Source organism: Zingiber officinale, chromosome 8B (assembly GCF_018446385.1).
Source record: "Zingiber officinale cultivar Zhangliang chromosome 8B, Zo_v1.1, whole genome shotgun sequence".
Classification (NCBI taxonomy): Eukaryota; Viridiplantae; Streptophyta; class Magnoliopsida; order Zingiberales; family Zingiberaceae; genus Zingiber; species Zingiber officinale.
In genome coordinates, this window is record NC_056001.1 from 36,337,068 (window position 1) to 36,478,677 (window position 141,610).

The 141,610-nt window shown below is 39.3% G+C and overlaps 13 protein-coding genes across 21 annotated transcripts; 7 read left to right on the forward strand and 6 right to left on the reverse strand.

Moving 5' to 3' along the window:
• Nucleotides 1-27,970: 27,970 nt before the first annotated feature.
• Nucleotides 27,971-32,822, forward strand: LOC122015390. 2 transcript variants are annotated; one of them, XM_042572258.1, is made up of 4 exons: nt 27,971-28,152; nt 29,983-30,707; nt 31,412-32,193; nt 32,531-32,822. In XM_042572258.1, exons 2-4 carry the CDS (start codon nt 29,994-29,996, stop codon nt 32,619-32,621), a joined length of 1,587 nt encoding a protein of 528 aa, XP_042428192.1. In that variant the 5' UTR covers nt 27,971-28,152; nt 29,983-29,993; the 3' UTR covers nt 32,622-32,822. The 2 variants fall into 2 exon arrangements, with proteins under 2 accessions (XP_042428192.1, XP_042428193.1); XM_042572259.1 differs by lacking the exon at nt 27,971-28,152 and adding an exon at nt 28,192-29,089.
• Nucleotides 32,823-36,087: 3,265 nt separating this feature from the next.
• Nucleotides 36,088-43,032, forward strand: LOC122015380. 4 transcript variants are annotated; one of them, XR_006120883.1, is made up of 5 exons: nt 36,089-36,368; nt 37,423-37,797; nt 37,906-42,422; nt 42,518-42,723; nt 42,862-43,032. XR_006120883.1 is itself a non-coding variant. In XM_042572242.1 (4 exons), the coding sequence occupies exons 2-3, from the start codon at nt 37,790-37,792 to the stop codon at nt 42,380-42,382; spliced, it is 4,476 nt and encodes a 1,491-aa protein (XP_042428176.1). In that variant the 5' UTR covers nt 36,088-36,368; nt 37,423-37,789; the 3' UTR covers nt 42,383-42,422; nt 42,518-43,032. The 4 variants fall into 4 exon arrangements, 3 of the variants coding, with proteins under 3 accessions (XP_042428176.1, XP_042428175.1, XP_042428174.1); XM_042572242.1 differs by having other exon boundaries at nt 36,088-36,368; nt 37,915-42,422; nt 42,518-43,032; XM_042572241.1 differs by having other exon boundaries at nt 36,089-36,426; nt 42,518-43,032.
• Nucleotides 43,033-44,030: 998 nt separating this feature from the next.
• LOC122013677 lies at nt 44,031-44,444 on the reverse strand. The gene has a single exon (XM_042569914.1). It carries the CDS (start codon nt 44,442-44,444, stop codon nt 44,031-44,033), a length of 414 nt encoding a protein of 137 aa, XP_042425848.1.
• Nucleotides 44,445-44,896: 452 nt separating this feature from the next.
• LOC122016314 (EVI5-like protein) lies at nt 44,897-50,906 on the forward strand. The gene is made up of 10 exons (XM_042573567.1): nt 44,897-45,206; nt 45,285-45,506; nt 46,086-46,281; nt 47,298-47,468; nt 47,578-47,694; nt 49,161-49,358; nt 49,844-49,903; nt 49,976-50,074; nt 50,240-50,430; nt 50,703-50,906. Exons 2-9 carry the CDS (start codon nt 45,415-45,417, stop codon nt 50,363-50,365), a joined length of 1,059 nt encoding a protein of 352 aa, XP_042429501.1. The 5' UTR covers nt 44,897-45,206; nt 45,285-45,414; the 3' UTR covers nt 50,366-50,430; nt 50,703-50,906.
• A 715-nt stretch (nt 50,907-51,621) lies between these two features.
• LOC122014662 (3-oxoacyl-[acyl-carrier-protein] synthase 3 A, chloroplastic-like) lies at nt 51,622-56,224 on the reverse strand. 2 transcript variants are annotated; one of them, XM_042571006.1, is made up of 8 exons: nt 55,915-56,224; nt 54,878-55,041; nt 54,093-54,229; nt 53,668-53,770; nt 53,472-53,590; nt 52,492-52,556; nt 52,205-52,415; nt 51,622-52,122 (listed from the first exon to the last, which is right to left on the reverse strand). In XM_042571006.1, the coding sequence occupies exons 1-8, from the start codon at nt 56,088-56,090 to the stop codon at nt 51,901-51,903; spliced, it is 1,197 nt and encodes a 398-aa protein (XP_042426940.1). In that variant the 5' UTR covers nt 56,091-56,224; the 3' UTR covers nt 51,622-51,900. The 2 variants fall into 2 exon arrangements, with proteins under 2 accessions (XP_042426940.1, XP_042426941.1); XM_042571007.1 differs by having other exon boundaries at nt 54,878-55,026; nt 55,915-56,223.
• Nucleotides 56,225-56,693: 469 nt separating this feature from the next.
• Nucleotides 56,694-60,701, reverse strand: LOC122014661 (serine/threonine-protein kinase STY13-like). The gene is made up of 3 exons (XM_042571005.1): nt 60,495-60,701; nt 59,301-60,360; nt 56,694-57,300 (listed from the first exon to the last, which is right to left on the reverse strand). The coding sequence occupies exons 2-3, from the start codon at nt 60,212-60,214 to the stop codon at nt 56,964-56,966; spliced, it is 1,251 nt and encodes a 416-aa protein (XP_042426939.1). The 5' UTR covers nt 60,215-60,360; nt 60,495-60,701; the 3' UTR covers nt 56,694-56,963.
• Nucleotides 60,702-66,560: 5,859 nt separating this feature from the next.
• LOC122013678 (protein SEMI-ROLLED LEAF 2-like) lies at nt 66,561-72,331 on the forward strand. The gene is made up of 8 exons (XM_042569915.1): nt 66,561-66,848; nt 67,055-67,191; nt 67,792-67,934; nt 69,613-69,687; nt 70,640-70,755; nt 71,290-71,404; nt 71,498-71,626; nt 72,260-72,331. Exons 3-8 carry the CDS (start codon nt 67,800-67,802, stop codon nt 72,329-72,331), a joined length of 642 nt encoding a protein of 213 aa, XP_042425849.1. The 5' UTR covers nt 66,561-66,848; nt 67,055-67,191; nt 67,792-67,799.
• A 1,553-nt stretch (nt 72,332-73,884) lies between these two features.
• LOC122014663 (serine/threonine-protein kinase STY13-like) lies at nt 73,885-75,651 on the reverse strand. Its single transcript, XM_042571008.1, has 2 exons — nt 75,445-75,651; nt 73,885-75,310 (listed from the first exon to the last, which is right to left on the reverse strand). Exon 2 carries the CDS (start codon nt 75,162-75,164, stop codon nt 74,220-74,222), a length of 945 nt encoding a protein of 314 aa, XP_042426942.1. The 5' UTR covers nt 75,165-75,310; nt 75,445-75,651; the 3' UTR covers nt 73,885-74,219.
• Nucleotides 75,652-81,599: 5,948 nt separating this feature from the next.
• On the forward strand, nt 81,600-100,644 carry LOC122017820 (protein SEMI-ROLLED LEAF 2-like). Its single transcript, XM_042575524.1, has 23 exons — nt 81,600-81,887; nt 82,094-82,230; nt 82,830-82,972; nt 84,651-84,725; nt 85,676-85,791; nt 86,326-86,440; nt 86,534-86,662; nt 87,296-87,343; nt 90,205-90,281; nt 90,453-90,649; nt 90,721-91,016; nt 91,200-91,349; nt 91,436-91,837; nt 91,942-92,091; nt 92,413-92,485; nt 93,163-93,290; nt 93,646-93,846; nt 93,950-94,084; nt 94,158-94,280; nt 94,651-94,878; nt 95,323-95,576; nt 95,773-95,843; nt 100,490-100,644. Exons 3-21 carry the CDS (start codon nt 82,838-82,840, stop codon nt 95,485-95,487), a joined length of 2,943 nt encoding a protein of 980 aa, XP_042431458.1. The 5' UTR covers nt 81,600-81,887; nt 82,094-82,230; nt 82,830-82,837; the 3' UTR covers nt 95,488-95,576; nt 95,773-95,843; nt 100,490-100,644.
• On the reverse strand, nt 95,939-96,420 carry LOC122013679 (auxin-induced protein X15-like). The gene is made up of 2 exons (XM_042569916.1): nt 96,095-96,420; nt 95,939-95,942 (listed from the first exon to the last, which is right to left on the reverse strand). Exons 1-2 carry the CDS (start codon nt 96,418-96,420, stop codon nt 95,939-95,941), a joined length of 330 nt encoding a protein of 109 aa, XP_042425850.1.
• On the reverse strand, nt 98,539-103,664 carry LOC122017821 (WRKY transcription factor WRKY51-like). 2 transcript variants are annotated; one of them, XM_042575525.1, is made up of 6 exons: nt 102,916-103,664; nt 102,704-102,829; nt 102,464-102,609; nt 100,894-100,952; nt 100,429-100,530; nt 98,539-99,871 (listed from the first exon to the last, which is right to left on the reverse strand). In XM_042575525.1, exons 1-3 carry the CDS (start codon nt 103,593-103,595, stop codon nt 102,465-102,467), a joined length of 951 nt encoding a protein of 316 aa, XP_042431459.1. In that variant the 5' UTR covers nt 103,596-103,664; the 3' UTR covers nt 98,539-99,871; nt 100,429-100,530; nt 100,894-100,952; nt 102,464. The 2 variants fall into 2 exon arrangements, with proteins under 2 accessions (XP_042431459.1, XP_042431460.1); XM_042575526.1 differs by lacking the exons at nt 98,539-99,871; nt 100,429-100,530 and adding an exon at nt 100,665-100,791.
• A 17,240-nt stretch (nt 103,665-120,904) lies between these two features.
• On the forward strand, nt 120,905-123,583 carry LOC122015090. Of its 3 annotated transcripts, XM_042571773.1 has the most exons (3): nt 120,905-121,139; nt 122,044-123,003; nt 123,293-123,583. In XM_042571773.1, the coding sequence occupies exons 2-3, from the start codon at nt 122,087-122,089 to the stop codon at nt 123,333-123,335; spliced, it is 960 nt and encodes a 319-aa protein (XP_042427707.1). In that variant the 5' UTR covers nt 120,905-121,139; nt 122,044-122,086; the 3' UTR covers nt 123,336-123,583. The 3 variants fall into 3 exon arrangements, with proteins under 3 accessions (XP_042427707.1, XP_042427706.1, XP_042427705.1); XM_042571772.1 differs by having other exon boundaries at nt 122,041-123,583; XM_042571771.1 differs by having other exon boundaries at nt 122,044-123,583.
• Nucleotides 123,584-124,078: 495 nt separating this feature from the next.
• Nucleotides 124,079-126,188, forward strand: LOC122015089 (AAA-ATPase At5g57480-like). The gene has a single exon (XM_042571770.1). The coding sequence runs from the start codon at nt 124,461-124,463 to the stop codon at nt 125,994-125,996; it is 1,536 nt and encodes a 511-aa protein (XP_042427704.1). The 5' UTR covers nt 124,079-124,460; the 3' UTR covers nt 125,997-126,188.
• The last annotated feature ends 15,422 nt before the right edge of the window (nt 126,189-141,610 follow it).

Here is a 141,610-nt window from a genome sequence, read left to right on the forward strand (position 1 = left end):
TTATTAAATACTTTAAGTTAATCTTATTACTTTATGACCCATCAATTATAGCTGTGATTCATCAGTCAAAATTTTAACTATAAAAAGAAGTAATTTACACTCATTTAGGTCTAGCATAATAGAAATTCAACCTAATATAAGTCATGAGAAAAATTACAATGGAAGAAACTCCCTAAAATCTAATGCAAATGATCATCATATTCAGCTTATCTTGTTCTTTGCTTGGTCTGTTGTCCAAAGCTTAGATAATTACATGAAAATAACCAATATTAAAGTGAACATAAGACCGCTGCTTCAATTTATTAATAAATATTTAGTTTTCAAATGTTAAAATATGAGTGAACCTAAGACAGCTGTGCTGACAAAAAGTGGTGGAAATTAAGTTTCAACCATACTCTGTTTGCATATGATTTGTAGGCTAAAATAATAAAATATAGCCTTAGATTATGATAATATAATTATATTAGTTTAACATACTAAAACAGTCCTTAACTTGATTGATCATCCGTTGACATTCTACACTAGGCATGCTGGATATACTTTCATAACTCTCTTTTATTTTCACACCCCGAGGGTATGCTCGCTCAACAAACGGATAGCATCTCTCCCTTATGACAACATATGAAGCCCAGATATATTGTCAGAAGGTTGTACAAGTATAATAACTACAACTCCCATGGCTGGAAACAAATGGAAGATATAAGATACCTACATAAATCATAAAATGACTAACTGCGTACCGGTATAACTTAAACACAATAAGTATCATAATCAAAACCAAAATACACCACAAGACCAATTATTATGCTAAAACACAAATCCTAAAACATAGGTAAACACAAATAAAAACATAAAGTGAAAAATCTCGAGGTGATGTGGGATTGTCAAACAGGACATTCAAGCGACTCCATAAATCCTCTATATGTTATCTGGGGAAAGAAAAATAGTAAAAGAGGTGGTGAGTATAAAATATTCAGCAAGTATATGACAGATAATGCATGATCAATATAGTGTAAGGAGATGAAAATACATTCTCAGGAAAAATACTTACTACAAAAGTAAGAGTGACACTATAATCGTCTACTAATCAAATCATAACCAATATGATAACCCTCTAACCTACTCAACCATGTGTAACTGATAAATTTGGAGTACATATTATACATCTAAACCTACATGAACAAATGCATAACCAACATATAATAAACATATAACAAGTCTTGGCTAGCACAACATGCTACTATAAAAGGATCTTGTGGGCAGTTAAAATATATAACTAGTCACTGTCCGTGAGAGAGCATTTTACCACAGATGATCCCGTAGGTGGATAAGATGAGGTAGCTATCTAGTTCCCCAGTCACTGACTGCAGGAGAATGTTCTACCACGGATGGTTCGATGGACAGTTGTCTGTGGAAGAACACTTTATCACGGATGGTCCAGTGGGCAGACAAGATATATAAACAATTATTATTTATGGAAGAACACTCTACCATGGATGGCCCCCTAGCAGACAAAATATATAAGTATATAAACTAAAAATGTTATTTCAACAATGACAATCACATCCAAGAGCAAGCTTTGGTAGCTACACTATGGTATTGTCTAACTAGCATATAATCACAAGCTCAAACAATCAGCAAAGGATTTAGTAGAATACTCAACTATACAGCTGTGGACTACGTGCGATAGCTCAATACCATTATCTAGACTAATGGGCAATTCAAATGCATAGAAATGCAATAAGCAACACATTTAATAATATGTATCTAAGTACAACAATAGTAAGTACAATAGTAACAGTCTCAATCAAGGGAAACATAGTCAATCTACTTATAATATCTCATCTAACTCCCAGATATTATCCTGAATATCGTACACCAAGGGGTTCAAAATCAAATAGTCATGGATGTCGGTCCAAAGAAGATAACCTAGTGGAATACTCTACCATTCAACAAGGATACGATATGTGTCATATATAGGCAAGAATAGTTTCGTTGACATATATATACACTTATATAATGTAAATGTATGAGTATCAATATATAATTATAATCTATTATTATCATACATATCTGAACAATATATGTGTTGGGACCGATTATGTAGCTAGAGGGGGGTGAATAACTCGATGCGCTCGTCGTGCTCTTCGTTGTTTGTTTCTTCAAAGATGTGCAGCGGAAATACAAGAAACAAACCATACAACGCTAACACAAAGGATTTACTTGGTATCTACCTCACAAGAGGTGACTAATCCAATGATCCACACACTCACGCACCCTTCACTAATAAAACACTCATTTTCGGTAACTACCGAAGGCGGAGAAACCCTACAATACTCTCAATACAACAAGAAAGCAAGGGAAGACAAATACAAGAAGTATCTTAAGAGATATGCAATGAAAGCCCTAACCCTAGCTTATTCTTCTTATTGCAGACACACCTCTTGACTTAGATGTCTCTCCAAGATCCTTCAAGAACTGGCGGTGAGAGTGGAAGATGCTGTGGAGAAGTTGTCGTGAAGATCGGAGATGAACAGTGCGAGCTATGGCGAAGGAATCGCATGCCAAAGGCTTTATCCAGCGCCAACGGTCAGATCCCTATCGATTTGATTGCTCCCAATCGATCAGGGAGGCTTTGGATCGATCGGTCGATCGATCTAGAGCGCCTATGTGCTCTGGGGAATTGCCTGGATCGATTGGCTGATCGATCCAGGGCTTATCGCACAGAATCGCACCTCCCAATCGATCCACTGATTGATTGGGGGCTCTGGATCGATCGGTCGATCAATCCAGAGTTGTTCTGTGTGATCGCGCACTTCTCCCAATCGATCCACTGATCGATTGGGAGGAGCCTTGTCGTGGGGACTCACCCAATCGATCGGCCGATCGATTGGGCATGAGCCAATCGATCGGCTGATCGATCCAACTCACGGTTTTGCCCCAAAACTAAGTTCAAAGTCCCCCAAACCAACATCCGATCAACCCTGACATGTTGGTCCATTATGCCTAGCATCCGGTCACCCTTGACCTGCTAGAACTCGCTCACCAAGTGTCCGGTCAATCCTTTTACCCCACTTAGACTTTTCTCCCCGTGCCAAGTGTCCGGTCATCCTTGACCCACTTGGACTCATCTCCACCAGGTGTCCGATCAACCTTGATCCACCTGGATTTCTCGTGCCAAGTATCCGGTCAATCCCTTTGACCTACTTGGACTTCCCAACACCAGATGTCTGATCAAACTTAATCCATCTGGATTTCCTGTGCCTGACTTCACTCACCAGGACTTTCACCTAACTTCACTCACTAGGACTTCTCATTTGCCTGACTTCACTCAACAGGACTTTCCATACTGCCTAGCTTCACTCACTAGGTCTTTCACCTGACTTCACTCACCAGGATTTCCATACTGTCTAGCTTCACTCACTAGGTCTTTCACCTGGCTTCACTCATCAGGATTTTCCTTCTGCTTAGCTTCACTCACTAGGACTTTCACTTCTGTCTAGCTTCACTCACTAGGTCTTTCCACAACTGCCTAACCTCCCAGTTAGGACTTTCACCTGGCTTCACTCACCAGGATTTTCCAGTCAAGTATCCGGTCAACCTTAACCTACTTGACTCTTCTTCACAATCTCCACACATGAACAATTGCACCTGCAATCCCCATGTCTAGTCTCTATGTATTGTCAAACATCGAAATCCAAACATCAAGACTCGAGCTTGACTCAATTCAAGCTCAGTCAAACAGGTCAACCTTGACCTGGGGAATATCGCGCCAACAATCTCCCCCTTTTTGATGTTTGACAATACATTATTTAAGTTAGGCTAATTCCATAGCCTAAACTCCCTTCATGCCACTAGGTAATGAGGACGTAAGTTAAACCCTACATTCTCCCCTAAGAGGGCAAACTCTCTCTTAGATAATGAAGACCTAACTTAAATCCTTTCATTCTCCCCCTATTGGCACACATCAAAATAAGCAAACTCTCCCTCTGAAGAGTTACCTAACGTTGTTCACAACTTTACTTGTTGCTCACAATTCGATAACGAAGGTCTCATACCCTTCACTATCATTAAATGCTCACCCTTGAGCAGACACCCCTTGAATAACGAAGATATCCACTCTCCATTATTTTCAAATGCTCAACCTTGAGCATTTCAGCGAAAGACGGTTAACCACCTTCCAAAGTGTATGAAAAGTATTTTTTTCATGTCCTTAAAGAGTAACTCCCCCTAAAGACATGCATGAAACTTCTGTCATTGCACCAACAATGACTTGGAATCTCTAAACCTTTAGGAAACCCAAAATTAGAAGTTTTGAGGTTCATAAATTCAATAATGAAACCAAACCTCAACCTAAACTTCGACTTAGTCTTCCATAACCAATCCATCCTTGTTTTCATCATGAAAACTCCCCTTAAATGTGTATAAAAATGTTTTGGGGGGTTTAGAATGGTTACCTAGACTAAAGATGGTCCAAAATGCTGAAAACAGGCTTTACCAGCCAAAATCAGTATTCTCAATCGATTGGAGTTGGGTTCCAATCGATTGAACCTGTTGGTGCAACATCCCTCAGGTCAAGGTTGACCTGGTTAACCAAGCTGAGTCTTGGTTTGGGTTTAGATGTTTGACAATAAGATATTGATCGAAGAAGAGTCAAGTAGGTCAAGGTTGACCGGATACTTGACTGGGAAGTCCTAACTGGCAAGTTAGGCAGAAGGAAGTCCTAGTGAGTGAAGCTAGGCAGAAGGAAATCCTAGTGAGTGAAGCTAGGTGAAAGTCCTGGTGAGTGAAGCCAGGTGAAAGTCCTAGTGAGTGAAGCTAGGCAGATGGAAAACCCTAGTGAGTGAAGCTAGGTGAAAGTCCTGGTGAGTGAAGCCAGGCAAGGAAGGAAATCCAGATGGATCAAGGATGATCGGACATCTGGTGTTGGGAAGTCCAAGTAGGTCAAAGGATTGACTGGATACTTGCCCAGGAAGGAAGTCCAGATGGGTCAAGGTTGACCGGACATCTGGTGGAAGTCCAAGTAGGTCAATGGAGTGACCGGATACTTGCACGACGAGTAAAAGTCCAAGTGGGTCAAAGGATTGACCGGACACTTGGTGGGGAGTCCTAACAGGTCAAGGGAGTGACGGGAGTCCTGGCAGGTCAAGGTTGACCGGATGTTGGTTAGGGAGGTTTGGGACTTGGTTTTGGGCAAAACCAAGTCTTGGATCGATCCGTGGATCGATCCAGTAGATCGATCGATCTTCCGATCGAAGCCACGGATCGATCCGTGGATCGATCAGAGGTCGATCGATCACCGATCGATCGGGACGATGCTGGAATAGCCGGATCGATCCGTGGATCGATCCGCCGTTCGATCGAGCCACGGATCGATCCGTGGATCGATCAAGCCTCCCGATCGATTCGGAACATTCGAATCGATCGGGATCCGACCGTTGCGTCGGGTTTAAAGCCGCAGGCGAGCGTGGTCTTCGGTATTGCTTTTACGAGCTCTTCTCAGATTCATTCCAGCTCCTCCACAGCTCTCTACAAGCACGTGATCGCCAGTTCTTGAAGGTTCTTGGAGGCTTTCCAAGTCAAGAGGCGGATCTATTGCAAGAGGAAGAAGTTAGGGTTAGGGTTTTTACTGCACATCTTGTAAGCTTTTGCTTAACTTGTATTTCCCTTTCTTCTTCTTGTACTGAGAGTCTTGTAGGGCTTCTCCGCCCTCGGTAGTTACCGAAAAGGAGTGTTTCATAGTGGAGGGTGCGTGCGTGGTGTGGATCCTTGGATTAGTCACCTCCTTTGGAGGTGGATACCAAGTAAAATCCTAGTGTTAGCGTGGTTGTATTTGTTTCTGTATTTTCCGCTGCATATCCTTGAAGAAACAAGCAACGCCAAGCGACGAGCACGCGACGAGCTATTCACCCCCCCTCTAGCTACTTTTGGTCCTAACAGAACCTGCTTGAATCGATCCACTGATCGATTCAGGAGGGCTGGATCGATCAGTGGATTGATCCAGGAAGCTTCTGTTTGCGAGAAGCTTGCTCTCAATCGATCGTCTGATCGATTGAGACCCTTCAATCGATCGGGTGATCGATTGAAGCTCTGAAAAAGCTGAAACTCTATTTCAGCCAATTTCAGAAACCCCTAGAAAAATCTACAAAATTCTAAAAATCATAAAAATCGTTGTAGACATTATTTAGGGTATATAGTATCATGGAGAAATAGTTTTCTAAGAAAATACTTCATATTTTCAAAGATTGACACAAACTTGAAAACTTGTAAACACTTTAGTGTTTTCTTCAAGTTTGTGCTCAACTATTCAATGATGATTACTATCAAAAGATAGCCTTCACCAAGATTTTCCAAAAGTATTTTTAAATGATTTTCAAAACCAATATCCAACCATGTTCCTTGGGCTCAATGCACATGACTTGTATATTAGCTTTCCCAATGATTAGAAGACACATAACTATGTGTTTTGATGAACCTAAAATTCAAAAGATTGCACTAACTCAACATCTTGAGTTTTTTTCATCATCCTAACATCTCACTTGTATTTAATGTGTACGAAAACACATACAAGTCACTTTATAGTACTTAGTGAGATGTAAGTCTTGGTTTTGCCCTAATCTAGGGATCATGCATATCTACCTAGGCATTTTGAGGTTATGAACATCCACCAAGGATGTTACTTGTTAATAAATGTCATTAGTCCTTAATTGCAAGGAATAAACTAATGCATGATAATGTTATGGCATACATCAAAAAGAAATAAGTTTCAAAAGAAAATTTTCTATAACTACATGATGTATGTATGACATGACATGATATTTTTGTGTTTTTCATAATAAAACATGAATGCAAAAATAAACATGATGTCATGACATATGATGGGCAAACAAAGCATGGCAAGTTTTAGCATTAATGAAATATACCTAGATTACCTATCTAAGTATTCTTAAATCATAGCTAATCTTAGAATTTAAACCTAGATTTGCCCAAGATTTCTCAAGAAAATGTCAAAAACCCAACTTGGCATTTCTTTAACTCTTGTTTAATTTTGTGCCAATTCAAATTAAGCATATTTCTCAAATTAAGGCACCATTTACTCTTCCAAGAGTAACCACTTCAAATTTTAAGCCCGGATTGCCTTTAATCCCTTAAGAACATACCAAAATCCCAAACTTGGTAGTTCTTATGATTTTCCCAATTTGTGTCACTTAAAATATCATCCAATTTCTCAAAATGTGACACCTTTTACTCTTACCAAGAGTAAGCATTTAATCCTTATCATTTTCAAAGGTTAATAATAACCTTGAAAATGCTCTTAGAGTGTCAACTTCATCATGATTGGGTTAACTACCCTTTCAATTAGAGTTGACACTCTCTAACACATCTAAGGGTTAAAGAAAATGCTCCTAGGAACCCAACACATATTGGAGCTCCTTGGATGCTCTAGGTATTCATTAAGGATAACCTCCCTAGATACCTTCCTAGTGACCTTGTTAGGCTTCTTAGAAGCCTTGATCACCTTCTCTAGGTCAACTCTAGGGATAGCCTCCCTTGTGACCTTGTTGGTGACTTTCTTAGACTTCTTAGAAGTCTTAGTCACGTTTGTTGCAAAAATACTTCTAGGGATAACTTCCCTTGTATTTTTGACTTGATCACTTGACCTAGGGTTGGTTCCATAATTATATGGAACCCTATAGTAAGAGATTACATCCTTCTTGGCCTTAGGTTTGTATCCCAAACCTCTATGGCCCTTGGATGACCCTTGTTGTCCTAAACCTAGGTTTTGCTCATTTTGTCCTTTTAGGATATTTTCCATCCTTTTTAGGGTCTTTTCCATTTTATCAAGTCTTGACCTCAAGACTTGATTTTCTATCATTAAATCCTTATTTTTTGGTTTTTCAATGAATTCATGAGCATTTTTATCTCTAGACCTATAACTAAAATTCTTAGTTTCCTTGTCTAGATTTTTATCTACATTCCTAAACCTAAATGTGGTAGTTTTAGCATGTAGAGCCACATGTTTTTCTTTAAAGATCTCATGCTTTCAATTCTTATGGTAAATAGCATTAAAATGATAAAAATTAGAACTAGCATGCTTTTTACCATTATTCAAGGGAGTGGACTCAATAAATGATACCTTTCTTTTTACCTTGGAGGCTCCCCCTTGAGTTGTGCTTCCTCCATGAGCCTTGACCGCTTTCTTCCCCTTGGGACATTGGCTCCTATAATGTCCCTTTTGGTTGCACAAGAAGCACACAATGTGCTCCTTGTTCCTCTTTGTTATGGGGGCGGTCTCCTTGAGCTTCTCCTTGCCCTTTAATGCCACTTGGCCCTTATTCTTGGCCAATTTGGGACACTTGCTCTTGTAGTGCCCATGCTCCCTACACTCAAAACATATAATGTGATTTTTATTTTTAATTGAAACATATATACCTTCATGTGTAGGGAGGGCATCTTCTCCTTTTGTTCCGGAGGTGAAGGCTTCCTCTTGATCCGATAATGATGCTCCTCCAATAGATTTGACTCGACTTGTGGAGGTGGAAGCTTCTTCATCCTCTTCTTCTCTTGACCCGAATGTGGAGACTTCTCCTTGCTCCGGTGTCAATAATCTACACTCCCCCTCAATCCTAGAGGTGGAGGCTTCTTCATCTTCATCTTGTACATGGAACAACGAGTATGCTGTTGGAGCAATCTAGGTGCCCTAGGTTTTGATGTTTGGGCAAAGGTTTAAGTTAGGTTTATTGTTGTATTTGATATGCATTGTGAGTGTGCAGGATACAAGTACAACAAGAAAAGTCCAAGTGTGATCTTGGCAAAGGAGGAAAGTCCAAGAATGAGTCTTGGCGGTGTAAGTCCAAGCATGTAGTCTTGGCAACGTAAGTCCAAGTGTGACTTGGCAATGGATGAAGCCCCGGAGGTGAGGAGCCTCTTGGCAAAGGAAGACCCGACAATATGGACAAGGCCGAAGGAAGCTCCAGAAGGCAAGACGTGAAGGATGGGGAGACATCCGAGGGACGCGAGGCTGATGGAGGAGGCTAGAAGGCTAGGTCTAGGTTGGTCGGGAGAGAACGAGTGCTGAGTGAATGTACTCGAGGCAAAATCCTAAAATTAGGGGTTACTGTAGCGTTACTGTAGCAGTACTGTAGCAGTCGACTGATGAGGTAGCCGTTGGCACCAGTCGACTGGTGCATTGACCAGTCGACTGGTAACGGGCAAATCAGCTTTCTGATTTGCTCCAAGCTCTATAAGAAGGAGCTTGGGATGGCCGGCCAAGGTGACGAAATTAGACTTGGTTAAAGTCTAATTAGTAGTCTACTTGTGCTCAAGAGATCTTTGTGTGCCAAGAGATCTTGGTTGGAGTTGTGGTGAGGTTTCTCCACCCACAAGGAGGTTGAGCTAGCCGGAGTTTGCCGGGGACTAATCCACCGACGGATTGAGGGATCGTCCACCTTACGGACATGCCGTGGAGTAGGAGCAAGTTATCTCCGAACCACGTAAACACCTTGTGTTAGGGTTTGTGTTTGGTTTGTTGTCTTCTTCCTTCTTGTTGTCTTCTTCCTTCTTGTGTTAAGTTGACATGATTGGATGTTTTTCTTACATGGAATTGGTTAATTTGGTGGTGGATTCCAATTTGATCAATTGATCTTGATTGTAATAAATACCTAGTGAGGACCACTTTAAGCCTAAACACTATTTTATTTTGTGTGGCATGTTCTCATAGCAATTGAACTCTAGAACTTGCTTAGCTTCTTTTCAAAGTCACAATAGCATATGTATGCATGGAATGGAAGGATAATTTTCATTGAACTCTTTTCTTTTGTCTATTTCAAAGTCCAATTCATTTTTCCCACAATTTTCTCAAAATATTCTCATCTAGCATTTTAATTCTTGATCACCTTGCTTTGCCTTCATTATTTTGAGAGTTTTGGTTGAATTCTTGATGAGTTGAATTGACTAGATGGGCAGGATTAAGTGTGGGGGAGGTGAGTAGTATTTTTGAAGGTTTGGATACATTTATTAATGGTCGGGATTCAAATTCAAGCAAATGATGGGTTTGTACTGTTCTGAAAAGAATTCTGAAAATGCTGATATGAGTGAAGTGCTCTTAATATTTTATGTTAAATGTATCCATTTCTTGAGCTTTATCATGTCAAAAGCAAGCTACAATTGCTTTGAATTTTGAGACTTGATACTATGTTGATACATTCCAAACTCTAGGAGAAATATGTTGGAAGAAGAAGATGAATCTGATTTCTAAATTTGAAGTTGCTGGAAGAGAAACAGATATTGATAGGAATTCAGAAAATTCTACAAGTCAGCATATGAAAGGTGGTTAGTTTTTGATCGAGTTTCTTGTGATGGTTTAATTGGCTGTATGTTTTTTTTGTCAATGAGTGATGCATTTGATGTGAGAATAGAAGTGTTATCAACAACCAGAAATTGATACTATGATGGTCTTTAATAGAGCAATTCTGAATTCTACAGAAATGAGGAAATGAATTATAATTTCTGAAATACAGAATTTGCATGTGTTATGTCAAGTTCTTGCAAAAGGGTTGTTGACAGCAGCAACTAGGAGTTATGTCAGAATAAAATCCTTAAGTTTCAGAACTGGAATTTGAATTCAATGGAGTTTCAAAAGCCATATTCCTGAAGCTGGAAACTGAACTTCAATTCCAAATTGCTACTGGAGCATAATTTGTATTCTATCAATGCAATAGAAGTGCAATTCTTAAGTGAATTGGAATAGAGTGTCAGCTGTAAAAAAATCAGAATAGCAGACTATTCAAAATCAGAATTCTGAAAGCAGAATTCATCCTTCTGCTGAGTTGTGTTCGGGGCAAATGTTCATGTCACTTCTGACCAGAACATGGACTTTGATTGAGTTATAATTCATGAGTTGCAAAGATCAGATCTACATTTCAGAGCTAAGAATTCAGAAATTCAATCTAGACAGCAGAAATGAAGAGAAAGTAAGCAGAAACTCTTCAATTGTAAAAGCAGAAATGAAGACTGATGTGTGCCATTGACAGCAATTCCTTCAACTGATGCTACTATCAATTCAATGTTATTTGTTATGTTTACTTCCGGGAAGCTAGCATGTTTTAGACAATGAAATCAGGGAATGACAGAAATTGGCAGAGATTCAGAATTCAGAAATGCAGAAACAACAGCACAAATAATGTGGCATTTCTGTGCCAAATTTAGAAATGAATTTTAATGAGCTAGAACTACTTAAACCTGGAAAGATTTTGAGTATGCATTGATAGGGGTCTTAAGAGACAAGAAGAAGAAGTATTGAGATTTTTGTTGGCTGAACAATGCAAAGTTGATACAAAGTTATGTGGGAAATGTTGAAATTTGCACCTTGCTGTGTGGAAAGGTTTTAAAGCTATTTGTTCATGAAAAATGTGAAACCCAGCTGTCAATTTAGTATTGATTAATGGTTATCTTTCTTTTCCAGTGGTTACAGGATTTTTAGATAGGGGAATTGATACCAACAGAAACTTACAACCGAAATCTGGAACCTGAAACAAATCTGAAACTTGAGTTCTGGACTATTATTGAAGCAGAAGGCAGTAAAAATTAAGCTGAAATGTTTGTGCCAATGCAGAAAAAAAAAGGTTAGGACTTAATGCTGATCAAGTGTAGAAGAGAATTTCAAAAGGAAAGAAGTGTGCATCTTTAAAAGGAACTGAATCTAGATTTAAATGCAGATAAGCTTTGTGCTATAGGTAATATGCTGATTTGAGCCAAGTTTTGTTGCTATTCGATTCTGAAAGGAATGAATTTGAGCTATTTTGATTCATTATTAAACGTGCTATCATCCAAGGCTTGCTAGCTAGGGGAATTTGGCTGAAATGTATGGGAACCGAATTAATATCAGCAAATTTAAGGGTCCCTGTTTCAGAATCAATAGATTGAAAGTTCAAAGGAATGAATCTGAGATGATTGGCTAACTGAATTCTTGATCTGAAATCACTGAAGATATTAACCACGAGTTTAAGAAGTAATTCAAAAGAGGAATTAAAATTGACAAGAAGCTGAAATTTCCAGATTCTAAATTCTGGAATCAGTATTTTAGCCCTGTTTTGTGCCAACAATCCCTGTGCCAAATGATTCCGTTTACCAAGCTGAATTCTATATAAGTTAACTAAAGCTATCTTGGTATCATAATTTTGAAACTTAAGATTAGATGCTGAATTTCTGGAAGTTCTAGCTGGTGGCTGAAGACTGAGATTCAAGTCTGGAGTTGATTGCATCAGTTGTTGCCTCAAAATACCTGCTGTGTGCCAATATTTAAAAGTTGATGAGGATCAGCAATACATCGAATTTGAGTCCTATCATTGCAATTCTTGGAATTGGAATTTGATTTCTGGAACTGGAAGTGGCAGAATTTTAGAAGCTATATAAGCTGCTGATTTCTGAAATCTAGTATCTATCTAGTCAGTTTTGAAGTATTTTGAAACTTAATCCAACAAGTTGGGCTGTGGCCAGAACTTGAATTGCATTGTGCCTGGATTCCTTCAGAATCTGGAAGGAAGCTGCAAGTACTGTCAAGGAAGTTTTGAAACATTGTAACTTGCATCCAAATTTTGATTTCTTGAAGGGTATGACTGATTTAACTGAATTGAATTTGAAGAAGGGAGGCTGATAAATAGAACAGAGAGGAAATCCTGTTTAAATCTTAATGGAGTTGGAATATCTGTAATGCAGGAAGTTTTAAGTTTAAATTTGGCATCCTGAAAAAGACTTCTTGAACTTCTTTGAAGCTGATTACTTTTGTCCAGTTTCTGAATCTTAATCCTGAGTTTTACTAATGCTTTGCTGTAAGATGTGAAACTGAAGTGTGTATATGGTACATCTGAAATCTTGAATCTGAATTCAGAATTGGTGTGATTTGTTGAAACAAGTGTTGCTGATTAATATATTGCTGAGTTGAAAATGTCAATGTCTGAAATTGGACTGAAAAATAAATAGGGGCTAATTCTGAGTTCTAGGAATTGTTGAGCAACTATTGGAAAATTTCTGCTGTAATCTTCTGATTCGCAAGAGTTCAGAAACAGAGTTTTGTTTGTGATGCTGGAATTTCTCTGGTTCATCAATTCTGATAATCTAGATTTGGAAGCTGGATTTTTGAAGTCAGAATCCTTAGTGAAGAGCTCAAGTCTGAGTGATATTTAGATTGTCCTGATTTCAGTTTTGACATGCTGTAAAGAATGCTGTAATCGAATCTGCTGTAGGTGTTCTATGAAGCTTGATTTGGTTTTCCACCAATGCAATAGAAATGCTTATACAGCTAATGAATTCAGGAACTATTTTGTACCAATTGCTGAAATTGATTCTGATCAGGAACCAGTTATTAATTTCATTAAGATTGAACCAAGACTTTAATCCAAACATCTGATCAGTTAAGGACCATGTTCAGGAATGACCCAACTTTGCAAAAGGAATGTCATATTACAGAGAAAAAAATATACACACTAAGCAGGAAACTTTGCTGGTCAAGTTGGAATCAGATTTGGTGTGGCTGCTGTGATTTCAGTGAAGTTAAATTTTTAAAATGTGTAGCTGTACATTTGATTGGTTGTGGTTTGAGTAGATTCTGAAATTTCCAGAACTGAAAGTGTCAAGGAAAGTATCAAATTTTTGGATACATATTGTATTTAATTGTCCGAGACGGACAATGTTTTAAGTGTGGGGGAGGGATTACTTATCCATTAGATGATTTGAGGTTATTTTTGAGTTTCAAATGCTGGAATTTAAGTGGAAAAATGGAAAACAGTGAGAGAAAAAAATTGAAAAATGGCACATCAAGAGAGTATCAAGTGGAAGATAGAGTATCAAGATTCTTTGTTTGCCATCAAATTGAAGGAGAGGTTAGCTTGATACTTTAAATTGGTATTGACAAATGGTATACAACTCTTTTCACATCAAATTGGTCAACTCATCAAGTATATTCCTCCAATACTCATATCTCTCATTTTCTTCATTGAATTATTTTCTTTTGCCATTTCATCCACTTTAATTGTTCTTCTTGTTTATATTTCAATTCTTCATGATAAAATCCTTTTGATTCATGTATGCAATGTTTTATAGTGGTGGAGAATTAGAAAATAAGCAAGCTTATGGTAGTGAAATGTTGTGAGTGACACTGAGTGAGCTCCACTAATACATATTTTGAGTATGAGAGCTAGAATAGGTAAATCCCTTGCGAGATTGCATCTTGCTTAATTTTTCAATTGGATTGAAACTACCATATCTACTGATTATTGTTTGGATTGTATTCATGAATGTTTGTGATTTTTAAGATGATCTTGGTTAAATTCTTTTTACTATCTTCTAGGTATTGTTAGGGAATTTGTATGGAGATGATTTTAGGTTTTATTGACTTGTACGGGACGTCCAAGGCTAAGTGTGGGGGATTTGATAACCATGATTTTGCTACGTTATTTTAATTCATAATGCATATTTTTATTGGAGTATTCACAGCATAATCTCACATTTAGATTGCATTTCATAATTTGCATGTGATCTTGGATTTAATTGTAATTAGCCTATTTTCATGGTATTTTGGTGCTAATATTTGTTTATTATTTTGTAGGCATCAAAAGGGTCATGGACCCGATCAGATTGGACCACACTTGGGCTCAAATCTAGGGCAAAATGAGGCGATCAAGACCTGGATCGATTTGGACCGTCCGTTGAAGATTGGAGAGATTTGGGCCATCCGTCAAGCATCTGGTCCATCCGACCTAATGAGGAGTAGATCTGGACCGTAGATGAAGATCAGTACTGTTGGATCGGATTTTAGGTTATTTTCCACCGTTGATCGAGATCCGAAGTATGTCAGCCGTTGGATCGAATCTGAGGAGATTTAAAAGGCCGCGTGAGAAGCTACAGTGTTTGGGCTCGGCATGTTCGCGATTTTGCTACAGTGCCATCTTCTTCTTCCTTGCGGCGCCGTTGCTCCCATTCCTCAGATCAGATCCGGTTCGTCTTCTTCTTCACCGACAACGACTTCCAGCTGCCGGCGTTCATCTTCCAGTGATCAGAGAGTGTTGAGAGAGGTTTCTCGGACGCGACTCAGGTTCTGCTCACTGCCGCGATCCTGTTGAGGGAGGTTTCCCGAACGGCGATCTTCGCCTCAACCAGAGCTTAGAGGGAGGTCTCCTGAGAGCTACTGGACCTTTTCCGATCGTCATTCCGCAGCGAGGTTAAGTAGATCTGATCAATTTACTTAGCTTTGCAAATCATAGAACCTTTGCTCTGTTTCTTCGGATTGTGAGGATACCAGCTGGATGTGAGTTGAAAGGAGGTTTCCTGGATCTGTGAACGTTCTCTGGTAATAGCTGGAAGCTCGGGAATTGTCTGTTGGGTGCTTGAAAGGAGGTTTCCGAGAGCACTTCTGTTTTGGAGGTTTCCTGGCAGATTGAAGAAGGTTGCTACGGTTTGGTTTGTGGAATGTTAGGGTTTAGGTTTTCATTATCTTTGTCTTTGAATTGTTCATCACATTGCTCAGATCTATGATCTGATTTACTTTTCTGCAATTCCATTGCTTATTTCTTGTTTGCAACTTTGATTCTTTTTAGATTTCTGCAATTTGAACCAATTTCAGCTACTAACTTAGTGTGCAATCTGAATCTTAAGTAGCTATCTAATTGTAGCTAGCTAATTAGTTCGTAATCTAGGTTTTGTTTTGAATTATCTAGTTCGGCTCATGCAAGCTAGTGTTAATTTCGATTCAAGAAATTAGGAAACCTTTGATCTACTCATTGAACTTGTGGTGATTGTGATTATGCTTGAAAATGGAATGTTTAACTTGAGCTTGTGATTTGTTATCTCTGTCCAAGTTTAGTTATTTGAGCTTAAGAAATTGATTGAAATTGATTGTGAATTAGAGAGATGGTTATTGATTTATTTGATTCAATGATGCTTAATTGTTAACAACTTGAATTGAAAGAAGTTTAATCATGTTTAGATGAGGATGAATTATCTTTAATTCTGATCTTGAATGCATTAGATGAAGACAAATTGAATTGTAAGTCAAATGATGTACTTAATTGACCTTGTTGACGTAAGAATTTGATTGGAACCAACTCTAGAATTTACACACTTTTACTAGTTAGTCCTCGGAAAAATACGACTTGGGACTCCTTACTACACGTATTCTATTTAGCTTAAATGGGTTCCAATCTTTATTAATTTGGAGCGCCTTGTGACATGAAAAAAGGCCGACACCAAGGTGTGACCAAGGATAAGGGAGAGTCATCTAAGGCCAATAAGAAGGAATATGCTAGGGTGGCATATAATTATGACAAGGATGGGATGTCCAAGGTTAAGGACAAGAAGAAATTTACCAAAGACAATGTGTCTAAGGTTAAGAAGGTGAGTTTTGTAGGCCAAGTGTCACCCGAGGTGCACCGAAGTGGCCTAGCCATAGTGGATGAATCACCAAGGGAGGTGACTAAGGTTAAGATTCCTAAGGTTAGGAAGAGCCTTTGGGACCCATGGTAGATGGGTTATCAAATGTGCCAAGTGGTTAGGAGACGGACTTAAGTCTCTAACATAGTGGGTTTGTTAGAGTGTATACTAAAAGCCTAGCTTTTGGTATAAACATTTATCTAGAAATAAGAATCACATTGGTCAAATGTCTACATTTATGATAAATGTAGTTGTTCAATTAATTTATTTTGTAGATAACATGGTGTGTGGTGTCACACACAGAAGATTATGTTATCGGTTTCCTTATAAATTATAAATAGTAGCTCACGACTAAGATGGAAAGGAACAAACCATTGGAAAGTCGTAGTGTAATTAGGTATTAGTTTATCTTAACTATATAATTACACTAATACACTTAGAGTGTATTGAGTAGGACCATTTGAGGTCGTTTCTTTTATACTGACTTTATAAAGAAACAAAGACCTCGGTTATTATGGAAGTGTGTGCTCTTAATCCTGATATAATAACAAGCATATATATTTGATATTTATTTCTTTAATTTATCAATGAGTGAGATTTAGTTCGATGAATCAATAAGCCCGATAAGTTGGGAAATGGTATCACTTATAGTGTGTGTTGTTGATTATAAAAGGAAACTGTGTCCTAGAGATATTAGGTTGATAATGTCCTCAAGAGGAGCTCATAAGGATTGTCATGTTAAACCCTGCAGGTGGACTTAGTCCGACATGATAATAAGGTTGAGTGGTACTACTCTTGGACTAAGATATTAATTAAATGAGTTGTCAGTAACTCACTTAATTAGTGGACATTCGATATCTTAAACACAGGGAGACTAACATACTCATAATAAGAAGGAGCCCAAAAATGTAATTTGAGATTGGTGCGGTAGTTCAATAATAGTTCTCTAGTGGAATGAATTATTATTGATAAAATTAAGTTGTGTGTTCGGGGCGAGCACAGGATGCTTAATTTTATCGGGAGACCAAAATCAATTCCTCCTCTCGGTCCCTATCGTAGCCTCTTAATTATAGAGTACTATACCCACCTTCTTACCCATCCTATAGGGGCCGACCAAGCTAGCTTGGAGACCAAGCTAGGGCTGGCCATGGGTATGTTATGGGTGAATTCATGTGACTGACCCTATTAAATAAAAAGGAATTTTAATTTTAAAATTTTTCTTATGTGGATAATATAATTTAAAAGAGAGTTTAAAAATTTAAATCCTTCCTTTTATAAGATTCTACAAAAGATTAAGAGAAGAGTTAAAATCTCTTTCCTTATTTGTAGATTAAAAGGTTGATTTTAATTTTGGTAAAAACTTTCCTTTTAATTATATTCATGATTTAAAAGAAAGTTTAAAAATTAAAAATTCTCTTTTATTAGTTTCTACAAAAGATTAAGAAAAGATTTAATATATTTCCTTATTTGTAGATTGAAAGGAGATTTTAATTTTTAGAGATAACTTTCCTTTTTGGAAATTATCCACATGTTTAAAAGAAAGATTTTAATTTATAAAATTTCTTTTTATTAACCAATCATGAAGGGATTAAAATTATTGGAGAAATTTTTATAAATTTCTATAAACAAATTAGGAAGTTTTAATTTTTATTTTAATTAAAACTCTCCTTGTTTTGTGGAGAAGAGTGGCCGGCCATTATAATTTGAAAAGAGAAAATTATTTTAATTAAATAAATTTTCCTTTTCAATGGCAAAAGAATTAAGGAAGTTTTTATTAAATTTTCCTTATTTGCCAAGACCAAGGATTATAAAAGAGAGGGTAGAGGAGGCTTCAAGGCTAACGACTCTATTCTATTTTTCCTCTCTTTTCTCCTTGGGTGTGGCCGGCCCTTTCTTTCCTCTCCTCTCCTTTGTGTGGCCGAAACCTTCTCATGGTGGAGATAGCTTTGGTGGCCGGATCTAAGAAGGAGAAGAAGGAGAGAAAAGAAGCCTCTTTTCTAGCATCCCTTGGAGCATGGTGGTGGTGGCCGAACCTCTTCATCCTAGGAGAAGTTTTGATGGCCGAAACTTGTAAGGAAGAAGAAGGTGCTTGGTGGTTCTCATCTCGGAAGATCGTTGTCCACACAACGTCCGAGGTTAGAAGAGGAATACGGTAGAAGATCAAGAGGTCTTTCTAGAAGGTATAACTAGTAGTTTTTCCTTTTCCGCATCATACTAGTTATTTATGGAAATAATACCAAATACAAGAGGCTTACGATTCTAGTATTTCGAATATATTTTTCGATGTTGTGTTCTTTTGTTTTTTCTTTTCCTTGTGATTTGATTGTTCTTTTCGGTTAACCTAAAGTTATTTTAGGAAATTAAATATTATCTTTCCATAAAAGGTTTTGTCTAGTCGGTGGTGGTTACTCCCATATCCAAGAAGGCTGTGTGCCTCGCCACGTCAGTACTGGGAACCAATTATGGAAATTAATATTTAATGGAATTAATAACTTAAGGTGATTTGGGTCGAACGTGTTAAGTTCCGCAGGAGATCCAAGTCAAAACCTAAAAGAACAAATAGATTAAGTTTTGGATCAAACGTGTAAAGTTCCGCAGGCGATCCAAAATTTAATTTAAAAGAACACATGGTAGCTAGGAAAAGGTTCAGACCTTTGTACAAAATTTTTGTACAGTGGAACCTCTAGGCTTTCCGAGTAGCAACCAACAGGGTTGGCACAATTGAGTTGAGTTTCATGCATAGAAATATGAATTGGGTTCATATTGCATGAAAATTAATTTTTGATGTAGAGATGCCATATAAACTAATGCTAGTAATGTATTATGGTTTAGTATGGGCAGATACATCAAGAGGAAGCCAAAACTAGGACTTTAGGTCAAGGTTTAATTGAATCATTTAGCTAGTTTTGAATTTTGTGTTAATCTTGGGATCTGTGATAAATATATTTTTATATATATTTTTCCCAAGTAGACATGGGTACAATAGACCTCTCCACAAAATTTGGGAATTTTTGGAGGTCTGTGGAATTTCTGGTGCATTTCTGAAGTTGGCCTGAAAAGGCTGATTTTTTCAGAAATAGGGTACCAGTCGACTGGTACAGATACCAGTCGACTGGTAACAGTGTTTTTGAGCACAGAATGTTTCTCATTTTGTCGATACCAATCGACTGGTAACAGTAGATTTCGACCACAGAATGTTTCTGTGAGGTTCTGTCGAAGGGGCCAGTCGACTGGTACCTAGTTCAGTCGACTGATACCAGCCTAAAAGTGTTTTTTGACATTGTTCTTGACCGTGTCAACTCGTTTAAATGTATGAGATCAATGGGGGATAAATACATGAGTTTAGGGTCAATTTGGATGACATGTTTTCAACAATTGGGATATTGTTGGAGCTCTTTTTGATATATGGAAAAGGGGGAGAAGTTTAGGTTTAAGTGGGAAACCTATACACCTTTGCAAGAAATCCTAACTCAAGGGGGAGCTTAGGTAAAGGGGGAGCGATTGTTTAGGCAAAGGGGGAGAAGTTTACCTTTGCGAGAAATCCTAGCTCAAGGGGGAGCTTAGGTGAAGGGGGAGCCTAGGGATTTAGGTTCCATTATTTATGCATGAGTTGATTTGCATATGTATTGCATTTATGTTTCCCTAACTTAAACAGGTTGTCAAACATCAAAACGGGGGAGATTGTTGGAGCAATCTAGGTGCCATAGGTTTTGATGTTTGGGCAAAGGTTTAAGTTAGATTTATTGTTATATTTGATATGCATTGTGAGTGTGCAGGATACAAGTACAACAAGAAAAGTCCAAGTGTGATCTTGGCAAAGGAGGAAAGTCCAAGAATGAGTCTTGGCGGTGTAAGTCCAAGCATGTAGTCTTGGCAACGTAAGTCCAAGTGTGACTTGGCAATGGATGAAGCCCCGGAGGTGAGGAGCCTCTTGGCAAAGGAAGACCCGACAATATGGACAAGGCCGAAGGAAGCTCCAGAAGACAAGACGTGAAGGATGGGGAGACATCCGAGGGACGCGAGGCTGATGGAGGAGGCTAGAAGGCTAGGTCTAGGTTGGTCGGGAGAGAACGAGTGCTGAGTGAATGTACTCGAGGCAAAATCCTAAAATTAGGGGGTACTGTAGCGTCACTGTAGCAGTAATGTAGCGTTACTGTAGCAGTCGACTGATGATTGTAGGAGTCGACTGATGCACTGTAGCAGAGAGCCGTTGGCACCAGTCGACTGGTACATTGACCAGTCGACTGGTAACGGGCAAATCAGCTTTCTGATTTGCTCCAAGCTCTATAAGAAGGAGCTTGGGATGGCCGACCAAGGTGACGAAATTAGACTTGGTTAAAGTCTAATTAGTAGTCTACTTGTGCTCAAGAGATCTTTGTGTGCCAAGAGATCTTGGTTGGAGTTGTGGTGAGGTTTCTCCACCTACAAGGAGGTTGAGCTAGCCGGAGTTTGCCGGGGACTAATCCACCGACGGATTGAGGGATCATCCACCTTACGGACACGCCGTGGAGTAGGAGCAAGTTATCTCCGAACCACGTAAACACCTTGTGTTAGGGTTTGTGTTTGGTTTGTTGTCTTCTTCCTTCTTGTTTTTAAGTTAACTTTCATATTTGTTAGTTTGTTTTTGTATTCCGTTGTGCACTAACATTATAGGAAGTAAAGTTTTTGGGTGAGACGTTATTCACCCCCCCTCTAGCGGACGTCAAGATCCAACATATGCTCCCTCTTTGCTCTTTTCATTGTACTCCTTTAAAGATGAAGCTTCTTGGACTTCTTCTTCTTCAGAAGTTGAGCATCTCTCAACTTCAGAGTCCTCTTGATTTTGATCCAATGAGTCACCCTCTTTGAATTCTTCGTGAATTTGTACAGTGGAGGGGATCTCATGAATCTATGTCAATTTGCTCCATAGCTCTTTGGCATCTACAAACTCTCCAATTTGCTCCAAGACGTTGCTCGACAATAAATTGACCAAAAGCTTGGTCATTTTGTCATTGGCCTCACATCTTTGGATTTGTTCTTGGCTCCACTTGCTCCTCTTGAGAATTTTGCCATTGGAATTTGTTGGAGTTTCGAATTCTTCCATTAGAGCAAATCATTACTCTATCTCCATCATCAAGAAGTTTTCAATTCTTGATCTCCAAGAATCGAAGCTTGTCATTGTGAATGGTGGAGGCACCCTCGTATCAAATCCAAGTCCATCTTGGAATTCCATTTGAAGTTGAGATTCTTGAATGAAGTCTTCGACTTGTAGAATTGCTCCAACTTCTTCACCCTCTAGCTTTTTCCCTTTTCGGCGATGATTCCGATGAAGAGCAACCTTGCTCTGATACCACTTGTTGGGACCGATTATGTAGCTAGAGGGGGGGTGAATAGCTCGATGCGCTCGTCATGCTCTTCGTTGCTTGTTTCTTCAAAGATGTGCAGCGGAAATACAAGAAACAAACCATACAACGCTAACACAAAGGATTTACTTGGTATCCACCTCACAAGAGGTGACTAATCCAAAAATCCACACACTCACGCACCCTCCACTAATAAAACACTCATTTTTGGTAACTACCGAAGGCGGAGAAGCCCTACAATACTCTCAATACAACAAGAAAGCAAGGGAAGACAAATACAAGAAGTATCTTACAAGATATGCAATGAAAGCCCTAACCCTAGCTTCTTCTTCTTGTTGTAGACACGCCTCTTGACTTAGATGTCGCTCCAAGATCCTTCAAGAACTGGCGGTGAGAGTGGAAGATGCTGTGGAGAAGCTGCCATGAAGATCGGAGCTGAACAGTGCGAGCTATGGCGAAGGAATCGCACGCCAAAGGCTTTATCCAGCGTCAACGGTCGGATCCCGATCGATTTGATTGCTCCCAATCGATCAGGGAGGCTTTGGATCGATCGGTCGATCGATCCAGATCGCCTCTGTGCTCTCAGGAATTGCCTGGATCGATCGGCTGATCGATCCAGGGCTTATCGCGCAGAATCGCACCTCCCAATCGATCCACTGATCGATTGGGGGCTCTGGATCGATCGGTCGATCAATCCAGAGTTGTTCTGTGCGATCGCGCACTTCTCCCAATCAATCCACTGATCGATTGGGAGGAGTCTTGTCATGGGGACTCACCCAATCGATCGACCGATCGATTAGACATGAGCCAATCGATCGGCCGATCGATCCAACTCACGGTTTTGCCCCAAAACCAAGTCCAAAGTCCCCCAAACCAACATCCAGTCAACCCTGACCTGTTGGTCCATTATGCCTAGCATCCGATCACCCCTGACCTGCTAGAACTCGCTCACCAAGTGTCCGGTCAATCCCTTTGACCCACTTGGACTTTTCTCCGCGTGCCAAGTGTCCGGTCATCCTTGATCCACTTGGACTCATCTCCACCAGGTGTCTGATCAACCTTGACCCACCTGGATTTCCCGTGCCAAGTATCCGGTCAATCCCTTTAACCTACTTGGACTTCCCAACACCAGATGTATGATCAAACTTGATCCATCTGGATTTCCTGTGCCTGGTTTCACTCACCAGGACTTTCACCTAGCTTCACTCACTAGAACTTCTCATTTGCCTGGCTTCACTCAACAGGACTTTCCATACTGCCTAGCTTCACTCACTAGGTCTTTCACCTGTCTTCACTCACCAGGATTTTCATACTGCCGAGCTTCACTCACTAGGTCTTTCACCTGGCTTCACTCACCAGGATTTTCCTTCTGCCTAGCTTCACTTACTAGGACTTTCACTTCTACCAGCTTCACTCACTAGGTCTTTCCACAACTGCCTAACCTCCCAGTTAGGACTTTCACCTGGCTTCACTCACCAGGATTTTCCAGTCAAGTATCCGGTCAACCTTAACCTACTTGACTCTTCTTCACAATCTCCCCACATGAACAATTGCACCTGCAATCTCCATGTCTAGTCTCTATGCATTGTCAAACATCGAAATCCAAACATCAAGACTCGAGCTTGACTCAATTCAAGCTCAGTCAAACAGGTCAACCTTGACATGGGGAATATTGCACCAACAATATGCACAAAGACAAAGGAGACTGTATAGAGACCTGATAGATCAAAATACAAGATCAAACAACAAAAGATCAAACTCAAGAAATAACATAGAGTAGATATCAAGGTAAAAATAACTACTATATGATAAATGTAACTAACAGAATCATACACTAAGGTCAAAAATATTATAGAAATAAGTCAAGAAGTACCCGCCTTAAATGTAGATCAAGATAAACGTCCTCTGATCTAAGCTCCAATCACGAATAAGAAACTTGCAACAAATAACACAATCAAAACCTAGATGATCGGATAATGAAAACCTACATCTTAACCGATTAGAAGAACCTCACTTTAATCAACATATTAATCACCAGATAATAAATCTATTTTTAAGCCACTAATCCATTTCCTAAATAATCCATGTTTACCAATTTCTATACAGCTAGGTGATTGATTAAGAAATTAATTTACCTATAAGATTAAACATCGTTACCCTACTGTTGTTCTCTCTGACGGCTCAGCGACACACAACAGGTGGTGGAGGGTTGGTGGCAGTGGCTCAATAGAGGGGTAACAGCCGGCTAGGCAAGGAGCTGCGCCGACGATCACATGTCTAACAACGGCTGTGGCAAGATGGAGGCCGACTTCTGATGATGATGGTCTCGACTAGACACGACGCTAGGTGGAGGCAGCGCAATAATAGCGGTGATGGCTGGGTTGGGCTCGGATGAAGAGGTGACAACGGTTCTCACTTGTCCTGCGACGTCGTCATCTTGGCCTCACGCGAAGGGTGGTGTCAGCTTGGGGAGAAAGGAATCGACGATGGTGAAGAGGAGAACCCTAATTGTCTGCGATGGCCATGAGGCTACTGTACAAAAGCTACGTCGCTGCTTGGATAAGCGATCGACGACAGCCGATGGCGTCGATCGATGGCATTGGTCAGCAGCGTGAGGAGGGCAATCGGGAGTGGTAGATGTGGTGGTGAAGAGGGAGAGGTCAGGGATGAGTCGGTGAATTATATTAATTTTTTTCTTTATATATAAGTTAATCCATCAAAACCTAAGTTTATATTCCAATCAGCTCTCAACTAAAATAAGTATTCCAAACAAATTTTCTCTTAGCCTAATAAATTTACCCTTAAAATGTCTCATCCGAACTCTGATTAAATCCAAAAAATTTATAAAAATCTTTAAAAATTCCCACAAGATTATTTCTTAATTAACTGTATTATTTAATTATGAACTGATTGTCATATTTAACATCTATATCTTGTTATACAAAAATATAAAATGATTTAATTCTATATACTTTTTCAAATCTAATGACAAAAAATAAATTTAAATATACAACACTTTAGTAAGGATGAAACATTAATAATTGTTGAAGTTTGGCTGATTTTTCTCGCTGCTTTTCTTTTCCTTGAAATCTTATCTAAGTCACGTTTTAACTTCTTACCTAAAATTGTTTTCTTCTTCGTTTTAATTCCTTTGGCTCTAAGAGAGTTTTCTTCGCCAATTTCGAATTCTCTTTCATTCAAAAGCCTTGTTGTGCCATATAGATATTGAACTAACTGACCAACTTCTTGGCTCACCATTGAGTATTGGACAATTGGTTTATTAACTTATAACCTCTCATCCACCATCTTAAATATACTCAACAAACCTTCTTTAACAAACTTGTAAGTGTCTTCCCTCTTCGTTGCCTTGGTAACCAATTGAACATACAACCCACACAATTCTTTATATCGCATATTCTGAAATATTTTTGGATCCAAACTACCTTTGTTCGCAATAGAATTATTAACTCCAAAGTATCCATCTTTTGTTTTTTGTGTCCACTTTTTCAATATATACTCACTTAGGATCTTCATGATATTTTTCATTATAAATATTTTCAAAATATGAGAACACAAAATCTCAACAAATTCATATTTTTTATAGCTATAGCTACATTCAATTTTTCACATGATGAATCAAGTGTAACTATATGATGGTTACTTTTGTTGTGAAAAGTAACTTTATATTTTGTATGTGATCCAACCTCCTCACAAATTTCTGCACTAGAATAATGAGATTTGTACCACTCTTGTTCAAAACACTTTATGCCTCAAGAGTATAAATACAACTTGCATACTTTAAAATTTCAATTGGATAAAATAAACATGAAATACTTGAATTTGATCTAATATCAACTTTCAACTCCTCAGATAGACGATCATCAAGCAATCTTTTGAAGTGATTGAAAAAGTCTAAAAACTTGTATTGATAAGTGACCTATATTTTCGCAATAGTATTCATGCTCTCACTTCTTTGGTTGTAGTCATATCCGCACAAAACATTTGTTGTCTATATACTAAAGTTCATTTTTCATTTATGCGAAATAGACGTCTCAACCAATTATTATCTTCAAGTGCATACTTGGTCAACATCATGGTCTAAGTTAAAATAAAATCTTCTTTTTCATCAAAATCATATATACATGAGGTAAAATCTTTAGCAAACTCTTTGAACTGAGAAAAAACTCCGCTCAAATGTATTGTGGTATTTTGATAAATGTGTCAAATGTACAAATGATGATATGTTTCAAGTCATCTGGAAGCTAAATCCTTTGCCATTACTGCATCTAGATGTGTAAGAATAGTTAGTTTTTTTTCATACATAGCTCTGATAAATATATCAAACAACCACTCAAATATCAAAGAGGTTTCATCATATAATAAAGTTGTACAAAAAATTATGGATTGCTTATAATGATTAACACCTACAAACAACTCAATTGGATGACCTTCATTGTTCTTCTTGTAGGTTGTGTTAAAGCAAACAACATCTCCAAAATTGACATAATCAACTCTCATCTTAGCATCAGACAAGAAAATATTAGTTATTAAATCATCTTCATCAACTTGAATAGCATTAAAAAAAATTAGGTTTATTGAACTACATTTCTTACAAATATTCCAACACACCTCCTATATCCTCAACTCTCATATTTTTTGTTCTTTTGGATCACAAGTAGTTTTTGTAATCTTCAAGAATAAAACTTAAATTCTCCCTCTCACCTACTTGTCTCACCATGAGATCATGAGATGCTTTTGGGGGGATTCGTCCCACATCACTTGTCATCTCAATCCATATCGCTGCAAAAGAAGATATATTTTTATAATATATGTAGAAGTGAGTTTTATTTGGACTTAAAGATAATGATTATATTTTTTAACAAATTGCACCACACTAAATTTGTCATTTTTTTGACAACTAACCTTCATTTTTAACTTCACAATCAAACCTTGTTTCAGGATGACTTGATTTCACATCAATATCTCGTTTGTCCTTTCCCCTTTTACCTTGTACACTAAAAAAAAAAATCTGTCAACTAATTTATCCAATTTATTATTGTGACTTTTAGTCCTTATGTCAAATCTAACTTGTTTAACATATTTCAAATAAAATTTATAGGCATATCCTCTTCTGTCTAAAATTTCATACTCATTTTTGACATTAATTTTTCTATTATAGATGGGTAGAGATGTAAATGAACTAAATGATTCGTGAGCTATTCGAAGCTTAATTCGGTAAAAAATTTATTCGAATTCGTTCGTTTATCTTATCGAGCCGAGCTATATAAAGTTTAAGTTTGGCTTATTTAAATTTAAGTTCGAGTTCAAGTTCGTTCGTTTATTTTATGGAACTATTTTTTTTTTTATTGTTTGATTGATTACTTTATGCTATTTGATTATCCTACTAAATTACTATTTATAACTAACGGTATCAAAACGGATTCAGATCAAACAAATGTTTTACAAATTCTATAATTTACCTAAATAAAATAAAATAAAATATTTATGATCCAATGGGAAGAAAAGAAAGTATTCATTATAAAGCCTTGGACTGCAGCTTTATACACAACTCGATCTTTCATCACGTTCTTTTCTTTCTTTCTTTCATTCTTTCTTTCTTTTTTCATCATTTCTCTGTTTTTTTCTCTCCACTAAACCCTAAAAAGAATAAAGAATAAAGTCAACGTCAAGGCTCAGTCAACGCGCTGCAATCTAAGCTCAACCTTTTTCAGATTTTCAGAGTTGACTTTCCCTGCTTTTGTCCAAAGCAAACCATCGATTTAGCACGCGCTTTTTGGGGATCCGTTTAAGCTCCAATTAGTTTATTATGTTGCTTAAGGTTAAATTACACGATCACCATTATTTAACTAACTTGTAGATAATTAAGCTGATCTTGATATTTAATCCTCATCAGACGGCACGAGATGTGAGATTATTAAAAATTTAAGATGTTCTACGTTGACTAAGAGCGCAATTATATAGTATTATCAATTTGTCACTGGTGTGTTATTAAATTAATTAATTGAGTGCCATAGTAAGAATTTAGATATGTGATGTCATATTCAGTCATGTATGACGTAATAATTGGAACAAAAATGTGCAGTTGAGTATTGATGTTGCAAAGGATCCGCTTCAGGGATTTGGTGACTCCAATAATTAACACTTGATGCGGATTTTATTTAATTGAATAGCATTTAATACAAAGGAGAAAAAAAAAACCTGCGTCTCTAAATAGTTTGCTTTCCACCCATAAAGAAAAATTACACCTTTTATTGGCCAGCAATTCTCACTCTTCTTCCTTGGAATCGGCGGCGGCGGCAGGCTTCTCCGCTTCGGTTGGAGTCGGGAATCGCGAGGATCTCCAATCCGTGGGGAGCAATATAAGGTGCGGGATGATGATCGGCTTGTTTAATCGTTTTTTTCCTTTTCGTTTTTTGTTCGTTTTAGTTTTCCGAGTGGAGCTTGGTTCAGAGCGAGTGGTGGTTTGATCTTTGAGCGAGTGGTGGTTGTAAGCTCTTCATCTTCTGCTTTTACCGTTCGATTTGTTCTTTGGTTTGCTTTGTCAATTTATTTTTTTTGGGGGGTGGTCAATATCTTCTTGTGTGTGTGCGCGCGCGAGCTCGCGGCAGTGTTTAGATCTTGCTCATAGTGAGATCTGGTTGAAGTGGGGCTCAGGAATGCCCCTTTTGTTTTGGCAAAATTTACTTGTTTTTCTTTCTTCTTTTTTTTTTTTTGGTGAATTTGCTCTTCTGGATTCGATTTGCGAATTGAAAATTGAATATCGGGTGATTTTTTTCGAGTTCGGATTAACAAATTGTTTTCGTTTCTAAGCTCTAACTCATTCAGTTAGCCAAGCGTCCTTTTCGACAATTGAACCCTAACCCTAGCTTTAAATTCCCATCGCAAAGTAGGAGGAAATTAGATATCAATGTCCAGATCTCTCACCTTCGCTGTCTAACTGCTATATACACCATATTTGTATTTGTTTTTCTATTGTCAATTTTTTTATTTATCACCCACCTGCCTCTCCCTCTCTCTCCCTCTCTCTCTGCTGGTTGACTTTAAATGTGATGCCAGACCCCTCCACCTTTATCTCTCTTCCACCACCAGTACCATTAACAGTGCCTCATGGCTCGTCCCCAGTTGGGTTAATGTAATATAGAAAGAATCATCGGCCATAGAAGAAAATTAAACAAAAAGGACTTTTTTTTATTCCCGTCTAAGATATCAAAGGTCGCAACGATGTGGTCGGTGTAGGTGTTCATATCTTTTAGCTTAGCTGGTCTCTAGTTCAGGAGGTAAAAGAACCAGAAAATTTTGAGGTATGTAGATTCTTTTTCAAAACTCTATTGTTATACTTTCTCTTTTATGATCTGTCTGGTCTATGTTAATTTAGAACATATGAAGCTGTGCAGATCTCTGTGGATTGCTAAATCCCTGTTATTTTTTAAGCAAGTTTTAGTTCCAAGGCATGGGAGAAGATCTTGGTGAAAAGGAAGAATTTTCACACTTGTTTCTCCCATTTATTTATTTTCTCATTTTCCCTTCTTTTGGGTGAGTGGTTATGTGATGTTTAGTGTAGAAGACATCTTTACCTTCAACGTTTTCTTTGGAGTCTTGACTCTTTTGGCTTCATTAGCGGTGAATCATTTACAGAACTACTGACTTTTTGTTAACTAATTTGTATTAGTAAATAGACTTAATGCTGTTGGAAAAGAGCATGTTAGTGGTATTGCTAAAATGATCTTTGTTCAAGAAACCCACCCCTTTGGAGGAATTGATTCTTCATATTCATCTCACTTTATAATTTTCAACTCCATGCCTCTGTTTCTTCTTTTCGGGCTTATTGAACAATGATTTACAGCAAGATATCCTCATTCAAGAGGATTCTTATGTGTACATCTTAAACATTATCTTCAAATACTTCCTCTGGAAAAACAGTTCTCTATAAGTGAGATGTCTTTGCCTTTAATTTAAGTTGATAGAGCTTCTATTTTTGACAGCCTTTAGTTCGGTACTAAGAAGGTATTATATTCTTCTTGATTGTAAAGTATCTCTGAATCCAGTTTGCTTGTTCGATGTGGTAATCAACAATCTTTCTTTCTTAAATTATTCATGCAGTGCCTTTCATCTTTATTACTTTGTCCTTCTTATGGATTTTAGATTCTTCCTCACATGGCATATGGTGGATAATCGCTTTGGCATGTTTTGGCAGATCATGCGCTTATGATGGAAGTCCTGAGACAAAATGACAACCAGTTGATTGTGTTCAAGTTAGAAAATAAGGCAACATGTGAAGGGAAAGATGCTCATGCATCATCTTTTCCAGAAAAAGAGAGTGGATATGTAGATTGTTCCCCAGATATCTTCATGGATGAGGAAGCTTCTATTAGAAGAAATCAGTTTAACTCTGAAGCCTCGGATGCTATGCTTAAGAATCCTCCAGATGGGTCTGGATTGATTGAAGAAGGAACTACATTATACGTGTATAATGCATATGTTGAACAACCCGAAACAAAAGTTCATTCAAACGATGAAGTGTGCCCAGTTTTGAGAAACAGTTGCTCAGATGAAGGCTCAGCCTCTCATAGTTCTGCTTTTCTAGAGAATAATGAGGTCAAAGTTATCTTGGCAACAAATCGTAATACTGATGTAAATGGACAAATCATAGTTGGTCCTCCACACTCCGTACAAGAATTGGAGCAAACAACAACAATCAAAAAGGCTATTGAGGTTCAGAACTCCCTGAAGTCAATTGTCGATGGAGTAGAAACGAAGACAATAGGCCAAGTTAAAAATCAAAATTTTTCTCCAAACATTACTTTAGAGGAGTTGCTGTTGCAAAGAGATTCTGACAGGGATCACGGTAAAGTGGATCTGATCTATTTGGACTTCAACAGCAATCATAAACAATGCATTGATCATGAGAAAATTGAGCAGGTATGAATTCACACACTTTTATTTTTTTTTGAATTTTTTTTAACCTTACAAAGAGGAGCTCAGAACAAGCAATTTCAGTTCGATTTAGTATTATTAGTTATGCTTCTTTTTTTCATCACATATTATTTACGGCCAGAAGGGAAGCCTTGGTACAACGGTAAATTTGTTGCCATGTGACCAAAAAGTCACGGGTTCGAATCCTGAAACAACCTCTTGCAAAAAATAGGATAAGGCTGCGTACAATGGATCCTTCCCCGGGACCCCGCATGGCGGGAGCTTCGTGCACCGGGCTGCCATTTTTTTCTTTTTATTATTTACGGCCAGTGGCAGCAGCATCTCCTTGCGTGCAGGAGACTAATATGCCAGCCCTAATTCTTGGATCTGTGTTGAAACAAGTGGCAGCTAAAGCAAGCAAACGAAGCATTTCATGGTTAAAGTGAATGTAATAGAGAATAATGATATTGATTCTATCTTTTTCTATCGACAACTCCTCTTATTTCTTTTTCATATGATACACAGAAATAAAATTGTTGAGGTAGCATGACTTTGTAGAAACTAGAAAGTAACTGAAGGAATCTAACTTTTAAAGCGCTTTTACATGATAATTCATCAGCTTCCACATATGGTCGTTAACTTTCATATCAGGGAGTATCAATACCTATACTGAACATGATCAACACTCTGTACATTGGTGTGTATGACAGACAAAAATTGAAGATGCAAGTTCTATGACAATATTATCATGCATTGACCCCAAGTTCGATGATAACGCTGGAGCAAACAACTATCCTTCTGTTGATACATCTGAATTCTTGAGGGAGAGTTGTTCTATATCCCCCGAGTTGATTTCTGATTCCACAAGCTCCAACCACAGTGGAACTGAGAGCAATCCTCATACTGTGGTGGAGCTTGTTGTGTCTGAAGTAGAAGCAACAGCTGTCATGGAGAAAGGAGAAATCACAGTTGGTCAGGAGCCCTCCCAGCTTCAAAACCTTATTTTTAGTACCAATCACAGCAAAACCGAGGGAAATCTTCCTGAGGTTGGAGTGGAGCTTATTGTATCTAAAGCTGAAGCAACAGCTGCCATGGAGGAGCGAAGAGACAATACAGATTCCCAAGAATCCCTGAATGTTCAAACTCTTATTTCTGATTCCACACTCACCAACAGCAGTGAAACTGAGGGTAGTTTTCCTACCAACGAGGTGGAGCTTATTGTGCAGGCAGCAGAAGCAACAGATGCCGCTGAGGAGATAAAAGACACTGCAGATGCTCAAAAAACCTTACAAGTCCAAAACCTTTCTGTCTCTCAATCGTCAGTTCCTGATGCTACGACCGATCCACCCCGAAGTTCCTTCTCTCACAGTTATCATGCAGACTTGATTGTTTCCGGACCAAGAACATCTTCAGGGCGTATTCCATACTCTGGTAGCATTTCTATGCGATCAGATAGCAGCACGACAAGTACTCATTCCTTCGCCTTCCCAATGTAAGAACCACTCAAATCTATACCTGTATTTCTAACTTTTATCTGACAATATTGAGTAACTATAGATCAAAGGATTAATGAATTACATCTTGGAGCCTGAAATTAGAGTTCACCAGCTCGGTGCCATGTTGATCAATGTCAATTTCTGTGAACTAATACTATAGAATAGAGACCTAACCATCTGAAATACTTGAGTTAAAGTGCAAGGACTTTTGCTATATGTGGTGATATGATCCGAGTGTTGATACTCGACATCAGTGAAAGACCCAAGTATCAACTGTGAACAGCACACTATACGACCATTCTTTCTTATTGGTATCTATGTTTACTAATGCAGACTGCAAAGGGAGTGGAACACCAGCCCAGTGAAAATGGCTAAAGCAAGGAAGCAACGGTGGAGATTCGGACTCAACTGCTGTAAATTCTAAACATATATTTGTCATCAATTTTTTTTTCTTTTTTGATTTTGTTTATTAGTGATCACCTTATGTCTTATACCTCAATGTTAAATCTATCAGTCTTTTTTTTTTGGGGGGTTGTTTGTGTTTGTGTATTGATTCAGGATGATATTAAAAAAAAATAGTGGGATTGGAGTTTGGATTTCATCTAATAAGAGAAGTTTTGGTTTACTTGAACTGAGTAAAGCAGCATAGCGTTTATTCTTCTTTGTTTACACAGAGAAGACTGAAATGATAGACAAATTTACTCTCATTGATGTCTAATAACATTGCCTCGCCTAATTAAACACTCGCTTGTTTGATTGTTTACCTTGATGTTTGATTGATAATCGTGTCTACTCGATGCTCTCATGGCATCTCCTTTCCACTGCATGACTGAATATCGTTTGCATTGAATGTGGCATTAGTTTGGTGTTAGATATCAGCATTGCATTGTATATCGGGTAAACCATTGCGGGGAGCATTAGGCATTTGTCTACAAGGGTGTTAGGCGAGGCAATATTAAAGAGAACATCGTATCTGATGCGGTGATTAGGCGGGGCCCAATCTTGCTACCGCGTGGAGGTTAAAGTTAAGATGATCAACGGATGAATGTTGTTGGACGATCGGATGAGTTATACGTCGATCGGGGGTTGATCATCGATCCATCGTCTTGGGCACAATCAAACTGACGCTCAAGGGACGCGTAGAAGCCGAGTCAAGCGGTTCTCCCGCTCAGCCTAACAACAGACTTGACATCAGCTGGGCATGCAGACAGTGAGATACTCGCCGAGCATGTGGAAGGGGGGCTCCATGCCGAGCGGCTATCCCGCTCGGCCCAATGGCAAACGACATGGACAAAGGACTTTCAGCCGAGCGACTATCTCGCTCAGCGTGAAAGTAGACTTTCAGTCGAGCGGTTATCTCGCTCGGCGTGGCAGCAGATAACGCAGGGATATCAGAATTCTGGCCGAGCGGTCATTCCGCTCGGCCAAACAATAGACACAGTGGGATATTCTTCGACATTCTTTTGGGAGATAGTGCCGCTGACAGGCGACATGATTAGACAGAGGATTGTATGGCGGAAGCTTTCATTGTCACTTCAGAGATATGCTTGGCTCGTTAAGGTACTGTGTCAGGGACACTTTACTGACATGTATTTTCATGAAAAGTTTGGGAAAACGTGTCCTCTTTAAGAAACGTGCACACATGCTATAGGAGCCTTATATAAAGAGGGGTCCAGGCATCGACGGAGGTATGCTTCTCACGATTTTTACTGTTACACTACAGTTCTCGCTTCTTGTTTCTTCTTGATTCGTCGGAAACTGACTTGAGTTTCGGAGGACCATCGTCGGGACCCCTTCCTTAGGTCGGCACTGACGTTGCTTATGTTGCAGGCGGGAGCGAAGTCCACCGGAGGTCAGCAATAGCGCTAGGCCCCCAGTATCCATCTCCTTGACTTTCAAATAGAATCAGTATCTTTCTTGGCTCCTTCACTCTTCGCTCTTCGTGCAAACAAAGATAAAATAAGTTTTCTTTCTCTTCTTTCTTTTTATTTTTACTCTTGTTGTTTTACCTAGGGGTGAGAAAAAATATCGAAATTTCGGTATACCGCACATATCGTACCGAAATTTATCGAACTATACCGATTTTACAGTATATCGAAAATTTCGGTACGGTAAAATACCGTATCGAAATTTTCGGTATCGATATCGGTATATGATTTTTAGTGAAATTTTCGGTATACCGTACCGATATCGAAAATTTACTCTTTCATACTAGAAATTCGGTATACCGAGATTTTGGTACGGTATCGGTATAAAAAAATTTTATACCGTACTTTTTTGTACGGTAACGCTATGAGAGTTGGTGGTTCGGTATACCGTACCGAACCATCCCTGGTTTTGCCAGATTCATCAAACTCTAAAAGTAAGTATTACTTTGAAAATATGCGGGTCACATTTTGAAAAATAGTAAAGTCTGATGACAAACTGAAAATTATATCTTACACTATTTGTGATCGTGTCTGGGCAGATGGTGATGTGGTTGATTAGTGGAAGACTTCACAAAAGAGAATAAGATGATGAATTGGAAAAGGAAAAGAGCTCAGAGTTTCTTTTTCTTCTCTGCGCACACTCAAGAGAACATACAAAATGTTAGTGTTGAAAAATCAGAAAAGAGGTCCCTGGTAAAAACATACAACCTGGTGATGTACATTAACTGTCCAAGGAATCTTCCGTTACTCATATATGCATCTCTTTTATATTTTGTAACTTACGCTATTAATGAAACGATTGAAGGAATATGCTGTCATAATTTGTTGGTTGATTGGAAGTGTGATTCCTTTAAAGAAGGTTTTAATGAATGTTTATATCATAATAGAAGAATATTATCTGACAAACGATTGTTATTCTGACAGGTTGTTGTGATTATGACTATATTGTCTGTTGAATATATTTCGACCGGTTCTAAATCGACCGACTGTATATCCGTCCTTCCCTTAAGCTGCTCAAATATGCACTGGGTGGTGTTGGAGATCTCTTTTGAAAGTAGTATGAAGCTAAGTCCCCTCGATCCTGTTAATTATTTAGTCGACCGACCATGTATTAAGATACTTGCCTATGAGAAATGACGGACTGATTCCCGGGAGATTTGATCGGTACTTTAAGTCGATCATCCATATGAGAGATGACATGTCTTTCAAGCGAGAGTATGAGATCTGGAAATCCAGCGGAGTTTATAAAGAGAGTGACTTTACATTTAAATCCAGCGGAGTTTATAAAGAAAGTGACTTTACATTTAAATTCAGCGGAGTTTATAAAGAGAGTGACTTTACATTTATTTCCGTATGTATGAGAGACGAACATGCTAAACAGTGTAGATTTGATCGGAGTTATTATTGCCCGACTATATGAAAGAGAACGTGAGAAAACCTATATGGTCAATCGTTAGTGGGGTCGACCGATCATATGCTGAAAGACTTATACTAAGTGGGAAACTAGGTCCCTTTATTCTGGCCAGACTTATGACCAACTGAATTTTTGATAGGTCAGACTTCTCTTAAACTCAGTCGCCTATCGACTATTCAAATATATGATAGATGTCTAAATACAAGAATAGGACACTAGGTCTCTTAGGTCTGAACAGTTTTATTATGAAGGCCTTAGCGCTGAATGAAAAGTTGACACGTAGGTACCATCTCCTCGTAATTTTAACTGTCATGTCATATCCAGATCCACCCGTAACATCATGTATCAATCTGCAAATGCGGACTTGCGCCCGTTATCTATCCAAACGACCAAACCTGATTTTGGATCGGGTCTGCCTGCCTCGACAAGAAGTGGGTCGGGTTGTGCAAACGTGGACGCTTGACGGGTTTATCTTTTCTCATACCACTTCTGGTACCGGCCGCCACCATCAAACAAAACGGCACGGCGTCATCTTATTTTCTCCTGTCTCTTTTTCTTTCCGCTCCTCCCGTTGCCCAAAGTACTCACATCTCGTCACTCTCATCAGATCGCGAAACCCTCGACGCAATTGCTGTTCCCGATCCTTTCCGTCTCGCAATCCGCAAAATTCCCTCCTGTTCTTTCCCTCCGATCCTTTTTTTTTTAATCTCTCCTTCAGCTTCTGAGCTCGAATTTCCGACGAGCCGAATTAGGGTTTCTTATATCGGGGGGATCCGGCCGGCGGAGGGACGCGAGGAGGCTGGATCTGAATATCGTCCGGTTTCCAGAGGTTGGTTGTTGCGTTTGACTCGGTGGGCATCTCCTTGTCTCATTCCCGACGGTGGCGGGTACTGGAGATGAAATATTTTGTCTCTCTCTTTTTCGGGTTTTCCTTGATCCGTGCCGTTTTTTGTTTGAGAGGTTTTCCGGAAATTTTCGTCTTTGACGGAAAATTTTTAACTTTCGATTTGATTGTTGCCATATTGTTCTGTTATTGTTAACTTTGCCATATTTTTGCCTTCTTCGGTTATTTTTTATAGCCTTGTGTTTACCATGGGATTTTGAGAGCTTTGTCATGTTTTGTCTTGAGAACGCTTGTTCGATTTCCGTTCCTGAGATCAAGCTTGATTTTAGTCTACTATGAACAGTCAAACATAAATAATGGAGTCTGTTAATCATGTTGCCTCAAGCATGAACTGTTATGTGAGAGTAAATTTGTAGAGATTTTTATGGTTAGTATAAAATTTTTTGGACTTTAGGTAGAATTCCATATAGGTAGGATACTAGACGGATAAAACTTATCATGATGGTTGCTAAGAAATTTGTATATCAGTGTTGTTTCTTGTAGTACTGTATTATTTCCATCCTTTTTCTTCAGCGATTTTTGAGGAAAACTAGAAAATTAAGTTTGTGAATGGAAATACATAACTATTTATTAGAGTTTATATGTTCGGAATAAGGGGAAGAGATATTGTCTTGATTGACCTATGGTATTAGACAAACTTTGTGCTACTTAAGTAGCGAAATTTTTTGTCTATAATCGTTGTTGAGCTTGTTTCATTATTGTTTAGATTATTTGCGTCTAATAATGAATGATGATTTACAGTTTTAATTAATTCTTTTCATAATCTTTAGATGGAGCTGTATTAGGTAGTTGTTTTTTTTTAATTTGGATACGTATTTTAGGTGTAGTTGCCTCTGCTCTGTAATACAGAACTTGAACTGTGAATTTGGAAGTAATTTATCCACTTTAATTAGTGATGTTACATGTTAGTAAATTAATATCCGTCTATTATTTTGTGCCATTAAACTCATCTGATTTTTTAAAAATTCTTTCCTTGCAGAATAGGCGGAAATCTGAATAGGTGATTGTGATCTTCTTCGAGGAAGAAGTGTACCACCTATTGTTTGAATAATCCCTTGGTTTGTGGCAAGAGGTGAAGATTACCTAAAGATATATGTTAATTTGCCATACTGTTCTGCTGAGACAAAGCTTGCATAAGTTTATTTGATTGAAGCTGCTTCAAATGAGAGTTTTTATGCATTCAACAAGAACATGATTCCTATGTCTTCAAAAAAAAAATCAGAAGAGTAGGAATCCTCATTACAATAGACATTGAGCTGACATAGGGATATCTTCAATTGCATATCGACGAGTATATGACATTACTAACATGTGTTTGTGGTGGTTAACTGATCCAGAGCATACCAATGTCAATGTGAGTATTGCACCATTCTGATATTTCATCTGTTTGTGTCATTAGTTGGGTTTTCCCCTCTTTTCGCTTTATCTATTCTGAATGGTAATTGATGCCTTCTCATTTTAGGAATCTCAGAGAGGAAGTAGATCAGGTTTTGGGCAAAACACGGCTAGAAATGCATGCAGGAATACAGTCTGGTGGACGCTCACCAAAACAAATTGATGGTCTGGCAAGCAATCAGCTGAGAACTGGCTCTGATGGTGTACGAACTACTGGATCCTCTCTCCATTCTCACTCTAAGGGGAAGAGGAAGGATAGGATTGATCATGGGTTAGAGCCTATCAAGAGCGAGTGCCCATCCAAACCAGATGGTGATTCTTTTAGTTTTAAAACCGAGAGTATGGTAAAGTTAGAAATAGTCAAAATTACAGATAAAGGTGGGCTTGTAAGCTCTGAAGGGGTGGAGAAGTTAGTGAATCTGATGCAGCTTGATAAAATTGAGAAGACAATGGATGTATCTGTACGGACACTAGTTGCTGATGTCATCACAGCTACTGATCGATATGATTGCCTTATTAGGTTTGTTCAGCTTCGAGGCCTACTGATTTTGGATGAATGGCTTCAGGAGGTTCACAAATCTAAGACCAGTGATGGTGTTAGTCCCAAAGAAAGTGATAAAACAATTGAAGAACTTCTCTTGTCTCTTCTTCGTGCGCTTGCAAAATTGCCTGTGAACCTTAATGCTCTACAGACTTGCAATATTGGTAAATCCGTAAACAATCTGAGGAGCCATAAGAACCTTGAGATACAGAAGAAAGCTAGGGGTCTCATTGATACGTGGAAGAAACGGGTTGATGCAGAAATGACCAAGATCAATGATACAAAATTCGTTACATCAAACCAACCCGTTTGGCAAGTTAAACCAGGTTCTTCAGATGCTTCTCTTGCAGGGAATAGGCGCAGTGTTGGAACTGAAGTGGCTACAAAGAATCATGTTAGCCAGTTTCCATCATCTAAAACACAATCTTGCAAGCCTGGTCATTCAGATGCTACTGTGAAGTCACCTTTATTGTCACAAGGGTCCTTGAAAGTTGGATCAGCTTTAGCAATATCTTCTGGAGTTGGTTTGAAGGACCCATCTTGCAAAGCTGCTGCTAACACTGGGAGTACAGACGTACCATCTGCTTCTGCAAAGGAGGAGAAGAGTAGTAGTTCTAGTCAATCGCAAAACAATAGCCAGACTTATTCAAGTGATCATACTAAAACAGCAGGGACGTCACGGAAGGAACATGCAGGAAGTTCAAGTCCTGGGACTATAAATGTTGCTAAGGTTGCTGGTAGTTCTTCACGTCATCGAAGATCTGGCAATGGGATTTCTGGAACAACTGCTGCTGGGGTGCAGAAGGAAATTCATCTAAGTAAATCTGGTTCTCTCAATAAGGCTAAAACACTGGAAAAATCATCACAATCAGGTCTATTGAATGAAAAGTCATCTGATGTGCCTGTTGCAGAGCATGGAAATAAGCACAGGCTCATCGTCAAGCTGCCTAACCCTGTTCGAAGCCCTGAAAGAAGTGCCACTGGGGGTTCAATTGAGGATTCCACAGTTGGCAGTGGAGCATCGTCTCCTGGTGTCTCAGATAAACATGAGCAAGGCCATCGTAAAGTGAAACTAAGGAGTGAGGCTCATTGGTCTCATATTTCCAGAGATTCCAATAAAGAGTCACGTCAGAGCAATGACGTCAATGAACAGTCAGTCGGAGCAGGAGGTCTCAGATCACCTGGTGCTGATGAACCACACCTCAGGAGTGCCAAGGAAATTGGGAAGGATTTAGAGTCTGCCAGAGCTACCTGTTCATCACCTGGTAATGAAAAGGGAATATCCTCTATTGAACCTAGGACGAGAAGTTCTTTCCGCTCTATTAATGCCTTGATTGAAAGTTGCATCAGATATTCTGAAACTAGTACACCTCTTGCCACTGAAGATGATAATGGAATGAATCTTCTTGCTAGTGTGGCAGCTGGAGAAATCTCCAAATCTGACTTGAGTTCCCCTAATATCTCGCATGGAACTTCCCCTGCTTTGGAGGATGTATCAACAGAGGCCAAACTGAGATTGCCAAGTGAAGGGGATGCTATCCATAGTCCAAAATCAATGCTAACTGATGGTGATGTGGCACAGAGGCATGTTCACTCTAATGAAGCTGTCGAAACTGATATCAACATGCAAGACAAGAATGTTTGCTCCATGTTAAATAAGGATGCCCCATACCCCAATGAGATCATTCTCCCTGGAAATAGTGAAACTGCTATCGCCTTACAGGACAATAACTTGCCAGGCCGTCAAGGTGAACAATCTCATACTGCTGTAAGCTCCTATAAATCTGAAGACTCTTGCATTAATTCAGAGAAACTAATAGAGGAAGAAAGAGGTGGAACTCTATCTGAGTCTGAGCCTGCTGATGTGATGAAACACAACAACGAAGGAACTTCTCAGTTGGAAAAAAAACCAGTGACAGATGAAAAGGTCATGGATCAGTACACAGATTGCAAACTTGAAGAAAGAAGCACATCAGCAGATAAAAGCAAGCCTGTTGATTGCACTCATCCAAACATAGATAATAATACATGTCCCTCAGAAGTTGTTACTAGAGATGAATGCCAACTTGCAATTGCTACTTCAGGCAGCGAAGAATCAGAAAAGTTGGTCGTTGAGGAAACTCAATCATGTACTGCACCTAAAGAGGTGGCTGAGGTTGCTACCTCATATGACCTGAAGCAACCAACGCGACAAAGTAAAATAATTATTTCATCTGATAAGTCGAGGACTAGTGAATCTGATAAAATGGAGAGCAGCGACCCAGAATTGAATGGTAATCATGAGAACAATAGTTCAATTCTACCTGATGAATCAGTAAGACAATCAATCAGCTCTACTGGCATTGCTGGAGCTGTTGGGGATTTGAAGATGGAGGAGGCTCAAGAATGTGCTTCTGTTGGATTAGCCAATCAGGTAGATCCAACAAGTTGCATTCCCCAAGAAATCGAGCATAGATTAAAACTTGAAGGCTCTGTGTTATCTGCGGCTATAGAAGGTGTTGATGAGGATATTTCATCACCTACAGAGACCTCATTTTCCGTCTTACCTACAGCAGATTCAGCTAAGCTTGACTTTGATCTGAATGAAGGCATCATTGGAGATGATGGACACCAAGATGAGGCTTCTCTTTCAGCTGCAACAGTTAATCCCTCAACAATTCATTTGCCAATTCCATCGCCTTTTGCAATTCCCATATCAAATGGTTTACCTGCTCAAATAACAGTTGCAGCAGCTGCCAAAGGGCCTTTTGTGCCACCTGAAAACTTATTGAAGAATAAGGGTGAGGCTGGATGGAAAGGCTCAGCTGCTACTAGTGCCTTTCGACCAGCAGAACCACGAAAAGTTATGAAATTGACCCACAGTATTTCTGAGACACCATCAACTAATTCTGGTGGGAAGCAGTGCCATACACTACTTGATTTTGATCTGAATGAACCTGATGAAAGAGTTCTTGAAGACATGGCTACTACTTGCAGCTCTTCCAAGGCAAGAGGTGCTGAACTGGGGACAGAAAGCAGTCTAGATGTGCCCATGCGGGGTTTTGGAGGACTTAATCTTGATTTAAATAGAGTTGATGAAACAGACGATGGGCAGTCCTTTGCAAGCACCTCCAGTGGACAGGATATTTCACTTTTAGCTGCAGGACCTGCGTTGGCAGAATTCCCTACTAGGGAAGCAAATATGTTGAGGAATTTTGATTTGAATAATGGACCAGGATTAGACGAAGTCTCTGCTGAATCTCTGACCAGGAACCAAAATATGAAAACTGCTAGTAGCGTGCCGTTTCTTTTTCCAGTTAGTAGCATCAGAATGAACACTAATGAATTAGGCAGCGTATCATCATGGTTTCCTCCTGGTAGTTCTTATCCCGCTGTAGCTATGCCATCTTTCTTGTCCAACAGAGAGCAGCTTTACCCAATTGTTGCAGCTTCAGGAGCTCAGAGAACTATGGGGCCAGTGACTCCTAGCGGCCCTTTTGGGAGTGATGTTTTCAGGGGTCCTGTCATTTCGTCGTCTCTGCCGATGGGATTCAATCCTGCAGCATTTCCGTATGGCTTCACCTATGGTTCTAATTTTCCGCTTCCGGCAACTTCTTTTTCAGGTGGGCCAACAGCCTTTGCTGATTCTTCGTCTAGTGTTGCTTCGGGCTTCCCTGCCATGCCTTCACAACTTGTTGGACCTGCTGGCACTATTTTATCCAATTACCGGAAGCCTCACTTGGCAAGTCTTCCTGAGGGCAGCAACGGTAGTGGATCTGACAATTCTCGGAGATGGATCACATCAAGCCTCGACTTAAATTCAGGCCCAGGGAATGTAGATGCAGAAGGCAAAGTCGAGAGATTCACCTTAGCACCAAGACAACTCTTAAATGCAACATCCCAGGGTTTTGCAGAAGAGCAGGTAAGTATGTATACATATCCTGGTGGGGGTTTGAAGAGGAAGGAACCTGAAGGAAGCCGGGATACCGATCGATCTTCCTACAAGCAACATTCCTGGCAGTAACCAGAGATCAAAAAGCAAACCATCTGTAGCAATCCGATGCGTTAGTCACCATCATTCCTCTCTCTTTTACTATGTGATGCAGGACATTCCCACATATCTGAAACTGATTTTTAGCTTACACTCTCGCTGGCGCAGGTCTATTGGAATACACAGAAGCCGAAAGACGCAGACTCTTCTCAGGGATAATACGGAAATCATGCAGGCTACACCGGCTCGACATTGGATAGCCACGGAGGACGGCGACAATTCCTCGTATGTGCTTTTTTGTTCTGCAAATCCTCTGCTGGAGTCACCGCATCTCAGATTCCTGCCACATTAGGATGTGTTCTAAATCTAACCAGGTGTGTGCGACCCCTGCCATAACATCTTCTGTATGTGCAATTTCCGACTGCACCCCAACCTCCGTTGTTACCGCCGTGCTGTATGTATTTTCAATGTTCCATGAAATTATATTCCATGTTAACTTAGTTTATGATCAGTTTGCAACAGTGATGAATGCCCTCTTCAAGCTTTGTCGCAATGTGATCGATCAGTTGCAAAGCTACTTAGTGTCCATATCTTCCACTCTCGTGCAGTTTCTTATCTGTGTCTCAAGAGGTGCGTGTATGTGAATGATTTTAATATGTGATTTTATTTTTAATTAATATAGAGAGATAGAAGAAGAAGAATGAAAAGGAAAGGACACGGTGCTCGTGCTCGTGTTTCCTTGAGATTTGTTAATAATAATAAGGAAGACAAGGACATCACTTTAATAAGTTTGGGTCCGACCACCACTTTGGTAGTTTACATTGCTTGCTGCCTTGGGACCGCGATGGGTACCGTCGTCGTCGCATTAGGAATCCGCGTCCTGTTTACTGTCAGGGCAGGAGCTCGCTCGCGTTTACTCTGCCGTGCTTTGTATAAAAATACATATCATAATTTCTACAATTTAATTTAAATTATTTTAACATGTCAAAAATTCATTGTGCTTCATTCACGTTATTTATACTGTCGAATTATAGGAGTATATTGATTTTTATTTAAAATGATTCAAAGTTTTGTAAGTCTATTAGTCGATTTTAAATCTTAAATTTTGAATATTTTTTTTGAATTAGAGTTCTAAAAATTCATATGTGGTATTTGCTAGTGAATATCATTATTATTAAGTCTTCTAATGAACTTGTGATAAATTTTATTAAACTTTTATAAGTTTAAAAATTTATTGTTGTTCTAAGTTTATGCTATCAAATTCAGGCCGGCTTAGCAATTTTGATGTGAAGTGTTTTAAATTTTTTTAGGTTCAGCAGTTAGTTTTGAATGAAATTGATATTTTTTTTTAACTAAAGGAGTTTTAGAAATCTATTGATTGTGTTAGTTAGTGAGGTGTCCTAGGCTTTACAATAAATTTATGAAGTTTTTACGAATTTAAAAATATACTTCTCTCAATTTATAAATGTTTTTGAAATTATAAAAGTTGTGGGTGAACTGGATGATATGCCCAGGCTGTACAATAAAATGCCGTATTAAAAATATATAATTTTGCTTAATCAGCTCACGTAGAGCAACCTTGTGAACTTGTTGCTCGGGCGTTGATTAAAAAGGTAAATAAATGTGATTTTTTGGCTTATGAATGAATCGAGGAAAAGGGCTGGAAGGACGGCGATGACGACTAGGCCGACGTTGGGGCGGCGAAGCGGGCGGAGAAGTCCCGGTGGCCGAACTGTGCGTCCTCGTCCTCCGGCCCCTCGTCGAAGTTGAGGGCGTAGCTCATGGGGTCGTATTGGAATCGCGCCATCGATCTCGTCTTCCACCCGTCGTCGCCACCGCTGTGGTGCTCGTTGTTGTCGTTCTTCCGGCTGAAGCTTCGAACCAACGTCTTCCACCGCGGCGCTACCACCTTGTCGGAGAAGTCCCGTATCTTCGAAATGACTCTGTTCCACCAGCTGCCGTGCCAGGGCTCGGAGGCCGAGTGCGAGGAGGAGGAGGAGGAGCAGGGGCTGCAGAAGTTGAAGGAGAAGCAGCCGGTGGTGCGGTGGCGGGGGGTGTTGTCGCTGGCTTCCCTGAGGATCGTCGCCGGTGCCATGACAGAGAAAGGAAGGCGTTCGATTGGATTGGAGCGGTCGTCGTTGGTCATCGTCCACCTCGTTGCAGGGGAAGGAGACAAAAAGGAGCGGCGGAGCTTCGCCGGTTTAATTTAAAACATTGAGAAACCAAATTACTAAAAATAATTTAAAATTATTTTTTTAAAATAAAAAGAAAATTAATTTTGCACTTATATATATATATATATATATATATACACACACACACACACAAATATTTATCATCTAAATTAAAAAATATTCTCGATTAAAAAAACGAGAAATGTGTATTTTATTAAACACTTTAATTTTCTTGAAAATTGTTTTCCCAATATTAATATTTTGACTATTTTAACTATGGATCAAATGCTATCGACGACCCGACCCGACCCGTTTACTGGCGCCAAGGTTCAACTATATCTGGCGCACGATAGCTCCGAGATATACTCTTCAACTAAACGGCACCTATCTCCCCCCTTCCCTCGTGCCCTTCCTTCTCGTTGTCCAACGCCACGTCATTTCTTCGTCGCCCTCGTCAGATCGCGGAAACCCTCGGCGCAAATAGTTGCCGTGATCCTTTCGACGTCCGATTACTTCAGATTCCTTTGTTTCCTTTTCTTCCAGATCTTTGTGCTGGTCGCTCCTTCGTCGTGGATTTCGGTTGCTGTCCTGCGGAGTTAGGGTTGCTTTTCGTGGATTCCACTGGCGTGTGTGCGGCGCAGATGCAGGATGTGATCGCATGTCAACGTACAGATCGATCAATGGTGATGCTAGCGCCGTGTAATCCATCTTAATTTCTGCAATTTCTTTCGCAAGTCTGTTCATTTTCTGAATATTTGCAGGATATGCGCGAGTTCGAGTTCACAGAAGGCAAGGAGGATTAGTTTAAGCTGTGTGTTAGTTGGCTTTACCTTCCTGCTGAGACACAAGCTTGCAAAAGGTGTTGCCTGACAGTCTTCCGGTTCATGAGAAATGGACAGTTCTGGATTTACAAAGGCAGAGCAGAGCAATTCTGTGGAGGCGTTTGCTAAAAATGGACCAGTGGAAGACCATCACGATGACAGGCATGGTTGACATTATCGGATTTTTCTTTTTTCTGTAATCATAAGTCTTCTTGCAACCATTGCTGTAGTGCGAGCAAAGACACTATTGAATAAAAAAGAAGAAGCATAATCAGTAATTTCTATAATTTTCATCTGTTGATAAGTTGAACTATTGCGGGCACACACATGGCTTGAATTGCTACTGAAATTAGGATTTTTTTCATTTCACATTTCATCATATATTGCTACAAAAGTTCCATTTTTCTTATATTCACCTCTCCAGCTTTCCATCTTTCAAGATACAGATTTTGCATGTTCGTTTCAAAAAATAAATTCTGCAGATGCGAAATGATCGTCCTTGCACAGCAATGTATATGATTGGTGTCAGTCTCATTGATATGGTTATCTTTTGAGGAAACCAATCACTTTAGATGTGTTGGGAACAGTGCAATAAAACATTTTATTTGTGGTCTTGATTTTGTACCTTTTCTTTCTTTCCAGTTATGTAACTCGAGAAAGATCAGATCCAACAGTATTTCTTGGAAAAGCAATGGCTATTGTATATTAACTTCTAAACCATGATTATCAATTTATTTTCAGAGAACAGAGGAGGATACGAAAGTGGAGGAAAATGATTGGTGTCGGTGGTAGTGACTGGAAACATTATGTTAGAAAAAAATCTCATGTAGTTAGAAGGCGTATCAGAAAAGGAATCCCTGACTGTCTGAGAGGACTTGTATGGCAGTTGATATCTGGAAGTAGAGACCTCCTCCTCATGAATCCAGGAGTTTATGAGGTAATTTCCATCTTCTTTGCTTATGTTGATGATTGAAAAACACCATGTATTTGGGCACCCATATAGATATATGTTAACCCACTCATTCTCTGCCATACTTAGGATATGTGAAACAGGAACTAAGCCGCCAAATGAAAGAAAAAGGTAAAATATAACATTATCCATGAAAACAATTAGTACCCCTTTATGATATACTCGTTGCCCCTGATAGCATTGGTGAAATACCCAGAAAGATGAATTTATTAATATATTTATGATAGTAGTTCAATTGTAACAACTATCAGTACAATGTTCTAACTATTTGGTTGTACTAGGTGGACCACATCTCCTATTGAGCTCTATCATTGTCACTTGCCAGACCATGAGTAAATATCTAGATCAGTTTTTATGTATGCTGATTTTCTTTGATCACATCTGTAACTTCAATTGATTTTTGTCCAAATATGACATATGTTGCCACTTTTAGTACATTTCTATTATTCAATTTATTTTCCTTCAAGTGGTTAATTCTTAATAGTTTCTATTTAATTTAAAACTTGTAGTCTCTAAAACATGATTCCACATTCAGTTTTTCTAACTCAAACTTTCATGAATCAAAGTAAGTTCTTTTGTGCTAGTTAAAGAAAGAACTTAGAATTGATCTTTATTGTAAATCACAGATAATAAATTTTCTAATTATGTCTCTTCTATTTCTAAACTAATCATGTCAAAATCATGCTAAACATCTCTATTCTGATTCTGAGAAATTATTCATTTATTATTCTTAAACTTCCACCATTGAGTTCTATAGTAAAACTAATGACATAATGTTTCTTAAGTTAATTCAGAAAACCATATATAGCATCATTGGATGATGTTTGATTAGTTGAACTTTCTTCTTAGTTTCTATACATCTTTTTTCTTTTCTTTTCTTATTATGTTTGTCTGTAGATGAGAATCGGTAGATGTGGCTGTATCTATTTTTTGTTGTTTGTATGTATATTTTGAAATAAACTGGTATATATTTTTTGCTGCAGCAACTAGTAATATATGAGACATCAGCATCAGAATTGGACATTATTCGTGACATATCTCGTACATTTCCTTCACATGTTTTCTACCAACAGAGACATGGGCCAGGCCAAAGATCACTGTACAATGTTCTGAAGGCTTACTCTGTATATGACAGGGATGTTGGATATGTTCAGGTATGGTTCTGAATTCTTGTGCACTTTGTTGGTAATGATTGAAAGATCAATGAGTCAAATTTTTTGTGTCCTTATGTCTTATCATTTGTGGCTTTTATATAAATTGCAGGGTATGGGCTTCTTAGCGGGTCTGTTGCTTCTGTACATGAGTGAAGAGGATGCATTTTGGCTATTAGTTGCCTTGTTAAAAGGAGCAATTCATGCTCCGATGGAAGGTTTGTACCAGGTAACTGCATAGAGTTTTATATGCTTATTTTTGTATTTAAATTTCTATTTGAAATTGTCCTATATTTATGTTAATGATCTATATGCAAATTGTATTAGTAGTAAAATGCTTGATAAATACTTTTGATAACAGTAACTTCCCTTCGTGTATGAATTGTAGAGCATATTAAACTTCTGTAGAATTTGTTCCGCGTATATTGAGATGGTTAATTTAATTTATGGCATTCTTTACTGCACTTCTAGTTTCCTATTTTACTCTTGAACTTTTCTGGATATTTGCCTGAAATCAAGGTTGGAAGGGGATACAAGATATTACCTTTCCATTAAAAATTTGGGGTCAAATCTTATCATGTGAAGTTGCTTTATCTAGTTATCTTTTAGAGTTGCTAATTTTAATTATGTGAACATAAAATACATGGTTTTGCAAAATTAGTGAGTTGAGCATAATTAGTCTGCTCTGCAGCATAATTCAAATGGCTATAAATTATATATTGATTAAGTTTTGGTTGAATATTTATCTAATTTTCTTTTGAGGCCTCATTTCATATTCAGCTTCAAAATATAAAAAAAAAAAAATCTTGAAATGTAAAATATACTGACAAAAAACATTACTAGGAAAGATAAACACAAGACATTTCAAAAACCAAGTTTGGAAGGTAAATAATTTAGAGGGGTCGTGGGAACCATAACAATCCCATCTCCTACATGAGATTTGTAATCCTCCTCTATATGGAGTTAAATTATTTCTATTCCCTTAAATCCCAAGAAGCATGACAACAAACATGGATTTGTCTCATTCCCAATCAAATTCTATGGCAGAGGGAAAGCACCCAAAACAAACGAAGCCTGAGAGTTTCTTCACTTATAAGAAGTGTTTCTGTAATCCCTTTATGATATTATATTAGGTGCATCCATTCATACTGGCTGTGCTTGGTTTCAGACATCTGAATTGCACTTGGATATTTAACTTTTATTATGGAGTAGAAAAGGTGAATCTGTAAAGTATCAATCTGGCTTTTTTGGTGCTCACAGCAAGTCAGCAACACTCTGTGCTACTCAAAATATACGTTTATAAATGCTTTGATTCCCCTGAAGTTTTTTTCAAAACAGTTATGACTTATGATCTAACCATGCCAAGAATATATTGGATTGAGATTTTCTATTTTATTTAAAACTTAGAACTATACAAGATAAATACAGATGAGTCGAGGAGAATAAATAAGAAAATGGTTTTCATCAATATCAGAAAATTGGATTAGCATTATATTTTGCTCAAGCAAAAAGAGGTACCCCAAGTTTCTCTGAGAAAAACATTGTAGTATCTTCATTTTTAATAAAATAACAATATTGGATATTGATTCAAAATCTATAGATGTTTAATATTTTCACCATTTTAAGCTCTGCTCACTTATTGGCTGTTTATGTAGTTTGATGTTTTTAACATTGTATTCTTTGCTTGTTGATTAGCCTGGTTTACCACTGGTTCAAGAATACCTGCGTCGGTTTGAGCAATTGGTGAAAGAATATTTACCAAATTTGGGAGAACATTTTTCTCAAGAGATGATTAATCCAAGCATGTATGCTAGTCAATGGTTCATAACTGTGTATTCATACTCATTCCCATTTCCTCTCGCACTTCGCATCTGGGATGTCTTTCTGTATGAGGTTAGTGTATTATGGTTATATGGTTAATGGTTAGACATTATGGCAACATATTATGCTTTTCTCCTAATTATGATATATATCAGGGACACCAATGTATGTGGCATCTTCATGTGTATTAATATTCTGAAACTTTGTAGGTAAAGATCCATGATGCTGGTCCATGCACATCACAGATTGTCAAAAATACACTTTGTTTCAACCTCGTATAGTTCATGGCTCAGTAGATTGATGAGACTAATTTGCAGTTTATGTATCACACACATGATTTAGTAGCAATATTTGGATATTCCCATTCATTTAAGTCACATTTCCAAGATGGAAAAGTGGAGAGATAGAAAAGTAATAAATAAATAAATTGATATTAATATGCTCAATATATCACGGGCACGTAGATATGTAGTTGATATTGGCAAATTTGTAGCAGTTTTGATAATATGTAGGAAACTTACATTGTTGCACTCTAAGTCACATTTATGCTGTTTCAGGGTGTTAAAGTTGTTTTTCAAATCGGTTTGGCCTTATTAAGATTCTGTCACGATGACTTGGTAAGCTTTTTGGTAAATTCTGTTACAGTTCAGTTGTATTTGTCGATTGACATACAAGTCTTTGGTTATCAGATAAAATTACCTTTTGAGAAACTTCTACATGCTCTCAAAAACTTCCCTGATGAAGCAATGAATCCAGATACACTATTACCACTTGCCTTCTCAATAAAGGTTACCATCCATTTGGGCTCTTCAGATATTATTCGTTTGATGAACTTTCTTGTGGCTTCAAAATGCTATTAACTCATGTTAATCAGCTGATGAAGTTGTATTACGGCAACATCTATTCGCCACAACTGTGAAAAGCTTTGACCTCACCAATTTTTATCTTTGTAGGTGTCAAAACGCTTAGAGGAGCTTAAGGGAGAGCATGAAAAGAAAAATGAGAGATCATTGCTACAATTGAGTATGCCAATTAGCAGCTCCAACCTACCAATCCAGAAACCATCTGCCGTTGAGTGAACACTTCCATGCAAGAGGAAACTGATCTTGTGTTCTTGTGCCTGAAATCTATCGATATCGCCCTGGTAAGTTATTAAACGACTTAAGGACATCTTACCTAACCTGATGTCTCATTGAACGTTGTGTTGAATCCTCTTCACCAAAACTATGTTTTGTTGCACAGATGGTTTTAAAGTCAGTTGTATCAATTGTTATAACTAATTGTACACTCAAAAGCAAGTCATTAAACTTGACTCTAAATCTTAAGCCCGTTTCTAATCTGTCCAAAACCTGAGCTTAAATCAAGTCTAATATATATTTTTTTTATTACTTAATTTATTTTTTTCTTTTCTTGCAGGGTTCTTGTTGATGATAGAGAGCCTTTGATGATGCCCATTAGCAGGCTAAGTTTGAAGTCGTAGAAGACTTGCAAGTTAAATAATTTGTGCTCCATCATCATAGCTTTAAATTCTCATAAAGTGCCTTGTAAATGAAAACTTTGTTTTCTTACTTTTGGGTGTGAAAAAATATTAAAAAATAATTCATAAATAGATTTAGAATCCATCGGCAACTTTTTTTTATAATAAATAAACATGGAAAATTATTTTGACTCCCGTATTATTCATTCATTTTTTTTGTTCACCCCTTAGGCAGTGCATTCTACCTTAATTCAAAGTCATTCTAATATCTTTACTTGGGAGGACGAAACAAAAATTATTGAAAGATTTATACTAGGAAAAATTGTCCTTTACTTTGGACAAATGGATGAATTATTTATTTATTTTTTCTTTTGTTTACCTAATAGATCAATGGATTTATGAATTCATCCATGAATTCTGTCCAAATCAGATGGAAAATAATTTTCTTCCTTCAATGCTAAATTTTTCTTAGTGCCTCGTTAGCATCCCTTCCTTGTTGTTTTTTGTTTTTATCGTTAAATACTCTAAACAATAAAAAGTGAGTTAATCACTCTAATTTTAAAAATTTTTATTTATTTTTTAAAAATAAATAAATAAGAATTTCATATATGAGGATAATATGAAATGAAAACGTTAGATAGTAAATTAGAATTAGATCTATTAAGAAGAAACTTCAATTTAAATGGTCAATAAAAGCTCCATATTAAACGGGAAAAAAAACTAAATTAATAATAATAAAAAGTCCATACAAGGACTTAATTTATTATTATTATTCAAAACTAGCTTATAGATATATATAATTTTAATATAAAAGTGTTCTATGTATATAATTTTCAGAACTACAAGTTATTACAATACTGCAATAATTAGATTTTTGATATAAAACTGAAAACTTCTGCACGAACCAAAGATTGTTCAAGTAAAAGAATTGAATGAAGATAGTTGACACAGACAATGTGCCATTTCTGTGGTGAAATGGACCAACACTCAGAATGGCCACTATCTGGAGAAAACATGTTCAAGGAATTTGAAATAGAAACATATTCCGAAAGGGAAGAAACTCTTTTCTACTCGAACGTACTGTCGACCGAGCATCAGCATTTGAGCAACTTCTGTCATCGTCCTTGAGCGGAAGCTTCATCTCCACCTAATGATTGCGGAACCCCAAGTGAGTCCAGCTCCGAACCCAGCAGTCGCAATGGTGTTGCCAGCCTGAACCTTTCCAGCCCGAACGACCTCATCCAGTGCTAGAGGAATCGATGCTGCGCTTGTGTTTCCATAGTTAGCCAAATTCGATATGACCTTTTCGTGAGGGATCTCTAACCGGCCCGCAACCGCATCTATGATCCGTTGGTTTGCCTGGTGAGTGGTAATCGCTTTGAGTTTTGCAAAAACAAATCATGTAACCACAATCTGGAGTTGCTACTAGTTGCTTGCTTACCTGATGGAGCAGCAACCAATCGATACTAGAACTTGGAATGCCAGCTTCCTCCAATGCAGCTTCGATAGATTGTGGAACGCATCGAACTGCAAAGCGGAAGACCTCCTGGCCATTCATCTGAATGCAAGAATACGATGATCTCTTTGGAGGAAATAGACGGGTGCCATTACTTTCCGCTGCATGATCATACGTTGCTAGAGCATGTAATTGCCTGTGGCAGAACAACACAGAATCAACTCAGAACAAGAGTATACTTCCCAAAAAGATATTGTTATGCAGGGCTTCACCTGTGGCCATTCCCATCGCTGTGAACATCGAAACCAAGCAAGCCATCTTCTTCACTGTTGCATGCCTGTATTGTAAAGTTTGGAAAAGCTGCCATTTCAGAAAGATAATATGCATTCATAGAACAAACTATATATCTTAAACATATAACTGAAATAGGTAAATTGCAAAATTTATGAACACGATTTATTTGATTCTCTAAATTGAATGTAAAGACCGATGATTAACGAATAAAAAGCAAGAGTACATTGCATGACAAACATCAATAATTAACAAAATATCAGAAACTGAAATATAAGATGAGTTGTACATAGAAAACACTTCCATGATGCTTGTTTTTTGTAGAACATAAGGGTATGTTAAGCATCCAAGCGAGGTTTTAAATCTTGTTCTGAGCTGGGTTATCACTCCTTAGCCAGCGCAAGATGCATCGATGGTACTGATATCAAGGTGGGTTGCTAGTCAGCACCAATTAGGAGGAGAAAGAATCAACAAAAGGGAAGAAGAAACCGGGAAAATCCTAGCTCATGAATGACCTCGCGGGGGTACCTTACCTTGCAGAAGCGTTGTTGTTGTTAAATCCATGTATCCAAGGTTTTGGATTCAGGAAAGTCATGGCTGATAATAAGAGTTCCAAGTTATTTGCATAAACGTATTTGGAGCAATAAAAGTGAAGTGCTTAGAAATCCATGACAAGCTTGTTCTCATATTCAGTAATCAGGACATGACAGGATCATGGAGTTCTTTAGTTTCCGAGGACAGTTATCAAATATCCCATCAGATCACATATAGCATAATGATTAAGAGAGAAAATTGACTTTCTATTGAAATTTTATCTCAGTATCTTTTAATAACAACCTAATAAGATGATGTAATTCAAAATGGTGACATCCATTCTGTTTAAGACTAAGAAATGCCACAATGCAATTTATTGTACATGCTGATTCAGGTTTCTTTCAAAAGGCAATAAAGTAAAATTAACCTGGACAAGCACCGCACCAGCTGCATCGCCAAAAAGGATGCACGTGCCTCTGTCTGTCCAGTCCACATTGCGTGAAAGAGCATCTGCACCAATTACCAGGATATTCTGAAACCCACCACCTGTAAAACAATATGATCAATCACTTGAATTAGATTTTACCCTGAAAGCACATTTTCACACAAAAATCCAACTAGACCTTTAATGAAGCGAGTAGCAGTAATTAGGCCAATGATAAATCCACTACAAGCAGCTGTTATGTCAAAAGCCCAAGCATTTTTGCATCCCAAGTCCCTTTGTATCTAAACAAGATAAAGAAGTAGTGTTCAGAATGACAGATATTGCAACATAAGCAGAAGGAAATTTTAGTAGAAAGTAGGTAAATCTACTTCAACTTCTGATAATGACAATAGATTTATATCTAGCGCAACTTTGAAATAGTATGGATGACTGACATTCAACACTTGGCACAAGCAATGACACAAAGTTGTTGTCATGTTAAATCCATGTCATCACAAATAAGTAACACCAAAATTTCAAAATTAACCCAGGATGTTGCAACTTAGATCATGAATTCCAGGAACACTACTTTTGTATAATCGTTGAGTAAAATCATCATCAAACCTGAGAGCCACCTCCAAACAAATCATCTGGCGTTGATGTGCACAATATGACTAGATCAACTGCATCAGCTTCTACTTCGGCCATTAGAAGAGCCCCTTTTGCTGCCTCTGCAGCTAAGCCACCCAACGTTTCATTTCCTGTGAACAAAAGGGAAACAATTCTAATAAGATACCCATCTGGAATTCCATTTATAAGATCCATTAAAAAGGAAATGAGGGATGAGTTTTGCTTCCTTTGTGTTATTCAGGCATAGATGTCAAAAAATAATCAGTAGACCTTCTATAATCAGGCAGGTAAAGTAAGCAGTGCCATTGCGGCATGATAGTGAATGGCTCTGATATGCGAAGTTCTAAGGCAATGTGTTAAGCTAAGTCATTTCCTTTAGCTGTCTAGATTGGTTTTGGCTTATGATGACATCAACACAATCTGGAGCACTTGAACGTGAACTGAAATTATTTATGAGAACTAACTCCATGAGAATAGTTTGCTTATAGAAGAAAGCAGATTTCAATTTGTATCCCTCTGAATGGAAAGAAAACAATGAAACACATGCTTCTCACAACATTAACATGTGACCATATTTCACAGAATAGTCGAAATCTTCGATTAATTTTTATCCTTCACGAGTTAAGATGCCATTGATTGACTTGATACTACTTCCACGCATAGAAAAGACTTGTGCTGAGTAAGTAGGAAATGAAAATAAATCAATTGTTGATGCTCATTTGATACACATGAATGACACACCAGAAGAAGGAAGACACAACTATATGACAGAACAGTACCTGTAAGAACTCTCCTATTCCGAATCCCTGTCCGAACAGAAATCCATTCATCTGAGGTTTCAACAATTTGTGCAAGATCATCATTGGAAATGGTGAGCTTTGGAACAGCAGATCCTGATCCAACAAGTTTTGACCCCAGGCCAACAACTCTGCAGTTTTTCTTTCTTAGAATGAAGATATGAAGAATGTCATTCAATTATTTTAAATTCAAGATAACTAATGTAGATTGAAAAGAAGACCACAAAAAATGTAAGGCAACATGAAGCACCTGGTATAGCTTGCTGAGAAGAAAAATGAAATTCAATGCTACAATGCCAATGCGCAAGAAATCACAAAAAAGAAAAATATGAACCACAAATAGGTTTAATGGAATCACCACAAAAACTAAAAAGAACAAACTGTAAATTAGCACCTTTAATTTTACACAATTGCACGAACCAATTAGATAATGTTCCAAGCCTCTTATCACCATTTTTAAAACAAGAAGAGGGTTCCTCTTAATCCGCATTGAAGAATCAGCAATTGAAAATGCTCAAAGTTCTTCCATAACTGACTACTTCAAGCTAGCAACTTGCCAATAAATAGACATGTTCGTTTTATCAATAAAACTCAATGAGCTGTAAGATTTTGCACTTCCGCGGCAATTTGATAGCCAAGCAAAACAGCCACAGACCAAGCAACCCATCTCATAGTACTCATGATCCAATTGCCTGGTCTCCATCTCTTTTATTTGTTTCTCCTTTAACTCAATGAATGCTTGGTGGTCCTTGTCCTTCCACTCATTCAAAAAGTACAGAATAGCCCACTCTGTTCCCATTGCCAAACAAGATTTTACAGACAAGTGATAGATCATCTTACCCCTATACCCCATTCCGTTTTTAGATTGATACAGAACCACACAGACTACAATCAAGAACAAAAAACAAAGACCATATTTTGCGGCTTGATTTCGTCTAAACAATACAATTTTCCCATTTGCTAGACAACCAGTAACAATTCCAAACCATAACCAATCAGAAAAAAAAGAGGAGGCGTACCTTTGGCGCTGAGACGAACTCAACGCGACGGCGCCAAGGACATTACCATCCATCGCAGCGCGGAAGCATCCGAGCAGCGCCCTCCTGGATCCAAACCTCCGAAACGCCCAAGGCTCCAGCTTTCTCTCCCGGAAGGAACGCGCGGACGACGAGACGAGCCCTAGGGCGTTGGCCATCGAACTCGAACAGGAGGGAGAGGATCCCCAGAACGATCAAACGGGGAGAGAAGGAACCGAAGAGAGCAGGCGAGAGAGAAAGATCTGAGCTCGCCTTCGGTATCTCCGATGCAAGATCTCGTGTGCAGGTCGTTTCATCATACACGATAACCTTACTCTTTCATTCGCTACCGGATATGGACCCCACGCGGCGTTTCTATAGTCCCAATAAGAAGTAGACTTTTGGCGTTTGGTGAACCATACCACACAGGAATGAAAGACCTTGGGCGAGTAAACCAATGGCACCCTTGAACGGTTAGAGATCTCCCAATGCCAAATCCAACGGCTGACAGTGAAGCTAAACGAAAATATATGAAGAACTTTTAATATTGAAAATATTAAAGAATTATTTATTGCACAAGGAGTTTAAATTATACCTCAGTTCCCTCTTCAAGAACATGAAGAACCTGCTAAATACAAACTAAAATTATGATTAGCAGATGATGATACAAGAATTGAAGAAGCTACTACAATCAAACAAGGCTTTAATTTCATCTGCTGCAATTCTAAATTCTAAACAAACCAAAGAGACATGTTTTTTCGCAGAACATAGAGAACAGGCAGTTTGAGGCAATCAATCTTCTTTCATGTTTCACCATCACAGCATACAAGATCTAGCCTGAATTTTACAAGTCGCAGCAACTAACAGTCAACCCAGAAGTTTAGAAATAGTTTGAGAGCTTAAGCTAATAGATTCATTTGTGTTCTATACAATAAAGATCGCAACATCTTATTTTACTTGGTAGCATTCGAACGGCGACACAAACATTCATGATCTAGGCTTTAGACGTAGGTGGAACCAACCAAAATGTTGCATTCTTCTCGCGGCCCTTCTCAGTCGATGGCCATCGGTTGTGTGCAGCATCTGAAGCGTGCTTTACGAACAGTGTTCACAATTTCCGCCTGTGCGCTTTCGAGCATTGTGACTACTTCAGAGAATGAAGGGCGCACATCAGGGTTGGCATCCCAGCAGCGGGTCATGATTTCACTGAGCGCCGGGAGGCAATCTGGTGGTACGCTGGGTCGAACTCCCCTGTTCACCACAGCAAAAGCCGCCTGCACGGCTGTCATATTCTGAAATGGAAGCACACCCGTTATAAGCTCCCAGAGAACAATGCCGAAACTATAAACATCAACTTTCTGATTGTAAGGTCGGTGCTGGATCATTTCTCTGCAAACACAAAGGTGTTGTAACATGGACATCGATCAGCAATCAATAGCTCACAAGCACAAAAAGAGCATGAGTATGAAACAAGAAGACAAAGGATAACATAAATATACAATGCATTTAATGTTTGAGTGACTGCAGTAACATAAAGAGACCAATTGAAACCAAGCTAGACAAGTAAAATTGACCGAATCTCTTTTATTAGTCTGCATTCTTTTTGGCATTGTCTTGATAGGCATAAAAAAATGACAAAAAAGGAAGGGCAAAAAAATCAATCTTGCACTGATTGAAGATTCAACAGCATAAATGAAGGTTTGAAGACATGACTACAGAGATGCAAGGCACTTATCTTAAATTTTAGATCATTTGATTATTTTAAGGGCCCAAATAAACAATAATTGAACACATACTGAGAAAAAGGAAAACTTTTAATAATCAACTCCCCCAAAGATGGAGGTATTCTTAATTAAAACGAATTATTCTAATGTGATTTTCCTCTCTTGACCAAGAGAGGCTTGTATTGATCATTGAATGAAAACGATTATCTCTAACTGATTGTGGAAGGTCTCCTCTAGAAGTAGGAATCTGGAAACTTCTAATTTTTGCCTACTTGATAATCCTAATCCTCCCAGGGTCCTTGAACAACTTGCTCCATACTTCAACCGCCCAACATATAAGCAAAAAAAAAAAAAAAAAAAAAAGTCCGCTTGCACTAACTAAATTAACTGCAGAAATGAAATTAATAATAATAATAATAATAATAACAGCCATAACAAACAAATGCAAATGACTCCCCAACTAGTAGTTTTTTTAAATGGATGCCAAAGTGGAAATGATAAATGGAAAGCACAAAAAGATAATCACATGGTATAATTCCTATCTAATATTAAAACTTCTCTCAACATCAACAATATAGGATTGTGACAAATCACATAATAACTGGAATCTAAATCGAGCTATAATATTATGTAAAGCAAGTGCATTCATAACAAATGATCAAAAGTCACAGTGTAATAATTATTTGGGCTCAGCTAAATAGACCATTGGCTGTCATATGCTTTCTAGTAAAATTGCCTTGGCTTTTCCTATCTCCCGCTGCTCCGTTCATCTTAGTTGGTTACCTTGTCCCACCAATATAGTTTAGATCTCCTTAACATATTCATAATGAAATTTACTATTTCCTCATTTATCCTATATGGATTAATAACTAATTAGCTGCTAAAAAAAATCAGAAGATATCAACTCCATAGCTGCTAATTAGCACGCCCGAAGTATTAGCAAAAGCATAGAGGTCTGAGCAAGATAATTGTGGATGAGGTTATCATATAAATATATACTTGATCAATATATCTATAATACAAGATAAATTGTGAAAATACGTTTAAATTAGGAGTTTCTTTGTTGGCAAGTGCATCTGAACTTCATTCCAAGAGGCCTCAAGTTCAAATTTAGTATAACGCGTCTACTCGCGAAATGCATCAATCATGAGTTTGAATTGTAATTCTTGCTAAAACTCAAGGATTTTAAGGTAATTATTGCACTGACAATTCCAAATTTCAATATGCACTGTTCATAAAAAGAAAATTTTGAAGGATTTGTCTACTAGTAATTAGCTGTTACTATTTATACCATTTATTTGCATCTCTGAGGAGAAAAAAAAAAAGAGAAGCCTCTAATACCAATAGATAGCAACAAATATATTTCAACAATGCATAGCAAGTATAATCTCTAACTTTATTTGCATCTTGGAGCGGAAAAAACAAAGAAAAAGCCTCTATACCAATAAATAGCAACAGATATACTTCATCAATGCATAGAAAGTATAAGCTCTAACTAGGCTGCTAAATATAGGTAACGACAATTAGGAATCATGGATAAGATGTGAGACAATGGCTAAACTGAGAAAAACAATGAAGAATTTAAGCATGGCAGTTTAGCACATTCATAGAACTTTTATGATATCTTAAAGTTGCTAAAAATAGATAGGATGAATATTTGCATACGGTGCCATCCAACGGTAAGTTCCAGTTTCTGGAGTCATCCCCTCGGTCTTCACCTCAATACGTGCAACTCCAAAGTCAGCAATCTTAATTGATTTGTCCGACACTATAAGGAGATTGTCAGACTTCAGATCCCTATGTATGAACCCCAGCCCGTGCACATATTCCATACCCTTGGCAATATCTAAAGCTTGCTTGACAGCCAGCTTCAGAGGCACCGACCTATTCTGCCTTTTCATGAGAAACTGTCTAACAGATCCTCCCTTCGCATATTCGGTCACGATGCACCAGACCATCGGCTTCCTGCATGCTCCAATGAACTTCACAATATTTGGGTGTTTGAGATTTGCAAGCATCATAACCTCCTGGCCAAATTGTTGCTCCATTAGATGTGCCCTCTCAGGGTCGTTCTCTGGTTTTTCCAATAACTTAATAGCAACATCTTCTCCATCATATGTGCCTCTGTAAAGCTTCCCAAATGCACCCTGAGCGAAGGCCATCCCCATATTCAACTTCCTGAGATCAATAGTCCATTCATCATAGTTCTGAAGAGATTCAGTGGGATAACGTGGATCCATCAAAGCTTGAGCCAATGAATCGTCGTTTATGGCATGGAACACCCTACCAGGCCGCACACTGTGCCCCGCTGATAAGTTGGCACCGGGAAACAGACGGAGTCCATGACGCAGTATGCTAGTTCTTGAGTTGTTTGATCCAACACTGCTATTTTGAACAGACATCGCAATGGATCCATCACCAGTGCTTGTCTGCAGGCTTCCAATGCTATCTACAGACATGTTGGAACCCTCATCAAGCTTCCGGTAAAATCCCATGTCAAAGTAGCTGTTCCCATTAACATTTCCACCGCCACCGCCACCACCGCCACCCATAAACCCAGCAAATTTAGAGCCTTCCATCTTTTATCAAAACAACGACTACGAAACCAACACAGTAACCCTCAGACAATCTTTTAATCCACTTAATATTACCACCCAAAACTGACTTCTTTAACCATCCCAAGCAACCTCCAGCATCGGAACAGTCAGTAGCAGCTCGTCGACAGCTGTTATATCCAAAATATTTACAATAAACCAGACAAAAATATGATTTTTTGAAGACATCTAAGGCCGAATAACCTCAAAATCAGCATCTGAAGCAGATCAGCACGAAACAAACACTGATTTCGATGATACATACCTCGATCGAGAGCAGATTGCGCGGGAGATGAGATACAGAGGAGAGAAGGGAATCAGAAAGTAAGTATGACGCAGAATGGAGACGCGTTTTGGGTAGATTAAGCTAAGCGGAAAGGGGTGGAGGAAGACGACGACGACTAGGTCGCAGAGCAAGTCTTCTCTTGCTTTCCCCTTTCTATTTTATTCATTTCCCAATTTTCTTATTCATTTTTCTATTCCATCGACATGGGAATCTGACGGTCTGTTACATCCGATACCGTGACGTGTTACTTGCAATGTGTGAGCGTTATCTCAATATAACGTGTCCATCTATTAACTGAACCCTGGGGAAGTTTGAGTATTATTCATTACCCAACTTAAATACATATATTATACTCTTCCCTCTCTATTAAAAATTTATTATTCTCAATTTAAATTATCAAATTAAAATAAAAAGATATGAATATATTAAAGAAGCGGGTATGAATATGATCCGGCAGTAAGAATGGGAGTCCCCATTTAGCAGAGTCAACGTCACGTGGAGGTCGAAAGGTAAAAGGCCAATCAGAAGTTTGGTCGAGCGGATAATGATGGTGACGACCGGCTGAAGCTTCCGAGCGGAAGCAATACACCCCGGCGGGAAGTCGGGGTTCCGACGCTCATGATGAACAGTATAGTAGTGCCGAGCAGATGGCCCGCTCGGCCGAAGGAATAAAGTATCAACACTGCGAACAGTCCAGAGCACATGACCAGGAATACCCCGAACGGACGTATACCTTAGTCCGGTCGGACGTGATGGGACTGCCGAGCGGCATGCCGCTCGGTGCGGAAACAGAAAGGCTAGAATGACAAGACAGAAGATTATGCTATCTCATCATAAGATTATGCTGTCCCATCAGAAACGTGCTCGGACTGTAGCAGTAAGGGGTCAGGCAAGCTCCTCTGACAAGCCCATACTGGGTATGGGCTGAGGACACGTGTGTGCCTCGGTGTATGTGCATCAGCCTCCTCAGAGCTCTATATAAGAGCCCGCAGACTTCGCCGAAGGTATGAAAACTCGGATCTTCGGAGCTATTTCATCGTCTTCTTCTTGCCTGACTTGAGCGTCGGAGGGTCGTCGCCGGGGACTCCTCCCCGGCCCGACTTCTGTGCAGGTTCGCCGGAGGTCTGTGCAGCTGGTCGGAGATAGAGGAGAGCGCCACGTGCCCAGCGTCCGTCGATTCAGCGACTCGGACAGGATCAAATTGGCGCCGTCTGTGGGAACGCGCCTGTATCCGAGCGGAATAGATGGACGAGGCTGGATGACCTCACACCGTGATGCTCTCCCAGGAGAGGCCCGACGCTCTAATTGAGGCAAGAGCAGCTAAGCTCGTGGAGCAACAGAAACAGAAGGCTCAAACTGAGCAGATAGCACAGCTGAGCGGACCGACCGGAGCAACAGGCGAAATGGGCGCAAATTGGGGGTCCGACCGGAATTCAAGTGGGAGCAACGCCTGCCCCGATATCGGTCCGACGAGGAAGCCTTGATGAGTTTCGACGAGTATATATATTCTTCTCACTCCACGGGTATTCGGGAGTCAAGAAATTGTGCCAGATCCCCTGCTGGTCGGCAGGTCAGTTCTTCAATCATTTCTGTTGCTCATGAATTTGTAGTTTCTTGAGTAAAAACTCCCGTGCCGCTCAGCCGGGAGTGTATCAGCCGAGCCCAAGGCTCGATGGGAAGCCCGTGCCGCTCGGCCGGGAGTATATTAGCCGAGCCAAAGGCTCGATGGGATAAATCCCGCGCCGCTCGGCCGGGAGTATATAAACCGAGCCAAAAGCTCGATGGGAAAACCCCGTGCCGTTCGGTCGGGAGTGTATTAGCCGAGCCAAAGGCTCGATGGGATAAATCCCGTGCCGCTCGGCCGGGAGTATATAAACCGAGCCAAAGGCTCGATGGGAAAACCCCGTGCCGCTCGGCCGGGAGTATATAAACCGAGCCAAAGGCTCGATGGGAAAACCCCGTGCCGCCCGGCCGGGAGTAAATAAACCGAGCCCCGAGCTCGATGGGAAGACCCCGTGCCGCTCGGCCGGGAGTGTATTAGCCGAGCCAAAGGCTCGATGGGAAGCCCGAGCCCCGCGGCCGCGGGAATATAAACAGAGCCCAAGGCTCGATGGGAAAACCCCGTGCCGCCCGGCCGGGAGTAAATAAACCGAGCCCCGAGCTCGATGGGAAGACCCCGTGCCGCTCGGCCGGGAGTGTATTAGCCGAGCCAAAGGCTCGATGGGAAGCCCGTGCCGCTCGGCCGGGAGTATATAAATCGAGCCAAAGGCTCGATGGGAAAACCCCGTGCCGCTCGGCCAGGAGTGTATTAGCCGAGCCAAAGGCTCGATGGGATAAATCCCGTGCCGCTCGGCCGGGAGTATATAAACCGAGCCAAAGGCTCGATGGGAAAACCCCGTGCCGCTCGGCCGGGAGTAAATAAACCGAGCCAAAGGCTCGATGGGATAAATCCCGTGCCGCTCGGCCGGGAGTATAGAAACCGAGCCCCGAGCTCGATGGGAAGACCCCGTGCCGCTCGGCCGGGAGTGTATTAGCCGAGCCAAAGGCTCGATGGGATAAATCCCGTGCCGCTCGGCCGGGAGTATATAAACCGAGCCAAAGGCTCCAGGATCGAAGGCCCCCGGACCGTTCGGCCGGAGGTAAATTATCCGAGCCAAGCGCTCGACGACGAAGGCCCCGAGCTGCTCAGCCGGAGGTATAGTATCTGAAGGCCCCGTGCCGCTCAGCCGGAGGTAAATTATCCGAGCCAAGCGCTCGACGACGAAGGCCTGCTCGGTAGGAGGTATAGTATCTGAAGGCCCGTCTGCTCGGCCGGAGGTAAATTATCGAGCCAAGCTCGGCGAGGCCCAGTGCTCGGTAGGAGGTATAGTATCTGAAGGCCGTGTCGCTCGGTGGAGGTAAATTATCCGAGCCAAGCGCTCGACGACGAAGGCCCCGAGCTGCTCAACCGGAGGTATAGTATCGAAGGCCCCGTGCCGCCGGTAGGAGGTAATTATCCGAGCCAAACTGCGCGAAGCTGCTCAGCCTGAGGTATAGTATCTGAAGGCCCCGCCGCTCGGCGGAGGTAAATTATCCGAGCCAAGCGCTCGACGACGGAGTGCTCAGGTGGAGGTATAGTATCTGAAGGCCCCGGTCCGGGCGGAGGTAATTATCCGAGCCAAGCTCGACGAAGCAGCCTGAGCCGGTCGGCTAGCGAGGTAGAATGATGGAAGCAATTTGAGTACAAGCGCTCGACGACGAAGGCCCCGAGCTGCTCAGCCGGAGGTATAGTATCCGAAGGCCCCGTGCCGCTCGGACGGAGGTAAATTATCCGAGCCAAGTGCTCGACGACGAGGGCCCCGGTCGGAGGTATAGTATCTGAAGGCCCGTGCGCTCGGAGGTAAGTGCTCCGAGCCAAGCGCTCGGCGGCGAAGGCCAGTGCTCGGTAGGAGGTATATTATGCGAGCCAAAGGCTCATTCGAAGACCACTGTGCGTTCGGCGGTAGCGTTGTCAAATTAGGCTTAAAGTCCAACGAGCTCCGTCGTTAAGATCGAGAGCCGACCGACTATAAATATCCGCGTCGAGCTCGGCGTTAAATATCGAGGCGAGGCGTCTATAAATCCCGGCGGAGGCGAGCGAGCTCCGTCGTTAAAAATCGAGACACGGTCCGGCGTCTATAAACCCTCGACGGAAACCGAGACGAGCCGGCGTCTATAAACGTCCGAGCGGAAGACCGACGAACTCCGTCGTTAAAGATCGAGCGCGCCGACCGGCTATAAATATCCGCGCCGTCCAGATCCGTCGTTAAAGATCGAGAGCCGCGCCGACCGGCTATAAATATCCGCGCCGACGAGCTCCGTCGTTAAAAATCGAGAGACGGTCCGGCGTCTATAAACCCTCCGGCCGGAAAACCGGGAGACGAGCCGGCGTCTATAAACGTCCGAGCGGAAGGATAAGGCAACGTACGGTCGTTCGACTCGCTTATCAAAAATACTTCGACAGAAATCCCCTTTCGAGCACAAGAAAGGAGGGACGATGGCGTTGACGGAGGCCGTAATTACCGCCTCATCGGCCGAGCGGATAATGATTTCCTGGAAGAGCCGTTCGGCGAAACAATAGTTCAGTCGGGCGGACTAATCGCCTCCTTCGACTAGACTTGAAGAGGAGGCAAGTGATCCGTCAGTAAGAAGGAGAGTCCCCATTTAGCAGAGTCAACGCCATGTGGAGGTCGAAAGGTAAAAGGCCAACCAGAAGCTTGGCCGAGCGGATAATGATGGTGACGACCGGCTGAAGCTTCGAGCGGAAGCAATACACCCCGGCGGGAAGTCGGGGTTCCGACGCTCATGATGAACAGTATAGTAGTGCCGAGCGGATGGCCCGCTCGGCCGAAGGAATAAAGTATCAACACTGCGAACAGTCCAGAGCACATGACCAGGAATACCCCGAACGGACGTATACCTTAGTCCGGTCGGACGTGATGGGACTGCCGAGCGGCATGCCGCTCGGTGCGGAAACAGAAGGGCTGACAAGACAGAAGATTATACTATCTCATCAGAAGATTATGTTGTCCCATCAGAGACGTGCTCGGACTGTAGCAGTAAGGGGTCAGGCAAGCTCCTCTGACAAGCCCATACTGGGTATGGGCTGAGGACACGTGTGTGCCTCGGTGTATGTGCATCAGCCTCCTCAGAGCTCTATATAAGAGCCCGCAGACTTCGCCGGAGGTATGAAAACTCTGATCTTCGGAGCTATTTCATCGTCTTCTTCTTGCCTGACTTGAGCGTCGGAGGGTCGTCGCCGGGGACTCCTCCCCGGCCCGACTTCTGTGCAGGTTCGCCGGAGGTCTGTGCAGCTGGTCGGAGATAGAGGAGAGCGCCACGTGCCCAGCGTCCGTCGATTCAGCGACTCGGACAGGATCAGAATATATTAATTTTGATTTGGATTATCTATATCCATCAATCAGTTTTAAATGGAATTAATTAAAGGATCTACACCATTTAAAATTTTAAAATTTTATTTTTTTTTAACAAAGAGAGTTTTAGGAATCTATTGGTAGTATTGATTAATAAGCATCATTATGTTATGCCTTATAATAAGTTTATGATAAATTTTTTTTTTATCAAAGTTCTTAATTTATGAATTTAAATCTAATGATATGGATATATTAAATAAAGAGGCTCCTAAGAATAAATTGGTTTTAGTTTAAATGAGTTGGAATTCTTTAGATCCATCCATCAATTTTGGACGAAATTGATTCATGGACATACACCATTCAAAATTTTAAAAATTTGATATTTTCTAAATAAGAAAAGTTGTAGAAATTCATTGGTAGTGTTAACTAGGGGGTATAATTTTCATATGCTTTATGAAGAGTTTGTGACAAATATTTTTCAAAACTCTCAATTTACATTGTCAAATTCAATCTTAGAGTATAGACAATTTCAATAGGGTTGTAGGAATATATTAATTTTAGTATGAAGTAGTTTAAAATTTTCTAGATCCATAAGTCATTTTGGATATGCCCTTATATCTAAATTCGATTCTTATAAATTAAGAGTAGTAAATTTTTGAATAGATAGAATAAATATATAAAGAAGAGAGGGGTATAATGAAAATGGGATAAGTATTTTTGAAATTACTAAAGTTGGATAATTTTGAAATTCTTTAAATTTTTTTCACGCATTCAGTAAAATGCCATTTGTTAAAATATCAAAAAGAACATTTTATTTTTTAATAATATCACTTTAAATATTGGTCAAAAGTGACCAAATTTAAAAATATTTTTTGATCAATTTAAAATAATTTTAATATTTTTGATTAATATTTAAAGTAAATTTCCTTTTGATATTTATGTGAATCTTCGTGGGCAATAAAATGGCCTAGAGCATTTATGCAGCATGGTCCACTCATAATGGAAATTTTTCCTTTAAATTTCAGTTTCGCCACTAGATTTTTAGTGCTTAAAAGAGAGGGTTTGGTGGATAAAAATGTAAAATGAGGAGGTAAAATTGAAAGTAAGGCAGAGGGGTTTGAATTTTAAGCTCGTCGTTCCGTGGCGCGGCTGCAGTTGGATCTCCCCGAGTTTTGCTCTCGATTGCGTTATTGTTGGGCGAAAGCAAGTCTCCGCGGATGGAGGAGAGGGCCGAGAATTCTCCGCGACGAGGTCAAGGGCGTTGCCACGATAGAGCTCGAGTGAGAGACGCGGAGGAAGGGCGAGGGAGGAAGACAGCTCTCCTCCCCCTTTCTCTTCGTCTTCCCCGCGAGTTGGAGCAAGATCCTGCGCTTCTTCGCAGGGCCTTGGCCGTCTCCGTCAACCTTCGACCCGGTCGATTATTGGTTGAATTGATTGCTAGGTACGTTTCCCGGCTTCCGACGCGGAGATGAAGACCTACTTGTGCTTTTAGATTAAAAAAGCAATGGTCTTTGACGTGCCATCCTTCATTGACCTAGTTTTTGCGAAAAGAGTGAATTTTTTCTTTGTTGGTTTGATTAGCTAATGCATTTTTGAGAAAGTATACGAGCACTTTGAGTGACTAATTTGTAATTTGTTTACTTTTAGGATGAGCGAATTCCCTGCCAGTTGAAGAGGAAGGATTTAATTAACTGTGTCAGATAGGAGAAACATCCTAAATTTTATGCGCCAATAGAAGCACTCTTGGGTGATGCAAAGGTCGTGTACATAGATTTGCTAAGAAGGTTAGGAAGCTAGTCAGGCAATAGCTCTTACCTTCTTTTTTTTCATGTGCATCTTTTGAAGGCCTACTATGTAAGTGTTCAAGAAATCCTGCTTAAACTGCTTCCTGTTCTAAACAAAAAAAGAAAAGGTATAAGAGTGTTCTTGGCCTCAACATTCCTCTGTCTGTCTTCAATCCTTTTTTTATTGATTTAACTAGATGTTGTATGTCTACATATTGTTTACTAGTCCTTTTAGCTTGACTCAATTTTTTCTCACTATCGGATGCATTGGCCATTCGTACTCACTTTAATCACTCTTCGTTTATACTTTGCCAAAATTTTGATTTATCTTGTAGTTATCTAACATGGTTAGGCAATGATATGTAAGTTGAGAATCAGCAATTATGGTTTACAAATGCCGTGTAAGTTTGAGAATCAGTAATTTATGTTTATAATAGTAAGTAGTTTTTAGAAGAGCAATTATGGTATAGTAATGCAATGTAAGTGGAAAATTAACAATTATGGTTCATAATAGTAAATAAGTTTGAGTTGAACTGGCACAATAACTAAAATACATGTTTTTCTACTTATTTTCTTTAATTCCACAATTTTTTATTGTAGTATACAAGATGGGTGTGATATCAAGGAAGATTTTTCCTGCATGTGGCAACCTTTGCTGTCTCTGTCCTTCACTGAGGACACGATCTAGGCAACCAGTGAAGAGGTACAAGAAGCTGCTAGCTGACATTTTTTCTCAATCTCAGGTGATATAGTTCTGACATTTTATTTTTTTTTCTAACTTCTGAATGTGAGACCTTATCCTTTACTTAGACTGTTTCTCAGGAGTAATTTTTGCGGCAGCAATTTACTTATTGAATACGCTGATAAGAATCATTGTTGTTGGTATTTCATTCTACTATAAGCCTTATTTGGACATCAATGTTCTTATGAAACTGAAGAAATATCTCAATTTAGAACCTTCAAGTGTAGAACAAACTGTGTACCGTTACCATGCTATATTTACGATCATGGTGAGCCAACATCTAAATAAGGTTTAGGGGTGAGCAAATCACCTTTTACTATAATGGTGAGCCAACATCTAAATTTTACTTTCACGTTGCTTGTACATGTGAAGTGTCTTTTTCCCTTGCAACCAACTCTTTAATGGACAAGAAACTGATAATCCATTTTTGCATCATTTGGTTTAGCTATCTAGTGTAACAATTCTATTGCAACCTACAAACCATATGATTGGGATTCATTTACTTGTTTGTGTTATGCTTCTAATTGAAACTGCAAAAACAGAACCAACTTCATAGCCAATATATCAAGTACTGAAATTAATCTTGCTGCTAACCTTATATATTTTTAACTATACTAGTGTCATCTATTACCATGTCAATGGATGCCGATTTGTTACAATACAATTAGAAGATGATCAAAAAGAAAATCATTGAATGGTCCAGTGGGAGCAAGAATTTTCACACAATCGAATCTATATAAACACTTAGCTTACATCCACTCCTAAAAAAAAAAAAAAAACGGACAGTCCGTTGCATGAAACTCCCGCCATACGAGGTCTTGGGGAAGGATCTATTGTACGTAGCCTTACCTTACTTTTTGCAAGAGGCTGTTTCCAGGATTTAAACCCGTGACCTTTTGGTCACATGACAACAACTTTACCGTTGCGCCAAGGCTCCCCTTCAAAAGAGTAACAAAATACAATCTAAGATATTAGATGCAAGCAAAACATGGAGTGCCTACATAAATAAATTCAACAATAGACGTGCAAAATCTCCAGCCGTAGACAAATACTATATAAATCTTTAAAAAAAATATCTTATTTTTTCAATTTTTTATCAACTGTTTTATTGATGATTTGTCTACTCCTTTATGTATAATCTACTTATTTTGGTATCATTTGGTTCCAATGCAATAACCTTGGTCTGGGCGATCCATTTGAGTAAAATGTGGCCCTTATAATCACAATTGCATAATGGTAGGGCATGTTATTTTGGTAAAATCTATATGCATACTCAGCCACACAGGGATTGTTTTCTGTCTATCACAAATAATGCCTATGGGTATGCCTAATAAATCAATAGAAAACACTGACAAACAAATTTCTCATGTATTTATGAGTGTTTATCTATATCTCAGTTTTTTTTTTGGCTAAGTGTCTTGAATCACTAAAGAATATCAACTCATTTGCTATGAAGATGTACTTGCTTCCCATTATTGTAACATTGGATGCTATACATGATATTGGTATACCACTGCCTTCTCAAGAACATGTTAGAATTCAATTTTTGAAAGCTTTATGATGTTGATACCAGATAAAATTGCTTGTTTATATATATATATATATTTCGTCTTGGTTGATATTCTAGTGTCTATAAGTAAATGCTTCCATTAATGCCTAAAACAAACAATTCTTTGCAGGATGAAGAGCCAAATGATAGAAAAATTGGGAAGTTGTGTGAATATGCGTCTAGAAACCCACTTCGCATTCCAAAGGTAAAGTATTCTCCTCTCTGTTTGGTTATTTTGGTATGAGTTTGTGCTAGGAGTTGAACATCTGCCTACCTGTTTTGACAAATAAGAAACACAAAAAAAAAATAATAATAAAGGAGAGTTACAAAGATGTGTGTACGAACAAGATCAAGCAAAGACAATTATTTTTTACATGGTTTGACAAGTTTGTTGACATGCACATTTGCACAAGGGCATCTAAATGGTTAGGTCAATCTATTCCATGAGATGGTGATAAGTTGGAGCATCGTTTGATGTATTAACAACTTCCTTGAGACTAACATTCATCTTCAGAACATAGGTTTAGACAAGTTTTGATGTTAGCTGTCTAAGCTTAATGCAGTACTCAACCCTTTTCATTCGAACTTGGAACTGATCTGTAGTTTTTGTTTTTTTTTTTAAAATAAAATATCATTCATGTACTAAAAATATATGTTTATTATAATCTTACTAAAAGCAAATATCTCTAGGAAAATTAACTAAGTAAATGCTGGAAAAAAATGTATCTACAGAGAAGAAAAATTGCCCAGTATACTACACTTCAATTTCTAACTTTCTTTTTTTCTCATCCATGTTTCAATGCCTGCTGTCCTGGCTCCTTGCCCTGAAGAATGGACTAGCTATGCCTTTCAGGGATTTTTCCAAGGAGTAGAAACATGCCCTTTTTGTCCCTAGCAAAACTTCACATAAGAGCAAGGGCATCAGCTAGCTTGTTTATTTCTCTGGTTATACAAAAATTCTCTCTCAAAAGATTTATTTAATTCAAGTAGTTCAGAATAGACTATAATTTTCTTTATTCCTCATTTCCTCTCTTACATTCTTCCTTTTATTCCAGCTTCTTTTATATCTAAGTTGTTGAGTGCTTTGGCTTGTCTGTGATTTTAGATTTGTTACTCATCTGTTGCCATTTTTTATATATTGGTGGTTTAATTGTCAGATAACAGAATATTTGGAGCAGAAGTGTTACAAGGAATTGAGAAGCGAACACTTTGGCTATGTTAAGATTGTGACGTGCATCTACCGTAAATTGGTGATTACTTGCAAGGAGCAAATGTAAAATTTGCTTGGGTTTATGCTTTATTGTTTATTTCTTCTTGGTGGTGTTTACCTTTTATCAATCTACACTTGTGCAGCACAAAGTCATTGTGAATTTCCTCACAATTGCATTAGTGGTGAATGACACTAAGCACAGGAATTAGGATATGTACAATTGGATGAGTGTGCATGAAGTGTAGAATAAAATCTTTGGCATCTAAGAAGTGATTAGTGGTTACATATCTGATTTAAAATCCATAGTGAAGAATCCATTTTTATTTTGCAGTAGCACAATTACTTAGTCTTTTTTTATGTGAGAGAACATATACATGTCTAATAAGTTGTCAGCCTTCATAGGATGTAATTCTGAAAAGAGTTCAATCCACTCTTCTATTTATGATTCTAATATTGTATTTAAAGCTGTAATTGACTCCAGAAGAATTTTATGTCCATTGATCTTTTTGTTTGATTTTGAAATATACATGCTTATGTATGGTTATGAATTTATGATGAGTTTAAATATGACCTACTATATGAATTTATCTTCTGCAGGCCTCTGTTTGCAAGTAGCCTACTGAGCATCCTACAGAATCTTTTTGATCAAACAAGACAACAAGGAGTGCAGACTCTAGGTTGCTATACACTTTTTGACTTTATTAATAGCCAGGTAAATTTCTTCTCTGTTACACATCAACATGTTGATGTCTTAATCTACTTGCCTATTTTGCCAAATTTCACATCATGATGCTGCTTATTCCAGGTGGATGGCACATACCAGTTCAATTTAGAAGGTCTGATTCCTAAATTATGCAGTATAGTTCAAGAATTGGGGGATGATGAGACAGCTTGCTGTTTCCGTGCAGCAGGACTTCAAGCTCTATCTTCATTGGTATATCCTAGTATTCATTTTTTTTTATATTACATTTAAACTCATGATATTATTTTTTAAAAAATGCTGAATCATAGTGTTGTTCATCTTTGAAATTTGAACTTAATTAATTACCTTCAGTTGCAGAGCTAAGGACACCTTTTAAGGTGGTGCAATCCTTATTTTGAAAACAGCCAAAATAGGCTGTTTGATTGAGAATCATTCCCAATCTAAATAAACCCAGTCTGAAAACTGGTTTACCTTGAACATTGAAATTTAAATAATATCCTCATAAACATCAAGCTATGTCAGTCCAATTTCATGAGTTCAAATATATAGATTTTATCATTTCATTAAACTCTATTAGATTTAGAGATGACAATCAGGCGGAATGGAATGGGTTTTGCAAATCTCATTCTCTCCTTGTATGATTTATCACCTTCCCCATACCCTACCAAATTAATTTTGATACTCACCCTGCTCCCCCCTCTCATACACATACAAAACAATTTGTGTAGTGATCACTTTTGTTTAAACAAGTGCTTCAAGTCAATATTTTCAATCATATTGACATCTGAGTTATTTGTTGATTATTCTATATTCTGTAAGTGATCCGTTGAATCTCATATATTGTCCCTTTGCAATGACATGTAGGTTTGGTTTATGGGAGAGCATTCGCATATCTCAGCAGAATTCGACAGTGTGAGCACATTTTATGCTTTTTGATTTCCAATTAAACTAAATTATGAATTATATCATTACTGATTTCTTTCACGTGCAGAACATATAAATTGAACGCCACTCTTCCTCATAAGATAAATATTTTCCTTGAAGTTGTTTTCTATATGGAGAATTGAATTACAGTGGGTGAGATAAAAAATTTAACATTGATCTCAAACAGAGCCTTGTCTAGTTTCTCAGTTAATTTAAGTTTACAATTGGACTTTCATGATTTGTAGGCTGTACGAAATACATAGTATAATACAATATCAACTAATTATTAAGAGAATAAAAGAAAATTTAAGAGAGAGAGTCCTTAGCCTCTTTCAAGCCAAAAATGTTAAGGCAAAAATAGGCATATCTCGAATCAATTTGTTCTAAAATTTGTCTTGTCCTAATACAAACTGTTAGGGTCGAAATGTGCTAGAGGGGGGGGGGGTGAGTAGCTCGTTGCGCTTCTCGTAGCTTGCTTCTTGGTGATGATATGCAGTGGAAAAAGACTACGAAGTAAGCTCCAATGCTAACAACGTAGATTTACTTGGTATCCACCTCAAGAAGAGGTGACTAATCCAAAGATCTACACACGACACTCACTCCACTAATAAAATACTCCTCGGTAACTACCGAAGGTGGAGAAATCTCGTACAAGACTCACACACGCATAAAACTCAAAACAAGAAGAAATACAAACACAAACCTTACAAGATTTACAACACTTATGCTCTCTTCTTGTTTGGGAATGCCTCTTGATTCTTATGATAAATGGAAAGCACAAAAGATAATCACATGGTATAATTCCTATCTAATATTAAAACTTCTCTCAACATCAACAATATAGGATTGTGACAAATCACATAATAACTGGAATCTAAATCGAGCTATAATATTATGTAAAGCAAGTGCATTCATAACAAATGATCAAAAGTCACAGTGTAATAATTATTTGGGCTCAGCTAAATAGACCATTGGCTGTCATATGCTTTCTAGTAAAATTGCCTTGGCTTTTCCTATCTCCCGCTGCTCCGTTCATCTTAGTTGGTTACCTTGTCCCACCAATATAGTTTAGATCTCCTTAACATATTCATAATGAAATTTACTATTTCCTCATTTATCCTATATGGATTAATAACTAATTAGCTGCTAAAAAAAATCAGAAGATATCAACTCCATAGCTGCTAATTAGCACGCCCGAAGTATTAGCAAAAGCATAGAGGTCTGAGCAAGATAATTGTGGATGAGGTTATCATATAAATATATACTTGATCAATATATCTATAATACAAGATAAATTGTGAAAATACGTTTAAATTAGGAGTTTCTTTGTTGGCAAGTGCATCTGAACTTCATTCCAAGAGGCCTCAAGTTCAAATTTAGTATAACGCGTCTACTCGCGAAATGCATCAATCATGAGTTTGAATTGTAATTCTTGCTAAAACTCAAGGATTTTAAGGTAATTATTGCACTGACAATTCCAAATTTCAATATGCACTGTTCATAAAAAGAAAATTTTGAAGGATTTGTCTACTAGTAATTAGCTGTTACTATTTATACCATTTATTTGCATCTCTGAGGAGAAAAAAAAAAAGAGAAGCCTCTAATACCAATAGATAGCAACAAATATATTTCAACAATGCATAGCAAGTATAATCTCTAACTTTATTTGCATCTTGGAGCGGAAAAAACAAAGAAAAAGCCTCTATACCAATAAATAGCAACAGATATACTTCATCAATGCATAGAAAGTATAAGCTCTAACTAGGCTGCTAAATATAGGTAACGACAATTAGGAATCATGGATAAGATGTGAGACAATGGCTAAACTGAGAAAAACAATGAAGAATTTAAGCATGGCAGTTTAGCACATTCATAGAACTTTTATGATATCTTAAAGTTGCTAAAAATAGATAGGATGAATATTTGCATACGGTGCCATCCAACGGTAAGTTCCAGTTTCTGGAGTCATCCCCTCGGTCTTCACCTCAATACGTGCAACTCCAAAGTCAGCAATCTTAATTGATTTGTCCGACACTATAAGGAGATTGTCAGACTTCAGATCCCTATGTATGAACCCCAGCCCGTGCACATATTCCATACCCTTGGCAATATCTAAAGCTTGCTTGACAGCCAGCTTCAGAGGCACCGACCTATTCTGCCTTTTCATGAGAAACTGTCTAACAGATCCTCCCTTCGCATATTCGGTCACGATGCACCAGACCATCGGCTTCCTGCATGCTCCAATGAACTTCACAATATTTGGGTGTTTGAGATTTGCAAGCATCATAACCTCCTGGCCAAATTGTTGCTCCATTAGATGTGCCCTCTCAGGGTCGTTCTCTGGTTTTTCCAATAACTTAATAGCAACATCTTCTCCATCATATGTGCCTCTGTAAAGCTTCCCAAATGCACCCTGAGCGAAGGCCATCCCCATATTCAACTTCCTGAGATCAATAGTCCATTCATCATAGTTCTGAAGAGATTCAGTGGGATAACGTGGATCCATCAAAGCTTGAGCCAATGAATCGTCGTTTATGGCATGGAACACCCTACCAGGCCGCACACTGTGCCCCGCTGATAAGTTGGCACCGGGAAACAGACGGAGTCCATGACGCAGTATGCTAGTTCTTGAGTTGTTTGATCCAACACTGCTATTTTGAACAGACATCGCAATGGATCCATCACCAGTGCTTGTCTGCAGGCTTCCAATGCTATCTACAGACATGTTGGAACCCTCATCAAGCTTCCGGTAAAATCCCATGTCAAAGTAGCTGTTCCCATTAACATTTCCACCGCCACCGCCACCACCGCCACCCATAAACCCAGCAAATTTAGAGCCTTCCATCTTTTATCAAAACAACGACTACGAAACCAACACAGTAACCCTCAGACAATCTTTTAATCCACTTAATATTACCACCCAAAACTGACTTCTTTAACCATCCCAAGCAACCTCCAGCATCGGAACAGTCAGTAGCAGCTCGTCGACAGCTGTTATATCCAAAATATTTACAATAAACCAGACAAAAATATGATTTTTTGAAGACATCTAAGGCCGAATAACCTCAAAATCAGCATCTGAAGCAGATCAGCACGAAACAAACACTGATTTCGATGATACATACCTCGATCGAGAGCAGATTGCGCGGGAGATGAGATACAGAGGAGAGAAGGGAATCAGAAAGTAAGTATGACGCAGAATGGAGACGCGTTTTGGGTAGATTAAGCTAAGCGGAAAGGGGTGGAGGAAGACGACGACGACTAGGTCGCAGAGCAAGTCTTCTCTTGCTTTCCCCTTTCTATTTTATTCATTTCCCAATTTTCTTATTCATTTTTCTATTCCATCGACATGGGAATCTGACGGTCTGTTACATCCGATACCGTGACGTGTTACTTGCAATGTGTGAGCGTTATCTCAATATAACGTGTCCATCTATTAACTGAACCCTGGGGAAGTTTGAGTATTATTCATTACCCAACTTAAATACATATATTATACTCTTCCCTCTCTATTAAAAATTTATTATTCTCAATTTAAATTATCAAATTAAAATAAAAAGATATGAATATATTAAAGAAGCGGGTATGAATATGATCCGGCAGTAAGAATGGGAGTCCCCATTTAGCAGAGTCAACGTCACGTGGAGGTCGAAAGGTAAAAGGCCAATCAGAAGTTTGGTCGAGCGGATAATGATGGTGACGACCGGCTGAAGCTTCCGAGCGGAAGCAATACACCCCGGCGGGAAGTCGGGGTTCCGACGCTCATGATGAACAGTATAGTAGTGCCGAGCAGATGGCCCGCTCGGCCGAAGGAATAAAGTATCAACACTGCGAACAGTCCAGAGCACATGACCAGGAATACCCCGAACGGACGTATACCTTAGTCCGGTCGGACGTGATGGGACTGCCGAGCGGCATGCCGCTCGGTGCGGAAACAGAAGGGCTAGAATGACAAGACAGAAGATTATGCTATCTCATCAGAAGATTATGTTGTCCCATCAGAGACGTGCTCGGACTGTAGCAGTAAGGGGTCAGGCAAGCTCCTCTGACAAGCCCATACTGGGTATGGGCTGAGGACACGTGTGTGCCTCGGTGTATGTGCATCAGCCTCCTCAGAGCTCTATATAAGAGCCCGCAGACTTCGCCGGAGGTATGAAAACTCTGATCTTCGGAGCTATTTCATCGTCTTCTTCTTGCCTGACTTGAGCGTCGGAGGGTCGTCGCCGGGGACTCCTCCCCGGCCCGACTTTTTTGCAGGTTCGCCGGAGGTCCAGCCGGTGAGATAGAGACGTGCCCAGCGTCCGTCGATTCAGCGACTCGGACAGGATCAAATTGGCGCCGTCTGTGGGAACGCGCCTGTATCCGAGCGGAATAGATGGACGAGGCTGGATGACCTCACACCGTGATGCTCTCCCAGGAGAGGCCCGACGCTCTAATTAAGGCAAGAGCAGCTAAGCTCGTGGAGCAACAGAAATAGAAGGCTCAAGCTGAGCGGATAGCACAGCTGAGCGGACCGACCGAAGCAACAGGCGAAATGGGGGCAAAATGGGGGCCCGACCGGAATTCGAGTGGGAGCAACGCCTGCCCCGATATCGGTCCGACGAGGAAGCCTTGATGAGTTTCAACAAGTATATATATTCTTCTCACTCCACGGGTATTCGGGTGTCAAGAAATTGGGTCAGATCCCCTGCTAGTCGGCAGGTCAGTTCTTCAATTATTTCTGTTGCTCATAAATTTGTAGTTTCTTGAGTAAAAACTCCCGTGCCGCTCGGCCGGGAGTGTATTAGCCGAGCCAAAGGCTCGATGGGAAGCCCGTGCCGCTCGGCCGGGAGTATGTTAGTCGAGCCCGAGGCTCGATAGGAAAATCCCGTGCCGCTCGGCCGGGAGTAAATAAACCAAGCCCCGAGATCGATGGGAAAACCCCGTGCCGCTCGGCCGGGAGTGTATTAGCCGAGCCAAAGGCTCGATGGGATAAATCCCGTGCCACTCGGCCGGGAGTATATAAACCGAGCCAAAGGCTCGATGGGAAAACCCCGTGTCGCTCGGCCGGGAGTAAATAAACCGAGCCAAAGGCTCGATAGGAAAATCCCGTGCCGCTCGGCCGGGAGTAAATAAACCGAGCCCCGAGCTCGATGGGAAGACCCCGTGCCGCTCGGGCGGGAGTGTATTAGCCGAGCCAAAGGCTTGATGGGAAGCCCGTGCCGCTCGGCCGGGAGTATGTTAGTCGAGCCTGAGGCTCGATAGGAAAATCCTGTGCCGCTCGGCCGGAAGTAAATAAACCGAGCCCCGAGCTCGATGGGAAGACCCCGTGCCGCTCGGCCGGGAGTGTATTAGCCGAGCCAAAGGCTCGATGGGAAGCCCGTGCCGCTCGGGCGGGAGTAAATAAACCAAGCCCCGAGCTCGATGGGAAAACCCCGTGCCACTCGGCCGGGAGTGTATTAGCCGAGCCAAAGGCTCGATGGGATAAATCCCGTGCCGCTCGGCCGGGAGTATATAAACCGAGCCAAAGGCTCGATGGGAAAACCCCGTGCCGCTCGGCCGGGAGTAAATAAACCGAGCCAAAGGCTCGATGGGATAAATCCCGTGCCGCTCGGCCGGGAGTATAGAAACCGAGCCAGAAGCTCGATGGGAAGACCCCGTGCCGCTCGGCCGGGAGTATATTAACCGAGCCAAAGGCTCGATGGGATAAATCCCGTGCCGCTCGGCCGGGAGTATAGAAGCCGAGCCAAAGGCTCCAGGATCGAAGGCCCCCGGACCGTTCGGCCGGAGGTAAATTATCCGAGCCAAGCGCTCGACGACGAAGGCCCCGAGCTGCTCAGCCGGAGGTATATTGTCCGAGCCAAAGGCTCAATTCCGAAGACCCGCGCCGATTACCCGAGCCCCTAGCTCGATGGGAAGACCCCGTGCCGCTCGGCCGGGAGTGTATTATCCGATCCAAGCGCTCGACGACGAAGGCCCCGAGCTGCTCAGCCGGAGGTATAGTATCCGAAGGCCCCGTGCCGCTCGGCCGGAGGTAAATTATCCGAGCCAAGCGCTCGACGACGAAGGCCCCGAGCTGCTCAGCCGGAGGTATAGTATCTGAAGGCCCCGTGCCGCTCGGCCGGAGGTAAATTATCCGAGCCAAGCGCTCGACGACGAAGGCCCCGAGCTGCTCAGCCGGAGGTATAGTATCTGAAGGCCCCGTGCCGCTCGGCCGGAGGTAAATTATCCGAGCCAAGCGCTCGACGACGAAGGCCCCGAGCTGCTCAGCCGGAGGTATAGTATCTGAAGGCCCCGTGCCGCTCGGCCGGAGGTAAATTATCCGAGCCAAGCGCTCGACGACGAAGGCCCCGAGCTGCTCAGCCGGAGGTATAGTATCTGAAGGCCCCGTGCCGCTCGGCCGGAGGTAAATTATCCGAGCCAAGCGCTCGACGACGAAGGCCCCGAGCTGCTCAGCCGGAGGTATAGTATCTGAAGGCCCCGTGCCGCTCGGCCGGAGGTAAATTATCTGAGCCAAGCGCTCGACGACGAAGGCCCCGAGCTGCTCAGCCGGAGGTATAGTATCTGAAGGCCCCGTGCCGCTCGGCCGGAGGTAAATTATCTGAGCCAAGCGCTCGACGACGAAGGCCCCGAGCTGCTCAGCCGGAGGTATATTGTACGAGCCAAAGGCTCAATTCTGAAGACCCTGTGCCGTTCGGCCAGGTAAACGTTGTCCAAATTAGGCTTAAAGTCCAACGAGCTCCGTCGTTAAAGATCGAGAGCCGCGCCGACCGGCTATAAATATCCGCGCCGTCGAGCTCCGACGTTAAATATCGAGAGACGAGCCGGCGTCTATAAATCCCCGAGCAGGAGACCGACGAGCTCCGTCGTTAAAAATCGAGACACGGTCCGACGTCTATAAACCCTCCGGCCGGGAAACTGGGAGACGAGCCGGCGTCTATAAACGTCCGAGCGGAAGACCGACGAACTCCGTCGTTAAAGATCGAGAGCCGCGCCGACCGGCTATAAATATCCGCGCTGTCGAGATCCGACGTTAAATATCGAGAGACGAGCCGGCGTCTATAAATCCACGAGCAGGAGACCGACGAGCTCCGTCGTTAAAAATCGAGAGACGGTCCGGCGTCTATAAACCCTCCGGCCGGGAAACCGGGAGACGAGCCGGCGTCTATAAACGTCCGAGCGGAAGGATAAGGCAACGTACGACCGTTCGACTCGCTTATCAAAAATACTTCGACAGAAATCCCCTTTCGAGCACAAGAAAGGAGGGACGATGGCGTTGACGGAGACCGTAATTACCGCCTCATCGGCCGAGCGGATAATGATTTCCTGGAAGAGCCGTTCGGCGAAACAATAGTTCAGTCAGTCGGACTAATCGCCTCCTTCGACTAGACTTGAAGAGGAGGCAAGTGATCCGGCAGTAAGAATGAGAGTCCCCATTTAGCAGAGTCAACGCCATGTGGAGGTCGAAAGGTAAAAGGCCAACCAGAAGCTTGGCCGAGCGGATAATGATGGTGACGACCGACTGAAGCTTCTGAGCGGAAGCAATACACCCCGGCGGGAAGTCGGGGTTCCGACGCTCATGATGAACAGTATAGTAGTGCCGAGCGGATGGCCCGCTCGGCCGAAGGAATAAAGTATCAACACTGCGAACAGTCCAGAGCACATGACCAGGAATACCCCGAACGGACGTATACCTTAGTCCGGTCGGACGTGATGAGACTGCCGAGCGGCATGCCGCTCGGTGCGGAAACAGAAGGGCTGACAAGACAGAAGATTATGCTATCTCATCAGAAGATTATGCTGTCCCATCAGAAACGTGCTCGGACTGTAGCAGTAAGGGGTCAGGCAAGCTCCTCTGACAAGCCCATACTGGGTATGGGCTGAGGACACGTGTGTGCCTCGGTGTATGTGCATCAGCCTACTCAGAGCTTTATATAAGAGCCCGCAGACTTCGCCGGAGGTATGAAAACTCGGATCTTCGGAGCTATTTCATCGTCTTCTTCTTGCCTGACTTGAGCGTCGGAGGGTCGTCGCCGGGGACTCCTCCCCGGCCCGACTTCTGTGCAGGTTCGCCGGAGGTCTGTGCAGCTGGTCGGAGATAGAGGAGAGCGCCACGTGCCCAGCGTCCGTCGATTCAGCGACTCGGACAGGATCAGAATATATTAATTTTGATTTGGATTATCTATATCCATCAATCAGTTTTAAATGGAATTAATTAAAGGATCTACACCATTTAAAATTTTAAAATTTTATTTTTTTTTAACAAAGAGAGTTTTAGGAATCTATTGGTAGTATTGATTAATAAGCATCATTATGTTATGCCTTATAATAAGTTTATGATAAATTTTTTTTTTATCAAAGTTCTTAATTTATGAATTTAAATCTAATGATATGGATATATTAAATAAAGAGGCTCCTAAGAATAAATTGGTTTTAGTTTAAATGAGTTGGAATTCTTTAGATCCATCCATCAATTTTGGACGAAATTGATTCATGGACATACACCATTCAAAATTTTAAAAATTTGATATTTTCTAAATAAGAAAAGTTGTAGAAATTCATTGGTAGTGTTAACTAGGGGGTATAATTTTCATATGCTTTATGAAGAGTTTGTGACAAATATTTTTCAAAACTCTCAATTTACATTGTCAAATTCAATCTTAGAGTATAGACAATTTCAATAGGGTTGTAGGAATATATTAATTTTAGTATGAAGTAGTTTAAAATTTTCTAGATCCATAAGTCATTTTGGATATGCCCTTATATCTAAATTCGATTCTTATAAATTAAGAGTAGTAAATTTTTGAATAGATAGAATAAATATATAAAGAAGAGAGGGGTATAATGAAAATGGGATAAGTATTTTTGAAATTACTAAAGTTGGATAATTTTGAAATTCTTTAAATTTTTTTCACGCATTCAGTAAAATGCCATTTGTTAAAATATCAAAAAGAACATTTTATTTTTTAATAATATCACTTTAAATATTGGTCAAAAGTGACCAAATTTAAAAATATTTTTTGATCAATTTAAAATAATTTTAATATTTTTGATTAATATTTAAAGTAAATTTCCTTTTGATATTTATGTGAATCTTCGTGGGCAATAAAATGGCCTAGAGCATTTATGCAGCATGGTCCACTCATAATGGAAATTTTTCCTTTAAATTTCAGTTTCGCCACTAGATTTTTAGTGCTTAAAAGAGAGGGTTTGGTGGATAAAAATGTAAAATGAGGAGGTAAAATTGAAAGTAAGGCAGAGGGGTTTGAATTTTAAGCTCGTCGTTCCGTGGCGCGGCTGCAGTTGGATCTCCCCGAGTTTTGCTCTCGATTGCGTTATTGTTGGGCGAAAGCAAGTCTCCGCGGATGGAGGAGAGGGCCGAGAATTCTCCGCGACGAGGTCAAGGGCGTTGCCACGATAGAGCTCGAGTGAGAGACGCGGAGGAAGGGCGAGGGAGGAAGACAGCTCTCCTCCCCCTTTCTCTTCGTCTTCCCCGCGAGTTGGAGCAAGATCCTGCGCTTCTTCGCAGGGCCTTGGCCGTCTCCGTCAACCTTCGACCCGGTCGATTATTGGTTGAATTGATTGCTAGGTACGTTTCCCGGCTTCCGACGCGGAGATGAAGACCTACTTGTGCTTTTAGATTAAAAAAGCAATGGTCTTTGACGTGCCATCCTTCATTGACCTAGTTTTTGCGAAAAGAGTGAATTTTTTCTTTGTTGGTTTGATTAGCTAATGCATTTTTGAGAAAGTATACGAGCACTTTGAGTGACTAATTTGTAATTTGTTTACTTTTAGGATGAGCGAATTCCCTGCCAGTTGAAGAGGAAGGATTTAATTAACTGTGTCAGATAGGAGAAACATCCTAAATTTTATGCGCCAATAGAAGCACTCTTGGGTGATGCAAAGGTCGTGTACATAGATTTGCTAAGAAGGTTAGGAAGCTAGTCAGGCAATAGCTCTTACCTTCTTTTTTTTCATGTGCATCTTTTGAAGGCCTACTATGTAAGTGTTCAAGAAATCCTGCTTAAACTGCTTCCTGTTCTAAACAAAAAAAGAAAAGGTATAAGAGTGTTCTTGGCCTCAACATTCCTCTGTCTGTCTTCAATCCTTTTTTATTGATTTAACTAGATGTTGTATGTCTACATATTGTTTACTAGTCCTTTTAGCTTGACTCAATTTTTTCTCACTATCGGATGCATTGGCCATTCGTACTCACTTTAATCACTCTTCGTTTATACTTTGCCAAAATTTTGATTTATCTTGTAGTTATCTAACATGGTTAGGCAATGATATGTAAGTTGAGAATCAGCAATTATGGTTTACAAATGCCGTGTAAGTTTGAGAATCAGTAATTTATGTTTATAATAGTAAGTAGTTTTTAGAAGAGCAATTATGGTATAGTAATGCAATGTAAGTGGAAAATTAACAATTATGGTTCATAATAGTAAATAAGTTTGAGTTGAACTGGCACAATAACTAAAATACATGTTTTTCTACTTATTTTCTTTAATTCCACAATTTTTTATTGTAGTATACAAGATGGGTGTGATATCAAGGAAGATTTTTCCTGCATGTGGCAACCTTTGCTGTCTCTGTCCTTCACTGAGGACACGATCTAGGCAACCAGTGAAGAGGTACAAGAAGCTGCTAGCTGACATTTTTTCTCAATCTCAGGTGATATAGTTCTGACATTTTATTTTTTTTTCTAACTTCTGAATGTGAGACCTTATCCTTTACTTAGACTGTTTCTCAGGAGTAATTTTTGCGGCAGCAATTTACTTATTGAATACGCTGATAAGAATCATTGTTGTTGGTATTTCATTCTACTATAAGCCTTATTTGGACATCAATGTTCTTATGAAACTGAAGAAATATCTCAATTTAGAACCTTCAAGTGTAGAACAAACTGTGTACCATTACCATGCTATATTTACGATCATGGTGAGCCAACATCTAAATAAGGTTTAGGGGTGAGCAAATCACCTTTTACTATAATGGTGAGCCAACATCTAAATTTTACTTTCACGTTGCTTGTACATGTGAAGTGTCTTTTTCCCTTGCAACCAACTCTTTAATGGACAAGAAACTGATAATCCATTTTTGCATCATTTGGTTTAGCTATCTAGTGTAACAATTCTATTGCAACCTACAAACCATATGATTGGGATTCATTTACTTGTTTGTGTTATGCTTCTAATTGAAACTGCAAAAACAGAACCAACTTCATAGCCAATATATCAAGTACTGAAATTAATCTTGCTGCTAACCTTATATATTTTTAACTATACTAGTGTCATCTATTACCATGTCAATGGATGCCGATTTGTTACAATACAATTAGAAGATGATCAAAAAGAAAATCATTGAATGGTCCAGTGGGAGCAAGAATTTTCACACAATCGAATCTATATAAACACTTAGCTTACATCCACTCCTAAAAAAAAAAAAAAAACGGACAGTCCGTTGCATGAAACTCCCGCCATACGAGGTCTTGGGGAAGGATCTATTGTACGTAGCCTTACCTTACTTTTTGCAAGAGGCTGTTTCCAGGATTTAAACCCGTGACCTTTTGGTCACATGACAACAACTTTACCGTTGCGCCAAGGCTCCCCTTCAAAAGAGTAACAAAATACAATCTAAGATATTAGATGCAAGCAAAACATGGAGTGCCTACATAAATAAATTCAACAATAGACGTGCAAAATCTCCAGCCGTAGACAAATACTATATAAATCTTTAAAAAAAATATCTTATTTTTTCAATTTTTTATCAACTGTTTTATTGATGATTTGTCTACTCCTTTATGTATAATCTACTTATTTTGGTATCATTTGGTTCCAATGCAATAACCTTGGTCTAGGCGATCCATTTGAGTAAAATGTGGCCCTTATAATCACAATTGCATAATGGTAGGGCATGTTATTTTGGTAAAATCTATATGCATACTCAGCCACACAGGGATTGTTTTCTGTCTATCACAAATAATGCCTATGGGTATGCCTAATAAATCAATAGAAAACACTGACAAACAAATTTCTCATGTATTTATGAGTGTTTATCTATATCTCAGTTTTTTTTTTGGCTAAGTGTCTTGAATCACTAAAGAATATCAACTCATTTGCTATGAAGATGTACTTGCTTCCCATTATTGTAACATTGGATGCTATACATGATATTGGTATACCACTGCCTTCTCAAGAACATGTTAGAATTCAATTTTTGAAAGCTTTATGATGTTGATACCAGATAAAATTGCTTGTTTATATATATATATATATTTCGTCTTGGTTGATATTCTAGTGTCTATAAGTAAATGCTTCCATTAATGCCTAAAACAAACAATTCTTTGCAGGATGAAGAGCCAAATGATAGAAAAATTGGGAAGTTGTGTGAATATGCGTCTAGAAACCCACTTCGCATTCCAAAGGTAAAGTATTCTCCTCTCTGTTTGGTTATTTTGGTATGAGTTTGTGCTAGGAGTTGAACATCTGCCTACCTGTTTTGACAAATAAGAAACACAAAAAAAAAATAATAATAAAGGAGAGTTACAAAGATGTGTGTACGAACAAGATCAAGCAAAGACAATTATTTTTTACATGGTTTGACAAGTTTGTTGACATGCACATTTGCACAAGGGCATCTAAATGGTTAGGTCAATCTATTCCATGAGATGGTGATAAGTTGGAGCATCGTTTGATGTATTAACAACTTCCTTGAGACTAACATTCATCTTCAGAACATAGGTTTAGACAAGTTTTGATGTTAGCTGTCTAAGCTTAATGCAGTACTCAACCCTTTTCATTCGAACTTGGAACTGATCTGTAGTTTTTGTTTTTTTTTAAAATAAAATATCATTCATGTACTAAAAATATATGTTTATTATAATCTTACTAAAAGCAAATATCTCTAGGAAAATTAACTAAGTAAATGCTGGAAAAAAATGTATCTACAGAGAAGAAAAATTGCCCAGTATACTACACTTCAATTTCTAACTTTCTTTTTTTCTCATCCATGTTTCAATGCCTGCTGTCCTGGCTCCTTGCCCTGAAGAATGGACTAGCTATGCCTTTCAGGGATTTTTCCAAGGAGTAGAAACATGCCCTTTTTGTCCCTAGCAAAACTTCACATAAGAGCAAGGGCATCAGCTAGCTTGTTTATTTCTCTGGTTATACAAAAATTCTCTCTCAAAAGATTTATTTAATTCAAGTAGTTCAGAATAGACTATAATTTTCTTTATTCCTCATTTCCTCTCTTACATTCTTCCTTTTATTCCAGCTTCTTTTATATCTAAGTTGTTGAGTGCTTTGGCTTGTCTGTGATTTTAGATTTGTTACTCATCTGTTGCCATTTTTTATATATTGGTGGTTTAATTGTCAGATAACAGAATATTTGGAGCAGAAGTGTTACAAGGAATTGAGAAGCGAACACTTTGGCTATGTTAAGATTGTGACGTGCATCTACCGTAAATTGGTGATTACTTGCAAGGAGCAAATGTAAAATTTGCTTGGGTTTATGCTTTATTGTTTATTTCTTCTTGGTGGTGTTTACCTTTTATCAATCTACACTTGTGCAGCACAAAGTCATTGTGAATTTCCTCACAATTGCATTAGTGGTGAATGACACTAAGCACAGGAATTAGGATATGTACAATTGGATGAGTGTGCATGAAGTGTAGAATAAAATCTTTGGCATCTAAGAAGTGATTAGTGGTTACATATCTGATTTAAAATCCATAGTGAAGAATCCATTTTTATTTTGCAGTAGCACAATTACTTAGTCTTTTTTTATGTGAGAGAACATATACATGTCTAATAAGTTGTCAGCCTTCATAGGATGTAATTCTGAAAAGAGTTCAATCCACTCTTCTATTTATGATTCTAATATTGTATTTAAAGCTGTAATTGACTCCAGAAGAATTTTATGTCCATTGATCTTTTTGTTTGATTTTGAAATATACATGCTTATGTATGGTTATGAATTTATGATGAGTTTAAATATGACCTACTATATGAATTTATCTTCTGCAGGCCTCTGTTTGCAAGTAGCCTACTGAGCATCCTACAGAATCTTTTTGATCAAACAAGACAACAAGGAGTGCAGACTCTAGGTTGCTATACACTTTTTGACTTTATTAATAGCCAGGTAAATTTCTTCTCTGTTACACATCAACATGTTGATGTCTTAATCTACTTGCCTATTTTGCCAAATTTCACATCATGATGCTGCTTATTCCAGGTGGATGGCACATACCAGTTCAATTTAGAAGGTCTGATTCCTAAATTATGCAGTATAGTTCAAGAATTGGGGGATGATGAGACAGCTTGCTGTTTCCGTGCAGCAGGACTTCAAGCTCTATCTTCATTGGTATATCCTAGTATTCATTTTTTTTTATATTACATTTAAACTCATGATATTATTTTTTAAAAAATGCTGAATCATAGTGTTGTTCATCTTTGAAATTTGAACTTAATTAATTACCTTCAGTTGCAGAGCTAAGGACACCTTTTAAGGTGGTGCAATCCTTATTTTGAAAACAGCCAAAATAGGCTGTTTGATTGAGAATCATTCCCAATCTAAATAAACCCAGTCTGAAAACTGGTTTACCTTGAACATTGAAATTTAAATAATATCCTCATAAACATCAAGCTATGTCAGTCCAATTTCATGAGTTCAAATATATAGATTTTATCATTTCATTAAACTCTATTAGATTTAGAGATGACAATCAGGCGGAATGGAATGGGTTTTGCAAATCTCATTCTCTCCTTGTATGATTTATCACCTTCCCCATACCCTACCAAATTAATTTTGATACTCACCCTGCTCCCCCCTCTCATACACATACAAAACAATTTGTGTAGTGATCACTTTTGTTTAAACAAGTGCTTCAAGTCAATATTTTCAATCATATTGACATCTGAGTTATTTGTTGATTATTCTATATTCTGTAAGTGATCCGTTGAATCTCATATATTGTCCCTTTGCAATGACATGTAGGTTTGGTTTATGGGAGAGCATTCGCATATCTCAGCAGAATTCGACAGTGTGAGCACATTTTATGCTTTTTGATTTCCAATTAAACTAAATTATGAATTATATCATTACTGATTTCTTTCACGTGCAGAACATATAAATTGAACGCCACTCTTCCTCATAAGATAAATATTTTCCTTGAAGTTGTTTTCTATATGGAGAATTGAATTACAGTGGGTGAGATAAAAAATTTAACATTGATCTCAAACAGAGCCTTGTCTAGTTTCTCAGTTAATTTAAGTTTACAATTGGACTTTCATGATTTGTAGGCTGTACGAAATACATAGTATAATACAATATCAACTAATTATTAAGAGAATAAAAGAAAATTTAAGAGAGAGAGTCCTTAGCCTCTTTCAAGCCAAAAATGTTAAGGCAAAAATAGGCATATCTCGAATCAATTTGTTCTAAAATTTGTCTTGTCCTAATACAAACTGTTAGGGTCGAAATATGCTAGAGGAGGAGGGGTTGAATAGCTCGTCGCGCTTCTCGTAGCTTGCTTCTTGGTGATGATATGCAGCGGAAAACACTCAAAGCAAGCTCCAACGCTAACAACGTAGATTTACTTGGTATCCACCTCAAGAAGAGGTGACTAATCCAAGGATCCACACACGATGCTCACTTCACTAATAAAATACTCCTTCTCGGTAATTACCAGAGGTGGAGAAACCTCGTACAAGACTCACACACGCATACAACTCAAAACAAGAAGAAATACAAACACAAACCTTACAAGGTTTACAACACTTATGCTCTCTTCTTGTTTGGGAATGCCTCTTGATTCTTGGGAATGCAACTGCACTTCACTCCAAGACCCTTCAAGAACTGGCGTATGTCAATAAGCTCGGTGGAGAAGAATCGCTGAGAGTGGAGTCAAAGATCTGAGGAGGAAGACGCTCGACAACAGCTATAACTTACGCAACGGTCGGATCCCAATCGATTGAATGACTCTCAATCGATTGTGGAGGCTTTGAATCGATCGGCTGATCAATTCAGAGCGCCTCTGTGCTCTCTGGAAATAGCTTGAATTGATTGACCAATCAATTCTCATAGCTCTTCGCGCTTCTCGTAGCTTGCTTTTTGGTGATGATATGCAGCCGAACACACTCAAAGCAAGTTCCAATGCTAACAACGTAGATTTATTTGGTATCCACCTCAAGAAGAGGTGATTAATCCAAGGATCTACACACGACGCTCACTCCACTAATAAAATACTCCTTCTCGGTAACTACTGGAGGTGGAGAAACCTCGTACAAGACTCACACACGCATATAACTCAAAACAAGAAGAAATACAAACACAAACCTTACAAGGTTTACAACACTTATGCTCTCTTCTTGTTTGAGAATATCTCTTGATGCTTGGGAATGCAACTGCACTTCACTTCAAGACCCTTCAAGAACTGGCATGTGTCACTGAGCTCGGTGGAGAAGAATCGCTGAGAGTGGAGTCGAAGATCTGCGGAGGAAGACGCTCGACAACGGCTATAACTTGCGCAATGGTCGGATTCCAATCGATTGAATGACTCTCAATCGATTGGGGAGGCTTTGAATCGATCGGCTGATCGATTCAGAGCGCCTCTGTGCTCTCTGAAAATAGCCTGAATCGATCGACCAATCGATTCAGGCTTTCCTGCGATCGCGGAAGAAATCCAGCTTGTCCCCAATCGATCGACCGATCGATTGGAGGTTCCCAATCGATCGATTGGGAGACCTTCTGTGCGCACGACATAAGCTCCCAATCGATCGACCGATCGATTGGGCCATCTTTCTTCGTGGCGCACATCCAATCGATCAACTGATCGATTGGACTTCGGTTTAATTGATCGATTGATCGATTGAGCCACCTTTGACTTGCCTAAAACTAAGTCCAAGGTCTCCAATTCCAACATCCGGTCAACCGTGACCTATTGGAATATTATGCCTAGCATCCGATCAACCTTGACCTGCTAGGACTTCTTCACTAAGTCTCCGGTCAATCCCTTTGACCCACTTGGACTTTTCTTCTTGTGCCAAATGTTCGGTCAACCTTGACTCACTTGGACTTACTATCTCGTGCCAAGTGTCTGGTCCTTCATGACCCACTTGGGCTTCCTTCCACTAGATGTCCAATCATTCTTGATCCATCTGGATTTCCTTGTGCCAAGTATCCAGTCAACCCTTTGACCTACTTGGACTTCCCACACCAGGTGTCCTGTCAACTTTGACCCACCTAGATTTCCATGTGCCTGACTTCACTCACCAGGTCTTTCCACTGCCCGGCTTCACTCACCGGGACTTCTACCTGCCTGACTTCACTCACCAGGACTTTCCACTGCTCGGCTTCACTCACCAAGACTTTTCACTGCCCGGCTTCACTCACCGGGATTTCTACCTGTCTGGCTTTACTCACTAGGACTTTCCATTGCCCGACTTCAGTCACTGGGACTTTTACCCAGGACTTTCACTTAACTTTACTCACCAAGATTTTCCATCTGCCTTGCTTTACTCACTAGGACTTTCCCAGTCAACTTGACTCTTCTTCACGTCAATCTGGTCAAACCCTTACCAGAGGGGAATTGTACCAGCAATCTCCCCAATCGGATGATTGCATCTGCAATCTCCACGTATTGTCAAACATCGAAACTCGAACATCTAGATTCAGACTTGAGCCAACTCAAGCCTAGTCAACTTTGACCCGGGGGTATTGCACCAACACAAACCTCTACTTATATTTCATTCAACAAATTTTTTAATGGTTAAAATTATTAAGCATTCACTGCAAAGTTGCTAAGTTATTATTCAAGGAACATTTACAATCTTTCTAGGTTGTATATTAGCAGTGTTGCAAACCTTATTTTTTTAATTTTAAATTTTGCGTCTTTGTTGCTATAGATTGTTTTTGCTGTCTTGGAGAACTATGGAGACACCAAAAGAAAATCAGAGGATGACCAACAAAGTGAACAGAACCGGTGGGTACACAAAGTCCTTAAAACTGAGGGTCATGCTTTTCTGCTTCTCCTTTTATCATTTCTAGGATTCCTTCCTGGAAAAGTATTGTAAATAACAAAGAGAACTTAAATTGACTGACTGTGTAAGAGTTTCGTCCTAGTTTTGATCTGTTATCCATATGCATTTAACAGGGATGAAAAGAACAGCCCTAGCTTTTGGTCTAGGGCTTGTTTACATAACATGGCAAAGCTAGCCAAAGAAGCAACCACTATGCGGCGTGTTTTGGAGTCTTTATTTCGTTATTTTGATAATAATGGATCATGGTCTGCACAAAATAATCTGGCTCGATGTGTCATGTGTGATATGCAGTTATTGATGGAAAAGGATGGTAAGATATTTCTGTTTTATACTTTGTGTTTGTATTTTTCCCGAGAGTAGAATTTTTTTCTTACTTTCCAGGGCAAAATCCAAATCTACTGATATCGATATTGGTCAAGCACCTTGAGCACAAGACTGTTTTGAAACAACCTGACATTCAGTTGAATATAGTTGAAGTTACGGCTAGTCTTGCTGAGCAGTCCAAAACACAAGCATCTGTAGCAAGTATTGGAGCAATAAATGATCTTGTGAAACATTTACGTAAGTCCATCATGCATTGTACACTTGGTACTAAAGGTATTGGGGACGACATCATCAAATGGAATGACAATTTCCGCAAAGCAGTAGATGAGTGCATCGTTCAGTTATCTAAAAAGGTATTGTTGCTTTTCTGAAACTTTGGAAGAGAAATAGTGTGGGTTTATATACAATGTTCCAGTTACAGGTGTTTCTTGTCCGAATTATTGATAAACGAGGTCTTTGAAAAAGGTCCTAAAAAGACTATTTTATAGCATGAAGTGAGCTATAAAATTATGATAATGATGATTGTCTGTCAACAGATTGATGATGCTGGGCCCGTTCTCGACATGATGGCCGTTATGTTAGAGAATCTGCCATCAAATTTGACAATGGCGAGGTCAACTATTGCTGTGGTGTATCGTACTGCTCAGATAATTGCATCTGTTCCAAATTTAGCATATAGGAATAAGGTCAGCAAACTATACATATTCTAGTTTAATTTTGTGTTAGCTGTGAACTGTATTTCATATCTATGTCTCCTCGTTATGTATTTCAGGCATTTCCAGAGACTCTGATGCATCAATTGCTCCTAGCAATGGTTCACCCTGATCATGAAACGCGTGTGGGTGCTCACCGTATATTCTCTGTTGTTCTTGTTCCATCTTCTGTGTCTCCTCAACTTAATTCACTATCTCCAGAATCACTAAAAGACATTGATCTTCAGAGAACACTCTCAAGAGCTGTTTCTGTCTTTTCATCGTCAGCTGCTCTGTTTGAAAAACTTAGATGGGAAAAGGTATCTGCGACAGAAAAAACTTACCGACAAAATATGAGCAGAGCTCCTAGTCATGATGATGTGAAGCTTGTTATGCTGCAATCATCTCAAAGCCGTACTCGTAGCATGAAAGGACGTCGATCTTTAACAGCAGATTGTATTCCAGTGAACAACTCGAATAAGGTTGATATCTTTACACAGTCAAATATTAATTATTCTTTCAGTCCATCTTTACCTCACTAGCTCTTTGTATATTCACAACAAATTGTTTCTCTTCATGTATTCAGGATTCAGTTCTTTTAAGATTGAGCAGTCGTCAAATCACACTTCTTCTCTCATCATTTTGGGCCCAGGCTATGTTTCCTGAAAACACTCCAGAAAATTTTGAAGCAATTGCTCATTCTTATAGTCTGACATTGTTGTTTACTCGAGCAAAGGTAATCAAATTCTTAGTTTGTTGCAAGTACGACTAAGTTGTACTTTCAAATTCAATTAGCTCCTGGTGTCCTGCATCAAGATAGTTTTAGTTCTATCTATGAGAATTCTGTTTAGGATATACATAAAATCTTCTGCATTTGATTTTTCTCGACTGTGACAGCCCTAGTAGCATAGTTTGGTCAGGCGTTCAAATTTGTGCTTTCCATACAGTTTCTTTGCAAATGATACTGCATTAGTTTTAAAGGTTTCATAATCTAGCATCAAAAAACTATCATTGATTGTGAAACTATCATTAAATTTTTATATTTCTAATTTTGCAGTCATCAATCCACGAGCCTCTTGCACGGAGTTTTCAGCTTGCCTTTGCTTTAAGAAACATTTCACTTGCAGGGGGTAAGATATTCATTTGTTTTGTTGAGATTAAAAGTCAAGGGGAGTACACAGAATATAAATTCCTAATACAACAATGTATGCTTTTAGGTCGACTGTGGACTAGTCGTCTAATCTAATTTAAACTACCCTCAGACATGGTAGAGGTTGATGTGGAATGTATCTTTCTGATACCTGTTAGTGATTAACCATTTTTTCAGTAATGTGTTTTAAGTTGATAGCCTTATAGCACTTACACAAAGCAACAAAATGTTAGTGGTTAATTCACTTCTTCAGATTAACTGCATGTTAAATGATCAAGAAGAAGAGAGCCTAGAATCTGATTCCTTGTTAGATCCATTCAAAGCACAGAAGTAATATTATTCTTCCAAGATAGTTAACCATGTGGAAGACAAATTGAGAAGTATTTGAATATTTTGTGAACAATTAACATCCACTCAAATTTATAATTAGTGATGAATTGAATGATTCTAAATTCAGTTATTGGATTAAGTGAAAGAAGTCAATAGTAGGATTCTCTTTCACCTAGTGGGGTTAATGAAGATGATGAAAAGCAACCATGCTTCTTATGTCTAATTGTTGTTTGCATATCAAAATCTTATTCCCTTCACAATTGCCATATGGTATTATAGTGTTGTATAAGAAATAATTGTGCTGATCTTGGGTGAGATTTTATGTAGGATCACTGCCGCCATCACGTCGGCGCTCCCTACTTACTCTATCCACAGCTATGTTCATATTTGCTTCAAAAGCATTCAACATAGTCCCCCTTATTCCGATTGTGAAGTCAGCCATCAATGAGAAAACAGTATGCACACTTGCACTTCTCTTTTACGAGCCTCTTTACCGCCTTTTGTTTTACATTCTAAAATTACACTTATTTCTCACTAATCCGTTAAAGCTTAATTGGTATTAGTGAGAAAAAAAAAACTGATGGCTACTCCAAAAAAAAAAATTCTTTTGTAGTCACTTTAAAATGTAAGGTTTGTATTAAAGTGTATCATGCTGCGAATTTCCTCATATTGTTCTATAAACTTCAATTTGACGAAATATTATGTGATTTAAGCGATGATGTATTAATATTTGATGATGTATTGCTACAAAACTAGCTTTGTGTACTACTATAAAACTATTAATTCCAATAAATATCTATCCTTGTCCAGGTTGATCCATTTCTCCAATTGGTTGAAAACTCCAAACTTCAAGCTGTGAAAACTACATTTGACAATTTATTGGGAGCTTACGGGTCACAAGAAGATGATAACAAAGCATCAATATCTCTCCAGGCCGTGGAAGTAATAGAAGGCCTGACTAAAGAATCCATAGTTTCTGTGATCATGAACAGCTTTACTGATTTATCAGAGGTAATTCTCAACCGTATTGGATGTCTGTATTCATCGCAAGTCTCTAGATGCATGACTACTTGTTCACTATCAGTTCCCCATTGATTTTTAAATGTTGCTGCAGTCAGAGCAATCCGACATAAGAAACCAATTGCTACTCGATTTCATGCCTGATGATGTTTGTCCGCTTGGGCCACAGTTCATGAAATCATCTGGACAGCTTTTGCCACTTTTGTCTGAAACTGAGAATACACAAGATGTAAGCTCATGGAGTTTTAGGGTTCCTCAAGATCTGAAACCTCCATCATCGAAACATTATTTTTATTTTGCAGGTCACTCCTGCAGCTCTTTTGGTTGATGAGGACTTTTATGAATCATTTGAAACTGGGCGAGATCATTCGAGGTTGCCCGATGACAGATCTAATCTTCTCAGTGTTGATCAGCTTCTAGAGACAGTATGATTTCCATTAATGCATTCTCCAGTACTCTTTCTTATTATGCGAGAATATTTAAGATTAGTGATATTTCTAGTCCACAGACCTAAACCATCATGCACAACAACAACTAAACCTTTATCTTACTAAGTTGGATCGGTTATATAGACAATAATAACAACAACAACTAAACCTTTATCTCATTAAGTTGGATCGGTTTATATAGATCCTCCTACGCCAAAATTGTTAGAGGGAAAACTAATAAATTCCTTATTTCAGACAAAAACCATTTTCAAATAGGATGATGCTAACCTTTATCTCCTAATTACTCACTTAAGAGGTAGCTGTGCACTATTGTCTCTCTATTATTTACTCACAGCTGTTTGTGCAGGTCCCGGATACACCATGGCAAACTGGAAGATTTTCAGTATCAACAACCTCTGACGTACCATTCAAAGAGATGGCTAATCATTGCCAGGCTCTTATGACTGGAAAACAGCAGAAAATGTCCGTCTTTGCCGACATACAACAGAAACAAGATTTCTTAGATGTTGGCTCCCCGAGGGACCAAAACGGGGTGCAAACATATCAATGCTCCAATATCGATCAAGCAGGAAAGGTACTGATGGGATTCATAAGCCATTAATTTGTGCAAGTAAAAAAAAACCATGATGAAGATGATCAGTTACCATGTTATTCTCTTCTTCAGCTTCTCTAGGAATTTTTTTTTAAACAATACCAATGCTGCATATATTCTCCTCATCTTCCAAGATGTTGCTTCTGCAACTTCTGATATTTTAGCTTTTACTCCTACTTTAGCTTTTACTCCTCATCTAGGAATTGTTTGATCTTGCGAGAATTTTAAAGTTTGGCCTTTGATCTCCCTCTCTATCAATATCTGAGATCTCTTTTGCAACTTCTCCCATGCTTATTTTGTAAGCATCAATAGCATTCATTTCTTGACTACTTAAAACTGTCTCTGGGAGTTCATTGAAAGGCAACTATGTCTCTAGGTCTTCATTTATTTGCTTGTTTAACTAAAGGCTTGATCATGTGGGTGCAGAGTGGCAATCCTTTCCTCAACGAAAACCTTGTAGATATGCAGAGACAACACATCGACACTGGACACAATGCGTTAGCATCCATCAACTTCCATTGCCCACCCCGGTGCCTCAAGCTCCCAGCATCAAGCCCCTACGACAACTTCCTAAAGGCTGCAGGCTGCTAGAGGGTATATGTGAAAGTCAATTTTCTACAGAGTGGAAAGATAAGGATCTCTTCTTTAGGAGTAGCTCCCACATTTACCTTGTGTATACGGTATAGCACTACAGGCTTTTTGCATATTCATTTTGCTGAGAACTATAGAAGAAAAAAAAAACGGTTTTTCCAGACGTAACCTGTATACAAAATACATGCAATAAATTCCTGTAAACATCCATCATCTCAGATGGAGAGTTTTAGTGAATTTTAACCTCTAAATTACAAAACTTATTGTTCGACAATTCAATTTCAGGTCACCTTATCTTCCACCCTCATTCAGTTTCAGGTTTATGCAGTTCCCTCGAGACTAACATTTTTCACAAGGTACATGCTCCTAAACTTATCTTTCTCTTCATTTAGTTAAAAGTTTTATTTATAAGATTTAGGAGTGTTTTTTTTTTTTCCAAATTGTTGTTTGCCTACCTGAAGAAGGAACAAAAAAGAACATTTCATAATCAGAATACAGAATCCTGGTAGGAACCTGTCCTTAGTTTCATCTGCTAAACTAGCACTTGCAGTTCTCTCCTAGAAAAAACAAAAGGAAGAGGACTCAGGACAATTATCTGCACATCAACTTGTCATGGAGATTAGCCAACTGTGTCTGAAACTCCAGACTCCCATAGCAGAGTCCTTCCTTCCTCTCCACCCTCACGAGAACTCTCTCGAACTCTGCGATGCTGCAGGGTATCCTTAGCACGCCTGCCTGCGCGAATCCGTACTCCTCCTCTGCTCCTCGGAGCAGGACCCCAAAGGCCTCATGGTGCAAGTAGCACGTAGGGATCACATACCTCTTCAGCTCAGGTCCTACACACACAGCAAGGGACCCCTTGGGCACCCAATTGTTCTTCAGGCCTTTCTGGGACACAACAGCAAGCTTCTTCCACTTCTTAAGCACATCCATTGGTTGCTGCTGCTTTTGCAATGCTTGGAGGAATGCAGATAACTTGATAATGCAATATATAGGGGATGGAGAGAAGTTTAAAATCATTTTCAAAATTTTCTGGAATTCATTTACTTTTTTGGCGTTCAGTTCTATATTTTGGTTAGGATTGTTATTGTATGAGCGTCTGCTGGCAGTTGCACATGTCAATTGGCTGTTGGCTCATGAATTCCTACCCCTTTGAGCTCGAGATGACATAGAATTGATTGATAGGTCATTCATTTATATACACATATAAATATATATGAACCAGGGTACTGCACATGTTAATCATATCGACGAGGATGTTTATTTAAGAAGCCAAGTGGTGTTTCTGGAATGCAAATATTGTGGGCAGCCGCAGTGCAATTTAATGCTCTGATTCAGTCAAGATTTTAGTTAGTTCAATCTCGGTGATCGCCTATTCATTAACTAACCTTCAACGGCTGAAAGGGGCATGGGTCCCTCGCATGATTCGCATTCGTGTGCTTTTGCCTGCAAGTGAACTGAGACAGTATATATATATATATATATATATATATATGCACATTATAAATTCCACGTGAATGGAGTCAGTAACCTGTACAACTCCATACATGATTCAGATATCAGGTTTACTTTATTGACCACATCATTCACTCCAATAATCTCTCTCTCTCTCTCTCTCTCTCTCTCTTTCTCCATATCAAAGTGTATGTATTTTACTAAGGCTATATGTCCCAAACATTTGCAGGGTTTTACAAGATGTTAATCATGTTTGTGGTTCGGTCAGCATGTGATCGAAGTTCAGGTAAGTGGTTCCATATGTTTGTTGTTGAAAAGGTCGAGTTTGAGGAGATACAGTTTGATTGCCTCTTCGCCTACAAAATCAACACTGGATGGGGTAATTTGGTTGGCTATTTATAAGATTTTATTATAGTAAAAAGTAATTATGGTCATCCTAGGCGTCCTTCATAGGCCATTCCTAGGTTATACGAAGAGGGACAAATCATGGGATAACTTATAGCCGACCATCAAATTTATTTATAAGATCTTATGCTATGACCTCAGGTGATCCTACTTTAGTTCAACATGGCACAGGGATAAGAATGTTGTTTCATCCTAGTTCAATATAAGGCAATGCAACAGATCACATAGAAGCAGTCAATCGTATAATATGTAATATGCTACAATATCTTACTCAGTGAATCTTCATTACTAACAAATATTATCGATAGTTAATTAGTGACTTCATGATCAGAAACCATGCATGTTTCAGAAATAAACAAGTTTATTCTAGATCAAACCATTACCTGGATCAATATTTTTCTCCTTTTTTTTTCCTTTTCCTTTGAAAGAGAGGAAACTCTTTTTTTGTTCTGTTTGCTTGATTCAGTGTACAAACTGACAACTATCGTTTTCAGCCTACCGATCATCATCATCATCTGCCATCCAAATCTAAAACACAAACCGTTCGTCACATCTTCCTCAATCATTTGTCACACACACCAACCCACTACCATCTCCAATTATACCCATCTTTTCTTTTTTTTTTTTCTTGGGAAAAAAAAACTCACTATAGAAATCAATCTGCCACAGCAACAAGAAGCGCAGCAACAGGAACAGGAATAAAAATATAAATGTAAGGACAAGAATAATAATAGAAATAAAATATAGCAACAGTATCAACAACAAAAATAAAACATTACAAAGAGTGTTTCAAATGCTCATTGTTATATTAGAGTTGAAATTCGATCGTTCCAGTAGGTGAAATAAAGATATGAGAGACTAAAGCAATGTGAATAAAAAGAATTTAAAAACTAATTAAGTGCGTAATCTTTTTGAAAATCTCAGTGATAGTACAGAAACTTCAAACTGAATAATATGATTATACTGAGAAGGAAACACAATTATTACCATGCATAGGGTGCAACAAAGTACAAGCTATATAATATGACTTTACTGTGAACAAAATGTGATTAGAATAACATTTGAAAAGATGTGTGAAGAGATCAACTTATATTACAATTGTATTTTTTTTAAACAACCATTATATGTGATCGATCCCGTACGAAAGCAATGAGCAATGGACTACCAATGAGCTAACTTGGAGGTTGATCGGAAAAAAACTTCAAATTGGAAATGCCTGCGAGAATGAGCTCACTTGGAGGTTGATCGGAAAAAAACTTCAAATTGGAAATGCCTGCGAGCAAGAGCAGAAAAAGGAAAAAAACCATCAGTAAGATCAGGAGGTCTCTAGCGCAGCTACTCCGAAGATCAAGTCGGGATCTTGGGAAGAAGAAGAATAGTGGAGTAATGAAAGAAAGGTCGTGGACTTGTGTACTTGCACCAACGGAGAGGGATCTCATTTTATAATGCTTATTATGATCTCCACATTTAATAAGACATCACATCGTTGCTAAATAACTTGTCTAATTGTCATGATTCCACCGTATCCTGCAATCTCATTGTAGATATGGGGTATTGCGTATTTATGTAAAAATACAATTCTCCTTTGACCAACCCACGTGGTGTCTTAATGGTGAAACGGGTTCATGGGCTGGAAGGCCTATTGGGCTAGTAATCAGAATGATGGGTCTGAGAACAGGGAGTTCAGTCTCTCATGAGAAGTAACTAGGTCATGATAGCATCCCAATAGGGAGCTAGGCCCCGGGGAGTATGTCCGATCGGCATTAGCCGATCGAGATAAGGGGGGAGCAAAACCCCATAAGTATTTAGCTGGGTGAGGAGTTGAACCCTTGAGAGTATGTCCAATTGACATTAGCTGATCGGGATAAGATGGGGAGCAAAGCCCCGTGAACCTCTGACTGAGTGGGGAGCTGGACCCTGAGAATATATCCGATCAGCATTAGCTGATCGGGAGTGGGACTCTTAAGAGTATATCTGATCGGTGTTAGCCGATCAGGATGAGATGGAGAGTAGAGCTCCCAAGAGTATATTCAATCAGTATCAATCGATAGGGATGAGATAGGGAGCAGAGCCTCGTGAACATCTGGCTAAGTGGGGAGCGTACCTCCGAGGAAGGTTGATCGGTGTGGGGAGATCCCATCGGGTAGGTTACTCGGGCTTTAACCCAACTTGGACTTTGACTACCACATACACTGGTCTATTGACCTCTGACCCCAACTTGGGGACCTCCCCATTCACAGTATCAAACCTTCTATACTCAAACAAAGATACTAATTCTATAGTTTTAATAAATAATTTTATTAAAAACCTATGTATATTCTAGACTAACTTATATCTTATTGACCTATTTGAACTTATATAATGGAGGTATATGTTTAAAACTTGGAGAAAAAACATTTATAATCCGTACTTGTATATAAAAATATAACACAAAATAGAATATGTATATAGAATTGTACAGAAGGATGGAAGCTGAAGGTGCTTTAATTTGCATCCGTGCCCTCGTGCAGGAAGTCTAGAAGCTCTGCAACAATTATTATTATCATCATTATCTAAAAAAAACTTTAAATTTAATAATTGTTTGGCAAGTAAATTAAAGTGTGTGGATGGGTGGAAGCAGCAAGAAAAAGTGTGGCTGATGAGGGAGCTGCCTGATGCCAATTAATGTGCGCACCAGAACTTGTGACAAGACATCATTCTTTTTAGCAACTTGCAATGCAAATCTCTGTGTTGTTTGATATTCTCCCATCATTATTTTTGGTTGGATATTTTATGGGAAGCACACGTATTCAATTTGATCTTGATCAAATCATATATCAATATGGATATTTCTAAAGTCAAATCATGCTTGCCATCCATCTTTTTTTAGATTATCAAATGCAAATATTTAGATGTTCTTCCAGAGGCTTATATTTGTCTTCTCAAACAGTTGCAGTGTATTAGCATTATTATTATATCTGCCACCACAAAAATATTATGGCCTTACCTTTGTTTTTGTCTTGTATCTTTGTTACAAACTAGCACCATATTTGTTTAATGCATTTGTTCAAGATGGTATACAAGATGAGAACGAATGGATACCTGGATGCTGTTAACACCACGATATCTCTAATCGTCTTCCAACTTCATTCTTCTTTTCCAGTTCAGCACTCGACCGGGACTGTTTTTCGTTGCCACACTAACCTGTATGCAAAGTGTGTTTGGAGAGGATGCTTTGGTGAACATAAGTGCACTGATGGAAACTTGAAAGGATACATCAGGATAAGGAGCAAAACACAAAGAATTGCCCTCAGTTTAGGCAACAAGATTACTCTCAAACAACAGAAACTTGCAAGTTAGTAAGCCAAACTCATCCAATTCACTCTTTTCTTTTTTCTCAAGCAGGTTTTTTGTTGAATTGATTCACTTCAATTGTTTCTTTCACTTGGGCTCACAGTTCAGATGCTACAAAATTTTGACAAAATCAAACTAGAATCAATCATTTCATTTGTGTCTGTTTTACATTAGCACAACTAAATATATACATAAATAATTAATGAAACGGACCATGTATGGTTGCCTTGCATTCCATGCTTTCTACATGAATCATCTTGCGGGATGCCAACCTATTGCACGCAAAGCAAAGCAAATTTCTTTAATTCCAATTGATGCTTTACAAGGCGGTCGCGGATGAACAATTTGAGCATTCAAAAAAGACCTGGTGATTATTTTCTCACCAATATTCTCACTTAAATGAGATTATTGGTGAGTCAATCATGTCCATCATCAAGTTAATTGAGCCATCAAATTCTATGCTTAATAGAGTGATCAACTAGAACAAGTAAGGCAAATCAAACAAATTGAAAAATTAGCTAATCGGAATGGTCAAATTAAATGAGCTAAGCAAACATGAGAGGTTGAATAGGCAAGTTAATGGGTCAGGTCTAACTGAGTTATCAAACCAAGCAAGTAAACAACATGCTAATTAATCAAGTGAGTGAAACTCGATTTGAATATTTGCCCATTTGGCTCTATCCACGATGTTTTAATCAACTTGGCTACCTTCTTGGTCATCAAAATAAATAAGGCACATGCCCCTCCAACCACTCAAAAGCAAATGAAGTGGGAGTTGGCTTTTTCCTCACAAGCATCATCCAATACCGGTATTGCTATTAGGTTCAGATGCCAACCTCCACCCACTAGATGTATTGTAGTTTCAAGACAGAAGTTGAGAATTGAGGCATTTTATTTAATAAATAAAGACCAACTTAGAGTCCTTGACAATCATCAACTTGGAGAAACTTGGCATATATGCACGAGTCAAAATACTGTGGTGGCATAGCCTTTGTTTATTGAATCGAAGTGTTGCAAGTAGTGTTTTTCACAAAGAAACAGCAGATGAACCAGTTGTGAGTTGAGACTAACTTGCTTCTGATTTGGTTGATCCGGTTCGACAAAATGAATTAAAAAATTTATCATAAATAAACCCAATGGATTATTGCAATTGTATTTCTAAACCATTCATTCAAAGCAAGCAATTGATAAAAGAAGTCGAGCATCAGGAAAGTCTGTGAAAGTTAAAAGGCCATGTCATCATCCATTATCTACATTATCCCGACTAATGCAAGCTTCCTTCTTCTATCTATATAAGATATTTGACCTAACTACACGCACCATTTAATTCCCACACTAAATTAACTCCTAATGACTAAACCCACCCACTTCACCAAACATTAAACCATAATTAATCACACCCACGTGTTGCTTTGTCAAATGTTATGTTTATTATCTTTCAAAGACAACACTCATAGTTTGAAAAATCTTGAAGTAGCTTTTTAAATTGTTATTATTTCATTCTCTAATTATTAAGATTGTCGTTATTCTAATTAACTGGAAAAATAACGTAGCAGATGCATGAAGTTTAGATAGATAATAATGTAAATGATTGAAAGCAAAATGCTGAGAATTTGAATCTCTCAGAAGTATTTTGATAATTCTTTTCAACGAGGCATTTGAAAATAAAATAAATTTCAGGGCAAAATAAAAAAGTCCCCTTTTCATTTTTTTTTTTTTTTCATTTCGGGGAAGGTGAAATGAACAGGGGGAATTGAATGAAGACTGCGTGAGAAGGGACGACCTCAGATGACAGAGTCGGCGGCGCCGACCGCCGTATGGAGGTGCTCCCCCTCGTACGTTACGATCAACATCGAAGGGTCTTCGCGTGCCCGCTCCACCTGCTTCCTGGCTGGGCAACCGCGTAGGGTGTTGCACTTGTAGTAGCCCCTGCTAGAGCGGTCAAGGTTAGGTCGATGATCGGAGGCTAGCGGTTCGTTGGAGATCGGGCGATGGCCGAGAATGAGGAGGCGGCAGCGATTACCTGGGGTAAAGGGAGCCCTTGATCGGCTTCTGGCCGTACTTGCGCCACGAATACTGGTCAGTGGGAATGTCAGAAACCTTCGCGCTCACTGCCGGCACGCGGATCATCCGCTTGAGGCGAGATTTACTGCTTAAATCGGATTAGGGAAGTATCCGATTAGGGTAAGTGTGTTACATTGCGAGCTTGAAGTTTTTTGGGTAAGTTCCATTTACCTTCTCTTGGAGCAGTGGCATTGCTCGCTGGGAACGGCGTACTTACCGTCGATATGCTCCGAGTGTGCGTGAGCATGCTCGTGGCACCGTCGATCGAGCGTTGAGAAGGAGATCAGCGGCTTGCCAGCGGAAACGGACGGGGAGAGGATGAGGGATGTCGCAGCACTGGTCCTGCTGTTCCGCAGGCTGCCGTCACCGGTGACGAAAGACACAAACAAAGCGGTCGCCGAGATGTTGAAACACTCTTTGTTGTACCGGCTCCGCGGCGACGCCTCGCTCGCCGAGACGTGAATCGGCTTGGTGAAGTCGAGGGTCCGTGTCTGGGTAGGCAGCGGCGAAGGCGGCAGGGAATGCCGGGGAGGCTTGGTCCGGAGAGGTACGGGGGAGAGGATCAGGGTTTCCGCCATAGCACTAACCTGCTTCGGCTCTGCCGCCGTCAGGTGCGGCGCGGTAGGACCGCGGCGGAATCGGGCGTGCCCAGTTCGGTTGAGAACGGAGATGAACTTCTTGAAATTGGACACGGTGACGTCGGCGATCTCGCCGCAGTCTAGCTGCTGCTGTGATCGACAGTCGGAGAGGCGGAGGATGAGGTGCTCCATGGAGCGGAGTCCTGCGGCGCCGGCTTCCTGAATGGAGATCTGCTCCTCCGCCTTGCCGTAGCTCATCAGATCGACCGCCATCGCCGCAGATCTGAGCCCTAAAAACTAGCACGCAAGCATTTGGGTTAACAAACGGCAGAGCAGAGAGCAGAAGACGAGGACAGTCCAGAAGGAGGCGGCATTTTATAGGCAGAGGAAAGACCCTTCATGGTTCGTGTTAAAGACAGTTTGTTTCAATCAAACGGCTGAGATCGCCCAACTCACTTCGTGATGTGGGTATTTATAACTATGGGTAAAACTGAAAAGGCATACAAATGGTCCTATATGAATTTTTTTTTTTAAAAAAAAACGTCTCATCCTTTCTGGAATGATACGAATACTTTTCTCCGGCACATACGACACGAACATCTTCCGTCGAAATCTTAATTCGGGATTACATTATAGCATATTATAGCATTTATACGACCGTACTTGCTATACAATTAATTGATCGTCTCAATTCGTCCCTCGGAATAATGCGATGATAAAAATATAAAATATTATTATATGAGATTTTGATCGAAATTAGATATATCTGAGTTTAATATTAATGGTTACTTATGAGTCATCTTCTTCCTGTTAATTTAAGGACGAATTAATAAGAAAAATAGGGACAAGTAAATCATCTTTTACTACGTAGGTGCATCTCAACTCTTTTAGAGTTCATAGACAAAATATAAATATAAATATTTTAAAAAACATAATTTTTTAAAAATACTCTTTTTTTTATTTTCTTAGAAGTAAAATTACTAATAGAATTTTATATTCAAAATTTTGATAATAACTTTTTTAATTAATAAAATTATTAAATTATTGAATATTTAAATATTATTAAAATATTATTAATTTATTTTTTTTAAAAAATCTTTTTATTGAATATATACTATTAGGCATTGAAAATAAATTTAAATCATCAAAATCAATAACATGTTTTAAAAAGATTCCAAGATTCAAGCTAATTGTAACAAATTTTCATCTAAAACGGGGAGAAATTAAAATTGATCCTTTTTTAATTTATGTAATAAAAATAATAATTTAATGCTTAAAAAACTAGCATAATATTTTACATTAAATGAATGAAAAACTCCTTATTTTTTTTTCTTATCGAAAAAAAAAAAGAGAAAAGGGAAGGAAGAGAAATCATCCTTTAAGAGAAGAAAGGAGCCTCCTTTAAAAGTATCATTAGAAAGAAGAAGGGAACCAGATCAATGGACAAGTTGAAAAGAGCATATGAACATCGATAAGAGATAAAAAGTGTTGGATCAATGGACTGGTTAAGGGGATGAACAACTTGTAAATTGAAATTATAACTTATCTTGTTAACTTGTTAGTAAGGACACACTTATCAATTAAATAAAAATACTATAAAAGAAAAAAATAGATAGAAAATTTACATGGTTACAATTTGGATGGTTGTTAATCCAGGATTGTAAAAAGCAAACCAAGAATCTCCTTCTTGTTGGTCCCTTGCGACCAACAAGAGGGGGATAAATTGTCTGAAATTAAAAATAAATTTTTCTCCACTTTTCAAACCAAATTATGACACACTTATTTAATAATAAAATAATTAACAAGAAAGAAAGAGATAGATCTTTTTACTTAATTTGTAATCAGATGATTGCAATTTCAAGGCAAATGAAGCTCACTAAAATTTTCTTTGGGTGGAGTAGCCTCTTACAATGTTGATAACTTACAAATAAAGTAGTAGAACATAAAAAGAATTCGTTTACAAGTGTTGTTTTGAACTACTTAGACCAGAGTTGTATTTATAGCTCTGATCCGGGCGCCTGGAAGATTTTCGGACATTTGAGTGTGAATAAAACTTTATCCACGTCGCATTGGATCGCAACAGTTCAATCTGGATAAAACCTCTGTGGTCCGGGAGCCTGGACCAGCTTCGGGCGCCCGGACCCTTGTTGACTTTTATCTGCAGAGTCATCGAGTCAAGGCGCCCCTGGCCTACCCCGGGGGTCCAGGCGCCTGGACTGTCCAAGCACCCGGACTGTCCAGGTACCTGGATCAGTCAACTTTAGCTGACTGGTCCAGCTTCTTCTTTGATCGCTTAGGTGATTTCGGCCATCCGAAATTGGGCTCACCCAAGATCATCTTCCGGCCTTCTCGAGCAATCTTTCACTCCGACTTCTCGTCCCTCGGAAACGTCACAGCTCCCTTCTCGTCCGCTAATGTATTCTTCCACAACACCTCGTTCCTTGGACGTACCGAACCTGTAGACGCTTTCCCGTGTCATCCTTCTTGCTAGTTATATCTTTCGCTCGACTTTCTGTACTCTTAAATTCCTGCACACTTAGACACAAGGTATCAAAAGACAACAGGATCTAACTTGGCTCGGTTGATCATATCAAAAATTAGCATTGGTACTTACAATCTCCTTTTTTTTTATATGAGCAGTCCAAGTTAAGTTAGGGTAAAACAAAAACAAATAACAGTAAGGTAACAAATATACATTTTGCAATTAAAAAAATATGCAAAAATCAAGATGTACCCTCCCCTAGACTTAACCTATAATTCTGCCTCTTTGATTACATTACAAATAGAGGTATACTATAAAATAAATTTAAAGTAAATTCAAAATAGAGTCTAAGGGATAAAATTACAATGACTATCATCCAAAAAAAATTATGAACTTTAAATTTTGAAAATCTGAATTTTACAATTTATAAACTACTTTGGGAAAAAATAATTTGAAAAAATATTTTTAATCGCGAGAAAATTCTAAACAGACATATCCAAAGTAGACATAAAATTTTCACGAAAAATTAGAATTAATTTAAGCAATAATGAATTCTTTTCTACATAAAGACATATTTAAAAAAAATTACTTAAAAATAGTTTCTAACCTTAAAAAATCATGAAAAATTTTCTAAGAATGTAATAGAGCAAATATTTTATAAAAAAATTAAAAAATTGAAGATTCAAGAAATTTTAATATGAAAATGTATTATTATTATTTTTAAAAAATTATAGAAAATTCAATATTAGTCAAAAAAAAAAAAAAAATTCTGAAAATATTTTCTTGATAGAGAACTGATCCGACAGTGAGGATGGGGGACCCCCCTTTAAGCAGAGTCAACGTCACGTGGAGGTTGAAAGGTAAAAGGTCAACCAGAGGTTTGGCCGAGCGGATAAAGATTGGGGCGACCGGCTAAAAGTTCCGAACGGAAGCAAAGACACCCCGACGGGGAGTCGGGGTTCCGACGCTCATGTTGAACAGGGTCGTATGGCCGAGCGGGTAGCCCGCTCGGCCGAAGGCACAAAGCAGCACTACTGTGAACAGCCTCCGCCGAGCGCACGACCGGGAGTCGATCCGGTCAGACCAAAGGTACCTGCCGAGCGACCGGACGCTCGGGGCAGGAACAGAAAAGACAAGGATTAAGGGACATCGGGAAACATCTTCTGATAGCAGGCATGTTCGACGACTAGGCCATACGCAGAATCGTACGATGGAAGGTTCTGTTGTCCCATCAAAGAGGTGCTCAGACTGTAGCAGTATGGGGTCAGGCAAGCTCCTCTGATAAGGCCATACGGAGGTATGGTAAGAGGACACGTATTCACCTCGGTATGTGTGCATGAGCCTCTCCACAGCTCTATATAAGGGTCCTCATACTTCCCCGGAGGTACGCATTCTCTGAGATTCAAAGTCACCCCATAGTTTCCTCGTCTGACTTGAGCGTCGGAGGGTCGTCGCCGGAAACCCCTTCCCGGCCCGACTTCCTTGTAGGTTCGCCGGAGATCCCTACGACTGGCCAGAGATCCACGTCATCAGTTCGGAGAGCGCCACGTGCCCAGCGTCCGTTGATTCAGCGTTCGGACAGGATCAAGAACATGATAAAATTTTCAAAATTGACTCGGTGTAAAAAATTTTAAATTTGAAAAATATAATTTTTGTCCAAAATTCATAAAAATAATATAATGAATAGAAAATTATAAAAAAATTTCTAGAGATAAGAAATGAAATCATCTTCCTAAAAAAAATTAATATCTAATTAATTTTGAATAGAAATTAAATAAACAATTTATTTAGAATGTTAGTCAATTTTAAGTAAAAACTATTAAATCAGTAATACATGCATAAAAATTTAATCTAAGTAAGATTTTGTAACCTATATAGGTTCCTTCCTACCGAGTTAATAAAAAAATTTCTAGGAATATATTTTCATGATAATTTTTTAATTTGGCCATGATGATATCTAAAATGACAATTTAGTCTATTATAATTTCTAACTTGTTGAACATGTGAGCATGCAAAATTTTTTAAATTTTTTATTGCTACTTTCAATTTTTCATTTTTCATTTTTATCTTATCAAAATCTTCTAATCAACAAAATTTTGCTAAGGTTAATTTTAACTCCTCATTTTTTTTTTTTTTTTTTAAAATTTCCATTTTCTATTTCTAATTTACAAGCATTTCTAGACAACATTTTTTTTAAAATTTGTATAACTGGTCAGGAGGTAGGGACCGTACCTGACTTTCCTTATCGATTTCATTATCTAAAGCTCCCCCTGTAGTGTTGCTTCCTTCTAATGCTACTCCCTCTTCATCGATGCTCTAGATGCTCGTTTCGGACGAGCTTGCTTCGTCTTCTTCTTCTTGGTGACTTGCCATCAGCACAATTTCGGTGTGGGCTTCGATCTCTGACTCTGACGACGTTTCATCCTACGTCGCCTTTAGGTTTCTGTGCTTTGTCTGGGTCGGCTTCTTGTCCTTCTCCTTGTTCTTTAATTTTGGATAGTTGTCTTTGACGTGCCCTTCTTCATTGCATTGATAACATCTTACTTTTCTTCTCCTTTTCTTGGCCTACACTTGATTGAAATTATTAACTTTAAATTTTTTTTTGAACTTCCTTGCCAGAAACGTCATTTCATCATCGTCAAGGGATATCTTGAAATCTAGTTCGTTCATTTTTGCCTTTAAGGCAATGTTGTACTTTGACTCCTTTAGATATGTATATCTTGACTCATGAATTTCAAAACTAGAGAATAATTCTTCTAAATTGCTTACCTCTAAGTCCCTAGAGATGAAATATGCATCTATTAGGATTTCCTATTCAGGAGTCCTAGGAAAAGCATTAAACGCGTACCTTAGTGAATCTCTGTTGGTTACCTTTTATTTGAGATTCATGAGTCCGGTGATGAGTTCCGTGATCCTCGAATTGAGGTCTATGACAGTTTCACCTTCTTCTAATCGGAGGTTGTACTAGTTCCGGAGCAAATCTCGTCTAGCGAGTTTTGCCTCCGAGATTCCTTCGCGTAGTTCTAGGAATTTATCGTAGAGCTCTTTGGCTAACTCGTAGGCTCTGATCCGGTTAACTTCTTGTGGAGGTAAAACGCTCAATAAATGAAATTCTACCTTGTCGTTTGCCCATGAAGTTGGCTTATCATTTTTTCATCTATTGATGTTCTTCTTTATCATTCCCTTGTTGATCCTTCGGTGTTACAAAATCATACTTCATTATTATTAATAATTCAAAGTCAGTTTTGAAAAATACCTCCATCTTCTTTTTCCAAATCACGAACTCCTCCTCGAACTTAGCGAGTAGATTCTTAGCCCGACTATCATCTTTTGTGTTTCAGTTGGCGGTTAGTCCTTCTGAAGCGGTTGGGCTCTGATACTACTTGTTGGTCCCTTGTGGCTAACAAGAGGAGAGTAAATTGTCTGAAATTAAAAACAAACCTTTCTTCACTTTTCAAACCAAATTAAGACACTTGTTTAATAATAAATTAATTAACAAGAAAGGAAGAGGCGGATCTTTTTTACTTGGTTTGCAATCAGATGATTGCTAATGCAAGGTAAATGAAACTCACTAAAATATCTTTTGGGGGGAGTAGCCTCTTACAACGTTTACAGCTCACAAACAAAGTAGTAGAACAGAAAGAAATATTTATTTACAAGTGTTGTTTTGAACTATTGAGATCAGGTCTGTATTTATAGTCCTGCTCCGGGTGCCTAGAAGGTTTCCGGGTGTCTGGGTGTGGATAAAACTTTATCCACGTCCCAACGGATCGTAACAGCTTGATCTGGGTAAAACCTCTCTCGCCCGGACGCCTGGAATAGGTCTGGCGCTCGAACCCTTGTTGACTTTTATCTGTAGTGTCACCAAGTTAAAGCACCCCCAAGCTGCCCCAGGGTCTGAGCGCTCGGATTAGTCAGCTTCAGTTGACTGGTCCGACTCCTTCTTCGAACATTTGGGTGATTTCGACCATCCGAAATTGGGCTTACCCGTACCCATCTTCCGACCTTCTCAAGTAATCTTCTAATACAACTTCTCGTCCCTCGGAAACGTTGTGCGCTCTCTTCTCGTCCGCCAGCGTACTCTTCTGCAGCACATCGTCTCTTAGACGCACCGAGCCCGTCGACTTTCTCCTATGTCGTCCTTCTTGCTAGCTGCATCTTTCGCTCGACTTCTTGTACTCCTAAATTCCTACACACTAAGACACAAGGTATCCAAAAATAACAGGATCTAATTTGACTCGGTTGATCATATCAAAAACTGTCATAGAGTACTTATACTTCTAACAAAGATCAGAGGCGGAGTAGCCTCTTATAGTAGTTAAAAGCTAAGAAGAAATACAAAAGTTAAAAATAGATGCGTCCTTTACAACTAGCTCTAGGGTGTTATTTATAGTCTGCTGGTCAAAAATGGCTGTTGTTAACGTGGCAATTCAGAGGGGTTTCGAATGCTTAGGGGCACCTCCAACTAGATAAATTTTATCCTTATCACTACCAATGTTCAACTATTCAGGCGGCTAGAGGCACCTTGGTTCGGCTGAGCTGGATTCCACAGTTTATCTCTTCGCTAACGACTATAGCTTCTTAGGGGCGCCTCTGATGAACCGAGGCGCCTCAAGTTCATTGCATGAGAGGCTCCTCGGGTCTTCACTTCATCAAAGCGCATGCAGTTGATTAGAGGTGCCTTAGATGGGCAACTTCCGAATTGACCATCACTCTTCTCACGCTTGGGTGATGCTCCGGTCGTCCGGAGTTGAACCCACTCAAATCTAACTCTAACCTTCTTCTCGAACAAACTTCCTCCTGATTTCTTGTCCCTTGGATGCACCGTGTGCGCCCTTCTTGCTCCACTGACGTACTCTTCTATAGCTCCTCATCCCTTAAATGCATTGAGTTCGTTAGCTCTCTTCCTGTGTCATCCTTCTCGCTTACTGCATCTTTCACTTGATTTCGTGTTCCTAAATTCCTGCACACTTAGACACAAGATATCAAACATACAAGACCTAACTTAACTAGGTTGATCAATATCAAAACTACCTAAAGTACTTACAAAAAGAACACTAGATCACCGACGACTATCAGAGCGCACGTTTTTGAGAGATCAATATATAAAAGGAAGAGTTGATTAGGTTTTAAAAAAAAGGCAATTTACCAAAAGGCGTATTTAGGTTTTTGAATTTACCAAAAGGCGCATGTTACTTTGTTATTTATCAAAGGGTGCTCCTTTTTATAGTGCCTTTTCTATTTTATCCTCCTGACAAATTTGATTGCTTTTCTTTTTATTTTTTCTATCATTTCTCTCTATCTTCTCTTTCCTCCTATGCATGCAACATCTCTTTTCTTTCCTCTTTTTTTTTTTTTTTCCTTTCATCTCTTTATAGTGCTCTTCCAATGCATGCATGCATGATAACGTGAACTTAAAAAGCCTTTTTAACACCCCTTAGAAGCCAAAATAAGCAATGAATACTATTATTTAACTCCTTATTACTCTAAAAATTTATAGGAACTGAAATTGGTGCAATCAAAGCTTTCTAGGTCCATCAGTGAATTTGACCAAAATCTATTGATGGACCTAGAGAGCTCTAATTACACCCATTTCAGTTTCTGTAGATTTTTGAGGTTACAAGGAGTTCAAATATACTGCCATTATTTATTTCGACTTCTCAAAGGTGTTAAAATATAATAAAAAAGAATCATCAAAATTTTTCACGTTAGGCCTAATATGGAATCTCATAACGTTCCCTATAAAGGTAATGCCTCTAAATCTTTAGAGCAAAGATGACTGCTACTAATTCCAAGTGATGTGTGGGATAGTTTTGTTGGGACCTTGAGGTTCGCTAGAGGGGGGTGAATAGCATCTCAGCCAAAACGTCACTTCCTATAATGCTTAGTGTGCAGCGGAAATACAAACAAACAAGTAGAAAGCTAATCTAAATATAAGACAATAAATACAAACCAAGCTACACGATCATTTAATGTGGTTCAGAGATCAGGGCTCCTACTCCACGACTGTCCGTAAGGTGGACGATCCCGATCCGTTGGTAGATGACTCCTCGATAAACTCCAGCTAGCTCACGTAACTCCTTGTGGGTGGAGAAACCTCACCACAACTCTCACAAGAACACTTGAAACGCTAGGGCACAGGTAGACTACTAATAGGGGTTAACCACCTCTATTTCGTCAACTTTGGCCAAGCACCCCGAGGTCTATTAAATTGAGCTCGGGAGGAAAACACCTACTGTTTTCCCCGCCACTAGTCGATTGGTAGAACTATCAGTCGACTGTCCCCTATGGAAATTCGATCGTTACATCCCAACGGCTCGATACCAGTGGACTGATACTTCCATCAATCGACTGCTCCACACTAATTGAACGAACAGAAGCATTATGTTCATTCCCAGTCGACTGTCTGATCGACCGTATCAGTTAACTGATGAAAACATCAGTCGACTGCTACAGTACTACTACAGTGACGCTATAATATTGCTACATTATTTCTACAGCAAAACCCTAATCCTTGGATTTAACCCCTGAGTACATTCACTCAACACTCGTCCTCACCCGACCAACCTAGACCTAGCCTTCTAGCCTCCTCCATAAGCTTTGCATCCCACGAATGCCTCCCTATCCTTCACGTCTTGCTTTCTGGAGCTTCCATCAGCCTTGTCATTATTGTCGGGTCTTCCTTTGCTAAGAGGTTGCGCCTCCGGGACTTCATTCATTGCCAAGTCACACTTGAATTTTCGTTGCCAAGACTACATGCTTGGACTTACACAGCCAAGACTCATCCTTGGACTTTCCTCCTTTGCCAAGATCACACTTAGACTTTCCTTGTTGTACCTATATCCTGCACACTCACAATGCATATTAAATACAACAATAAACCTAACTTAAACCTTTGCCCAAATATCAAAACCTAGGGTCACTAGATTGCTCCAACAAGTTTTGCTTATGTACCTTCAACTGACGGGAAGAATAAGCAATTGCCTTCCCATTTTGCATCAGCACAGTCCCTAAACCATTCTTGGAGGCATTTGTGTATACCACGAACCAACCTGAACTGCCTGGAATTGCAAGTACTAGCGCCATCATCAATCTTTCTTTCAGCTCCTCGAAACTCTTCTCACATTGGTCCGTCCATACATACTTTACCCCATTGTTGGTCAGCGAAGTTAGGGATTGGGCAATCCGTGAGGAATTCTAGATGAACCTTCGATAGTAGCCTGCCAACCCTAAAAATCTTTAAATTTCGGTAGCATTTCTCTGAGTAGCCCAATTTTGGATTGCCTCTACTTTGGCTGGATCCACCTCTATACCCTTTTCTGAGATTATGTGTCCCAGGAATGGAATTTGCCTCAGTTAGAAGTCACATTTACTAAATTTCACGTATAATTGTCTATCCTTCAAGGTTTGCAACACCACAGTCAGATGTTGACGGTGTTCTTCGTGACTCCGAGAGTAAATTAATATGTCATCAATGAAGACAATAACAAACTTGTTCAAATATGGTTGAAAGATCCGATTCATCAAATCCATAAAGATTGCTGGAGTGTTAGTAAGCCCAAACGACATAACTAAAAATTTGTAGTGACCGTAACGAGTTCTGAATGCAGTTTTATGGGCATCCTCCTTTTTCACCTTTACTTGATAGTAATCAAACCTCAAGTCGATTTTTAAGAATATCGTAGCCCCTTGTAGTTGATCAAACAGATCATCAATCCTGGATAGTGGGTATTTATTCTTGATTGTAACTCGATCTAGCTCCCGGTAGTCTATACACAAACGCATTGTCCCATCTTCTTGCGCACAAATAACACTGGTGCTCCCCATGTTGACACACTCGGTCAGATGAAACCTGTCCAGTAGCTCCTGCAGCTACTTTAATTCTTTCATTTCTTTGGGTGTCAATCGGTATGGTGTTTTAGACACCAGAGTGGTTCCAGGTATCAATTTTATCCCAAACTCCAGTCTCTAACAAGAAGAAATCTTGTGATGTTGTCTGGAAAAACTTTTGGAAAGTCTCATACCACCTTCACTTCCTCCAAACTCGGTCTACGATTCTCATAAGTAACCATGATATTGATTAGAAATATGTTACACTCCTTACCCAGCATTCATTGAGCTTTACACAGTGTAATGATATAGGGAAGATTTGGTCTTGGGGTTGCATTAAAAACGAAGGATTCCTCATTTGGTAGTTTCAACCTGACCATCCATTGTTTACAGTCAATGATAACCTCGTGCTGGGTCAACCAATCTATTCCCAGGATCACATCAAAATCTGTCATTTTCAGGACAAAAAATTCTGCATACATCGTACGATTTTGTATCATCATCTGACAATTCCTTACCATACTGTTGCTGTGTAGTTCTTCTCCGAAGGTAAAGAAATACTATACCCCATAGTCATTCGATCGAGTGCAATGCCCAGTTTTGCAGTATAAGTCACAGATATAAAAGAATGGGTAGCTTCAAAATCTATTAATACATGAGCAGGTAGATTGACAACAAGGATCATACTTGTGATGTTAGCAGAATCCAGATCCACCTGCTCTTGTGCCATAGCAAACACCCTTCCCTTGGTTGGTTCTTTGAGCTGGGGGCAGTCTCTAGCAAAATGCCCTAATTTCTTGCACATGTAGCAAACATTTCTATCCACCAGACACTGACCTGCATGAACCTTCTCACACTTGGGGCATTGGACTCTGTCATCGACTTTGGAAATAATGCCATCAATTGATCGAGATCTCTAGTGTTACTGCCGTGGTTGTGTTTGCTTCTGCTGTTGCTTGCCTTGAAATTGAGCAGACCTAGGCTTCTTCTTACTCGACCCTTGCTGTTCTCTTCCTTGGTAATCTGCTCTCTTGTTCTGCGCTTTCTTGATCATATCATTCCAATCCCTTTTTGACATCAGAGCTTGGTCCATTGTCTCTCTGAAGGTGGTGACCTGATTCAACCTGACATCATGCGGAATTGTAGCTCTCAGCCCCTCGATAAAGTGCTTCAGCTCCTCTGCCGGTTGTCCTACGAACATGGGTACAAAATATCATCCCCTCTCAAACTTCTTGACATACTCGACCACCATCATATCTCCTTGTCGAAGCTCTAGGAATTCTCTTGCCACTCGAGTTCTACTATCGATGGTGAAGTACTTTCCATAGAATACTTCCTTGAAGCCCACCTAGGTTAAGGTAGTTAGATCTACCGTAGAGCGTGCACCCTCCCACCATATCTGAGCATCGTCTCACAACATGAATATGACACACCTAACCTTGTCAACGTCCGTGAGTTTCATGAAGCCATAGATCATTTCTAGTGATCAGATTCATCCTTCCATAACGATCGGATTTGTGGTGCCCTTAAACTCTGTCGGCCCAAGCTCCATGAATTGTCTGTAAACTGGGTTCACGCTGGTTGTGGGGCAACTGTGTGCATTTCCATCTTCTCTAGCTCTCAACAATTGCTAGATTTACCCTCCATGAATGCGGTTCTACTCCTATAAGAGCACGGTAAGCCCTGCTAAGAACTGACTATTCTGGCCACCAATTTCACCATTGTTCCTTCTGGTAGTCATAACCTGTACATCCCAACATACGCTCAGTATTACTCCACACTTGCATATTTATATACTATTCATATCTTAGACAAGTTACCAAATTGAATTCAGGACTATAATAAAGTAAATCTTACAAACTTAAAGGTGGAAGTAGCCGAGTTCTTGACGAAATGACATGCGCATACTGTCCTTTAGGAGTAGATGCTCTGATACCAACTGAAAAGACCCTTAACTTACCATCCATATCAAGGACCCATAATAAAAGTTTGCAACCTTTATCAGTTAACTTGAAGACCAACTTCCAATCAAATATTAAAACTCCCATATATCGTCGTTAAGGAACCATATTAGAAAATCTAATTAATCATGAACCATCATAACCAACACAAATCATAGCTTCACGATTCAAAGAGTCCAACACTACTCCTCATACAAGTAAAGAACAGACTCCACAGAAAACAAGAGTCATCACAATACTCCTAAATTTCTCGGACAGTGTGTCGAGGTGTTATCCTGCCTCCTCATCTACTCCATGTGCATGCCCTCTATAGTACCCTGGGGAATATCTCTCTCACCTGCATCATATATATCCTGAGTCTATAGACCCAACAAGAACATCTTAATATGAAAATATGACATCCGTGAGAAGAAGAATCAGTAACTAGAACACAGAATACAAACTTAGATACGATATAGAAAAAACACTTGAAGCAGAAAAAGAAATCTATACCACTAGTAAAGATGAATATGTTACACATATGGTAACCACCATTTGAGCCAGTCATTCAGTCCATAATCATGACCCTAGAGGTACCTCCTAGGAGAACATGTAGTCATATAGCCGAAGCTAACATAAATTACATTATCAATCAAGTTTAGAAGAGTCCTCCCCGGAGCTCATCCTGAGGCACTCATCCCATACTGCCACCACATGTGCCCATATCCATCCAATTATACACATATAAAACATAACCAAAAAAGGAACAATTACACAAACAACACTCATTTCCATTCTACCAAATTCTGTCAAAATATTCCATTAACAGTAGCATGAACTAGCTTAGCATCCAATATCAATCAACAACTTTCCAATCTACTTTTCAAATCTATATCAGCAAACTCAACCAACATAAAAGAAAACAAATCAACAACGGAATCGAATTGAAACCTCACAAGCTGACATTACCTACACCATAGAAGGAATCACAAGGCAATGTGTTACGCTCCGCAAGTGTACGAAAATGTCGCAAGTAATATAAAAGATTATCGTATCCACAGGGACTGGAATAAGCACTAGAAACGTCTCAATGCGAATTAGCTAAACAACTATCCAATCGTTTCAAAAGCAAAGTAAAGGTAAACAAATCTAATATTAGAGATCAACAAACAAGAGTTTAGTGTTTTGGGTTATGATAAAGGGAGATTCTAGGAGTTTCGGTTTCTTTGTAAGATTTCTTGAATGTAAATGGTTCACCAATTCTTATTCCTCAATTGCCAAACATGTAGAAAGTTGCCGGTTCCCTCTTGCAATAGACAACCGGCTAAGGACTGAGAAATGTGTCTAAATAGGATTAATTAGACATGAACCTACGTTGTCCTTACACAGAAGCGCACCTATTACTATGCCTTCCTCGGATATCAACATAGAAGCTCACACCTTATTAACCTATAAAGATACAAGAAGCTAATCATAGAATCCATCCTACTCTCTTGAATATTCCTATTTCCTCTTCAAGATTATCTCTCAAACGTCCTTACACGGGCTTGCACCTGTCACGTTGATCCCTCGGATGATCGAGTGAGAGTTTATCCTTACCAAGTCCATAAGAAATCCAAACAATCAATCAAGAATGAGAATTAAGCACAAACCACCATCAATCATTCAAGATCTAATTGATACAAGCAAGATAATGTCATTGAAACAAGAAAATGGCAAATCCATAAGAGATTACATCAATCCATCATACAAATACTCCCTTAATCCTAGATCTACTCCATGAATCGAGGAAGAAAACCCGAAAGAATAGAGATTACAAGCATTCCTTGAATCCCCAATCCAAGAAAACAAGAAGAGGGGAAAAGAGAAAACTTATCTACAAAGAAGCTTCGTCTTCGGATCCAATCCACGCTCCGGAGTCGAAATCGTCGAGATCTCCCTAAGAATCGCCCAGAAATCCTCCCAAGAATGGGAGGAAACCACCAAATCTTGCTTTCTCCCAAAGGGGGAGAGATCCCCTTTCAATTCATGAAGAAGGGTTTAAATAGAGGAGGGAATCGGGCGCCACACGGCCCCGTGACACGGCCGTGTGAGATTCACACGGCCATGTCCAGTTCCCTCTCTGCCAAACCTGCACGACCGTGTGACTTCACACGGCCAGAACCCTTCTGCTCTCTAGAAATGCTACACGGCCGTGTGGTGCACACGGCCACCACCTGCTTAGCCTCTGGAAATCTCACACGGCCGTGTAGATCCACACGGCCATGTAAGGCTTCTGCTCTGGTTGGCTTCAAATCTTGACACGGCCGTGCGAGGTTCACACGGCCATGTCATCTTCCTCTTCTGTTGGTGCCAAACTCCACACGGCCCGAGCTCCATCCCAGTGCATGGTCGTGTGAGGTACACGGCCCGGTGCTTTCTCCCTTCGTTTCCTCCAATGCATGCCCAAAGATGTAGATTCTTCACCAAATCGACTCCTGTGTACAGAAAATGTACAAAAAGCAGATCTCCGAACCAAAAGAGTAAATATGCTAAAAGGAAAGCTGGAAGTATAAAAATGCATAGATCAAGCATGCTCAAAGTATGTAAATGTGCGTAAAAATATGCATAAAAGAGTATATAATCTACGCACATCACAATGTTGGAATCCAATCTAAATCATAAAATTCCATTCTACGATCCTAAAGCATCATGGAGAAAATGAATGTTCTCGAAATCAAGCTAAAATCCTAGAACTGACAAGGAAACACAGAGCCTCATAAGGAAGAAGGACATCATCGAAATCCACTATAAACTCCTAATCGGATGAGAAATCTGAATTAAAAGGAAGAACCAAAATCGTCCCAAGTTTAATTCCATAACATACTGTCCACAAATTTGGAAGCATGAAGGAAAAAAACATCACCGATCAATACCTTAAACTACCCATACCACCCAAAACCTTCGAGAATTGTAGAACGAAGCAAACATCACACCTACATCTCCACGAAATCGGTTCAGAAACTCAATTCAACAAAAAGAACAGAGTAACTTTGCAATCAAACTCCAATACTGAAATCCGTTGCCGGAGCCTGAAATAAATCACAAAAGAAAACAACACATCAATGGTAATCGGTTCACAACCATACCATGCCTAAATTTCCAAAGAACCTTTCCGGGATCTCAACCCAACAAGAGCAAGCAAGGTAACACCGAAGTCAACCACCGACTCTACCAACACTAGAACCATCGCAAAGAACCCAAGCAAGAAAACTTTATTCAAACGTAAACACCCACACCCATTGTGGGAATCAAAAAGAAAAACATGCGATGAAGCAAGAACAAGCACGAACAGCATGAACATCACAGAAACCTCAAATCGTAGCTCATCCAAGTAGACAATCAGCATAAGCAAGCTTGCCAACAACTCCTAGCACCTAATCCTTACCTCACTGATCTCATACCCACATAATAGAGAGTACTTGCCTTTCTCTTCTTTGTGTCATCGTAGGAATCCCTCGTCCAGTGGTGTCGCGCCGATAGGGAGGTATTTGAAGGTCTTTGCGTATGATCGTAGTGTCCTCCGCGGGCTCGTCAGCGCCGGAAGATGCTTGGCCGGAACTCGGGGCTCAGTGAGAAGCTCCGTCGAAGTCAGCGAAGCTGAACAGGGAGAAGAAATCGACGATTTGGGGAACAGTGAGGAGAGATCGGTGAACTTAGGGATTTTATACCTAGGTTACTTGATTCTTACTTAGGCTAACCAAATCAATCAACTCCTAATTTAATTGGGTGTCATATGCTTCCATCAAGTTTCATATCTCTATCCCTTTTAAACACATCGTACAAGTTCATTTAAAATTCTGAAAAATTCTTAGAAAATTTTATAAATTAATCCCTTAATTAGCGCTCATGTGACCTTGAAAAATTTCGTAAATAAATTTCTTAATTACGCTCGTGAGATCTTATAGTAAAATGGGAAGAGTACTGTGAAAAGGTACGTCCTTTGGTAAATAACAAAGTAGTATGTACTTTTTTATAAATTTGAAAATCTAGATACTTCTTTTGGTAAATTGGCAAGAAATAAGATATATAATTAAAAATAATCAACTACAAATTAAATAGAAATAATCTAAAATTAAGAATAGATGTTTTTTTAAAATTAATCTAAAATTAAAGTGAATGTTTTTTTAATTTAATATAAATAATATATATATAAAAAAAATATTAGGGGCCTCAATGAAATTAAGGTCCTAGGCATATACCATTAAAGTTTATACCTTGAGCCGGCATTGACAACTTTAATATGAAAAAAAAATATTATTCGGAGTCTGAAAAGGATTTAAATGGCAGCTTGAACTTAAAATTGGACCGTTACAAATTTCATCCCATAATTGATTGTAGATCTCTGAACGAATTTTATTTTGATATATTATATGTCCCGTGGTTCAATATGAGTTAAAAATTTTGACCTCTTAAAATTTAGGATTTTAACATCCATGTTATAGTAATTATGAAATCGTAGTTACTATAATTAGTTTCGTAATTGTTATAATTGAGTTGTCAGGCAAGTATAATAACTACAGTTTCATAGTTGCTACAACATAAATATTAAATTATATATTTTAAGAGATCATAATTTTTGACTCGGATTAAAATATGAAATATATAATATATCAAATTAAAATGAGTTCAGAGATGTATAATTAATTATAAGGTAGAATCATAATGATTTCAGATTAAAGTGGTTATGTTATGGACTCAGGTCGTTATAACTAATTAAACCAATGGCTACACTACCGTTTGTTATTTAATCTTTTTCAGAGACTCAAATTTATTTTAATCTTCAATTTTTTTCTACGTTATAGTGTAGCAGCTATGACACGTCCAATTAATTAATTAAGGAGAAGAGTTCGGCAATAAGATGTCTTTTTATAATAATAATAATAATAATAATAATAATAATTATTATTATTATAAATACATAAATAAATAAAATAAAACAATTAATTAATTAAAAATAAAAATGAAGCGTCATTCGGATGATTTAGAAAATAAGGGGCGCCAAATAATTAATTAATCTTGGGATTTTTTTTCGTTACTCATATTTGACCTTCGTTATGATTGAAGGGAAAACAAAGTCCTCCTCGCGACTCCCACCTCATTCATGGAAGGTAAAAATGTGTATTCGGCGTTGAGTAATTAAAGTTGTTGCAAAAAAAACGTTTTATTCTAGCACGTGTCAATCGGTTGCTATTCGGTCAACTATCGTGGTGTTTGGAAAAGGTCAACCCAAATATTCGTCGGTATATGGAAGATAAACTAATAAAAGAAACTTTTGAGCCGCGCCCAAAGACTTCGATGCGCCTCGCGATTTCGTCGGTTTGATTGCGATTGCGAAGTTTGATAAATGAAAAAAAAATATGGCGATTAATTTCCTTGTGCGAGTCTCTGCCTTGCTGCTGCTCCGCCTCGTGCCGTCTCGCTTCCCTATTTCCTATTGCCGGCCAAGCAGGATTTGGTGCTAGGGTTTCCTCGCTTCCCTGTCGAGATTGCTCCGCTTCTCTACTTTCCCGAATCTGTGAGCAAGTTAGTACTTTCTCTTGTTTTTTGGGGTATTTTCCCCCCTTTTGTCGTTGCGATTGGCGAATTGGTGGTACAGTTGCTTGAATTGGTAAGATTGCGATCTTGAAGTGTTGACCGATTGATGATAATTCGGCTCCTTGCGAATTGGTGATACTATTTGCACTTGTAGGTCATCTGGTTGCTTGTTTTCGTTCTCTTATACTTTGATTCGAGAGTTCAGAATGATTCTGTTTGGGCGATGAAAGCATCTATTGCAATTTTAAATGAGACATGCAGAAGAATTGTTTTTTTTTTCCCCTTCATTTTCTAAATATTTCTTCTCGATGATAACTGGATTTCTCTTTTTTTACTAACAAAAGACGAAGAAAAAAAGAATCGTCTTGTTCTTGCAGATTGTAGACCTGCAACTGTTTCCTTGAGTAAAGGTTTCTCATGAACAGAATGCATTTAGAAAGAAGTTTTCTAGTTCATGATGCCTTCAATTGTTGGTGATAGACCTTTGAATCTAAGGAAATCAATAGCACAAATGGTGTAGAATGTCGAGGTTGTTAATATCTAATACTAAATTTGTCAAGTTTTGAATTGTACATAAGTATAAACTACTTAAAATATTATGAAACATTGTAAGATATCAGTAGGAACATTCAAATCTATTATGAGTAAAAATTGAGTTGAAAGATTGAACATTGTTTGCATCCCTTGTGGTTAAAGTTTCTGTCAGTCAGCTCTTCTACTATGCTCTCTTTAGCACCCTTGAATCTGTCATAATTCTTATGATTCCTATATTCGTGTTTTGTTTTCTTTTTGCCTTCTATTATTTCCTTTTATTTCCTCATCCCAAGAATAAATCCTATCTAATTCAGTTTCTTGCTATTTATTTATTTATTTTTTGTTTTATAATCAGCAGATCTTCTAAGAAATTCTAAGTGGAAGTTGGATCATTTTAATAAATGGTGATGGTGATGCCTGCATTAGTTTCCGACGAAGCAGCTTCTTACCCTTTGGACTTAGAGAATCTGAAAATGGATTTGGATTGGGATGATGTATCATGTTCGATCTGTTTGAACTTCCCTCACAATGGTGTGCTACTTCATTGCTCCTCGTACGAGAAGGGTTGCCGTCCATTCATTTGCGATACTGATCAAAATCACTCTAATTGTCTCGAACGGTTCAAGAATGCATATAGAATTCCTGCAGCTATAAAAGATACTTCCACAGATGGGGTCACTATTATCTGCTTTCAAGGGGTATCAGCAAGTACCGGCAACCAACCAACCTGCCCACTGTGCAGGGGTGCTGTAACTGGGTGGCTCATCATCGACAAGGCCCGGGTCTCCTTAAACATGAAGGAACGATGTTGTGAAGAGAAACATTGTGCATATACGGGCAACTTTTTTGAGCTCCAAAAGCATGCTAAAGTAAGACACCCATATTCATGCCCTTCTAAAATCGATCCTGCACGAAAATTGGACTGGGAAAATTTCCAGCAATCATCAGAGATCATAGATGTCTTGAGCACTATACATGCAGAAGCACCACACGCAGTCGTATTGGGGGACTATGTCATCGAATATGGAGATTCAGAAGCTGGTGATGAGTATATAGGTGTTAGGAGGAACAGAGGCCGTTGGTGGAGCTCTCTCTTATCTTGTAGATTGATTCCAAGATTTGGGTGTTTAAGAACTCGGCGGAGATCCTCCCATGGTGATGATCGGAGCAGACATGGGTCTATCGCCGATGTTTCATACATAGGAGAAGCATTTTCATCCCTTGACGTAAGAGAGTACAGATTTGCTGAAACTGATGATGGAGTTGTCCAAACAGGTGTCAGTACTGCCCCGTCTTTGGTGATTCCTGGCCACTACAGGTGGGAGTTTTCTTGTCGATTCATATTTAATTTCGACATCTTTATTACTGGTAATCTTCTATCCTATAGGATCATTCAGCTGGAGAATTGATGAAAGAAGATTTAGCATGCAATGACTTAGCAACTTAAGGAACAAATACATACTTAGAGTGATACAAAGAGTTATCTTTATTGAGTATAATGATGAGTAAAGTGGTAGTTGTAATACTAGTTGAACACATTTCTTGCTCCCGTAAATGCCTTGTATGATTCATCCTTCTGATATCTTTTATCTTTTCGACACTTACAGATACGGGCCACGTGAGATACACCAGTTGCAATACGATCGATGACCAGCGGAATGCGCAGAAGCTAGTCGGTACTCTTAGAGTGCACTTTTTGGCGATCGAATCAATGTCGATGAAGAATGTGCAGAATCTAGTTGGTCCTCTTAGGTTGATCTTGTTGGTTTGTTAGATTTAGATTCAATTCTGGTCGGTATAGATTTTACTTTGTCTACATTTCTCCCTGTACATAATGCTCTGGCTTAAAACATGTGAAAGTCCTTAAATAAATGTGAAGGATGAATCGATTCAATTCCTCTTGTTCTTATGCTTCCAAGTGATCTTGTTATTGTTTAATAAAACAACTCGGCTACACCATTGGGATATTTTGTTATAGTTTAAGCTTGCATGTCATTTAGATCAATTGTAACACGATACTTGTAGTCAAATTTCAATCCACCAAATTATAGTTTGTCAAAACTGTTTGGTGGAAACACAATTCAGAAATTTCAAAACCATGCCACGATCAACTAGGAAAATGAAGATCAAACTTTAAAAAAAAAAGTATTTCTCATGACATTTCTCATCCAAAGACTTTAACAAGAACACAATACGCAGAATAATAGAAGTCAAAAGGAAGTTATAACACACTAAAGACTTTAAAAAAAAAAAGTATTTCTCATGACATTTCTCATCCTAAGACTTTAACAAGAACACACTACGTAGAATAATAGAAGTAAAAGGAAGCTATAACCCACTAAAGAAACACAATAAATTCATAAAGAAGAACAAAGGAGAAACAGCATGACCAACCTCATCCACTCCTCAAATTTGTTGTGCTGGCAAACACAAACACAGCACCATAAGACATCGCCTCCTGACCTGCCTCTTCCATTAGTCTCTGCCTTTCTCTGCAATCCACATGCATGAAAAGCCCAAATATATTCTTGCAGGCGAAAGCCATCTTTGATTGCACATTGATTTGATTGATGGCCGTGGCCTACTCAATCTCCAACTCATCCTTTGTCTTCTTCTTCTTCTTCCCAGATATTTGAGAATCGAGAGCATTCCGAACCTTTGTTGAATCATATAAGCCAAGTTCCGATCTTGTTTGTTGAATCAGAGTCGTTTGCTGCGAATTTATTGATAAACAAGGCAAAGATCGGAGCTTTTTTGTTTCTTGATCGGAAAGGAATGGAGTTTTGGACCTCGCTGGCGTCGCTGATGGGGGTGTTCGCCTTCTGCCAGAGCATCCTCCACGCGTTGTTGCCGCCGGAGTTGCGGTTCGCGGCGACGACGGTCTTGCAGCGCGCGTTCCTCTGCTTCTCGAGTTACTGCTACTACGACATCACGGAGACGGATGGCATGAGCACCAACGAGCTGTACCACTCGGTGCAGTTGTACCTCAGCCGCTCCGCGTCCGTCGCCGCCACGCACCTCAGCCTCTCCCGCGGCCTCAACTCCTCCGCCTTCACCTTCGGGCTCAGCAGTCACGACCGGCTGGTGGACACCTTCCGCGGCGCCACTGCCACGTGGGAGCACGTCGTGACGCAGAGGCAGGCGCAGACGTTCTCGTGGCGGCCGCTGCCGGAGGAGAAGCGCAGCTTCACGCTCCGGATTAAGAAGAAGGATAAACCCCTGTTCGTCCCGGCCTACCTCGACCACATCATGGACACCGCCACCGAGCTCCGCCGCCGGAGCCAGGACCGCCTCCTCTACACCAACTCCCGCGGCAGCGCCGGGGGCATGGAGTCCCGCGGCTTCCCATGGGAGTCCGTCCCCTTCAAGCACCCTAGCACCTTCGAAACCCTAGCTATGGATCCGGAGCGGAAGCAGCTCATCATGGCCGACCTCAGGGACTTCGCCGAGGGCAAGGCCTTCTACGAGAAGACCGGTCGCGCGTGGAAGCGCGGATACCTGCTCTACGGTCCGCCGGGAACCGGTAAGTCCAGCATGATCGCCGCCATGGCCAATTTCCTTGGGTACGACGTCTACGACCTCGAGCTCACTGAAGTCAGCACCAACTCGGAGCTCCGCAAGCTCCTCATGAAGACCACTTCCAAATCCATCATCGTCATTGAGGACATCGATTGCTCGATAAACCTCACCAATCGAGGCCCCAAAAAGTCACCGACCCCGCTGATCGATCCGCCGTCGACGGAGGATCCCAATGTCGCCGTCGCCCCCGCTGCCGCACCCAAGACGATAACTTTATCCGGGCTCCTTAACTTCACCGACGGATTGTGGTCGTGCTGCGGCAGCGAGCGGATCTTCGTGTTCACCACCAACCACGTCGAGAAACTCGACTCGGCGCTGCTCCGATCAGGGAGAATGGACATGCACATACTGATGGGTTACTGCTCGTTCCCGGCGCTCAAGATCCTGATGAAGAACTACCTAGGGTTAGAGGACGGCGAACTCGACGAAAAATCCGACCTTTGGGCCGGATTGGCGGCGGCCATCGACGAGGCCGAGATAACTCCGGCGGACGTCAGCGAGATCCTGATAAAGAACCGGCGGCGGGAGAAGCCCGCGGCGGCGGCGGAGCTTCTGGAGGTCCTCAAGGCCCGGGTGGAGAAGAGGAGGAAGGAGGGAGGGAAAATTAGTTCCGGCGAGGGCGTGGAGGTGGAGGAGGAGGAGAAGAGAGCATTGGACAGCCCCAAAGAGAGCGGCCAAGACACCGAGAGTGACGGTGGGAAAGAGGCAGTGGCGGCGGCGGCGGCGTTATGAGGAGTAACCATGGCCGCCCTGTCCGCCATGTGCTTTCTGAAATGCCTCTGGCATTGTGATTGTTGAATAAAGAGTTGTTGTATAGCCTTTTGCCATTTGCCCATTCCATTTTGAACTCCATTAACATCATTTGGGTTGTAGATTTTATGATTTGAAGAAGAGAATAAACTTGATATGTATTTATTACTTGCATCCTAAAACCTTTTCTTAGATTTCTTTGTTAAGGCAAACTCAATTCGTTTGTTGTATAAATGCCACCCAAAATTGATGGCAATTTAAGTAACCAACTAAAATAGTAGGCAAGGCACTCACATAGTTTCTCCTGTGCTCACAATCTCAGTTATGACATATTGCAAGGTATTTTATTTTGGCAGGATGAAAAATCTTGAACGTTGGCTAGCTACTGGACTATGAATTGCTTGTACTCCCGGATTTAAGATTTAGGGTTTAAGATTTGTACAATGTCTTGGTCACCCCTATCAAGAAGTTTAGAAATAGTCTTACTTAAGTAAAGCAAGAAAGGGCTAGATCAAATTCAGTCTCCACAAGTCTGGTGCAATGATAAAATACTCGTAGAAACACTAAAAGAATCAAAATTTGAATGTTAAAAGAAATGAATATTCTCAAAGTTAGCTTTTGAGTATGTATAAATCGGCTCCCTCTAGATTAGGCAGCTAAGATTAAACACCTAAATTATCAACAAAAAAAAAATCTAAATCAAATTCAATAGTTATTTATTCTTAACCATTCCACTAGTTTGATGTCCAAATCCATAGCGACCCATAAAGATACAAACAATCCAATCAAAGAGACAGAGGAAATGCTAAACTTTATGGAGATTTCAAACAAAAAGCAATTGTCGATCTTTATGGAATAGAAAAACATTTGTTAAGAGTGTTAAAAGGAAGGTGCCAACTCACAAAAAATTGACAAGATCTCGAAATCTAGTGTCAAGATTTTGAGTGCGAAACTTGTCTTCATGGAAAGGAAGAACCCTTCTAAATTGGTGGTTTCGATGTTGAAAGCATGCCTTTTCCCCCACAATCTCCATTCCTTGCTATGCGATTTTCTCGTTCGATGACTCATAGCTGATAAGGACTGAGTCACACAACAACAATAAGAAAAGAATCGAATCAAAGCGATGAATACTTTAAGGGAAACTCATTTCTCTATTGGAAAGTGGCTTGGCCTAGTCGACTATTTGTCCATTTGCTCGTGAGGGTTTAGTTGTATGGAATCTCTTACTCGCTTTGATGGCCTCTATTTTGTTTTTTTTCATTGCCATCAATTGAATGCATGCATTGGTGTCCTATAGCTCTAGTGCCATTCCAAGTGTGTGGTGGAGTCTTTTGTGTAGCTCTATATTTTTAAGCAACTAATGTAGGTGCCCATCATGGTAAAGACAAAGGATGTTATTTCTTAAGCCCCCATGACTTTTATGGAAAGGGTATATATCGCCCCTTTGATTACGGTATAACGGTTAAGTCCTCTAAATTGTCAATCAGACATCTAAGATTTAAATCTTAGTTGTGACACACTGTAGAGATTTTCTTCTAGTGGGATGATAAATCTAACTAAAAATATTTATCATTTGGATGGACATCTCTAAGCGCTTCCCGATTTATACTAAAGGTCGGCGGAAAATTTCCGTGGAAATAGATTAGTCATCTCTAGAATTAATAGTATTATAATAGTAATTTGGTCAAACTTACTTCAACATATTTGAAATTTCTAATTAATTATAGTTAAATTTAATATAATATTATTCAAAATTGTTGCTCAAATATTGATTAAAATTATTTAAAATTGTCTAACATGGTCAAAACTTATCAAATATTATTATACCAATTTCAAACAAAAAGGCTATAAACTTAGAATAGTTTTGATTAAAACTATTCTACTAGAACCAAATTTAGAAATTAGAATTGATGGACTTTAGATGCCGAAGAAGTGAGTCTTAGTGAGCTAAATAAAAAATTTACATATATTGTACTATTAAAGAAATACAATTACAACTGAACATCTTAAGTGATATATATATAGTTTTGAAGGTGGATGGTTGACTAAAATTTTGATACATTATTTTAGGGCTTAGACTTATCACTTATATGATTAATTATTGATTTATATTATGTGTTTACATCATGTTTTACAAGTATAATCTAATTTTGAGTCCATTATAATATTTTCCTAAATTTTGTTATTATTTTATAATTTTATAGAAAATTAAAGAAGATTCACTCAAAGCTCTCAATCCGGTTCAAAATTGAAAGAGAATTCGGTTCACATTGAAGTTGGTCCAGTAGTAGATAGATGGGCTAGTTCGGTTCAATTGGATGGGGTTGAAATCAAATGGAGAGCTTGATTCACCTCAACCCAAAAAACACATTTCATCAACTCAATCTCAAGCCCAATTTGATGGAGTCAAAGAAAGAGAGCAACAAGCTAACGATATGGATTATGGTCAACTCACTCTAGATGTTAATGATGATCCATTATGCATCAATGGAGGCCCAATTACAAGGTCTAAGACTAGAAAGATAAAGGAAACACTTAATGTACTAATTGAAGATGTGAAGGCCAAAGCTACCATTGAAGAAGGTTTGACCAAGAGCAAGTCATTCAACATAGTCAACCTAATTCAAGCCTTAGATGAGCTTAATTTGCACTTAAGTCTCATGTCTATGTAGTAGGGATATGTAGGCTTAATTTAGACTCAATTTCTACTTTTATTTGGGTTGTAATAAAGCCATAAGCTTAAAATGGCTAAGTAGTCTACATAGACCTTTACTAAATGGGCTTTCTTTTGGCCTTTTAGGAGTTTTTGGTCACCTTATATTTATAAATAAAGGGGGTGACGACCACACATGTATCTTTGACATATTTTTCAATCTAAAGCACAGGGAGGCTCTCGCTTGTTGGTTCTTCATTGAACTTGAACTTATCAAGGCATCTCCTTGTGGCGTTCAAAGACTTATCAACCTCAATCCCAAGGTTGTGGCGTCTTCCATCTCGTATACCAAGGTTTGTGCTTTTCTAAGCATTGGGTCGAGGTTTCTTTCATCCATCTTATCGTCTTTAGACCTTCCTTCTTTCTGTTTTCAATTCGTTGTGGGTTCTTGAGATATCTTTCTCGTTGGGTTCACATCGCAATTTCAATCCATAATCCAATAGTTTTTTTCCCTCTTATTGGATCCAGATCTCACTCCACCCAAAAATCCAAAAACCAATAAGAAACTTTTCTCTCTTCGCACAAAGCCCCTTACGGAAATTATCCGAATGCACACACCTTCGACACCACTCTCCTCCATCGACAATCCACCAAGGTTGGTGGCTTCCTCCCTCATCACCGCCGCCGGCCATCCACATCCATCTCCACCTCATCTCTTCCTCCACAATAGGCTTTCCCTTTCCCCTCTCGTCTTCGGGTTAGAAGAGGAGAGGCAAACTCCTCCTCCACTCTGGCAGTTCATTTGTCCTCCTCCACTCTGACAGTTCATCTTCTCCTCTTCGGGTTAGAAGAGGAGAAGAACCCTTCATCCAACCAATCCATAGCAACTCCGACAACTTTCCCTTCTTCTCTTCGAGATAGAAGAGAAGAAGTACTTCACTTCATCTAGCTACAACACATTTTCCTCGTTCTTGACAGTTGCACCATCTCCAATGTGTGCTTTATTTTTCTTGTGTTAGGCTATTTCTTTCTTATGTTGAATGTGTGTATTTCACTTGATCTCACATATTAGTTTGCACATGCTTAGCTTTGCTTGATTCAACCCCAACCATTCATGTTACTTTGATTGTTACATTTAAGTTTGTTAAATTTTCATAATGCTTAGTTAGTTGAATGTTTTATGTTTCCTTATGTTTGTCTTTCATTTGAATGCAATTAGGTAAGGTTTTATTAATTACTCTAGGTTTCAATTCATGCTAGTTTCAATTAATGTTGGCTTATGTTTTCTTTAATTCCTTGTAATCATACTTTAGGTTAGATTAAATTTTCATTGCTTGTATTATCTTCTGTTCATTAGGTTTAGTTTCATAATTGCTTTGTTATTTCATTTCTTAGTCTTAGCACAAAAATCTAAACCTCTAGTTTCATATCAAAAATCTAAAAACAATAACAAACTAATCCTAAAAACTATCATCCATATCCATCGTCACATTCATTAGAAGATGATCCGAGTCATCCCTATGTTATTTTGCATAGAGAAAGTTTGGTAACAAATGTGGCAAAAGGTGATTCGCTCGCCCCTAGTGCCCCATCAATCCGTCAACCCGTCCCTAGACCAACAGAAGGTTCGGTAACAAAGCAATAACCTGAAGAGTAGATGGGAGAGGGGAGAGGGAAAGCCTATGGTGGAGGAAGAGATGAGGAGATGAGGTGAGATGGATAGGGATGGTTGGCGACGGTGATGAGGGAGGAAGCCGCCAGGCTTGGTGGATTGCCGATGGAGGAGAGTGGTGTCAATGGTGTGTGCATCGAGCTAATTTCCGTAAGGGGTTGCATGAGAAGAGAGAAGGGTTTCTTATTGGGTTTTGAGTTTTAGATTTTTGGGTGGAGTGAGATCTGGATCCATTAATAGGAAAAAAATATTGGATTATGGATTGAAATTGGGCTTAAGATTTGGTTGATGAGATGTGTTTCTTGGATTGAGGTGAACCAAGCTCTCCATTTGATTTAAACCACATTTAATTGAACTGAACCAACCCTCCTTTCTCCAAGTGAACCAACTTCAATGCAAACCGAACCTTCTCTCAATCTTGAACTGGATTGAGGGCTTTTGAGTGAACCTTCTTTAATTCCCTACAAAATTATGAAATAATGACAAAATTTAGAGAAAAAATTATAATGGGCTCAAAAATAGATCTTACTTGTAAAACATGATATGAATCAATAATTAATCATATAAGAGGGTATAAATGATAAGTATAAGAGCTGAAATAATACATTAAAATGTTAGTTATCAATGGTCTGGTCCCATATGTTGGTGTAATTTCTCCTGGGTCAAAGATGACCAGGTTGACTAAGCTTAATCTTGATGTTTGAGTTTTGATGTTTAACAATGTATGGAGATTATAGGTGCAATTGTCCGTATGGGATATTAACAATCAAAGGTGTAGGATACGTTAGAGGGGGTGAATAACGTTCATGGTTTTCACGTTCTTTTAAAACTTTGGAGAGAACACAGCGGAATAATTAAAGAGACAAAAAGTCAATGCTAACAAATCTAAGACTTACTTGGTTCGAAGTCTATGACAACTCCTACTCCAAGGTCCGCACGTGAGAGTACTTTCGTTGGACAATCACTAATCAATCAAAGAATACAAATACATTTTCGAATGATTATAAGAAATTTGAACGATAAAAATACTAGCAATTTTGGAGAATAAATCTTCAGCGTAGTCGTCGTCGGAGCAACTTTTGAATGTCATGGAAGTTTTTTCTAAGTAGCGCACAAGAGAAAAACTTCTTTGGATTGATGTTCTTGATCCACTAGTTGAAGCCTCTTTTTATAGCCCATTTCGGGCGCTTGGAATGTAACAACCCAAATTTCCTCATTACAAGTTCTAATAGTTGTTAAAAATATTTAGAAATGCTTTAGAAATATTCTAGAGATTTTTAAAAAATTTTAGAGTATTTTTATGTAATTTTTGGAGTTCGTTTGGTATTTTTACCAAAAGAAAGAAGTTGCAAAAAAATAAAGAGATTAAGTCGAGGTTCGAACCGGAGACCTTCGTTTAAGCAAAGTCTTAAGTTGTCTCGACTGACCAAGTGCCCAAGCGGGCGTTGCTAATTAAAAGAAGAGTGAAATTTATTTAAGTAGTAGTTAATAAATAGAAAATAAATAGGAATAAAAAGGGTTCGGCTGAGATTCAAACCCGCAACCTCCGACCCGGTCCAAGCCTTAAGCAAAGCGCAATGACCAAGCGCCTAAGCAGGCGGTGCTGAACAAATATCGAGTGGAAATAATTTAAAGGATAGTTAGTTAACAGAATATTGGAGTTATAAAGGGATAAGTTGATGTTGTATTTTTCGTGACCTAAAACCCTTTCCTCTCCTTTCTCTCTCGCGGCGCGTCGGCATTTCTCGTCTCGGGCGAAAACGCAGCAGGAAGCAAGGGTTTCTCCGGCGGCCGGCCAAAGGGGATTTTTCCACGAGCTCTTCTCGGATCCGATCTCCTCTCGTCAAGAAGGAACGGTAGACACGAGGAAGAGGTTGAGATTTGCAAGTCTCCTTCTTCGGTTGTAAGTCCAAGAACACCAATGTAAGTTGCTACTCACCTGCGGTAAGAGTAGTTTAGAGTTTGTTTTGGTGTTTAAGAGGAGTTCAAGAAATTCCTTCTGCTTTGAATTTCTGCCGCAGCATGTTTTGCCCTAAAGTTTTCCGTTGATTTATGAAAGTTTAGGTTGTGAACATGTTTACATGGAACTTTAGTTTCAGCAGGGTATAGTTTTGTTCGTGCTAAGCATTTGAGATGGAATAAGCCTTATAGGGGTTTTAAATTCCAACAGGTTTCAAATTTATTTGTACTGTTTTCGTGGATTATTGTTGTTAACGGCATTGATCTAAATGCATGTAACATCTTAGTATTGGTTTTTCTTCTTGCTGCCATGTGTGGGGAAAATGTTGTGGTTTCGGTTTGTTTGAAGTTGCTGCCATGAAGCTTAATTTCAGAATTCATTAGACTTGGATATGAACAAATAGTTTTAGTTTTAGTTCTTAAAGCATGCAATTTAACATAGTGCAGATTTTTCTCTCCCGTACTGGTTTTTGTTGAAGGTGAATGACTTATTAGTTGGAAATAATTTAGAAGGTGTAGATTCATTAAATTCTTGTCCTAATAAATCACGTATCAACTTGTAATAGCAGCAGCAACTTTTTCCTTATGCTTTGTGTTGGCAGTAGGCTTGTATCATATTCAGTAGCAGTGCAGAAACTTAGATTTCCTTAAGCATCTAATTCCTTTTTGCATTTCAGATTCTGATACTTTCTTGTCTTCCTTTTCAAACACGAACAGAACATTTCTCCTTCCTTAAGCATTTCAAGTAGAATCTTCTTGCTAGACATTAGACAGGAACGACCTTTAAGATGAGAATGCAGATTTAATTTTTTGTCTTTTACCTTTAGCAATTAATTAGACGTGTACAGCTAAGTATTAAGCATTCCAGGTTTGCTTTGCATCAAACATCTAGTTTTTCCTTGTGTGGTAGTAGGCGTGCACAACAGATGAGGCAATGCAGAATTTTAGATTTCCTTTAAGCATCTAGTTTTTTTTGGGTAAGCTAATATATAGTGCAGATTTTGTTAAGTATCACAATGTAAATCTTGTTAAGTATTACAGTATTTTGAGTTTAAGATAAGTTATAAGAAAGATAAAGAAAAGAAAGGAAAAAAGGTCAAGGCCTTAAGTAGATCCTAAAGTCAAGACTTTAGAGATTTTGACACACAAGGTGTTTGCTAAAATGCCGAGGCATTATATATTAGAAGTAATAAAAGATAGCAAGTATTTTATTTTTTTAGAGGCTAGTACCCGACTTCCGAGGTTGTCGTTAAACAAATCCAGGTGACCAATTTCGAGGTCTTGGCCCTGGTAAGACTGAGGTCTTTACCCTCGTAGGACTGGTGGCTCGCTACCCTAGTTTCTATTAGGGAGCGCGCTTTGGTACTATGTCTGGGCCCAAGAAAGAATTGATTATTATTTTGAAGTAATAAAGTATAAGTTTTTGGAACAAATGAAACAAGCTTCACTTATGTTTAGAGTCAGAAAGTTTAGTTTTCTTTTAATTCGAAGCATGCAGTATTAGTTTTATTTGTTTCCTAATTAGTTTATTGAGCATGATTAGCCTTGTCTTCTAGCATATAGTTTTATTCTTGTATATCATGAGTATGCAAATTTTAGTGCTTTGCTATTAGATGAGCATGAATAGTTGCCTTCTTACAGATTCAGTTTTTTTTAGCATTGCCGTATTTATATGCACATTCGAGTTTTTGTGAGTTAGACAGCGCTTACTAAGCATTCGCTTATAGTTTGCATTTCCTCTAACTGCAAATAAAGGAAAGGAAAAGTCATAGCAAAGGAAGGCGGCAGGAGGTGTTCGATGATGTGTGTGATGCCAGAACCATGGGAGAGACTTGGGACATTATTAAGTTTCCGTGTTTTAGTGGATAAGAAACATTTGAGATTGTACTTTATATTCCATGTCATTTGAGATTGTACTTTATATTCCATGTCAGTTGAGATTATTCTTGCTTTAGATTGCATGCTAAGATGAGTTCAGTTTAGTAAGTAGGTACTTTTGTGTTTGCATTGAGATATAGTTTCATATGTTTTCTGCTATTATGAGTTATATGTGCATGTCAGTATTGTATTATATTTTAGTCCTGTTGAACTGCATATACTCTGTCGAAATTTTAAGTTTTCTGAAAAAATTTTAAATGTACAGTTTGCTACACTAGTTAAGAAGGAATCTATAGTAGATATGTAACGGTCACCTTTAGAGAGTAGTAGTGAGAAGGACGGTCGTTACATGGAATCCCTTCGAGTGCTTGGACTGTTGACGCAGGTTCGACCAGTCATCGCGCTCTAACTCAGCTTCGAGATAACTTTTTTGGTTCAGGCGCCGGACCGACCGGGTGCTTGCGGCACTCGTGAGCGACATTGGTTGAGCTCTCGGACTCCCCTTTTTCTCACTTCTCTTTCCTGCAAAAAAAAGTTAGTCCAGGCAAATAATATTAAAGAACGATAAGATTTAACAACCTTCAGACTGTCTGATCCTGACTTTAAATTTTACTAAAACTCTAGGTCAGACTGATGTTTATTGTTCCCTCTTCGGGGAGCGTGTGCGTCCTCACCTACTCCTCTTAGGAGAAATTACCTTTTGTCAGACCGGTTCTCCAAGATTTCAGGACTTCATGCTGGATGTCCGCTCCACAACCCGTCCTGTCTTCCATTTGGTGTCTATGACCCCAAGGATTTTCAACTAGAGTCCTCGACTCTATGATTTCACCTAAAGTCTTCGACCCGCCAAGACTTCACTCAGTCCCCTAGACCAGCACTTCATTGCCTAACTGCAACTAAGACTTTCCACCTGTCTAACCGCGGCTAGGATTTTCCTTTGCCTAAGATCACTTAGGACTTTCCTGTACACTTAGTCACACTTGTTAGACAACATGACAATTTAACTTTGAATCTCTTTGCCATTATCAAAATACAGGTTCAATCATCTAGTGCTCCTTGCACCAATAATAGGTTGACCTAAAGAGTCAAGTAGGTCAAGGTTGACCGAATAATTGACTGAAAAGTCCTAACTGAAGGTTAGATAAGGGCAAGACCAACAGAAAGATTGGAAAAAGAAGAAAATTCAAGTGGATCAATGTTGACCGGAGACTTGGTGTGAAAAATCCTGGTGAGTGAAACCAAGTAGTTGGAAAGTACTGGTGAGTGAAATCAGGTAGCTGGGAAGTCCTGGTAATGAAGCCAAGCAGTTGGAAAGTTCTAGTCAGTAAAGCTAGGCAGTGAGACAAGTCTTGGAGAGTGAAATCCGGTGAAAAACTCTAGTGAGTGAAGTTAGGCAGAAGAAAATCTTGATGAGTGAAGTTAGATTGTGAAAAGCCCTAGTGAGTGAAGGTAGATGGAGGGAAATTCTAGTGAGTGAAATTTGGTGGTAAAAAGCTCTAGTGAATGAAGCCAAGCATGTGGAAATTTAGGTGGGTCAATGTTGACCAGACATCTAGTGTTTGAAAGTCCAAATGGGTCATGGAGGATAAAACACTTGGCATGAGACAGTAAGTCCAAGTGGGTCAAGATTGACCGGACACTTAGCATGGGAAAAAAGTCCAAGTAGGTCAAAGGCTTGACCAAACACTTCGTGATGAAGTCTAAGCAGATCAAAATTGATCGAATGCTAGGCATGAGGGAGTCCCAATAGGTCACGGTTAACCGGATGTTGGGATTGAGAATCCTAGATTTGAGTTAAGCAAGTTTGGATTGGTCAATCGATCAGGTGATCGATTGAGCCAGAGCCCAATTGATCGATTGGGTAGTGCCTTTAATGTGAGGAGCTCAATCGATCAGGTGATTGATTGAGAGGAAATCGTGTGAGCACAGAAGGTCTCTCAATCGATCAATTCTACATTTCTACTCTAATCGATCGATCGATCAATTGGAACTGGCTTTCTCATGATGACATAAGTCAGTCAAAATTGATTGGTCAATAGATTCCAAGGTCTTCTGCAAGAGCATAAAAGACATTTGGATCAATTAGTTGATCGATCTAGCTATTCCAATCCATCAACTAATCAATTGGAATATGACCGTTATACAGGTTGTAAGCTTTGTATTTTTGGGATCAGCTGGATCTAATGTAGCAATCGATTGGGAAGTAAGCTTAATTGATTGGAAACCTAAATCACGAAGTATAAAGGCAACAGCGAGGTTCAAACGCAACAATGTTTACATTATTCTTCTCCACTACTGTTCGCCAGATTTAAAGCTTGGAAGACAAGTGTTGCTGCACTTTCCAATTGGTCTAGAGGTATCTTCAAGCTACAAGAAATCAAACAAGAGAGGTTCTTTATTGTATTTTTTGTACATTTACTTATTATTTTGAGTTGTACTCTTGTGTGAGCTTGTACGAGGTTTCTCCACCTCCAAATTATTTTGAGAAAGAGTTATTTTCATAGTGGAGAGTATGTTTGTGTGTAGATCTTTGGATTAGTCACCTCATCTTGATTATACCAAGTAAATCCTTTGTGTTAGCATTGGAGGAGTTTACTTCAAGTTTTTCGCTGCAAATCATCTTCAACAAAGTGAGATGAGCTATTCACCCCCCACCCCCCCTCCCCTCTCTAGCTTTGGAGTGTTCTAACAAGTTGTATCAGAGAAAGGTTGTTCTTCACCAGACTCATCGCTGGAAGGGCAACAAACTAGAGGAAGAAAAAGAAGTTAAAACTCTAATTTCAACAAGTTAAAGACTATCATCAAGGGAGTTCAACTTCAAGATGGACTCGGATTTGACACAAGGGTGCCTCCACCATTCATATATACAAGCTTCAATTCTTGAAAATTAAGGATTGAAAACTTCTTCATGATGGAGATAAAGCAATGGTTTGATCTAATGGAAGGTTTTGATCCTCCAAGGGATAGCAAAGGCAAAATTATCAAAAGAAGCAATTGGAGCAAGGAACAAATCCAAAGAAGCGAGGCTAATGACAAAGTGACCAAATTGTTGGTCAATTTTTTCACAAGAAACATCTTAAGAAAGATTGGAGAGTATGAAGATGCCAAGGAGCTTTGGAGCAAGTTGGAAAAGATTCATGAATCCCCCTCTACTATACCAAGTCAAGAAAAAAATTCAAAGAGAGAGACTCATTGAATCAAGAAGAATCGGAGGTTGATCCATCCGCAAGAGAGTGTAAAGACAAAGGCAAAGGGGTATACTCTTTGTTTGATGTGCACGAGGATTCTGAGGTTGAGGGATGCTCGACATCCGAGGATGAAGAAATTGAAGAAGCCTCCACCTCAAGGATTGAGGGGGAGCGTCATTCATTGACATAGGAGCAAGAAGAAACTTCTGCTTCCATGTCAAATGGAGAGGAAGATTGTGACACCTCCATAACTAAAGAAAAATCAAATGGAAGATCATGTGACACCTCTACAAGCAAAGAAGGTATAATAATTTTAATTGTAAATAATAAAAGTCACATTATTTGATTTAAATATAGGGAAAATGGGCACTATAAGAGCAAGTACCAAAATATGATCAAGAAGAAATGTCAATTGGCACCTAAGGGTAAGGAAAAGCCCAAAGAAGTCAACCCTGTTGTACAAAAAGATAAAAAGCACATTGTGTATTTTTCTTGCAACTAAAAAGGATATTATCGGAGTCAATGTCCTAAAGGGATAAAATCAGTCAAGGTCAAAGGAGGAAGCTCAACTCAAGGGAGGCTCTTAAGAACAAATACAAGATATTATTTATTAATGCAATTCCTTTGAGTAATGATAAAAAACATGCTAGAAGTAATCTTTATCATTTTAATACAATTTATCATGAAAATAGGAAGCATGATAGGGTTAAAGGAAAATATGTAGCATATCATGCTAAAACTATCTCATCTAAGACTAGGAAGGTAGATAACAATTTAGGCAAAAATTCTAAGGAGTTTAGATATATGCCTAAAAATAAAAATACTTAAGGAAATCAAGAAAAATCAAAATTTAAGGATTTAAGGAGAGAAAATCAAGTCTTAATGTCAAGACTTGATAAATTAGAAAAGACCCTAAAAGAATGGAAAATATTTTTAAGAGGTCAAATGAGCATAATCTAAGGATAGATAGATAAGAACCATTCAATGGTAGGAGGGATTTGGGATACAAACCTTAAACCAAGAAGAATGCCCTTTCTTATCATAGAGTTTCATATAGTTATGGAACTAACCCTAGGTCTAGGGGTCAAGTTAAGGTTATAAGGGAGGTCATTCCTAGAGTTAAGCTTGAAAAAACCAATGTGACTAAGGCTTTTGAGAAGCCTAAGAAAGTCACTAAGAAGGTCACAAGAGAAGTTATCCCTAGAATTAACCTAGAGGAGTCTAGCATCGCCAAGGCTTATAAGAAGTCTAACAAGGTCATTAGGAAGGTAACTAAGGAAGTTATCCCTAGTGAGTACCTAGCAGATTCAAGAAGCACCAATAGGTTTTAGCTTCCTAAGAGTGTGTTCTCTACACTCTAGAGTTTAGAGTGTGTCAACTCTAATTGGAAGGATAGTTAACCCAACCTTAATAAAATTGACATTTGAAGGCATTTCAAGGTTTTGTTAACCTTTAAAGTTGTAGGTTTAAATGTTTACTCTTTTGGAAGAGTAAAATGTGCTAAAATTTAAAGATTTGGACTTAATTAAAATTGACACAAATAGGAAGAGTCAAAGAAATATCAAGTTGGGATTTTGACATTTTCTTAAAGATAAGGGCAAACTTTGGTTAATTCTTTAAATTTAGTAATTAATTAGAGATACTTAGATAAATAATCTAGGTATATTATTTTTGCTAAATTGTCATGATTAATTGCCCATCATATGCTGTGACATCATATTTTGTATTGATATCATTGTAAAAAATATCGCATATCATGTCATACATACATCATGTAACTATAGTATGTTTTCTTTTAAAAATTATTCATTTTGATGTATGTTATAAATCATCATGTATTAGTTTAATTTCTTGTAATTAGGACAATGACATTAGCTATCAAATGACATCCTAAATGGATGATCACAATTTAAATACCTAGATAGATATGCATGAATCCTTAGATTAAGGTAAAACCAATCTCTACATCTCACAAAGACCATAAGTTAACTTTTATATATTTCAGTGCACATTAGATATAAGTGAGATATTAGATGAATGAATAAAACTCAAGATATTGATTTAGTACATCTTTTTGAGTTTTAATCTCATTAAAGCATGTAAATTATGTGTTATCCAATCATTGAGAAAGCTAGTATACAAATCATGTGCATTTAGACCAGGAAATATGATTGAAAATTGGCTACAAAAATCATTTCAAAATGCTTTTGGAAAATCTTGGTGAAGACTATATTTTGATAGTAATCACCATTGTATAGTTAAACACAAACTAGGAAGAAACATTGAAGTTTTCAATGATTTCAAGTTTTATGTCAATCTTTGAAAATAAAATTTTTTTTTTAGAAAACTATTTTTTTCATAAAAAAAAAACTATGTTTTTTCATGATAGTATATGTCTTAAATATTGTCTACATAAAATATTATGATTTTTGGACAAAAGTAGAATTGTTAGGAATTTCTAAATTTTTGTTTGATTTTGAAATCAGGAAATTCAGAAACTCAATCGATCAAGTAATCAATCCAACCGGGTGTGGATCGATTGGTCAATCGATTGAAGGGGTTTTCTACGAGCAAAAGCTTGCATAATCGATCAGCCGATCAGTTAGCCCCGACTTCAATTGATCAGTTGATCAATTGATGCAGTTTTTCGTGAACAGAAGCTCGCGGAATCGATCATGTTATGTAAATCTTTTATGATTCCGCCGATTAGATTACTCCACTCTTTGTTATGTTTCATTGTCTAGTATCTAGTATAGGTGTACTGTAAAAGCTTTTTTATGTCAGAATCTATCCCATTGTTTGGTGTTATCATTATATTATTAATATTAAGTGTTAGTGTCATAACAAAAGAAATGAATATTTTGATTCATTCCAAATCGTAATCTAGTTTATTACTAGAGATTGTTCTAAAATAGAAATAATATTTTATTCTAACTCCAATGAAATAACTCCATCCTTCTTATTTATTTCTGATAGGGCGGGATGGTACAAGTTTAAAGTTTCTAATTTTTTCTATTTTTGTATAGAAAGATATAACTTGTTATATGGCACCTCTAAATTCAATAGATTGAATCAAATTAATTAAGAAAAAAAGGAAATGAAATAAATAATTTGAATATACTAATTATAGACTATGTAAGACCGTTGAATTCGATAGAGGGGGGGGGGTGAATATCGATTCGAAAATCTCGAGTTAAAACGCAGCGGAAAAGTAAAGAAGTAAAGAGATGAACACTGTTGATTTTTACTTCGTTCGGAGCCTTGTGACGACTCCTACTCGAAGGCCCGTACTCCTTGAGTACTTTCGTTGGGCAATTCACTAGCAATTCGGATAATTACAATTTACGTACAAATATTGCTAATGAAAAGAAAGAAAACAAAGCTAACCGACAAACAATGAATTAAAAAGAGAGCCGGAGTGAGTCGTCGGAGCTTTGTGAACGTCGTTGGAGCGCAAAGCAGCAGAGTGATTGGACTCAGAGTTCTCAGAAGACTGATATCTTGAAGCTCCAGGGCTTCTTTTATATCTTGCCTCGGCGCTGGATCCTTCCGGCGCTCGAATGTGTCGTAACACTCCCAACCAGCATGCTCCAAGTGTCAACGCTCGTCACGGATAAAATTTGCCACCGGCGCTGGATCCTTCCAGCGCCCAGAGCCATTCCGCGGACCCTCACCTGCAAAACAGTGTTAGTCCGAGGCAAATAAACCCTGCACCACAGTTTGTTAGCACATTTTTACAGATACGCTAAGTAATAAAATTAGCATCAAGAGTATGACTTAGATTCCGTCTTTCCGAGACCGGAATCTAGTCACGATCTCGACTTAGATATCCGAAATGGATCTAAGCCGGATCGACGCCTAATGTTCCTTCCCGGAACGTCCCCAAGTCACTCCCCTCCGTGACTTACCTTACTTACCGCTAGACGTCCGGTCAGCCCGTCGACCGTTGGACTTCTTGCCAGCGTCCGGTCAGCCCGTCGACCGCTTGGACTTCTCGCCACTATCCGGTCACCCGTCGACCTAGCTGGACTTCTAGCCGGTCAGCCCGTCGACCGCTTGGACTTCTCGCCAGCTCAGTCCGTCGACCTGGACTTCGTGCCAGACATCTGGTCAGCCCGTCGACCTGTCTGGACTTCTCCTGCACACTCGATCAAAGTGTCAGACAACAACACAACTAACTTAACCTATTTGTCATTCATCAAAACCTGGGTTAGACCGTTAGTGCTACCCGCACCAACAATCTCCC

Excerpts from the sequence above, each read along its gene's own strand:
- LOC122015390 (XM_042572258.1), top strand. The coding sequence starts at position 29,994 with ATGATGGAAGTCCTGAGACAAAATGACAACCAGTTGATTGTGTTCAAG. Across the intron at positions 30,708-31,411 it reads ATCATGAGAAAATTGAGCAG|ACAAAAATTGAAGATGCAAG; the intron begins GTATGAATTCAC and ends TGTGTATGACAG. Across the intron at positions 32,194-32,530 it reads CATTCCTTCGCCTTCCCAAT|ACTGCAAAGGGAGTGGAACA; the intron begins GTAAGAACCACT and ends TTACTAATGCAG.
- LOC122013677 (XM_042569914.1), bottom strand. The coding sequence starts at position 44,444 with ATGGCACCGGCGACGATCCTCAGGGAAGCCAGCGACAACACCCCCCGC.
- LOC122016314 (XM_042573567.1), top strand. The coding sequence starts at position 45,415 with ATGGACAGTTCTGGATTTACAAAGGCAGAGCAGAGCAATTCTGTGGAG. Across the intron at positions 46,282-47,297 it reads TGAATCCAGGAGTTTATGAG|CAACTAGTAATATATGAGAC; the intron begins GTAATTTCCATC and ends TTTTTGCTGCAG. Across the intron at positions 47,469-47,577 it reads GGGATGTTGGATATGTTCAG|GGTATGGGCTTCTTAGCGGG; the intron begins GTATGGTTCTGA and ends TATAAATTGCAG.
- LOC122014662 (XM_042571006.1), bottom strand. The coding sequence starts at position 56,090 with ATGGCCAACGCCCTAGGGCTCGTCTCGTCGTCCGCGCGTTCCTTCCGG. Across the intron at positions 53,591-53,667 it reads TGCTACTCGCTTCATTAAAG|GTGGTGGGTTTCAGAATATC; the intron begins GTCTAGTTGGAT and ends ATTGTTTTACAG. Across the intron at positions 52,416-52,491 it reads AGCGATGGGAATGGCCACAG|GCAATTACATGCTCTAGCAA; the intron begins GTGAAGCCCTGC and ends GTTCTGCCACAG.
- LOC122014661 (XM_042571005.1), bottom strand. The coding sequence starts at position 60,214 with ATGGAAGGCTCTAAATTTGCTGGGTTTATGGGTGGCGGTGGTGGCGGT. Across the intron at positions 57,301-59,300 it reads ACTTACCGTTGGATGGCACC|AGAAATGATCCAGCACCGAC; the intron begins GTATGCAAATAT and ends TTGTGTTTGCAG.
- LOC122013678 (XM_042569915.1), top strand. The coding sequence starts at position 67,800 with ATGGGTGTGATATCAAGGAAGATTTTTCCTGCATGTGGCAACCTTTGC. Across the intron at positions 69,688-70,639 it reads ACCCACTTCGCATTCCAAAG|ATAACAGAATATTTGGAGCA; the intron begins GTAAAGTATTCT and ends TTTAATTGTCAG. Across the intron at positions 71,405-71,497 it reads TTGACTTTATTAATAGCCAG|GTGGATGGCACATACCAGTT; the intron begins GTAAATTTCTTC and ends TGCTTATTCCAG.
- LOC122014663 (XM_042571008.1), bottom strand. The coding sequence starts at position 75,164 with ATGGAAGGCTCTAAATTTGCTGGGTTTATGGGTGGCGGTGGTGGCGGT.
- LOC122017820 (XM_042575524.1), top strand. The coding sequence starts at position 82,838 with ATGGGTGTGATATCAAGGAAGATTTTTCCTGCATGTGGCAACCTTTGC. Across the intron at positions 92,486-93,162 it reads AAACATTTCACTTGCAGGGG|GATCACTGCCGCCATCACGT; the intron begins GTAAGATATTCA and ends GATTTTATGTAG. Across the intron at positions 93,291-93,645 it reads CAGCCATCAATGAGAAAACA|GTTGATCCATTTCTCCAATT; the intron begins GTATGCACACTT and ends ATCCTTGTCCAG.
- LOC122013679 (XM_042569916.1), bottom strand. The coding sequence starts at position 96,420 with ATGGATGTGCTTAAGAAGTGGAAGAAGCTTGCTGTTGTGTCCCAGAAA.
- LOC122017821 (XM_042575525.1), bottom strand. The coding sequence starts at position 103,595 with ATGGCGGTCGATCTGATGAGCTACGGCAAGGCGGAGGAGCAGATCTCC. Across the intron at positions 102,830-102,915 it reads TGCCACTGCTCCAAGAGAAG|TAAATCTCGCCTCAAGCGGA; the intron begins GTAAATGGAACT and ends CGATTTAAGCAG. Across the intron at positions 102,610-102,703 it reads AAGGGCTCCCTTTACCCCAG|GGGCTACTACAAGTGCAACA; the intron begins GTAATCGCTGCC and ends CCGCTCTAGCAG.
- LOC122015090 (XM_042571772.1), top strand. The coding sequence starts at position 122,087 with ATGGTGATGGTGATGCCTGCATTAGTTTCCGACGAAGCAGCTTCTTAC.
- LOC122015089 (XM_042571770.1), top strand. The coding sequence starts at position 124,461 with ATGGAGTTTTGGACCTCGCTGGCGTCGCTGATGGGGGTGTTCGCCTTC.